The sequence below is a fragment of the Corapipo altera genome, unplaced genomic scaffold, assembly GCF_003945725.1.
Source record: "Corapipo altera isolate COAL_440 unplaced genomic scaffold, ASM394572v1 61286, whole genome shotgun sequence".
In the NCBI taxonomy this organism is placed as follows: domain Eukaryota; kingdom Metazoa; phylum Chordata; class Aves; order Passeriformes; family Pipridae; genus Corapipo; species Corapipo altera.
This window is the reverse complement of record NW_020884907.1, coordinates 2,752,714-2,887,706: the sequence shown is the minus strand read 5'-3', so window position 1 is coordinate 2,887,706 and position 134,993 is coordinate 2,752,714. Positions and strand designations below refer to the sequence as shown.

At 38.0% G+C, this 134,993-nt stretch overlaps 2 protein-coding genes across 3 annotated transcripts; one reads left to right on the top strand and one right to left on the bottom strand.

Moving 5' to 3' along the window:
* The first annotated feature begins 24,307 nt into the window (after nt 1-24,307).
* On the top strand, nt 24,308-38,132 carry LOX (lysyl oxidase). Of its 2 annotated transcripts, XM_027652589.1 has the most exons (7): nt 24,308-25,519; nt 25,996-26,104; nt 27,383-27,520; nt 29,684-29,840; nt 32,188-32,283; nt 32,437-32,552; nt 34,363-38,132. In XM_027652589.1, the coding sequence occupies exons 1-7, from the start codon at nt 24,796-24,798 to the stop codon at nt 34,367-34,369; spliced, it is 1,347 nt and encodes a 448-aa protein (XP_027508390.1). In that variant the 5' UTR covers nt 24,308-24,795; the 3' UTR covers nt 34,370-38,132. The 2 variants fall into 2 exon arrangements, with proteins under 2 accessions (XP_027508390.1, XP_027508391.1); XM_027652590.1 differs by lacking the exon at nt 34,363-38,132 and having other exon boundaries at nt 32,437-32,556.
* A 5,500-nt stretch (nt 38,133-43,632) lies between these two features.
* SRFBP1 (serum response factor binding protein 1) lies at nt 43,633-113,234 on the bottom strand. The gene is given in 9 exon segments (XM_027652594.1): nt 43,633-44,474; nt 45,199-45,236; nt 45,660-46,401; nt 47,281-47,362; nt 67,856-67,927; nt 87,743-87,815; nt 88,820-88,908; nt 113,141-113,215; nt 113,217-113,234. Coding segments are annotated over 9 exon segments (1,377 nt in total). The 3' UTR covers nt 43,633-44,286.
* Nucleotides 113,235-134,993: the final 21,759 nt, after the last annotated feature.

The following is a 134,993-nucleotide window of genomic DNA, read 5'->3' as shown; positions in this document are numbered from 1 at the left end:
TCCTGAGCGCACAATTATTCCCAAAAAAGTAGCAACACAGGAGGCGTACCCAGCGCCCCCTAAGATAAAACTGTTTTCAACTCCAGCTGTTGAGGGCACGCACTTGGAATATGCTTAGAATGAAGCTTTAAGCATAAACTTTTGTGTTTTGGGTTTTTTTAATTAAAAACATCAAATTCAAGGAAACCAACCCAGTATGAGCCATTCTTCTTGCTTTGGTGCTTTAAGCAGATTCTGTTTAAAGCTGCTTTGGATTCCATTCGACATTAAGGAAAGGAAACCCTACTCCTGAGGACAAGCTGAGTGGCAGGGTGGGCAAAGGAAGAGTGCTCCTGTTTATGGATTGGTTTCAGCAGCTCAGGTTCCTCTTCCTTTTTTTCTTAAGGACATAAAGACAGTGAAAAAGAAGTTGACAATACAGAGGAGAGACCATATTTGTTATATAGCCCTGAAATAGGGCTATATAACTTCAAAACAAATCCAGCTTTCACTTACATTGTCATGATCTCAGTGGAGTCAAATTTTCTTGCAATGTCCTGCTATTGACTAGAAAAAAATTTAAAAGAAAGGCATTTCTTCCTCCACTGAATTTTAAACACACGGATGAGTGTTCATTGCTGCCAGAGTTATCCTGGCTGTGGTGTCTCACCACAGAAAGTCGTCCAAAGTCTCTGAAAGTTTCAGTGTAAATCAGTAATTACTTGTAATATGAGATGCCAGTCAGGCTTGCATGTTTCTTTATGTCAAGATTTCATCTTTTCCCAGTGGCATGTATTTTAGACGATCGGGGAAACTGGTGACTGTGCAGCTAATTCACAAGTACGTGGCAGAGGAATTCTGGATCTTGCTTCAGGGTGGTCTTCCTGCATAATCTTTACAGTCAAGGGTCATTCCTTGTCTAATGACAACTGAGACCTTTGCATGCCACATAACACAGTAACATGTTGTGGTGGGCTAGCCCTGGCTAACAGCTGAACTTCCCTCCAGCAGCTCCACTATCCCTCTCCATCAGGACTGGGAGAGAAAGGAGGTTGAGAAAGTTCATGGGTTGAGATAAAGATAGGGAAATTTCTTACCAGTTGCTGTCATGGGCAAAATACACTTTGGAAAAATAAATTTATTTTATTACCATTTAAAATAGATTCAGATGGTGAGAAACAAAGACAATCAGTGAAACCATCTGTCCACCCTCCTTTCACAGGCCCACATTGACTCCTTCACTCCTGACTCCTCTATCCCACCCTGAGTAGCACAGGGGGGCTGCAGTCAGTACAGAGCAGTTGTCCATCTTCTGCTCCTTCCTCCTCACACTGTTCCCATGCTCTAGCATGGGTCCTCTTAATGAGCTCCAGTTCTTCAGGATAAACACATGCCAGAATGCGTTTTCTGTGGTCTTCAGGGAATTTCTGTTCTGCCGTGAAGCACCTCCTTCTCATTCTCTGACCTTGGTGTTTCCCCGTGCTGCTTCTCACTTTTTTTGTTCTCTCCTTCTCTTTTTATGGCATTTTCTGCTCTTTCTTAAATATGCGTTCCCAGACACAAAAACAGCATGGCTGAATGGCTCAGCCATGTCCTGTGGTGGGCCCATTGGAGCTGTCTTAAATGGCTGTGGCTGGCATGGGGCAGCCTCTGATTTTTTTTATTTTTTTTTTTTTTTTGCAGAGACCATTCCCTTGCACAAATCTTGCCATGGACACAGTTCAAATGGAGAACATCATATTTCCTAACTGTACAAAGAGGTTCCTGCAATAATATCTGCTTTGCCATATTACTGTGTGCTGTGACATTATGGAATGCAAAAGTGACAAAAATTTGTGATTGGAATGTGGTATAAAACTTAAAGTTTACTAGTGTTGAAGATTTGTAAATATACTCTTCATGACCTTTTTTTCCAGTAAATTTCTTTTCTCTGTATCCTTCTCTCACCTTCCAGAAAACTTTATGAACACTGTTAGATTGAACTAGGTGTGAAGTAAACAGAAAAGAAATGTAAATAAAGGAAAACAAATACTGTATCTACAGCAATTTAATAATCTAAACAAAGACAGGAACCAGATACGCATGGATGTGCCTCTGTATGTGTGCTTGTGTATAAGAAGAGAGAGAAAGATGAACGGGAACTTGGGGACTTACACACTCCGGGCATTATGAGGCAATTCAAACAGCTGCAGATGCAATTATTTATGGCAAAAGAAAATATATGCATTGGTGAAGACTGAACTAGGCTTGAACAGCGTTCACCTGCCTACAACTTAGCCAGTAAATCTGAACCGTAAAAGATCCCTCCATTCTTCAGCTGGAGTGCCAAAGCTGTGAGGAATGTAGAGTTAAGATAAAAACAATTAATGGAGTAGTACCTGATTTCAGGTATGGAAGGTGATTTGTGGTGTCAGATCCTGGCTGAAAAAAGCAGTCTGTTGAGGACAGTGGTGGCTAAAGCACATTGGATCCAATCTGCTACAACACATGACAGAAAAATCAGCATCTGTTTAATATTACACCTATAACAAATATTTTAAAGAAAGGAATTATGAAGGTAACTACAGAAAATGCAGACTATAAAATAAATTCTTAACTCTTATGACCAATAATCATTCCTGTATCAGTCCCTTAATACTAAATGGCCTGAGCTTTACACAAATTATGAGCAGTAAAATGTAGTGTATCACATGGGCAAGGAAACAGAAAAATCTGCTATTTGGAAACTTCTGAAAGTGAAAAGTCACATATGCAATGCAAACACATTTTGGCTACACTGGATCCTGAAGTATGATGAAGTAAACAAGGAAATGTTTTCAAATTTAATTGCCTTTTTGAAGTACATTAATGTTTTCAGAAGAAAAGGTTTTCGGTCCTCATATATTTGATTCTAGGAGACATTTATTTTTCCTAGTCGCCTTTCTTTTTGCCTTTTTAGATCCTCAATATTTCCCAAAACAGAAGTAGAGTAAAAGATACTTACAGGAGGAAATGAGAAAAAGATATTTTTGAAAGAGGAAAAGGGGATATGTTTAGCCAATATATTTGAAAGGGTTGCTGTCCTAAAGAAACTTGTCTGACATTTTCCTGCTGACCTGTGATTTGTACTGGGTCACTCAATGTATATATGAAATAAAACCTCTCCTGTTTTTAGTACTTATTGGCACACAAAGAGAGATGCAGTAGATTAAGTACGAAGTATTTTAATTCAGTTTACAGAGTGTCTGCAGGTCAGGACAGGGGCAAATTGACTATGCATGGAGAGGATTCTGCTATGAATTCTTCCAGAGTAGTTATATGGACAGTTATATGGCTGTCAACCTGTTAAATTTCATAGCAGTACAGTTGTTATTTGTCTGGTTTTCCAGCATGTTTACAATCAAAATAATTTCTTTATTAAAATACAGTGACGATTCCTTACGTCAGGAATTTTTTGTGCCTTCAATTTATTGAAACTATAACAGAAATACTTTCTAAATACATAGAAATAATTAAATTACTAAGTAGGAGTTTTACTTAGCAGATGAATTACTGGCTATTGCATAGAATGATCATAGAAGGTTGGAAGGGGACATCAAGGATCATCTAGCCCAAATCTGTTCAGCCAAATCTTAAAAGTATCCAGTGCTGGGGAATCCACCACTTTCCTGGGGAGATGAATCCAATAGCTGATTGTTCTCATTGTGAAAATTTTTCTTCTAGTGTCTGAATGGAATCTCCCCGTGGAGTAACTTGTGCCCATTACCCAATATCTTTTCCATGTGATTCCTTTTAAAAAGGGAGTCTCTACTTTCTTTGTAGCCATCCTTAAAATACTGAAGCATGGTTATTAGGTCTCCCCAAAGCCTTTTCCCAACTGGCAGGCTTCCTAGTTCTTTGTGTCACTTCACCGGACCCTCTCTAGTCTGCCCACATCTTTTTTTGTATAGCGGGGACGAAAATTGAATACAGTATTCCAGGTGTAGCCTGACGAGTGCTGAATGAGATAAGGACTTCTCTATCTCTGCCTGTGATATTCTTGTTGATGCAGCCCAGCATTCTGTTGGCTTTCTCTGCCACAGCAGGACAATTCACTCAGATTGAGCTTGTTGTTCACTAGGATCTCCAGGTCCCAGCCAGGTAGATCCCAGCCCATGTTGCACTCATGGATTATGCTTTCCTAGGTGCTAGACCTTACACTTGTCTCTGTTGAACTTCATAAGATTCTTGTTAGCCTACTAATCCAGCCTCTACATTTCTTCTGGAGAACTATGTGCAGTTTTGGGCACAATATAAACTAACTCAGCATATTGTTTAATTCTATGGCTCCTGAGGGGTGGCTCTCTCTTCCACAGTGTCCACATGCCCACCCGGTTTGGAATCATCAGCAAACCTTATCAGGGTACACTTGATCTCATTTTCCAGATGGCTTACAAAACTATGAAACAGCATTGGGCCCAATATCCATCCCCGTGAGACCCCACTTGTGCCAGGCTGACACTTTTAAAAGGAGCTATTTGCCACCACCCTCTTGGTGCGACTGGGCAGCCAGTTACCCACCCGCTGCATGGACCACTTGTCTAGGGCCATAACATATCAGTTATCCTCTAGGAGGAGGCTGTGGGAAACTGTGCAATTTATTCACTTGTCTTAGACATAAAATGACACCTAGTCTGATAAACATTGAGAGCTTAGTTTTTTTCTGGTTTTCCAGTCTCTATACCTGTTTTTCCCTTATGGAAATAAAGAAGTGAAACTTAGCCACAGATACATAGCATCATGTCCTGTCCTAAAATGAGGCGAAAGCATGGCAGCTATACTAGTACAAGACTATGTGCTCCAGCATTTCTTTCTTCATATTGCTTGTTGAGAATTCTCCCAACATTTCCTTGTAGATTTAGCTACTCATCCTTGTAGATCTAGCTGAAACAGGTGAGTTTTGCTTCACAAATAATAACTTCACTTTGACGATAAACTGCAATAATATTTGGGACTAATGTTCTTTTCCTTTTAAATTGGGCAGCCAACTAAAGTTGGCTTTAATTAGTGCTTTAATTCCTGTTTTGGAAGTAGTTCCTACTGACTGAAAGCCTGAAATGGTAGGGCCACCAGCTGTGGCACTCTCCATTGTCAAATTGTGGGAATGGAATTGTCAGCACGGTAGTACAAAACAATGGAATAATCATGTCCTGTTAGCTGGGACAAAGTGAGTTTCATAGAATGGCTTAACAGAGATGCATACTTGGAGTGAGTAGCCAGAGAAAAAAGAACTGAGGGAAAAAATAAAATCTGCAATACCTTATACTCTCAAAAAGATAAAGAGTTCAGAGCAAATTTTTATTTTGGACAACCACAACTGAGCCACGAGCACAGAATTATCTTGATAAGAAATCACAGACCATCAGACTGCTAGCAGTCCTCAGAAAATCTAAGTACCATTTACAGGTATAATAAAGCTTTATATAGAGTTGTGTCTGGTTTAGACTATATAAAAATTCTTAAATTTAATTTAGACTGAGGACATTTCAGGATTTAATTGTTGGACAATTAAAAACACTATTCTGCTAATTTATTAATTTGAATTTATTTCTATAGGTGAAGACTAAGTGAATTATAAATACTACCAGCATATCAGCCTTGTAAAATTCTGTTTGTTTGCTTATACATGATAAATATGTTATTTTGACAAGGAAGTAAGTTATAAATAGTTTTCGCATCAGTCAGTGTGACGCAACTATAAAGGGAAATCTGTATGGGTATAGTTGTTGCTAATTCATATTATTGCTTGGCTTTTATGCCAAGGCCAACATCCTATCTTTCTTGAACAGTTCTAGACATATTATGGCTGTAAGTTATTTAAAGCCTAATTCTCCCTTCGTCTCACATAACATGCTGTACCTCGAACAACACAGTACTTCCTACCTTTGTGCTGGACAACTGGGTTAGACTCAAAAGAAGGCTGTCACCTACTAAGTTATCACCATATAGTGCAGTATTTTACAGCAGTGTACTTTCATAGAGCTGGAGAAAGCTGATCAGAGCCTGTCTTCTTCTGGACTACATTTAAGACACTGCTTCTCACCTCTTCCCTTGTATTGTTTTATCCAATCTCCAGCTCTCTGTTTAAAATTACTTTATATTTATGGTTTCTTACACAGATTTAAAATATTTTTTAAAAGAAAAATATTTGCCCCTCTTCAGTCTCTAGTGGGTTTTCTGATTTCGGTTAGATTCACATCACTAAGAAATGAGCCTAGAGTACAAAATTCCATCAAAAATAAAATGTTTTAAAAGTTTATAAAAAATCCCTGCCTGAATATTAATTTGGTACTACTATTTGAAAAATCAGATTAATTAATCTTACACAGACATGTGGCCCTCAAGCTAGGAGGAGAGTAGCAAAAATCAGTCCTGAAGGACAAAGGAATCCAGGAAGGCTTGATGTGCTTTAAAAAGTAATTGTTAAATATTCAGGAACAGGTAGTCCCCGTGTGTAGAAAGACATCAGGGAAAAAGACCAGCCTGGTTAAACTTAGGCTGGAACTTAGACAAAAAAGAGAATGTATTACCTTTGGAAGGAGGGTTAGGTAACTTGGGAGGACTATAAAGATGTCTTGAGGTTATATAGGGAACAGATTAGAAAGGTCAAAGGCCAACTAGAACTTGATTTGGTAGCTACGGCTAAATAAAACAAAAAAAGCTTCTTTAAATACATTGTCAACAAAAGGAGGATCAAGGAAAGTTTCCTCATTTGTTAAATGCAGAGGGCAGTGTAATGACGGGATGAGGAAAAGGCAGAGGCACTCAATGCCTACTTTGCATTGGTCTCTAATATCAAGACCAGTTATCTTCATAACACCCAGCTCACACAGCTGGAGAGTGGTGATGGGGAGATGAACGAATCCCCCACAGTCCAGGAGGAGATGGTTAGTGATCTGCTATGCCAGTTAGACATGTGCAAGTCTATGGGCCCTGGTGGGATCCACCCCAGAGTAATGAGAGGACTAGCAAAAGAACTTGCCAAACCACTCTCAGTCATCTACCAGTAGTTGTGGTTTACTGGAGAAGTTCCAGATGACTTGAAATTAGCAAATGTAAAACCCACTTACAAGAAGGGTTAGAAGGATGATCCAAGGAGCTACAGGCCTGTCAGCCTGACCTCAGTTCTTGGCAAGGTTATGGAAGAGATCATCCTGAGTGCCATTACATGGTACATGCAGGACAACCAGGGGATCAAGCCCAGCCAACACAGATTTACAAAAAGAAGGTCCTGCTTGACTAACACGATCTTCTTCTTCTATGATGAAGTGACATGCTTAGTAGATGAGGGAAAAGATGTGGATATAGTCTTATCTAGACCTCAGTAAAACATTTGACACCATCTCCCACAGCATCCTGGGAAAACTGGCTGCTCATGGCTTGGGTGGGTGGACTCTTTGATGGGTAAAAAACTGACTGAATGACTGGGCCCAGAGAGTTGTGGAGAATGGAGCTAAATCCAGTTGGTGGCCGGTCACTAGCAGTGTTCCCCAGGGCTCAGTTTTGGGGATGGTCCTGCTTAACATCTTTATTGATGATCTGGATGTGGGGATTGAGTGCACCCTCAGTAAATTTGCAGATGACACTAATTGGGTGGGAGTGTTGATCTGCTTGAGGGCAGGAAGGTTCTACAGAGAGAACTAAGTACAACTGCATGAGGTTCAACAAGGTGAAGTGCTGGGTCCTGCACTTGGGTCGCAGCAACCCCATGCAGCACTACAGGCTTGGGGAGGAGTGGCTTGAGAGCTGCTCATCAGAAAGGGCCTTGCGGGTGCTGGTTGACAGCCAGCTGGATATGAGTCAGTGACCTGAAAGGAGGTTGTGGTGAGGTGGGGGTCGGTGTCTTCTACTGTGCCTGCAGTGAGAGGACTAAGGGAAATGACCTTAAGCTGAGACAGGGGGGATTCAGCCCAGATATTAGAAAAATTTTTGTGCTGCTAGAGTGGTCAGGCTTTGGAATAGGTTGCTGAGGGAGGTGGTGGAGTCACCATCCTTGGAGGTGTTTAAGAGGTGTCTGGATCTGGTGCTGGGTGATGTGGTTTAGTGTTTCAGGGGTTACAGTGGCAGTGCTGGGTTGATGGTTGGACTTGATGATCTTAAAGGTCTCTTTCAACCTTGATAATTCCCTGTGTCTATGATTCCATGAAATGGCTACCTTATCAAAGAGTAAATAGGCTGATGGTGATGATAAAAGCCAATTTAGATTATAAACTTTATACACAGTAAAAAACAATGTGGGAAATAGATGTGAAACCACACAAATTTTTTGTTGATGAATTTGAGTTGGTTTCACCAGGGAACATTATTTATTTAATAGAAATTAAATCTATATATTGAGTCTAAGTACAAAAACTATTGTACAAATGCGAAGATTTACTAAAGGAATTACAAAGTGATACTTACCTTTCTAACAGTTTTCATGCATTATTTCCCCTTAAAAGCCCTGAAGTTTTTCATGGATTTGCTGTTCTGAATTGTGTAGATACATAATGAATAATCTACATGTATCCACTGCTGGAATATCTCTTTATTTTCCATTTAAACTACAAGACTATCTTACCTGAACTCCAAGACACTGATGTGTCTTAGATATCCACACCCTCTACCTGACACATGGATATACCTATAAGAACATAGCATATGATGCCTTGTGGCTAGTATGCTAATAGTCACTGTATATCTGCAGCTGTAGGACAGCCAGAAGTTCTAACTCTTTTTAGTGTTACCATGTTATAAAAAGCCAGATTCCAGCATGTGGACATTTTCACTGAAACCTACCAGAATGTCTGTTAAATCTGGCAGGCAGATTATTTTGGGAGCACTATGAAGTTATTTAGACAAATTCTTTAGTCTAAACAGTCAGTTTAAGTCTCATCCCAGAAGTTAAAGACTTCTCTTACTCCTGGGAGGTCTTGGAACTACCAACATTCCTCCTGGACAATTTGGGATCTGAATGGAATTATCTTCAAATGGAAATTAATAAATAACATAGCTAAAGGAAAAGTGAAGTTTCAAGAATGTCCCAGTATTCTGGCTTTCATGACAACACTGCATCCACATGTTTGTGAAAGTCTATGAATTTGTGAAATCCAAAACTTTGCCATAATTGTAGATCTTCATGCAAGTTTTCTAACAGAGTAAGTAACTGGGGATTTGGTAAATTAAAAATGTTGATTTTGCATTATAAAACACAGGGCCTTGTGATTCAAAGGAGGAAAATCTGTGATTATTTAGTACTGTGCCTCAGTTTCATCCCATCAGTTGCTGCTGATGTGACCCTTATAAAGATCCCCTTGGAAGACACTTGGCTTATTCACTGTCTCTCACACTTCCGTGGCTGGGAGTGTCTTTGCCCAGGTATGGGTCTTCAAAGTCTCTTTTACTACTCCAGTGTTTTCATTTCACAGAAACAGCAGACACCAAGTCAGAGAATAACTTTCTAAATGAAATGTAGTGATTGTGTTTACATTTAATACATGTATACATAAATGCAAAACACACAAAAAATAAATATATGTAAAAATAAAATATCCACATAATAGTATCTGTTTACAGTGTAGGTGAAAACGAACTCCTGACACATGCACAGGATGTAAATGCCAGTAACACACTTCAGTTTATATGGCAATCCAAGATGATTTCCTTCAAATTTATAAACATGGGAACTCAGATCCCAGCTCCAACATAAGACTGTTTATGTGAAGTCAGACTCAGTGCTACTTCTCTTTCTAACATCTTTTCCAAATTGTGCCACTAAAGTTGCACTTAAAATTTCTCATTATTCTGAACAATAAATGGAGGCTTCAGGGTTTCTAATTCAAATGCCTTTACCATGTGTGCCACTGCTATAATTTATGCTGCCCATGCCAGTGCCCAGCACAGGATGACTAGGGGGGCATATAGCAGCAGACTGTGTCTGGGGTGATCCACCTTGGGAACACATTCCTAACCAGAAGTCAGTAGACTGCAGTCCTCCTGAACACAGCTGCTTTTAGATGACTGGGTTTAACAGATACATATGTGTTCCATCTTCCATTAGTTTCTCAGTTTGGTTCACAACTCCAGCCCCAGAAGGTGAAGGCTGGTGAAAAAAACCCCAACAAGCCAAACCATTTTAGTGTAAGCTTGGGAATGGTCATATTTTTGAGTACTAAAAAAAATTCTCCCTATTTCCCTTCCCTGCACCAGTCACGACTTTTAACCTCTATTGTTCCTTTGCTTACATCAGTTTTCTCCTTTATGAAATAAAAGGTCCTTCCTATTCTAAGGAACAACCTCATCAAATTAGAAAGTAGAAATCTTAATATTAAAAAAATTATCTACTATAAGGCTCAGAGAGCATGAGGGATCTTCATCCCTGGAGACACTTGGAATCCATCTGGGCATTGACCAGAGCAAGCTGCTGAAACTGGGCCTCATGTTTCATGAAGAAACATGCACTTCTGCACTCTGAAATATCCCTACCTGTAACGATCTATTATCTCACAACAGCTTTCTGTCATTATAAGTATTTCAGTCGGGATGTTACCAAAAGCATTTAAAAAAAAAAAATAAAAAAATCAAGCATTGCCTGCATGGCCCAAGTCAGTGACACAGACAGGTACCACAGCAGCACAAGGAGCAAACATCTCACCAAGTCTGACATGCCTCTCAGACTGTTACCACTATACTGATGAGAGGGGTCGTTTGTACTACTGAAAAAACATGTTCACAAAGGATTGGACTGGGCAAGGCAAAAATTCTGTTCAAAGAATGCATAATGTTCTCAGAAGGCTCATTTTGAAACCTGAAAAATTACCAGATGAAACCAGGAGAGGGCAATGAGAACACAGAATACTGTTGATAGCTAGAAAGGCCCGCATTATTGAATGATATGCCATTTCCTTCTTTTTAATCAAGGGCTAAATATTTATTTGCACCATCATTGGCTCTGAAGAAGCTGCAGTTCTGAGGTTAAATATTACCGCATTGCACACAATAGATGCAAGGGTCTCACAAAACAAAACAAAGGTTTCCACATCAGTCTTGCTAAAATAAAAATCAGTTCACAATTGCTGCTGAGAATTTCCTCTTGGGCTAAATGGAAGAATGTGTTTAACTGGAGAGGTTCCCAGAATTAATGCCACAGAAATTTGCATTAAAAACAAACAAATAAACAAAAAACCAACAAACCAACAATCAGCATTTTGAAGTGAAAAATCCACTGCAAAGATCTGTTCTAAGAAATTGCTTTCACAACAGTCTTCGCATGAATGCACTCTGAACTGCTTCTTTCTCAACACATATTCTTTTTAAGAAGCCTGTTAAGTTCATTTTAGTCTCTTTCAGAATGTTTAACTTTTGGTGAACTCTGAAAAATCTATGTGCTCATTAACAAAAGGAGGACATTGTTTATTTGGTTTCCCCAGAAAGAATGCTTACTGCTCTATGTGTTGCATAGAGCATAGTCCACTGCAGACATAAACAACAATAAATTGTCCTACTGGATTGAGGCATATAATTTTCTCAGTTTTCTTTAACAGAAAACTTCCTTTAAGAAGACAGGGTAAATTTTAACTTCAAAGATGCTGTAAAAAAAAAAAAAAAAGTTGCTTCAGCTGAAACAAAAATAACCTTCTCCAAAAGTGAATGAATAAGTTACACCATTATTCTCAGGTATAAACAAGTGCAGAGGTTTATACCGGAGGTTTTTTATAGCTGAAGTGGAAACACGTTTCATCAAAAAAAATATTTCAGAAGCTTAAGTCCTGATTTTTTATTTTTTAACCTTAGTAATTTAGGTGGCATGTGTTGGATTCTGTTTTTGTCCTAAAGGTATTGGTTTAATATTTTATAACATAATATTTAAAGTCCTGAGGAATTCAGAATACTTTCAGTATCCACGGGAGCAAAGAAACACATATTGCCTGCATACCTAATAGTCTAGTGGTTTACTGCAGTGAAAAACTATCCACCACATTTTATGGTTTAACATCAGTGCTTAGGATTTTATATCTTCAAATGAGTTGAGTTTGTGTTTCTCAGGTGTATTGCTATCTCACTTAACATACACAGTTTGTTCACTGCTTGTAACATACAACATAATGCATTGTAAGTATCCGTACAGTTTATAAAAACATGATTTCATGTGATATGAATAATAACATGACCATTTTTTGTCATAGAACATTACTGAATTAAATCTTATATTCTTAAACAGAACAAACTTTGTTGTTTATGAGATCATTAGTTTTACAATTGAAGTGCTGTCACAGCAAGAAAAATTAAAATGAAGGCAAATTTGTCTCAATAGTGTAAGAGATGCTGTCTAGATGCTGTGTAGCCAATGATTCAAAAGAACAGGAAGGAATGTGCCAGTAATCTCTTTTTATTTGCAGGCTTCTTGGAAGAAGTACTTTTCAGTAAGGATTTCATCACATGGAGCATGGAGATGCATAGGACTCAGTGGGACTGCACAGCTGAGGCATGACTGACTGGGTCACACTACTGCAGTGAAAATCTGTCCATTTTTCTGGCCTCTGCTTGCTGTCTTTTGACTGCAAAGAAAGGAATCTGGCCCGTTTCTACAGGTATGGTATATAGTTTACCTGATATGTTTTAACCCGAGCAAGAGCTGCAAATCATGATGAGTACTTGGGAGTCCTGTGGTCCCCTGGTACCAGGCTATTTTTGAGAAGTCCCACCACCCAGTATGCCTTTTAACTACAATGTGCATCTTCAATGTAATTTTATAAACTCCAGCTATGATTGTGTGTTCTGAATAAAAATTTTGAGTGGTGAAGGAATTTGAATTTTTTCAGGCGATGTAGTACTCATTCTGATTCCAGTCTTCAGAAAGCAAAAACCATTTAGCAAAAGAGAAGACTTAGCAATTTCTCTTAATTAATGTGTTTGATAACTCCATGAGAAAAAGATGCCAGACTGTCTTCAGATGCTTGGACACAAAAACTTCCCAAACTGCTTGTTGGGGGTGGGGGGGAGTGGGTTTATTCCCCCCCCCAGCTGACACTCACTAGTGGTTTTCTAGTGCAGAAGCACTCCATCATTTGGCAGCAGGAATGCAAAGTTAGATAAATACATTTTCAGCTCACCAGAGGCTGCATCCTAAATTGTTGCTTTACAGCAGCATACTCCTTTTTCACAGTTGGAAAACCAGGGAAGGACAGTTGCTCCAAAGGCCAGATAATGGTAGGGTTCATTTCAAAAGGTGTTTCAAAGCTGTTGCAGCTCTTCAGGACATCCCTGACACTCTCTCATAAAGCAAGTAGCCAGAAGGAAAAAGTGAGGGACTGTATAAAGATGAATGAGCAAGAACAAAACTTCGCTTTATTTAATTCTGCCGTCAACACTTTTCATGCTTAAAACTTCTTCATTCATGCTTACGTTAGCAGGTCTTTTATTACTACAGATGTTGTCCTGAATGACAACTTTAGTCGAGGTGTTCAATTCAAATTATAAACAAGGCACAGTTTTGCTTTGTTTTGTAGGGAAGGAAAAAACTATTGCATCAGCTGACTTTGGGTTGTGGTGTGCTCTCTATCATTTGACCTCTTTAATCCAAGACTGCCTTTCTAAAAAAGATATCTTAGCTCAGAAACTAATTATGACCTATATGCAGAAATTACTGGGTGAAATTCCGTTGCCTCTGTTATGCAGAAGATCAGACTGTACAGGTCCTTCCTGGTTTTAAAATTTTGAAAATGCAAATTCTTACACATGTAATCTTACTTACAGATTTCCTCAGAGGTTTCTATAAAAGAATATTTCATTTTCTTTCTGTCACCAACTGCTCACCAACACTTCAACAGAGATGACGTGCTCTTCCTGAGTAGTGTGCAAAGAGCAGTGATCGGAGAGATTTCTATAATCTCAAAAGCAAGTGCTTTTGAATCTTCCATGACATAATGCAAATCAAAGTTCCTACTTGCTGTTTTTCAGTCTTTGGCAAATACTAACCTGTAAGGACAGTGCAGTAACGATGGAAAGGCAAGTAGTAGTTTGAGAAATACAATACCTCTTTCTTCTTAGCTCAAGACTTTTAGATTTTGCTCTGATTCTACTTCCTATCATATTCAAACTTAAACATTAATTAAACAAAGTTTTACAACAGGAGAGTTTTGCTGTTAACTGTTATAATTTTAATGCAAAGTGAAATCCAAAGCCAGACTTACAACAAATAGTTTTGGACACCACAGTATAAAAAAAGACATTAAGCTATTAGAGAGTTACCAAAGGAGGGCCAAAAAGATGGTGAGGAATCTGAAGTCTGAGGTCATTTGGTTTGTTCAGCCTGGAGAAGAGGAGACTGAAGGGAGATCTCATTGTGATCCTCAGCATCCTCGCAAGGGGAAGCAGAGGGGCAGGTACTGATCTCTTCATTCTTGTGGCTGGTGATAGGACTCAAGAAAATGGCATGAAACTGAACCAGAGCAGGTTTAGTTTGGATATCAGGAAAAGTTCTTCTCCCAGAGGGTGGTTGGGCACTGAAACAGGCTCCCGAGGGAAGTGATCACAGCACGAAGCCTGACAGAGTTCAAGAAGCATTTGACAATGTTCTCAGGCACATGGTGTTGTTCTTGGGGTGTTCCTGTGCAGGACCAGGAGTTGGACTTGATGGTTCTGATCAGTCCCTTTCAACTCAGCATATCCTATGATTTTATGAATTAAATGTGGAAAATACAGTATCTAGAGGAATTTTCATTCTTTAAAAAGTACATGACAGGATACATACAAACATGTTAAATGCTCTGCTTTCAGTTCCATAGTCTCACTCTGGTGTAACTCAATTAATTTCCAAGGGAGTTGTTCATTATAACTCAGTATTATCTACAAAACTTTTATCCATAAAATACTGTATTTCTTGCATGAGTGTGTGGGAAACATTTGCTTCTGGAACCAGACATTTAATAATCTTCATTCTCCTCAAGCAGCATTTTTCTTCTTAAACTCACCGATGTTTAATCATGTTCTGTCTTCCTATGGAGTCTCTTCCGCTGTTATGATTTCCAGAGAAGCCCTATAGGAGTTTCTATAGTCTCTGCTCTTCATTCCTCAAGAGGTACATGACAGTGAGTAAAACCATGCCACCAAGTGAAGAATTTCTTACCCCTTATTGATTTCTCATGACTCTGGAAAAACTGTTTCTGGCTTCCCCTAAAAAGCTTGACTTCAGTGGAGTAGGCACAGAAACCTTCCACTTGAAAATGTAGAAAATTTAGGAGCAGGCAGAACTCACTACAGCCCTTTCAAATTGTTGTGCTAGAAAGTGTGCTCTGTCATACTATGAGTGAGAAGACTCCATTTTGCAGAATAGCTGCCCCTGTGATGGAGGTGACCAGAAGTGTAAAATCTCCTGAAGCTTAGGACTGTATGTATTTTTTTAATGATGGTCTGTGTAAATCCAAGAATTTGGTTTTGTTCGAGCAATTCAGGGAAACAGCACTTGTACCTAGATACAATGTTATATAGATAGATACATACATAAAGTTTTGTTACACAAGAACAACTACAGGAAGAAATTACCATGGTGAAACTATACCAAAATAAAACTACTTGGGCTTAACTGTAGATTTGTTGAGGAAGATAAGCATATGGCTTAATTGTTCCTGTTTTCCCCCATTTCGTGTTCTCACATGATGATCCCAATGTCACCACACAGATAACTCATACCAACCCAGCCACTCTGTGAAACCATAGCTTTTCCCTGTCGCTTTCAATGCTACAGAGAATTCAATATTGCACCAGAGTCAAGAGTGTCATCTGTCCACTCCCTCAGTCCATTATCTGTTCTTTTGTAGGTCGTACTAGCAGCATCAGCCCATTGCCTCACCTCATGCTATCACACCACCCGGACATATGTCACAGGGACACAACACAAGTCAGCTGGAGGGATGGAGAAGGGGCTTCACTTTCTCAGTTAAAGGCAGCAGCCACCTCTGTCACTACAGGATACAACTGAATGTATACATTTTTGAATCATGTACCTATTTTCATGGAAGTCTCTGTTTGACTGACATGACATTGAATGTTGGGATAATTTTGAATGCTTTGAAATGGCACACATGTAGTGCCAATTACTGTTAGGTTTCAACTCAGATAGAATAAACCCAGCGAAATCAACCTGGCATACCATGACAGGTTCCAAGCTTGCCCTCAAAGAACGGTCTTCAATTAGTAGCTGCTTGAGTCTGTTGACTGTGAGGGAAAAATAACATTTAATGTTAACTTTTATTTCAGCTCATTAAAGCCAAACAAGCACTTCCTAAGCATATACTTTTTTTCTACTCCTGGTCGGTAAAGTAAATATTGCAGTCATTGCCCTGATATACCTTAAATATATTTTTATAAACATTCCTTTCAATCTAACTGCATGACGTAATGTTTTACTTCAAATAATTTCCCCAATCACAGAGAATATCTAAAGCAAAGTCTGACAATCACCTGTGGATGAAAATAGGATTTAGATTAGGAATGTATTTCAAAAAGGATCTACTAAAAAGCAGAACAGTAAAAGAGTTCATAATACTGGTATGTAAGACAAAATATTATGATGAAATCTAGACCAAAGGGAAAACCACCATGGGTGTTTTTATTTGAGTCAGAATTGCTGAGTGTCAGCTCTGTTCAATAATATACACAGCTGCATGAGGGTTTTCACATGTTCTAAATGTTGCATCTGTTCAATGTAGCATTCTATATTCAGTGCTGCTCTTCATATTGCAGCAGTGGCCAAAAGTAATAGTCAGACTCAGTGCCCTACTGTGAGCATCACTAAGCCTGCACATAGGAAGCCACAGTCCCTGCCCTGGAGAGCTTACAATCTGGCTTGAGAAAGGACAAAACAATTGGAAAAAAAAACAAGACAGCAGTGAGGAGGAAAGATAACAGAACCAAGATCCTGTACTGAGATAGGATGAGAATCTGACCAACAAACAACTTCCCAATAGGTTTAGTGTACTCTTCATCTTATAAAGAAGGTAAATAAATAAAGTCAGTTCTTCCCAAGACTCACTCACTTAGGCACTGTTATTTTCAATCTTCCTAAAATAGTTAAATTAGTTATGCCTAGAGAAATAAATGCTCAGAAACCAAGAAAGGCTCACAAGTCCAGACCATTAGTTTAGGCAAACTGACATACCTCTCTGTAAGCTGATCTGTTTCAGGACTGGAAAAATGCCTATTTTCATAGAATCATAGAATGGTTTTGTTTAGAAGGGACCTTCAAAGATCATCTTGTTCCATCTTCTCTGACATGGGCAGGAATACCTTTCACTAGACCAGGTTGTTCCAAGCCCTAACCAACCTGGCCTTGAATTCTTCCAGTGATGCGGCATCCACTGTTTCTTTGGGCATCCTGTCTCACCACTAGCACTGTAAAAAATGTCTTCTTTTTATCTAACCTAAATCTACCTGCTTTCAGTTTAAACCTGTTGCTCCTTGTCCTGTCACTACCGACCTCAGTAATAAGTCTCTCTTCATCTTTCTTTTTTATAAACCACATCTCTATACTAAAAGGTTACTATATATGGTCTCCCCAGGCTGAACAACCCTAACTTGCTTAGTCTGTCTTCATAAGAAAGGTGATTCAGTCCTCTGATCATTTTTGTGGCCCTCCTCTGGACCTGCTCCAAAAGGTCCACGTCTTTCTCATGCTGAGGACCCCAGAACTGGACAGAGTACTCCAGGTGGTGTCTCACAAGAACACAGTAGAGGAGCAGAATTGTCCAAGATGCAGCTGGCTGTCTGGGCTGCAAGTGCATGTTCAGCAAAGAAACTGTCACTCACCTTGGTGTCACACCAGAAAACTTTCTAAGAGTACATTCATCCTACTGTCTGTGTCATTAATAAAGATATTAAGCAGTACAGGTCAGAATAGAGACCCTTGAGGGACACCCCTTGTTACTGATCACGATTTGGACACTGAGCTGTTGATGGCAACTCTTTGGATTTCACCCTTGGTGAAGCCATGTTGGCTGTCTCTAATTACCACCCTGTCATCCATATGCCCTGACATATCTTCCAGAAGGATGTATCAGATATGTTTATGTAATCCACACAGAAAACCTTTTGCAGAGTTTACACACAAAACTTTCCAAACATAACTGTCTGATAAGCAAAATAAAACCAGTATGTGTTAATGATATCAAATATTTCCTTGCTAATAGCAAGCTAGGAATGAAGACTTGGTTGCAAATGTGAGGGTATTTATTTTAGAAACATCCTGCCCCCTTATTAGGCATTTATGTTTGGACATCAGATAGAGCAAAGCACTGCTGTAGATATCTCTGAGGGATAGATGCCTTAACTATTCTGTTTTCTATGTGATCTCAACTAATATAACTCATAAGTCTGAACCTGCCTCTCTTATCAGAAGACCTTTGTCAGGTTTCTGTGTCTTGCTAGAAGTAGATCTCACTGTGGAGAAGTTGGACAATACAATTGTTTCTATTCTTCCCTCATTTCTTTTTGAATACAAATGACAAACTCTATTTCCAATGTGCTTAATACTCCCCTCTAAAACATTCTCTCTAATGCAAAGATGCAGAGAGGTTATTTTTTGTTTACTGTGTATATATTTTTCAGTGAAAACAAAGTAGTAGATAATTAAAATCCTAGATGTAGGGATAGAAGAATTCTTCTGCCAGTTCTTTATTACCTTCATTGGTGTCCCACTTTTTATGTAATTCACATTTGCATTATGAAGGCAATATTGACTGCTATTTTAATTAAGCCTTTGAATGCACTTTATCTGTATAACACAAAATTCGTTTCTAATGTAAATTATGAAGATTCACCTTGGGATTTGAAAGGGGAGGTCTTCTCTGGTATTTTTCCATCAGATATTGAAGTTCCACAAAGAGAATTACCTGTCTCTGTGATAGCCATTCAAATTCAGGGATGGTTATGAAGACAAAGATGCTATACACTAGATGAAAAAGAACTATCAGATCAAGGTATATAGGACAGTTAGGAATTATATATACTTGTAGAATAGTCAACCTAGAATGATGACCAAGACGTAATGAATCTAGAACTCCCTTATGCTATTTTTGGAAAGAAAGCTTTAAAGACATCACTGCCACACTAGCTATTTTTTATGAGATGCATAGTAAAATCGTGTTCCAAATTTCTGCTGACATGTTCCTCTCTTACATTATGTTCAACAGTGTTCCCCTTTGTGAACGATTTACAGGGACTTCTTCCCTGCCAAAGACAGAAGGCAAATGACAGATTTTTGAAAGCTATTCATTCCTCTCCCATTATACATAATGTCCATAATCTCAAAACAGCCTGATGAATGTCTCAATTCAAAACTAACTACTCTCTCAAGTCTTTCTTAGCTTGGACTTACTAGTTGTGTTTTTTTGCTTTTGTGTAAAATATGCAGAAGGAAAGACTAATTTTGGAATGCTGCCACAGCAAAGACATGCCTGTGTATAGAAATGTCCAGCCAGGTTTTTTTGAGTTTTTCATGATCATGTCTCCTCAGTATTCAAAATCTTCAATAAAATTAGGTGGCTGTGTCTGAGACGGTGGGCAGTTCTTTAGAGTGTGCTCTGCTTGTAATGACAATTCAGGGCTGAACTTCTCTGAGCAATAAAGTACTGTTTACACATGTATTGTACTAATCTAATTTGAATTTTATTAACCTTGTTAAATGAAATTAACTGGTCCCTATCATAGGCATCAATGCACAGATAATGGGCTTTTTACTTTGAGTGTCCTGGATTTCTATTCCTTTGTACATGTCATCTGACAACTTTCTGAAATCAAAACAAACATACCTGCTCATATTGCTGATAGTAAGCTTTGCACACACAAAGAGAATAATTAGGGAAGATTTCATTACAGATGCTGACATGTAAGAAAAGAATTAACTCTGACGGAGATTCAAATCTGACTGAAATTGCAATAGCTGCATATTTATCTATTTGTCTCACATTTTGAGAAATCTCACTTTTATAGAAATCTTGGAAGACAAACAGAAACAAGTAGAAAAGTTAGAAAAAATATTAAGAGATGAAACACACTATAAATTCAAGAAATTAGAGGGTTTTTGTTTAATTTTCACTACACTGTTTTAAAGTCTAGGTTCAAGAAAGAAACTATGCCACCACATCCTGTGAAGCCACTCATATTCAGATTTAACAACACGTCAATACTCAAGGTTTAAAAAATACTGCTATTAAAACCTTATTGCAAATCCATAATTTGACAAAAAGTCCATTGACATCAGAAGGCTTTGTCTTCAGCTCTCACACAAGAAAACAGCAACAGCTGTCTCAGGTCCTGTAAATGCTTTTCTTGATAATGCTGTCAGATCCTGAAGAGATAGACAAGTGTGGTTAATTTACTTCATTTGGTATAGGTATGTGAAATTCAGCAGTCCTAAACGTGATGTACAAGACAAAGCAACCACAAACTACTACTGTCATGCACATAGATAAACCCAAAATATTAGATAGGGGACAGTGGCCACTAATTTTGAATCAACATTACCTGCTAATAAAATTCTAATAATCTTCTTTCTTCAACAAATTGACATGTACTTTGAATGAAAAAAAATCTATTTGTTCCTTTATAAATTCAGATCAGAAAACAAAATGCCCCAAAGTTTCCTTTTGATTTGGTAGTGGGAAGTTGCCTGATTAGAGACTTCAAAATCAGACATACACAGGGTAACTAAGTTTAACTAGAAAGTTAACTTTTGTAAAAATAAATTCTTACAGCCTGCTTCAAAGACTACTGATGTCAGAAAAAGTCTACAACTCTTGTCTCTAATTAAGTTGGTTTGTTAAAAAAAAAATCTCATTACAGACCTGAATCGGAAAATACTGAGAGTTCTTAGTTTCTAGTGAAGTTTACATCCTGTAAAGAATACTTTTACATCTTAATTCCAACTATTAAGGAGAATTCATTATAATTAGGATCCTTTTAATCCAATGCACTGACAAGTGAGTTTCTAAATAAAAATACCTGAACTTATGCAAAATATGCTTCAGAAAAATCCAGTGTTCTGGTTGCAACAAAATTACATATTTTTCAATGTTTGAATGCAAAAAATGACAAGCTATAAAATCTGTTTTAAGTAAGATCTACAGAACAAGATAAATTTGAATAATCTAGTTGCAACTCAGTGTTTATGTGAACAGAAGAATCAGAGCGAGTACTTTGTCTACTCAAGCATAAATCAGATGAGTATACTGAATTTTTCTCAGATACAAAAAGCTGAAACCAACCCCTCCTTTTCGAGATTCTTCTAATAGTCACTCCTCAATAACCAACCCTTCAATCCCAAATGAATAATGACCAGCTTATAAATATACTTAACACATATTAAGTTTGTTTAGCTTTCTCTTAGGATTTTAGAAAATTATTTATATTTCTTGTTTTACATATGTGACTCTAGCTACCAATTTATGACTAAACAAGAACACAAATTAGCCATCCCACAACAACAGAATTGATATTACTTTAAAAATAATATTAAAAGTAACAAATAATGTGATTAATGTAAACTGTCATTTAAAACTACTTCACTTTTTCTACACTAAATATAAATTACCTCCTTATCTCAGGTTTTGAGACATTACTGTAATTACTTACTGCTTCAATTAGTGTAATTTTTTAGTGAAGGAAATTTCATTTCTCAGCTGATACAGACTGTGTTTATTTCTGCAGGTGGTAGAAATAAAAAACCCTAGTGAAACAAATACCCAGGCATACCAGTCATTCCAGCCAAAAAAGAAAGAGTTGGGCAAATGCTTCAGTAACCAAGTTAACTGTGATCCAGTATCAGAACTGGGCTTTACAAAGAAGCTGTACTGACCTCATGAGAAAGTTTAATATCAGAGTGCTTGACAGTTTCTAGGGCATTTTTAAAGCAATCACAGTACTTGACTTGCTTACAAGACTTTTAAAAGTATTGCAGAAATGTTCACCTGCACACCTCGGGTCACAGAGTTGGGCTTTTTGATGGTCTAGACAGACTTGTGATGTAAAAACTTGGTATAAATGGGCAACCTGTGAGGAAAGGACAGCAGTTAAATGGACTTAGGCACCTAATGCTAAGTAAGGGACTTTACTCTCTAGGGGTGCTGATGGTGGTCTGCAGGCATTAAGAAAAATAAATTAATTAACAAATAAAACTGGTACTATGGAAAAAATGACAAACAACATGAATGACTGATAGATGGGCAAGAATACTAGTCTCAAATATGCTTTCTCCAGTTTCATGAAAAATAGTAACTTAATCAGGCAGGAAAAAAAAATGGCTAGGATCCCACTGTGTGGAAACATTGTCTAATATCACACATTGGGCAACAACCTGCTATTTGTAACACTAGTAAGATTTAGAGGAAGATTAGAAAGACAGAAACCTCATTCCTTCAGTGTTGCATTTTCCCTAACTTCAACCTTTCCATTTTACTCAGTCTTAGTCACTGATTGTTCCAGGCAAACCCTTAAATGGAGAATAATATTTTCAAAGCCACAATGAGAAAGATCAGAGGGGATGAGAAGCCTGCAAATATGATGAATAAGAGAGCCCAAACCCAGTCACCTCTGTAGAAGGCTGCCCAACCCTAACTAGCTCCAAACTGGACCATCATGAACCATCTGCTTGTGGAAAGACACCAGTTATTGTTCCAGTTGGGGTCCCAGTCCAGCAGATGTTCCCTACCAGCCTGGTGCTGGCTAGCAATGATAACAAGCACCCACTTTGCTATTGGATGGATTCCCAAGTACGAAGACTTTGCTGTCTTTGACACGTACCTCCCTGTGTTCTTCAGTATTCTCCAGATCGAGAATTTTTTCAGTTAACTGCTGATTTCCCAGTAATTTTAATCCTCCTGGTTGTTTGGGTGACTGCAGGGAAATGAACTCCACAGGGCTGCACACTTGTCTCCTAAGGTGGAGACCAGAGCAAGCAAGCTTGGTCCGCTGAGCAGCTGGTGCCAGGTACTGGTCACTGCCAACAGCCCACCCGTCCGCAGGAAGAACTTTGACAACTCAGGGTGGCATCACTGATTTCAGGGTGGTAAAAGTGCTTTAAACACTAATAATTCGACAGCAGTGTAAAGCAGCATTCACAGTCCACCACAGCCACAATGTAGGACTGCATTTTGCTGGTTTTCAATTATTAAATGTGAACCACTTAAAGTAATATGCAATTAAAATAAACTACAATACAACAAATGACAGGAGAACAACAAAACGTAGTGGCAGATATCCACCTGGCCAATAACAGATAGTTTATTAACCTGATCTGGGGAGGCCAGCAGTTGGAAGGTGCCTTGAATCTACCTGAGTAGGGTAAAAACCTCCAACCCTGGGCTGATCATCTTTGACAAGAATCACTTAAGAAATATCCTCACCACCACACTTCTGGTGAAGGAGAATTTTTCTCAGTTCCTGTGCAAGGATTCATAAGCAAACAGCCCTTGGAAAAATACAACCAAAAGGAGTTTTGGCAGAAATCCACAGACCTTAATTCTTTTGCCTTGGTGGGTGATTGGACTTATCAAAACATAGCCTTGATGAACTCTTGTAAAAGCAGGAAGGGAGGGAAAGGCTTTCAGGCCACAGTCTGCTCTTCTTCCCCAGTACGATTTTGGGGAGACACTGCCCGAACTCGGTTTATTTGTTCTGGTGACGGGGCTAAGCCTCTCCCATGTGAAATTTCACTTTTCAATGAAAACTTACTCCGGGAGGAGCATCGCCAGTATATTTCTCGTGTGACTCATACGCACAAAATCCAAAAGTCAATAGTCAAGAGTTTATTTGATGGAGGTTTTCTTCTAATTAAGAGGTCATTAAGGGGATCCGACCGTTACTCAGCGCTGAGACGAAGGTCCCCAGCAGCTGCTCCAGCCCGGGAGATGTGCCGGCCAGCACATTTTCCAGAAACATGTTTCCTCTCTCGCCAGCGGCCCCTTCCCCCTTCCCCCTCCCCGTCACCCCGTTTTTAGTCTCTCCAGTGCTGATGAGCTAATAGCATTTTTCCTTTGCATACTTTGGCGCTGCCCCACGGCATACTCTGGCAGCCTACGTGTGTCTGAGCGCGCCCGCCCGCCGCAGGCTCGGCTCGGCACGGCTCGGCGCGGCTCGGGGCGCGGGGGGAGACAGACAGGGAGGGAGGGGGGAGGTAGGCAAGGAGTGGGGGAGGCAGGCAGGGAGGGAGGATGGGGAGCCCCCGCCGACGCGCCGGCCCGAGCCGCCCCGTTCCCCCCGGGCCGCCCCCGCACGGGGCAGGCGGGCGGGGGGCGGCCGTGGGGGGAACTGTCAGGGCCGCACGTTTCCAGCCGCATTACGTGAACAAATGGCGGGGGCGCAGCCAGCCCAGCCAGCGGGGCTTGTGTAACTTTGCGAGCGTGCCAGCAAGTTTAAAGTCCCTGGTCTCTCCTCCTCCTCCTCCTCCTCCTCCTCCTCCTCCTTCCCTCGCTCCAGACACCAGCGCGGGCCGAAGGACGATGAGAGGCTGATTGTTTGCTCCGGCTCCCATTCGCATCCCCTCGCCTATAAATACTGGGGAGAAGAAAAGCCGCTCCCGCCGCCTCCCCCGGGCCGCGTTTCCTTTCCGACGGCCCGACCTGCCCGATGGCACCGCCCGGGTGCCGCAGCGCCTGAGACCCCTCTACCCGCCTGACCCTTCCAAAGGTGCAGCCCGCACTCCCCGTCCTCCCGCACCACCCCGCCCCATCTCCAGCAGGAAAGGAGCCCCTCTCTCTCCTCTCGGCCCCCTTTCCCCCGGTTTCTCCCGTATCTCTCTTCCCGTCGGCTCCTAGGAAAGAGGAGAAGATGCGATTCGCGCCGCCTGGGCTCCGGCTCGCCCAGCTCCTCGCGTGCATCTACTGGAGCTGCCTGTGGCCTGCCGGCTGCCAGCAACAGCAGCCGCAGCGCCGGGATCCCCCGCCGCCCCCCGCCGGCTGGAGGCAGCGGATCCAGTGGGAGAACAACGGGCAGGTGTACAGCCTGCTCAGCCTGGGCTCTCAGTACCAGCCCCCGCGGCGCAGGCAGGCGGCGGAGGCGGCGGGCAGCCCCATCCTGCTGCTGCGGAACAACGGGACGGCGCTGCCCCGCAGAGCCGCCACCCGCGCCGCCGCCGAGCAGCCACAGCCCCCGCCCGCCGCCGGCACCCGGGGCGGCTCCGGTGCTCGGCACTGGTTCCAGGCCGGCTACCAGCCTTCCTCCGGAGGCCGCGCCGCCGCCGGGCAGCGGAGCCAAGCGCTCGCCACCCCAGTGGCCAGGAGCGCCTCCTCGGGGGCGCCGCGACCCAGCGCCCCCGCCAGCCCCGCCGGCGGCACCGGCACCGACGGCAACGGGAGCAGCACCGGGGCCGGCGGGCTGCCGCCCCTCGGCAGCTTCAGGCCCGGGCGGGAAGATGTCATGGTAGGAGACGACCCCTACAACCCCTACAAGTACACAGACGATAACCCCTACTACAACTATTATGACACCTACGAGAGGCCCCGCCAGGGCAGCAGGTACAGACCCGGCTACGGCACCGGCTACTTCCAGTACGGTAAGAGCTCTCCTTCCCGCCCGTCCCGTCCCGTCCCTCCCTGCCCCGCCGCGCCGCCCCGCTCGCTCCCGCGCACGCCGGTCCCGGCGGGATGCGCTGCGGGGGTCGCCGGCGCTGCCAGCCCCCCTGTTGGGGCAAAACCCGACCAGACGGGCGATCGCCCGGCTCCTGGTCCGCGAGAATCCCGGCGGAAAGCTCGGTGGGAATCCCAGCGGCCCGCGGTCCCCGTGGCTGGAAGAGCGGGGAGCTGCGGAGGGCACGTCCATTAGCCCACCGCGGGATTCTGGGCGTCGTGCTTGCGATGTGGTCTTTGGGAAAAGCCGAAGAGCCTGAGCAAAGGGGAGGAGAGCGAGGTTAACGGAGGGCAGGGGTCCGTAACAAAACGACGGCTCCTAACGATTGGGATGGTAGCCAAATATCTGCAAACGTGTCCTGGGTTGATCTTGCTGTTATGTGGTTGGTTTGATGAACTGCAGGTCTCCCTGACTTAGTCCCGGATCCCTATTACATCCAGGCGTCCACATATGTCCAGAGAATGTCCATGTATAACTTGAGATGTGCTGCTGAGGAAAACTGCTTGGCAAGGTAGGCATCACCTCAGGCTTTTGCCCATCCACTGTGAGTTCTCGTGTTCCTGTGTCCACTGTGGAGTACCTGTGAACATGGTGAAGAGTGGAGAAGAGTGAGGTTGAAAGCCCAAGGAAACACAACCCAGTTTGAAACCTTCTTCCAAGCTTGTGGCAGATGGTGGGGTACACACATCAGAAAGCAATATTGCCATACTAGAGAGACAAGCTACGGATCTTTTGAAAAACCTACACATTGTGAAAAGTTATATTACACATTTCTATTGTCGGGCTCATTTGAACATATCTGAATTTTGTGAAATGGAGGCATCCAAAAAAACTGTTTGAATCTGGTGGTTTTCATCTCCCTTCTCTAATCCCATAGGATCATATGCAACTCCTCTAAAAAAAGACGAAACAAAAACCTATTCTTAACCAGCACAAGTTACTATTAAAATTATAACAAGCTAATTGTTTCTGGGCCTATGCCTTGTAATGTCTCTTAAAACTAAAATCTCCCTGAAAAGTGTTTCAAAGTCTCTTAAGGGGTTGAAATAACAGCTTTGCTATGAAGTTTGGTCTTGTCCAGTTGGCAGAGAGGGATTTTTCCTGTTTTGTTTGGAAAGAAATCAACATAGCTGTTTTTAACCATTTTAACTTGTTTGATACCTTATCATTTAAAACAGATTTATGTATTTACCAGCATCATTAATTGATATCAGACTTTTTCCAGGGTCATGCTCTTTGTTCACTTGCTGGAAAAAGAAAACATGACATAGGAAGCAGTATTTTTCTGCTAGATTCTCAGTGAATACTAATTGAAATGTTCTTGCTAGCTATCAGTTGACTAAAATATTCCAGTATTTAAAAGATAATAGCTATGTGAAAGAGGATAATATAGCCTGTTCATATATATATGTATTTTTTACAACAGAATCAAACAACTGTTGTGTGATCTTACATACACAGGGAGTTATTTTTGTTAACAGCAACTAATGAATTGTAATTTTGGTACCAGAGTAATTTTACAGTTTAGCAGTGATCTACTTTATAGATGAACTCAGTCAGTGGTCAAACTTCCATTCAGAATACTGGAAGTAGATTTGAATCTTACTCAGGTCGTGGTCTGACACCAGGCATTTCCACACCATATGGAATTCCTGTGAACCTCCAATGCATAAAGTTTAAGGGGGCTGAAAAGACCTCTGCTGTCAGTTACTTCTGAGACAATAGAAAGTGTTTTTTAAAGCGTTTCTTGCATATACTTACACATTTTTCTTTTTTTCCATTATTGCAGTTCAGCTTATCGAGCAGATGTCAGAGACTATGACAATCGGGTGCTCCTGAGATTCCCCCAAAGAGTGAAAAATCAAGGCACATCAGATTTTCTGCCCAGCAGACCCCGTTATTCATGGGAGTGGCATAGCTGTCACCAGTGAGTAAACTGCTCAGTATGAAATCTATGTTTTTCACTAACAAATTGTCACTTATAAGCTGACGTTTTCTAAAACTGCAGTGAAGCAGAGAGAAGCCATAAGAAAACTTTAGCCTCTTACTGTCTGATACATTTTATGTAGTGGTAATTACTCTTTCTATAGACACATGAAACCAAAAGGGATATGAAGCTTATGTAAGAAACTTGTACAAAGTCTAAATTATTTGTAAATACAAGCCTCAAGCCAGTTTTGATGTAGATTATAGTCCAGTTGCATTTAAGTGTAACCAGTTAATAAAAATCCCAATCATGTTAAAATAAATGGAAATCCTAAAATGTACATCTACTAGCACGGTCCCTATGATATAGCATTGTAAACAGTGACCCATATCTCTTGACCTGAATTTCATGAGTTAGTTCTTGACAAGGAATGCTCTGATAAATATGGAATTGAAAAGCTACTGAATTGATTGATCCTGTCATCAATAATATCCTTATCAGATAAAGATACTTTGACACAGCAGCAAAGCTCTAGAAATAGCATAATTGTTGGAAACACGGAAAGGGAAACGAAGCAGGACATTTTCAACATTTTGGGAGCAAGTAACACAGCAAACCTGTATCTTTTCAGAAAACTCACATTCAGCAGTTTTCAGGTTTGTTCTATTTTTTGCTATTTCACAGCAGAACCAGTTGTAAAATACTAGAAGTACTTAGAATAGTTACTTCCACCTTATTTAAAATACAACTCTGCTGCTACAGGTACATAAATGATAACTTAATATTATTCTTTTAAAAAAATGGTATGTAATGTGGGCTTGATCTGAAGGCCTCTGAGCCTTCAGAGGCTTTAAACACTGAATGAAAAATCAGTATCATTAGAACAAATTCTTTCAAAAAAAAAGACTAGTATTATTAGTTTATAAAACTTGTAAGGATAAAAAAAGCTAAAAATAAATAAAATCAAAAAACAAAGCCTCCACAAATGCTTTAGTTAACCCCCATTCCTGAAAAAAAATCAATCACCAATAACAAAAATACCCCAACTCTAATGCTTAAAAAGCTGATAAATAGATGAAATGGAGAGAGCAATTGAAATCTTCCATTTGTAGAAGAGCAATTTCTTACTCTGCCACAACAGCCTAGCTATTGCTGTCCAGATGTAAAGTGTCTCTGATGTTGATTCAGTTCTTGGACAGAACATACATTGCCACAAAAAAATGCATCTCTCGTGATCATTTCCATAACAGTGAAACAAACTCATTTGGAAATGAACTACAACTGCCAACTAGTTTGGCTAGCCATCAGACTTCAGTGTTAGTCATCATCATCTGTGGACTGGTTTTACTGTTCTTAATGCACATGCTTGTGAGACTTGTGTGCTGTTTTGTTTCACCAATACATTTGAATTCTGTTTAATTAGATTTTTTCATAAAGCTCTTGAGCTAAAGGCATTTGTAAGTAACAGAAACCAAAGATATAGTGAAGGTAGATAAGACAAATGTAGTTTAGAAAAAGTGGAATTACAAGAATAATAGGTGTTGAACTCTGCAGTAAGAGCCTGAACTCACTTTGTGTGAGAGCAAAAAAAAAATGCAAAAAGACTGCAAAAAGAGTTGACATGGAATGAAATCTGCATTGCCAGTACACAGAAGCCCACTTCTTTATGCAGATTTTGTTTTCACCACTGTTATGAATGTGTTATATTGACTGAGGGCCACTGAAATGTGAAAGCAAATTGTTGGGGTTTTGCTAGCAAGTAGTAAACTTCCCTGGAATTTACAGTATGTAAGGTAAGCATTCCTAGTGAAATTCTGGCTAAAGGCAGTTATAAGATGTACAATTCAAATATGAACTACTTAATACTTGCTACTATTATTGGAAAAGAGCTGAAACAGGAAATTTTGGAAAAACAGTGCTGGAATCTTTCCCATAACAAATTAAAATCTATTATTTATTTACAGAAGACGGCATGTAGTAATTGAAAATCAGAGTAATAAAAATAATTGAGTAGTCAGTAATAGGAAAGTATAATAATGCACAGATTTTGTTTAACAAATAAAATTCGGCCACATTTAACAGGAGGTAGATCAAATAGAAATATGTTAAAATATTATTTATATGATCTGATCCTTCTCTAATAACGTATCTATGGTTTAACAGACATTATCACAGCATGGATGAATTCAGCCACTATGACTTGTTGGATGCGAGCTCACACAGGAAAGTTGCTGAAGGACACAAAGCAAGTTTCTGTCTTGAAGATACCTCCTGTGATTATGGATATTATAGGCGGTATGCATGTACAGCACATACACAGGTAAGAGTTGCTCTGGAGACAAGTTTTTTTCCTCCTCTAGTCTATATTTGGGTAACTTTTCTGCTAATCATCTGATTCCCTAAATTAACTGATGACCTAACTAACTTCTGAAATTCCTCTGTCAGAGACCAGGATACCATCTTGGAGACATAATTTACCCAGGTGCTGCTAAGTGGGTTTCTCAGTAAAATTCATTAGCTTAGCACCACTGCTAAATGAACTCTATTAATACACACCACAAGTTCTCATGGCTATAAGTCCGGTCAAGTGAGCTAAAGGGAACTCAAGACAGCCAGTAAAGAAGTCGCTCCAATGTTCATCCCCCCACAACTGCTCAGACATATCCTTGGCTGGTCCCAGAGTTCAGCACTAGCATTTTCACCCTTTCAGAGTCTGCAGCTGTAAGGTTCTGAATTCCCTTAATACCTATTGCTACTGGCTGGCAGTCTGACACAGAAATCTTACAGCATTATTTTATGCCTGTATTTAAGGTATAAAAGATATAAAGAGAATGGCAACCATGTGAACATTATGATGGGTCATGTACAAATGTAAAGCCAGGCTAGGGTTTATTAAAGGAACAGATGAAAGACGGAATCAAACATTAAGATAAAAAAATCCTTGAAAGACTCCTACCTTGAATATTGCACTACCATCTCTCAAAACTGCTGCAGAAAAGGTTAAAAAGTCCAAACTAGCCAACCCCAGGAGAACAAGGATGATCAGTAATGTAGTATGGTTAAGAGACTTCACTGACTTTTTTTTCCATTTGGAAAACCAAATAAGAACGAAACTTGAGTGGTCCTGGATTGAAAGAGGAAATTGTTGATATTTATTCTTTCTCACAATACAAGAATTTAAGACCTGCTAGACAACAGCTTTAAAACAGAAAGGAGTGGTCTTTTGACACATGAATGAAGTATTAAATGCCTTGCCTTAGGATGTTGCAGAGATCAAAAATATTTACATGTGTTCAAGAAAAATTCAGACAAAATAATGGTGACTATTAAACACAAAACAAATCTGATGGTACTCCATGTCTTAAATACAGTTAAATGCCTGGTGGAAGGAATCTGCCTGACATTACACATCCCATTTCTTAGGTTCTTTTGTCCTCAAGCATCTGCTGCTAACCATTGTCAGAGACATGACACTGATCTTGATGGATTTGTAGTTTAACTCAGCGTGGCCAAACTTACATGTACATCTGTATCCCTTATTCTGCAGCTTTTAATCTAGGATGTAGTTATTTTATCACAGAGAAATAACAGGTATGCTTCACTGGCTGACGTGTCCACATTCGAATTTTAACTATAATGAATGATGTGCAATACATAAAGGCTTTGAAGAGGTTTTATAAATATCTTTTCTCCTTCGTAGACTAAGACATCTAACTAAGCAACATACATATTTTACAGCTGGAGTATTTGTGTCACTAGAATCATGGCTGTGTCAGCGTTTCCACTGGAAGCCCATGTTTCAGGGGTTTGTAATTGAACTGTAAAACTTTCCTCCAGCCTCAGACTTGGCACATACATGCTGGGTCAAGAGGGAATTCCTACAGGACTTGGGTTTTCTGCACTTTGTGTGTTGCCAGAACAGATTAGCTTTGCCTAGAGCAATCTGTGTTGGACACAGTTAGAGACACCAGATTTGAACCACTGATACATTCATAGTTAGGGATTCTTACTGATGTTCCCAACAACAAAGAATTTTTCAGAAAAGATTCATCTGGAAGAAAGGCTACATTTTCAGTTCCCTCAGATTCTTGTGCCACTGTATGCCTGAAGAGACACTATTTCCATGCAAAACTCAATGTGAAAATAGCTCTTGAGACTACTGTTCAAAGTTAGCACTTTGGCAGAATACACCCATAGCAAGAAGTTGCATCATTCCTAAGGGTAGAGAGAGGTTCCAGTATGGTAATAGGGTTTGTATTCAAGGACTCCAGAAGCAATTTACGTGGGATTTACAGATACTTATTCTCATCTTATGTAAAGAACAGGAAATAATAACAGCACCAGTCTTTACATAAAAGGAGTACTGTAGCAAGTGATAATAAAATACAGATATCTCACAGATGAACAGCTAAATATTATAGATGTTTCCTCTTCAGTAATAAATTAGTAAAGTGCAGTCTATCAAAATGGTATGTCTGACTTACGTATTCTACTTTAGATACACAAATAAAATGCCAAGAAAAAATAAGACTAATTTACTGAGTTAATTTTCTTAATGAAGTGTGATGGTTAAGTGAACTTCAGTCCGAGTGTCCCTAATGTCTAGAGTGTTACTATTCCTAATGACTCATTTTTTTTTTTACATCCACCTTAACTTCATTTTTAAGGGTCTGAGCCCTGGCTGTTACGACACTTACAATGCTGACATAGATTGCCAGTGGATTGATATTACAGATGTGAAACCTGGAAATTACATTCTGAAAGTAAGTGTAATTGGGAGTGGGAAAGTGTGTTTTGGGGTTTTTTTTGTTGTTGTTTGTTTTTCAAATAAGTAAATCATAAGTATACAACCTTTTGAATGTATGTGAGCAGCTGAAACCTGGAAATAGATAAACGCTATGCTTTCTCCCCTTAAGGTGAGTGTAAACCCCAGCTATTTGGTGCCTGAATCCGATTACTCCAACAATATAGTGCGCTGTGATATACGCTATACTGGCCACCATGCATATGCCTCTGGCTGCACAATTTCACCGTAAGTACTTTCCTTTGTTTTCTGTCAGTGTCTTAGATTCATGGTAGTGAAGTTGACAAAAGGATTTATAAAGCTTAGAGATTTACTTTATCTTGAAGAAAATGACTTCCACTATTAGTTCTACTGATAGCAATTTCTTCAGTATTTTGTTTCTGGGGTTTCAGGAATTTAAAATTTGTGGGAATTTTGCTCTTGCACTTGTGCCATCAGAATATATAGCACTTTCAAAATTGCTCTTACTGGGCTGCTAGATAACTACCTCTGGCTCACACCTTCTTTGTATTTGCACTAGAACCTTTCTGTGATCATTCAATACCCATTTATGCCGCCCACACAGAACTGTTCAGCAGTTACAGAGCTGTTAAAACATTCTGTAAAATCCCACACATGTATGTTACTGTGCTGCTGCTGCTGCTTAGACAGCAGCCATCCTCCCTGAAACAGTTCTTTCACACACACTCCATCTACAGTTTAGTTATTCAAAAGTTTAAACAAGGCCAAATGTACCTCCCTTTAAAAATCTTTTCTCCAAAAAAGAAAATTCATTTAATAAATTACCTCATGGTAGATCTACCGTACTTTAGTATCTGTCAAATACACACACAAAGCAGTCTTCTGTAACATAGAGGTAAGCAGTTCTCAGGATAATATATTAGTTGCTCATCCAAAATATTAATCAAGTGATTTCATTTTGATTGTATAAGGAATATTAATATTTTATAGAGGTTTATATGAAAGAAATTCCAGAGAAGTAAATGAAAAGTAAAATAGATGACCAGTGTAGTCTTATATAACAGCATCAGCGAAACAAATACACTGAATTAATGTGACTAGCTTAATTAGCTTGTAAAATATTCATTTCTTACTTTGCATTAGGAAATCAGTAGTTAAATGAGGCTAAAGGGAGGAATGTTTTTTCATTGCAGTGTGGAGATTTGTATTTGTAATCACATTTTGATCATACTCATGACAAGTAAAATGGCTTCAGCAAAGTCCTCTGCTCTTGCTGTGTATTGGTCAGACTTCACGAAAAGGAGGAAAAAAGAATAGGTGTTCTGCAGGTTGTGAGAGATTATTTTTGGTGGACTTAAGGCAGGAGCTTTTCAAGCATTTCTATGTAACAGGACTGATTTCTCCTTCTTGGAATACCGCATGTGCTTGCATTCATGTGGAAGGGAAACATGCTTCATACTTTCAACTTCTAGTCTCCCCATCTTACCTCTGAAAATGTTATGGAGTACAGAGAGTAAAAGAATTATTAAGGTTGGAAAAGACTTTTAAGATCATCAAGTCCAACCATCAATCTATGACCACCATGTTCACTACTAAACCATGTCCTCAAGTGTCATATTCACATGTTTTTTTGAACACTTTAAGTGATGATGACTACACCACTTCCCTGAGCAGTCTGTTCCAACGTTTTGCAACACTTAATGTGAAATCTTTTTTCCTAATATCTAATCTAAACCGCTCCTGACACAAGTTGAGGCCACTTCCTCTTGTCCTGTGACTTGTTACCTGAGAGAAGAGAGCGACCCCCACCTCCCTACAGCCTCCTTTCAGATAGTTGTAGAGAGCCATAAGGTCTCCCCTGAGGGTCCTTTTCTCCAGGATAAACCACCCTCTCTCTCTCTCTCTCTCTCTCTCTGTATATATGTATGATGTACATATATTCATGCAGGGTGAGGAAACAAAATTTCCCTTACTGTTTGCTGACTTGTGCCTTCAAGCTGATAAATGAGTACTTAGCAGATATTCTTTTTGTACCTGCTTGGTCACCTGCACAAAATTATTTTTTTTCTTTTGACAGATACTGAGAAAGGTACAAGAAAATGGATGAGATGGTGCCAAATGTTTTGAACTGAAGTATCATAATATAAACTTCAATAGGATTCGAACACTATAGAAACAAAACTACAGAACATACATACATACACCCACACACCTTATGTGATTTCGAAGCACTCCAGCAGCTTCTCAACCAAAACTTTATTGGAGTTTAAGAATTTAAATTGGCGTTACTTGTATTACTATCGAAATGTGTGGAACTGGTGATTAATGCACAGATATTTTACATTTTGAAAACCTAACTCATTCATAAAAACGTGACAATGTCTTAGCTCCTTGAAATTTGGAGTTTAGATGATAATAGGCTTCAGTGGTAATATAACTGGTGAATGAGTTGAACATATTTTAAAAGGTAGAAAAAAAGTATGCAATACGAATCAAATAAAATGCAAGAGAAAGTACTAATGTCAGCTATTTCAGAAAATACCATAATGAAAACCAGCTTAAGAGTAATGATACAGTACTATTAAAAATACTTGCTAGAACACATTGATATGAATGGGAGAAGTATGTTCAGTTTTCAAGGAATATTAACGTATAGCAGAGAAATACATATATATTACATATATCAGTTATACCCCTGCAAGAAAAGTTACGTTTACATTTTTTAATACATTAGAATTTTTTCCATTTTCTTAAGTGAAAAACAGATGGGGTTTTGAAATACACCTTTCCTCTGTGAAAACTAATTAAAAACCTTACCCACCTTTCTATGTTTAAGAGATTTTTCAAGGTGGGGCTTTTAAAAGACTTCCGCAAAATCAATGCGGATAAAAATAATACCTGTCAAGAAATAGGCTCTTGGAGATAAAGAAGAGCCCCTGATGTGGTCATCTGTGAAAAAAATTCAACTTGAACAGATTAACCATCAAAATAATACTGGCAATTAACTCAGGTGGCACCACAAAGAGAAGTAGGTCAGAATCTTAATGAAGTGCTTTTAGTGTGAAAAAGCCTACTACCTGCTTCCCCCTTAAGTACTGTATCTCAGTATTCAAAATAACAAAGTTGAAATTATACTATATAGAGAGGGAGAACAAAAGTCAGTGTATTAATATCCTACTTTAGGCTATTCAGGAACCAAATACAACATTGTTAAGGGGAAAAACTTCAAGCTCAAATTAACGTTTTTGTTGAACTGCTTAACTGGTGCTGGGTACACTACTCCTCCTCCTCCCATCCCAAAATTATTTTGCTTTTGCAGTGCACCCTGCTGTAAGCTACAGTAGCTGTGATTTTCGTTTTAAACTGTGAAATGACATATCACAAGGGGATCTGGCGTTCTTTTCAGAAGATTTCTGATCATGTAAAATAAGGATCTACCTTTGAAACAATGGAACCTAGAAATATTGATTGGCATTGGTTAAATGTGATCAGTTCAAAACACCTAATGAAACATGGAAAGCTCAATATATTAAAAAAAAATTGAAAAATAGCTGTGCTATTGAAAATAGTTAAAAATTTAAAAATCCGAGGACTATGGAGTATTTTTTGTTATCACTATATTATCACTGAGAATATTTCAGGCAGTATTTGGAAATATTTTATGCATTGGAACCCTATAGATTTAATTTGGACGCTTGATGAATTGCCATAATATCCTTTAAGGATCAGCTGTTCTTTAGTACATATATTTATTTCCTGATTATAAAGTATTTCCATCTTAATCATAACTCGGTTACAAATTTGCACAACTAGAACTTAAAAAAAGGACCTAAGAACCAGTAACCTGGTGATTACTACACCCTCACCAGTGGGAGAGGGTGTAGAATGAATACCATTTATACCTGCAGGTCCCTTTTTGTTTGGTGCGAGATCCATTTTGGCAATCAGTAACCAGTATGGGCAATGAACAGAAGCAAAATTCACAAACTCGATTTATTAGAAAGCCATTTGTTACATATGTCTGCAAAAATGAGGGCATGTTCAAAATCTAGGCTTCTGAAATCTCAGCCCAAAGAGCTTTTAAGTTTAAGAGGTGTTGAGGGATGCAAGCGCATTCACCTTTCTATAGACTTAGGTCAAAACTGGGGTGAAAGTCCTGAGAGCAGCTTGGGCAATGGACACAAAAGCTACTGAATGGAAGCTAGGCTGTGGGCATGAGCTGCTTCCCGGCAAGAGGTTGTGTGCTCGTACCTCATTGTGCCTGATGCTGAATGTGGGATATGAGAGCACTAACAGGAAACAGAGCAGCTGCAGAAAGCGAGTTTATCCCCTGGTTCATGAGACAGGAACCTGCTTACATGTCTGTACCCAAACTACTTGCAGAACTCCACTGAAGTCAGCAAGCAACCAGAAGGCCTTGAGCATCTGTGTAGGAGGAGCAAGTGGAAATGGCCTGGTTCAGAAAGGTGTTGAATGCTGTAACTTTGAATCTTGGGGATATTGTAGCTACGAAAATGTAGCTTTTTTTTCCGTAGCAAAATATTGTATTTGTTTTTAAATGTGTGTTAAGCAACATTACATTGATGTACAATAGCACAAAAACTGCCTAAGATAACATGAACAGTCTATTTAGAAAAACAGGGGATTTTAGGATTAAAAAAAAAAAAAGGAATGTGACTTTAACCCTGTCTATGGTAAATCACAACGCAGTAGAAGAGTTTATTATATTGCATGTACAAAAGTAGTTCTAAATAGGGGAGCGCCAACCAGTATTTTCAGTATCTTGGCTCTGCAGATTTGACCCAGACACCTTAACTTACTTTTTTCATACTGGAAAATAATTATGGGATTATGTGCATTTTTGTTGAAAAAAAATTTATAAAACTGTTTTGATAAAAGCTTTTATTTTTACAGCAAATTATATTTGGATTCCATTTCACAAGACATTGGGTTGATTCCCATCATCTTTGAAAGGCATCTTGCCATTGGTAGGAGAAAAATCAGATTTAAATTTTGTGAGATTTCTAGTATAAATTTGCTGTCTTGCAGTCTCAAATTTCTTCTGAAAAGTCAGATTGTAAAAATGTATGTGAAGCAATTACCTCCCACATTTCAAATCTTAACACAAAAATTGCATATAAGGAATATGTTGTATGTCAGGTTCATTACAGGAGGGGTTTGTTATATATTTTTTTTTAATCCTGAAACACATTTTATATTTGCATATTTCTAGACAAAAGTGTAACAAAAATGACAGATTGGTCACCAATGGAACCAACATATTGTGTAGATTATGTTTTTGTGTTACTAAGGTCTACTAATTTTCTCTCTGCTCCAGAGTTTACTGTGCAGTGTTGAATGAGTGCAAACACCAAATTTACCTTCTTATAGTCATTCATGCATTGTTTGCAGTGTGCTCATTCAAAACCAGCGGGGTGAGTTTCATAAATGAGACATTGAAAAGTGGTTTATCCTGTGTCTCACACTTATGCCGACAAGGCATTTTCATTTTCTCCAAATCCTAAAAGGTGCTGAAAGATTTTAACTTGAATTAAAACCAGAGAGTATGTTATTGGGAAGTTTTTATTATGCAACTAATGCTACAGATACAGTGAAATGCCACTTGTTTTTGCAACTTTTCAGAAGGTTTTTTTGTTATTTCCTTCACCTTTCTTCCAAGAGTCTTAATTTCCGTAACTTTGCATCTTTACCTGAAGAGCTCTAATTTATAATATTCAGGCACTAGCTTTGTATTCTTCATTGCACTTTCATATTCTTGTGTTACATGCCCGTATTATGGTTGCAAGTTTATGTGAAAATGACTTGAATAAAATGTTTCAAGCGTTCTACTTGTCGAAGTATTATACTTACTGTATAGGCCAGATCGATCTCTCTATGAGATTTAAGGTTGTTATATCTATAGGAAAACAAGGAAGACTTTGTTGTGCTGACATGGTCTCAGAAAAAAAGTCACAAGTTAGAAACAAGAAAGAAAAATTACTCCTCACACTGCACAAAGGATTAACATGTGAAGGCTAAACAGGACAAGGCATCTGGTTCATCTGGATACAGGATTTCCTTACCATATTGTCTGCCTCTGTAAAAGCAGGAACTCGGAAATCACTTTCAGAATTTCTGCTCCAAAAATTATACTTTCATGGGAAGAACACTTGAACAGTACATGGTAGAAAGTCTATGTACTCTAGAAAATTGACTAACACATTAAATATGCAATTACTCAAAAAATATTTTATCCTGTTATTTACATTCTCTGAGTACAGACTGATGTCCTGCTGCCTCTTCACTCTGTATGCTAAACTGATGAAATGGTCCGAGCTGTGAAGCATCTCTTGTCCCTTCACTGAGGGACTAATACAGAAAAGCATACTTAAATATCAACTAATGGTACTCTTGGTTTCGAGTAAATGGAGACAAAACCAATGTAATATCTTTTAAGATTTATAAAATAAATGTAGAAATATTTTAGATATGAACCACTTTGAGTAATGTTTCTATAATTTATTTTAAAAAAATTGTTCCTATTCTACTACTTATTAGAACTGAGAGCTTCAAATTGAGAATTTCTTCAAGTACTATTCCTAGAACATAAAATCTGGTGTGGATCAAAATCTGTGCAAATACAAAAATGCAGTAAAAAACGCATACAATAATTGCAGAAAGTATATTCAAATCTGTTGAAAATAAAGCATGTCCTAGTTCCAAAATATCTTCTACGGACTATTCTGCTATCTCATTTTCACATTAGATCACCCGTCTAGTATCACAAAATGATCTATCACCAGTACACATTTACAAAGCAGCTCAACACATTTGGTGAAGAAAGTATCGCTGTAACTGAATTTTCATTCAAGTCCTCTTTCTCCTGATCTAATCATTCCATAAAAACTGATGTAAGAAATATTTATGCCTGTTCAGAAGCCTTCAAGCTGCTGCTATCAACAGTACACCTTTTTTTAAAAAAAAAAAAAAACCCACCAAATTTAAACTAGTAATGACCATCTTAAAAGACACTGAAAAATAAGAGATTGCTTTGCTGATAATTCTGAAGTGAAAAATTGTGCACCTGAAGCAGCCTAGTAGTATCCAACAGAAGGTACCTGGCTGAAGACATTTCTTTTGTGGTATGGTACTGAACTGGAAAGCATGGCTCAACATTTTTAAATCTAATCATCACAGAATGAAAAAACTTTCCACATCGCTATAAAAATAAATTGGTAGTACTTTGTGAGAAGTCTCTGTCTAAACAGTACTACAGATAAATGAGTTATGTTAAAGTCACGTATATACTCAACATGTTATGTTGTTACAATGAACATAATGTTGATAAACTTTATCAACAACCTCCAGGCAAGTTCATTGGGTTTATCAGTTCACAAATAAATTGCCCAGTTACATGTAAAAAATATTATCAAGTCTCCACCATCACTACTCCTTTGTACAGTGTATTAAGGCTGTGATCCAGGTGAGTCACTAAGTATCAACTAAAAGTAGTAGTAACCCATTAAAATATGAAGCAATGCCAGTAACCTAATCTCTCTTCTCTCATTCACATTTAGTGTATGTTATCTTTTTTCTTTTCTTTAAAATAAGAGCTCAGAAGTGTTTTTGAAGACAAAAAAAAGAGATGTTTTGATAAGTCAGGCTTCGTTCAGGAAGAATTCTGTGGCCATGAATTACAGTTGTAATAATGCAGTAAGAAACTTGCTCAAGTGCCAGGATAAACTAACGCTCCTAGATCTCTAAGCATACGCAAAAAAGCATTTTAGAACATAAGCTTCTTAGCATCTTGGACTTTTTCCAAACTGCAATCATTAACTTTTTGATCTTTAATGTGAATAACTCTTAAAATAGGGTCTATCTGCTAAAAGAAAGGTAAGCTGCCCATGAAAAATAGCTGAAAACATCTACCAAAAGTAATTTTCCTTGCCTTTGACTGGAACCAGAGAAGTCTATGGCATTCAGCTAGAATTTATTTACTTATTTTATTTAAAGCATTAAGGGTTAACATCTGCATCTGGAAATCTCAAAGTTTGTATATAACAGGTAAATGCATGGCTTTTTCTATGAAATACAATCCTTCACTATAAAACCACAGTACACATGCTTCTGTGTTTTATTTTGATGCTTCTGGCCTTAAATATTGTTGCATATATTATAGTGAGAATAACAGCAAAAAAATGCACTGGAAAATGGAAGTTTTTTTGAATTTCGCATTTCTCTGAGAGGCAATACCATTCAAGAAAGTATCACATACACTGACATTTGCTCAAGATCCAGAAAAGAAAGCCTAAGTGGGGCAAAACATGCCTAGATTCTCATACAAAAATGGACGAACTGGGATGTTTAGTCTTCAAGAACTTAACATAGGATGGGAGAATGGGTCTGTTTTTATACAAATCTATCTGAGACTAGATCATGGTCAGCATTTTATCTTTCTACCTGCATTTAGCAAAATAAACAACTCTAGGTAAGTCCAACCATAATTCAATTCCTAAAATAATTCCATTCCTCCTTGTAGCCTATTTATTCCATTCTTCCTTGTAGCCTGTTTTATACTTGGAAATCTGTGCTCATTGTCTGGATGTTACTGCCTATCTACATATTTGGAGACCAGAGAATACCATTGTGATATTTGCTGGCACTTTAGGGAAAAAAATCCCTGAACACCCATTAAGATATAAAGCCTGCAGGAGAAGGAGTCAGAGGTGGCCATATCAGTAACAGAGTAACATAACATTAAAAAAACTGAAGTTGTTCCTGACATTTGACTCTAATGTCATCACAAGTGGAATACTCTGAGGTATTAAAGAATGACTACGTTTTAGACAACTTCCAGTACCTGCCCTGTGGTCAGGAATAGATATGGTAGGAATAGACTTCTAAACATAATTTAGTTCAAACCCACTGACCAAGCACCCACCTTGAAACGGCTACCCAGGAGTAACTCAGTCAAGTTCTGAATGCCTCCGAGGATAGAGACTCCACAATCTTTCTTGGGCATCTGTGTACTGGGGAGCCCAGAACTAGACCTGATGCCTTAAGCCCCTAATGGTTTTTAATTTTTCTAATATTGGTAAGCCTTATAAGTTTTATAAGTAGATTCTAAAAGCAGCAACCCTCCCTCCTTTGTCCCTTGTCCCTTATCCCTTTCCCTCTAGCATCCTTGTTTACACATTCCTTAACCCTCTTACCCCATTCTATGCTCCCTACATCAATCCTACTCCTGAAATAAGTAAAAATGTTTAGTCTTTTGTCAAGGCAAGGCCTAGATTGTTGGCAGAACAGCATATCAGGGCCTAAACCACAGAACACGGTCGAAAACTGGGTAACTATGTACCCTTTGTGCTCTGAGGGAGATGAAGGTGGGATGAATAGGGGGTCCCGAAATGCACCCCAGACCCATTTTAAGGGGGTGGACCCGGGGCGGACCAGAGTAAAGGCCACAGGGTGGACACATCTGGGATTGGATGGATGGTATTATAAAATGTAACCTCTCGGGCACAGGGGCGGGCGTCCTGTAACATCTTAGCCTTGGCAAATAAACCCTTTCTTATCTCACCCCTAATTAACTGCTCTGGAGATTTTTTCAGCACCTAAATCCCATGGTAACAATCCAAGACTTCAGAAGCGGCCTGATCTGTGCTTAATACAGGGTAAGAATCACATCTCTCATACTGCTGGCTACGCTCTTTCTAATGCAGACCAGAAGGCTGTTGGGCTCCTTTGACAAGACATAGAAAAATATTGTTTTTCGTCAGACTGTAATATGTAGGAAGGCCTTCAACACGTTAAGGGATTACATATTCTACAAGTTTGCATAGACTTAAGAGCAGAAAATCTGCAGAAAGGAAATCCATAGGGGATTATTAAACACAACAATCTACAGTATCACAAAATGTCCTGGAGCTGTAAAACTAGAAGCTTGAAGATATGGATGTTGCATGATGTATGACTGTGTGCTCCCTCTATCCTATGCTTAAAACATCCCTTTTTGACTGCTTTTCAAGATACTAGGCTAGATGGTCCTTTGGTCTGATGCAGGACTTTCCTTAGGTATGTAGTGGGTTGACCCTGGCCAGATGCCAGGTACCCACTAAAGCCACTCTCTCATTCTCCCTCTGCAACTGGACAGAGGACGGAAAATAAACCAGCTAAGGCTTCATAAGTTGAGATAACAGCTGGGAGAAGTCAGATACTTATTACCTTCACAGGCAAAACAGACTCAAAGTGGGGATAGTACTTAAATTTATTACTAATAGCATAAGAGCCAAAGAGTGAGAAATAAAACTCTGTTTAAAAACACCTTTCCCCCACCTCTCCTTCCACATTCTCCCTCCTCCCCCCAGCAGTGCAGGGGGACAGGGAATGGGGGTTACAGTCAGTTGTTGTTTCTGCTGCTGCTCAGAGAGAGGAGTCCTTCCCCTGCTCCTGTGGGGTCCCTCCCAAGGGAGACAGTCCTTGATGGACCTCTCCAGTGTGAGTCCATCCCTCGGGCAGCAGTTCTTCCCAAACTGCTGTCCCGTGGGTCACTCCTCCATGGGGTGCAGTCCTTCATGAATGAGCTGTACTGACGTGGGTCCCCCACAGGGGAACGAGTCCTACCCAGGAAAAACCTGCTCCAGCGTGGGCTTCCCTCTCCATGGGTTGCAGGTCTCCAGCAGGACCCTGCTCCATCCTGGGCCTCCCACGGGGTCACAGCCTCCTTCATGCATCCACCTGCTCCAGCATGGGCTCCTCCATGGGCTGCAGGGGCACAGCTCCGGCACCTGGAGCACCTCCTGCCCCTCCTTCTGCACTGACCTTGGTGTCTACATCGTTGTTCCCGTGTTCTCACTCCGCTCTTCCCGGGCTGGAATTCTTTCTGCGCAACAACCTTCTGTTCTTAAACATGTTATCACAGAGGCGTTACTGTTACTCCTAATTGGTTCGGCCTTGGCTAGTGGCAGGAAGTCCACCCTGGAGCCAGCTGGCATTGGCTCCATGGGACAGGGGAAGCTTCTAGTAGCTTCTAACAGAAGCCACCCTGGCAGCCCCTCCCGCTACCAAGACCCAGCCACAGAAACCCACTATAAGACATTACAAAATGCTGTATGAATAGTACAGTGTATTATCTTATACCCACTAGAGTCATTTACCAAATTTCTGAATTAACTTGATTATGTAAGATAACTATAATTAAATAAACACTGCTAAAAATTAATTACAAGTTCAGAACTCATTTCAATTAAGTAGTATGAAAACCACTTGAAGAAAAATTCAATGAACCTTTTATGTCACAGCCCAATCAAATGAACTCTCAATGTCAGACAGGCACTTAAAAGTCAAATGTTTCTTAATGTACAAAGACCCTTTAATTTTTCATATTCTTTCACAAAGTACAAGCCGCACATGATAAAGGACCTCTGTAACTACCAGAACAAAGTATTAAAGACACTCTTTTGGTTTTTCAAATTGGCAGTATAATCAGAGGACAGAGATCACAGTTTAAAAGGACAATATTTAATTGATCTCCAGAAATTTTCATATCATGCTTACAGGTGATCAGCTTTTCCAGCTACTTGATACATTCACAAATTTTTGAGGTCTGTTCAAGTTCAAGAATCTCTTACTTTTCCTCAGTTGAGATTTATTTGACAATCCAAATCCACATATTAAATACATTTTTACATTAAAAAAAAAAAAGCTCCAAAGAATCTGTAGTATTCCTATAGGGCAAAAATGATGTTCCTAAAAACCATTAATTTGTTAGAGTGTATTTCATAAACGGGGGCACTACGCAATGGAACTTACGAACCACATGGCCATTACATTAATCCACAGACAGTACACAGAATAAACGAAGCAATCTTGATTATTCTAAGACGGTAAGATATAGCAGTTGCAGTTTTATAGGCTGCAAAGGATATGGACAGTAAAACAAAAATGTTCAAACAGCAGTTGCAAAAATCTTTTTTTTTTAAAACCCTAGTTTATATATAATCTAGTCATCAAATTTAATCTTTTTTCCCTGGAATGCTGTAATTTGAGACACTTGCTCTTTGCGTCTCCTGCTTGCTTCCCATGAAGGATGAAGAGGCTGCTCCAAACATGCTTTCTTATTGTCACATTTAATACCTGAAGCTTTTGCAAATGGTTGCTTCTTCAGCTGTGGTTCACTTTTAAGAAAACCTGTGCAAGTACAAACCAAAGCATTAACTACATCATGAACTTTCATAAATATATGCAAACTAGTCTAGGATTGCAGATATTTTCAAAAATTTAATAATAACCCATGGGGAACACAGTCATCTGAATATTCACAGCAAGATTTCGTCATCTTGCAGCCCAGTAAATTGCCATTCAGTGGACTGCAGATAATTAAGATTTATTATTACAGACCACACTCAAAATTTGTGTAGACAAATATTCAGCACAGTCTAAACTTTTTTCTTCACAATAAACCAATGAGATATTACACAATATAACTCAATATGACTGAAATTATATCCTCGATCAAATGAATTCCAAAATGGTATCATATAGTACAAATGGAATAAAATACTACATTTTCAGGAGCTACTGGAGGAATTACTTAAGAGACAAGGTACTAGGTACATATCAAAATCTGTACCTTTACCTGTGCACAAGTAAAACTAACTGCTTGACAGATGGAAAAGCCCTTTCCTCTGTAAACCGTACTTTAAGTATTTCTAATACTAAAACAATAGAAAAGTGCAGATAATATCCATGATTAAAATGAAAACTCAACAATTTGACCATTTTAACAACAAATGTTAAAATATGTTCCACAAATTTGAAAAGAAAAAAAGTACAGTTTATCATAACTGCAGAGGCAACAAAATCTCAAGATAATTTTTACTCTTGTAATTTTACCAGGTTAAGTAATACATACCTGTTCTTCCATTTTTGAGTGGCTGGTCTTTAGGATTTCTAAAAATAAAAAGAGAATTTAGGATTTTTCATAAAATTTGTAAGATTACAAACACCTGTGAATAAAGAATCATTACCACCAAAACACCCATGCAATAACTTTTCAAGCTTATCGTGCAAGCCCCTTAAATGCTGTTTCACCTTTGTTAATAAAGAATTAGAAATAGAAGTGTTCCGAAGTGACTGAATTTGGATGCAGGTGTAGTTAGGAATCCTATGTATACATCAGTGCTAATATTAATCTGAAAAATACTTAATGTCAAGAAAGTGCAAGACGACTGACAGGTAGTTTCTGTGAACATGTTCTAAGCTTTAACGAGCTCAAATTCTCTTTGTTTGGTAAGGACTACTGAAAATCACAACAATTTCCATTACTGAGAAGGAGGGAAGGAATGCAGAACATAACGTGGGGAAAAGGTTTACCTTTTTCTGGCTTGAGATTTCTGATTAGAGGTCGACAAGGAACTGCAGAACTCTGATTCTAGCCTGATTGCTTTTGCAGGTGGCTTTCTTTCTTCCATGATCAAATCTTGTCCTGTCCCAGGAACTATGCTCTTTTCTTTCTTCACTACATTTTTCTGAAGTCTATCTTTATCTTTTGTTGAAGAAGGATTAGTTACTGCTGCCGTCTTTTTCTTTCTTTTTACTTTGCCAATGAAGAAATCATCACTGCTGTCACTGTCAGAATCTGATGACTCGTTATAAAACCTTTCTTCAGTACTATCATCGAAGTATTCCTTTTCACTAGGATGCTCCTGGTCACTATCACCAATTTTCTCTATTATTGCATTTAATTTGTTGATACTCGTATTTTCTTTTCTTTTTTGATAGCTACGTTTTTTTTCTGTTTTGTTCTCAGTGAGTATTTGCATTTCTACTGCCTGAAATGAAGATTCTTCTGGAGTATATGCTCTCTCCATTTCCAAAGTTTTCTGCTCAGATGCACTCTCACAAAGTTCTTCAGCCACCCTGTCAGTCTCTATTTTCATACTCAGTTTTGTTTTGTGTCCACATCCTTGCTGTTTTTGAGCTAGTTTAGGAGCTTGGTCATCCAAGTTGCTATTGAAATATTGTGCTGCTTTAGGCTGTTCTTCTGACTTAGCCTGTTTCAAAGGAGTGGCTTTGTCTGGGTTCTTTCTTGCATCCTTAAAAGCTTTTACAGCAGCTGGGCAAGGGGCAGAGGAAATATTTTGTTTCAGCTACATGTCAATTTATAGAAGCTATTTTTATATAATAAAACATTTTTGCAAGTTAAATATGTTGTTTTGAGTAAGCATATTTTGAATGTCCTTATCAATCATTTACTGAACACATGGGGCAAGACCATAGAGTACAGTATCAACAAAAGAGAGAAAAAGAAATTATTATCAATGAAATACAATATGAAACTTGGGTTTAACTGTGAACTTTAAGCAAATAATCTGCACCTGATAATCATGTTCACTTAGGGCATTACTTCGAGTGCAAAACTGCAAACTAATAATAAATTGCACATATATAATTGAGTATTTGATATGCTCTGTTATTAATCAAGTAACTTTGTGACATTATTACTAGGACTTGACTCTTTTTATCATCAATTTTAGGTAGAAAATTTCAGTTTCAAGAGAACAAGAGAGAACCTAAAAAACCAGGAAAGACATCCTAAAGATTCTGGGGACAGTTTTTGAGGAAGATTTAGAAAGTAATTTGTAAAACCTTTTAGTTGCCTTTGGAAACCCAGCTGTAATGATCCTTTTACATTCCCATTTAATTCAAAAATATTCCATTACATTCATTTGATTTTTAGAGTTCTCATTATAAACCCTGTTCATTCAATATCCTGTTTGTTCTTAAATGCCATATTGCATACAGTCACATATGAGACCACTTCAACCAACGTAAATGAGTACAAGTTTGTGGCACTTGGTTCACTGCAGCTAGTTACGGTAACTATAGAAGCTTTTAGTTCTTGGGGTTTTTTTGTTTGTGCCAGAAATATACAGGAACAAAGTACCACATCAGTAAGCTACTGAAGTAATAAACAAGTTAAAATATTTCATACCTTTAAGTTCAACAAATCTGGGCTTTAAGGTTGGATGTGTTGCAAGTCGTGCCATCGCTCGCTCAGTTGCAGTACAGTTTGGCTATACAAGAAAAATTCAAGGGCATGAAGTCAATAGAATGGTGATTACTTACAGGAGTCTGTTTCGGTTATGCTACAATGCATATTAATGTGATTCTGCACCATGAACTGAACAAGAGGAAAGCTTATGATACTGTAATAATTTTATTTTGCTGTATTACCATCATTCTAAATGCAGAAAAATCTGACTGTCTAACCATGACAGAAACATAACAGACATGTAGATCATATGATATTTCTCAGGTATTGCATAGGGATAACATGACACATCTTTTAGTGCTAGCACGCTGATTTTACATTTACTATTTCTTACACATGAAAAGCAAATTCATGAACCCACTGAATAAAAGACATCATATTGGTAGAAGGCATCTGCTTGAAGAAATACAGCAGATTGCAAGAAGTGCAGTAGGGATGTCATAAAATTTGGCAAAATGACATAGCAGGAATGCATTAAATGTGGTTGAGATGCAAGGTCTAACTTGACCATAAAGACTAATAACCTTGAATTTGATGCAGTAGAATATTGGAACTGCACCAATTGATTCAAAGAAGAAATCTGATCTTGCTTTAATTTTAAGGAAAAAAAAGGGAAAAGAAGGAATTCCTTCCTTTCTGACTTTCCCTTTTATATCTTGGAAATAATGTACGACACTTTGTAAAAGCTCTCATTTTCAGGTTCCTGTCTTCTTGTTAGCACTCTCCTTGAAGAACAAAATGAGAGATACCTAAGACTTCAAAAGGCAGCTTTGTCTTCTGGGTTTTTGTTTGTTTGTGGGGGCTTTCTGTTTGTTTGATTTTAATGGAGGAAAATGAGGTGTAATACATTTGTAAAAAACAAATTTAGCAGGAAGATTTCTTAAAGCCTGCTTTGGGAGAGAGTAGATGAGACACAAATTTCTCCCTTCCTCCTAGTGGCTCTGTAATGGATACATGTTTAAATTGTTACTATCTGTGATTTGAGCTATATGCTACAGGAAGTTTCACAGCAGAAGCCACCCAAATCAACAGATGATAATACTTGTAAAGAACGAGGCAAGTGCCCTGTGACCCAATCTGTACTGATTTTGGTGCCCATCAACTCAAGAAAATCTGTTGCCTCTCCTGTCCTCAGCAGCCACCGCAACAGATGGAGCCCAAGCCACAGGTGTGTAACTGATAGAGAATAAGGGATGGAGGTACTGGCTCTGCCCTAGGATGGAGTTAACATTCTCCATAGCTGGCAAGATGGTGCTGTGCTTTGGATCTCTGACTAAAACATCTTAATGTTGGTAACACACCAATATTTTAGTCATTGATGAGCAGTGCTTGCACTGTATCAAGGCCTTCTGTTTCTCGCTCTGCCCTCCCAACACGCAGGCGGGGAGTGGACAAGAGGTTGGAAAGGAAACACACCTGGTACAGCTGATCCACCTGGACCAAAAGGACATTCCATTCCATATCAAGTTGTGCTTAGCAATAAAAGTTTGAGGTAAGGAAAAGGAATGGGGGAATGTGTGGGGTCATGGTATTTGTCTTCCCAAGTAACCTTTTAGCGGAGTGAAGCCCTGCTGTCTGGGTTGTGGCTAAACATTTGCCTGTTGAAGGGAAATAGCAAACAAAATCCTTATTCTCTTTTGCTTGCACATACAGTTTTGATTCACTTATTGAACTGTCTTTATCTGAAGATAGAGTTTTTCTCACTTTTTCTCACTGGATGCTATCCCCATCTTGCAGGGGAGGTGAGTGAGCAGTTGTTGGGTGCTTAGCTGCTGGCTGGGGTCAAATCACCACAACACAAACCCTACCTAATACAACAGCAATGCACATTTAACATAGCTGACTGAATTCACATAAGAGTGTTCAGTGGTAAATGTTACTTGTTTGTGTGTATCTGCTCTTTCAGCAGAATCATGTGACTCAGAGTATAAACAATTATATATTCATTGCATAAAGACAAATGGACACTTCCCACCAACTACTAGAGCAGGAGAGTCAGTTTCAGTGCTTTGGTCTGAAGGAAACAGAGCACAAGAAAGCAGTACAATTACAGCAGTCAGTACTTCTAAATGCAGAAATATTTAATTGGTTTGCAAAATGTAAATCTTATTCCTCAACCAATGCAAAGTAAATCCCATTTTGTATTTCTTTTGCCATAGTTTTATACAAAATATACTTTAGGCACTTCAGAGTATATTTCATGTTTGAAGTGCAGAGCATCTGGGATTTCTAGCACTTTCCTTTTCCTTCAAGTCTCTGTTACTACAACATTAGTTCTCTAGGCCAAGAAAAAACTGGAAAAATCTTTTCTCTGAACACTGTCTATAGAACTATGAACACAGGTCAGAGCAGACAGGACAAATGATGGGTCCATTTCCAAGGGCCACAGACTGGCTTACTTTCAGGCTAGCCTAGGTCTGAGAACTTGAAATCTGAATTCTAATCCCCATGTGACAATGTTGCATGCTGACACCAGATTCTTGGGATAGAGAGCTCACATTTCTGAAGATCATATGTTATTTTCTTTGGAGATTTTTCTATAGCTGGAAAATCTATTTCTGAACTTAATTAATACACTTTTCCCCTCAGTTACTTCCTGTGGGTTTTGAAAGAATATACCATGAAGTTCAGAAAGCAGCAGCAGCTTCTGTGCAACATCTGGTGTCCTTTAATTCAAATATTTATAGAAAGGGTTTAAGCATGTACAGGCCAATCCATATGGAATAACCACATTTTTCCCTTATAGCAAAATACTTCACAAACACAATTCACACTGATAGACAGTAGCTAACAAACAATATGGCATTCACATTCTTTAAGATTTCCCATTTTTCTGTGTAGTTTGTTTTGGGTTTTTTTTGGCGTAGGCAATGCTCAATTTATTTTTCCTCAAGTAATTTCCAGTATATAAAACCTTATAGAAACATAGAGAATAGAGAAAATAAAGGAAAAATGTCAACTGTCTTTACAAGCAAGAATACCCTCTCCCCACTTCTGCTGCCCCCTTTATGTTTAATTATATACTAGAATTGTACACTTTTATTCTGACATATGCTTGCTACTTTTTGTACTGTGTTGCACTACTTATTTTTTTATGCAAGAATGTGCTAGTACTTTCTATACGGACACTCTCCCTCCTTCAGTGCAACTGAGGTGCTGCAAAGTGAACAAAGAAATGGAGCAGTACATAGTCACACTTCTTATTGAGAAGTTGTAAGTTACTGTGATGGTTTTGGCTGGGGTAGAGTTAATTCTCTTCACAGTGGGTTGTATGGGGCTGTGTTTTGGATTTATGCTGAACACAGGGTTGACAGTACAGAGATGTTTTTTGTTATTGCTGAGCAGTGCTTACACAGAGCCAAGGCCTTTTGTGCTTTTCATATTGCCACACTGGTGAGGAAGCTGGGGCTGCATGGGAGGTTGACAGGAGAGATAGCTGGGACAGGTGACTCAAATTGACCAAAGGGATATTCCAGGCCATATGTCATCATGCTCAGTGTATAAATCCGTGGGGAAGAAGGGTAGATGTTTAGAGTGAAGATGTTTGTCTTCCCAAGTAACTGTTACATGTGATGGGGCCAGCGCCCTCCTGGAGAGGCAGAACACCTGCCTGCCTATGGGAAACAGTGAATTAATTCCTTGTTTTGCTTTACTTGTGTGCACGGCTTTTGCTTTCCCTATTAAACTGACTTTGTCTCAACCCATGAGTATTATGGCTTTTACCCTTCCAATTCTCTTCCCAAGTATCCTGCTGGTGGGGGAGTGAACGAGCAGCTGCCTGGGTTTGGCTCTGGCTGGGGTGAAACCACGACAGTTAAATACAAAACCACCTGAAAGTCAGTCTCCTCAATCTTTTTATCTTGGTAAGTATTTCCATATATAATATTGAAACTGTCTATCATCACTGACGTCATGCATGCCCCATATAAGGGAGACAAACTCTGCACCAAGTGGCAATGACTGGGAATAGAATGGACATTACAAGCTTGCTAAGATAAAAGCAGATTCACAACAGCAAGTTTTGAGATGTGGTGGAACAGGGGTCAGAAGCATGGAATGGCTACAAAAGCTGGCACCACAGGGTAAAAAAACCCCAACCCAACAGGATAATAAGCTGTGTGAATAGGTATAAGCTGTGTGAATAGAACCTGTTTCATACAACGCAGAGAATGAGAAACTGAGTGTCTCATGGTCTCAGAGCAGATGAGATTAAAGGAGCTGAAAGCCATGCCTTGGTAGTACACCTGAAACAGTAGAGCTTCAGGATGAATTAAAGGGCAGAAACCTGTGATTAACTCGGGAGCATGAAATTGAGACTTCTGACTCGCTTTACTCTGATTAATCTTCCCGTTTCAAGACTAATTTTGTTTGTACCCTCTCTGCTGTAGTTATAATCAATAATGGGAAAGAAAGAGCTCATACTTTTAATTTTTCATCTGCATTTTGTGCAAAAGGGAATTGCCTTGTGACAGGCCTCACACAAGTAGCAGTGAGACTGCTACTAGAAGAGTATACTACTAAAAAGACGACTACTAGAATTTCAGCTGGGTGACAGTGCTGCCAAACTGATAAAGTTTAGTGGTGCTGCATCTCTCATTTCAGATCATCTGTTATTTAAAATAATGACACTTAAATGGAGACAGCCAGAAACCCCACTAACAAGTAAGCAGTACACGGTAAAAACCATGACACAAAAAGCAATCTCGAAGTATGTCATACTAGCTTCTAAACTATCCAGAAGTACACTTTAATGTCAAATGTTAACAACTTGATTTTAAGCAAAAAATGGCAGAGACAATGCTAACCAGAGTAAGTATAAAATAGTAAGACCTAATTCTGGGCCAAAACAAGATGTCATTGCAACAGCCTTTGCAGCAGCTTAGGAGAAGCTCTCTACTGAAAAAAACCCTCAAAACACCGAAACAACTACAAAACCTGTTAACCCATATGTTCTTTGCAGAGCTCTAACTAACTACAGCTGTACTTCATAACAGCAGATGTGATTAATGTGAAGTCACAGAGTGGTTGAAGATGCCAAATCATGGCTGCCACCCAAGTCCATACTATGTCCTTGTACTACTTTGGAATAAGATGCTTGAGAGAAGTTACTTTCTGACTGTGAAATGAAGCTAGTTCTCCCTTTTTCTTTATGTCTGTAAGAAATACAGTATGTGATCTGTGACCATCAAACATGGTGAAGATTTTGGTATGAGAGGTAACTGGTTAATAGCATCATTCATGACAGCATTGCTCTCTCAGCTCCTGAAAACAAGAGGTTGTTTAGTGACTGTGTCTCAGCTTAATAACTGGACGATGAGTCAACTAAGGGATGTAGAAAACAAGTTACATGTGGCAAGACTTTATAAGAGTGGTTCTCCCAAATACAGAAGCAACAGGAAGCAATCCCATTATAATCAAAGAACAGAAATGCCAGAATTAAATACTTTAGACTCTGGAAATGGATAGCCCAAACCTGTCAGATCTATAATAATCTATTACTTCATTTTCACTCAAGCTATACCAATGTTGCATGTAACATCAAAATGATGGCACAGGTGTTATGAAGTAGCAGTTACACCAGCTTAATAAGTCAGAAGTTCTTACAGAAATCAGTTCTGTATGGATCTCAGGAAATCATCCAAGCTCCAGTAGAATTTTTTTTAATTGGATGATAAATGATTTTTAAAATAGGCCGATGAAAAATTTTAAATTGAAGCTAAAAAAATTGTCTTAATAGATCTAAAACCTTTGCAAAAACTCGTCAAGAAAATGTCTTGTGGTAGAACAAGAGAAGAAAAACTGAACAATTTCCTACAAAACATCAAGATATACAAGTAAACTTGTTTATTATTGTTTTCAATGCTTGCCACAGTTCATATGAATTTACATGTTTTTCTGTTATCGTGGTAATTCAACCATGAAAATATTTGGATATTTACTTTATTTATCTTGCAAGCTGTGGTGGGTTGACCTTGGCTGGATGCCAGGTGCCCAGTGAAGCTGCTTTATCACTCCCCTCCTCAGCAGAACAAGGGAGAGAAAATATAACAGAAGATTCATGGGTCGAGATAAGGACAGGGAGAGACCATTCAACAATTAATGCAACAGGCAAACAGATCTGACTTGGGGAAACATTAATTAAATTTATTGCCAATCAAATTAGATCAGAGTAATGAGAACCAAAACCAAAATCTTAAACCACCTTCCTTCCACCCCTCCCTTCTTCGCAGGTTCAACTTCACTCCCAATTTTCTCTTCCCTCCACCCCAAGGGTACAGTAGGACAGAAAATAGGGGCTGTGGTCAATTCATCACATGTTATCTTTGTCATTCCTTCCTCCTCAGGAGGAGGACTCCTCACACTCTTCCCCAGCTCCATTTTGGGGTCCCTCCCATGTGAGACAGTCCTCCATGAACTTCTCCAACATGACTCCTTCCCACAGGCTGCAGTTCATCATGAACTTCTCCCATGTGAGTCCCTTGTGGGGTCACAAGTCCTGTCAACAAACCTGCTCCCCCATGGGGTCACAGGTCCTGCCAGAAGCCTGCTCCAGCACAGGCTTCTCATGGATCACAGCCTCTTTTGGGCACATCCACCTGCTCTGGCATGGGTCCTCCATGGGTCGCAGGTGGATCTCTGCTCCACCATGGACCTCCATGGGCTGCAGGGGCACAGCTGCCTCACCATGGTCTTCACCACAGGCTGCAGGGGAATCTCTGTTGCGGTGCCTGGAGCATTTTCCCTTCTACTTCTTCACTGATTTTGCTGTCTGCAGGGTTGTTTCTCCCACACATGCTCACTCCTCTCTTCTCTGGTTGCAATTATTCCTGTGCATCCCCCCCATTCCTTCTTAACAATGTTATCCCAGAGATCCTGCCACCATTGCTAGTAGGCTCAGCCTTGGCCAGTGGTGAGTCTGTCTTGGAGCTAGCTGGCTCTGGCTTCATAGGGGAAGCTTCCAGCAGCTTCTCACAGAAGTCACACCTGTAGCCAACCCCAGTACCAAACCCTTGTCATGCAAACCCAACACACAAACGTTATGAAGAACATTATGAAGTTGAAGACTCATGGCAACATGGGGTATCCTGGGCAATCTTGCTGCTCATCTGTAAAGCTGCACACAACAGAAGGCAAAAGTCTGGAAAATCTAGCTGACCTTGTGCTACTGGCAGTAACATTGACTCAACTCAGTACTGCCTTCCAGAGACTCTTGGATCAAGAATCAGGGAGGAGCATGAGATTCTTCTAAATACTATGAAGGTACTTACACTGCCCTAATTTCATTTGAATGTCTGGACCACAGCTATTCTTTTCCTCATAAATTTGTTCACTTAAATTCACATTCAGTTCCACATTAAATGTTGTTTGTCTTTTATCAAAAAGAAGTATGATGTATAAACATCATTACTGCTCTTTTAAAATAAAAGTTTCAAAATAGGTTACAAATTCAAACAAAAAATGGATTTCTTGCTATTCTTTGCTGCATACATGATAAAAACACCTACTATCCAAGCATTTGAAAAAGTTTAAAGGCCCTTTCAAAAGCCTAGAACTTTGTAAATGTTAGATGACAATATTTAACTGGAGTATAAAAAGGTCTATAATAGAGTTTCTTTAGATTAACCTGTCACAACTAATTAAGCCAATTATACAAGTGTGAGGTAAATGCTTATTTTTCACATTAGGAAATGATGAAATAAAATATGGAGTGTTTCATCTCAAACTTCCAAAGTGATCTACAGCAGAGATTGGCATAAACCCCAGACCTTCCTGAGTACAAATTATATACTTAATCTTCAACAATTCTTTCTTTCTTCTCTTTATGCAAAGAATAATTCCCATGATTGTTTCAATAAAGAAAAGTCAGAGCAAAAAATTCCAGAATGAAGTAGGCATGGATCCTTAATTATTTCCTTATGGAGAACAGGGTGAACTCTAGGTGTAAGCAGAAACACCAAGATTGTGGGAAAACTCAAATGCCGCTTCTCCATTTTTTCCAAGACTATAGTACTCTCAGTTCGGCATCCAACAAGGAAAAAAAATAACTTCTTAAGGTTATGAAAGAAGATATAAAGTGAGCACTGTGAAAACTCCTCCCCCAGTTATGGTGGTCTAATTCCTTGTGACCGTATCACTATAAAATATATGCATCTCACCAAACTGAGTAAAAAATTCTGGGACACAGCACAGTAAAATAGATGCCACCAGAAAAACACCTAAACTCCACAAAAGAAAACCAAGTAAATATCCCAACGCAAATAAGGCAAGAAACTAAACTGCATAGCAAAATACAATGAACTAGAAATCTGGAAACAAAATATGTACTTCAGGGGGAACAGAATCAAAACACATCTCAGGTAATAGACAGTAGCTGTGAACAATATAGAGAGAAAGTTCTTTGCCACAAAATTTACACAGTCTTAAGAGAAGATAATGAAGTTTGGAGGAAATGTCATACATAAATTAGTTTGACATCCACAAGATATCAGATCTGAAACCAGAACTGACCTTTACAGAAAAGTGAAATCGACAGATCATTTGTCTGTAACTGGCCATCTAGAATGAGGATCTGAAAACAGGCAATTGTTCATTAATGCCGAATAGAGAATTAAGCTGGTTAATATCAGAATGAAATTTGAACGATAACTTTTGGGAAAAAAAATTAAAAACTGATTATTTATACTTATTTGTTATAGAAAAGAGAGCAGAAACATAAGGGAGACCAACAACATCCAGCCAGTGCTGTAAACAGAGTAGTAAACAGAATTCTCTGACTTCACTGCAACCTGAATGCACCTGAGCTCCCAAGGTTCAGCTGTGAACCCTGGGCATGTCCAAAGATTGAATGAAAGCACAGTGAAGCACTGAATTGGTGTGACAGAGGGATGAGCTCTGTATTATTAAACTATTAATGGACCAAAAGTTCACAGTATTCTGTTTTGGATGAACCAAAGAAGTTTCGGAATTGAGATACTGCTCTCCTTATGATGTAAATCTGCTGACAAAACTCTGGACCGAACTATCAGGGATGTAATCTTGATACAGCCTTACAATATTTCACTATAAAACAGATGCTCAAACCTCAAGTTACCACTTGTCAGATGAAGCCTGACACAGTACCATATGTATAAGCACATACAAAATTAAGTTTACAGCAGAGACATTTGACATAGCAGAGATCTTCAAATTTAAACAATCTCCAATTTAATCAGGTATATTTCAGATAATTTACAATGCAAAGGAAAAAAGGTTACCCTTGCCAACAAACCCCATCTTGCTCAGACCTCCACATTTACAAGCATCACCACCAGGGAAAATATCTATATATAACTAAAGTACTGTCAGGTCAATGTCTTCAGATAAAACTCTTGGGAGAGACATATTTCTGCTCAGAGCACTGTTGATGGAAATAAATACGAGAGCCAGGGATTTGGAGGCACAGATGACTTAAAGACTTCATGAACACTGCACGCACTAACGAGGGGTAGGCCATGTTATCATATGCTACTCAAAACAAGACAGCATTTCTTGGCATACCACACTGCAATTTATGTGCACAATTGAAAACAGATTTGTTTTTTTTAAAATATATATGTTTTTCAGACTTTTTCTGAAAAAGACAATGGAAATACAAATTCACTTCACTAAAAAACTATTAAAACATCTGAGATAGACATACCAGTTCTTTGGCACCAAAATGTAGCTTTTCCATCATTAAGTCTATTGACAATGCATTTGAAACCTGCTCTAATGATAAACACATGTCCGATATATATGTAAGCCCTGATATTACTTGAGCCTATCAGCAGATGATGGATGTAAATTAAATGGCAATCCTGGATGTTCAGATTTTATAGCAGGTATTTCACTACATGGCACACCGAATCTTTATACTTAGAGGCTCCTGGGCAGCTTCTAGGCCATTACATTATTATTACTTAACTCTGGCATCCAGAATTTTCCTAATGCGAAATGACCACAAAACCATTCCAATCAATTTGGCAATTACTCATATTCCAAACCCAAGAAAAAACTAGACCATCATCTCTTGAATGTAATGCCATCACACTTCCACTAAGTGACTGGTTACCTCCCATTTTCTCTTATCTACCAATATTACCATGGAGGCGCAAAGTGCTGTAACCTTATGCTCTCATTTTATTAAGCTCTAACTTTTTAATATTGATGGTCTTAGCAGTTACATTCATTGACATCCCAACAGATGAGATTTTTAAGAACAGAATTCCAGTAATTCAAGAACATCAAATTTTTCTCCTTCTAAATTTAAGTTTTTAAAAGTTCAAGCAGTAGTAACTTTTCATTTAGTTTTCCACTGTTAACAAACTGATGGGCTTCATATCAAGTTGAAAGAGGCCTCCTAATCCCTAAACTTCCTTTTTTTTTTTTTTTAATTTTTATAACTATCGATTTCTTAATTCTGAGTTGCAGCACTGCAAAAACTGATCTGCATAGAAAAGAGGGGAAGAAATCAGAATGATATTGCACTTTATTTCTATATGATACACCATGAAAAACTGATAGAGTTTCATTTATAGAAATAAAAGGAGCAAAAGACAACAGCAGCTGTTTCTAATTTTTAGAAACATCAGGAATGTCAGATTTACTTTTTTTCTGATTTTGCAATGCAATTCTGAGCCACATCACAAAGCAAATATACAGAAAGAGCCTTTCCTTTAGTAATGCATGAGTGTCAGTCTTTAACATAAGTAATTACAATTGCTTATATAACATTAAAGACATCTTAACGTTTTAAGTTTTCTAAGCAACCAAAATAATGTTTCGACTCATGTAAATTCTGCCTTATATTCTCTCTCCTTGTACTTAATTTCTAGATACAAGTGCATTCACCTAGCACACTATCATAGAGTGCCAACTGTATGGTGCTTCTCAAAACAAGATCAAGAGGTAACAAAATATGGCCGTTCTTCCCTCAAGGGTACACTGATCTTTGTTTCTTACATGAACACACACAGAAAAGCCCTGTTGGAAGTTAATGTTAAAACAGCTTCATGAACCTTAGTCAAAATTGTTCCATGAGTACCAATACTTACAGGATTTACAGACAGATCACAGAATATGCCGTGTTGGAAGAGACCCACAAAGATCATCCTGTCTAACCCTTAGCTCTGCACAGGACAGCATGTGCCTGAGAGTATCATCCAAACACTTCCTGAACTCTTGTCAGGCTTTGTGCTGTGACCACTTCTCTGGGGAGCCTGCTCAAATGCCCAACCACCCTCTGTGAGAAACCATTTTGCTTTCTCGTTTGGTTGCACATATCCTTCTCCCTCTCCCTCCATGTGGATCAACTTTACGAACTGATTACTTTCCTGGTGGATACATAAAGGATGTAATTCAAAGATTCTGTCTTAAGTAGCCATATGAATTAAGGGTAATTGAAAAAGCCCAATTCACTATTATTATCTGTCCTAAATTTGTAGCTTCTCTAATCTCATTTAACATTTTCTGTTTACCAGCATCATTCTGACTGGACACTGTAGGACATGCAAGTACTAAACTTTTATGCCAGCTGGAAATTCCAATCAAAATTCTTCTTAGGGATTTTCTTTTCCATTAATATGACTGAGCTGTTAAGACCTAAAATACAGTGCTTCACAGAACAGCATCGCTATCATGCATGTACCTCATATCCCACTATTCCTGTAAAGATGGTAAATTTCATTAATTATCTTGAAGACCTAGTGGAAGAAGAATATCTATTTTATATGTGATGATATTATACGTCAAATATTCTAGTTTCCCTCCACTATTTTTTTGGTGCAAGGATTAGTATGGAAGCATTCATAATATACACCCTTTCCCTGTAGCTTAGTATTGGAGGTGTCAATCAACTAGCACTGTAGGCAATCTGATTTACCTTCATTATTTATTGGATCAAGCTGTTCCATTCTTGGCCTTTGCCTGTATGTCGTGTCATCGTGAATATGATGTTTCTCCAAGCATATCACCTTCCCCGTGCTTTAAAATATTCCTTTATGTCCTTTAAAGTTTTCAGTGCAATTTTGATTATGCGGCTGGTCATCCTTCCTGTCCAGCTTTCTCTGGCCCCACAGGTACTCCAAATACCTAAACGTTTCATTTTGATAACATACTCTCACCCATGCACTGAGATTCTGCCTCTTAGGCATTGTATGCAAGCCTGAACAATATTTTGGAGAAGAATATGGTGGACGTCAGTATCTTGGCCTTCCTGAATTTAAAAAAAACCCAAAGTTGCCAAACCAACCACCACGAGAATCTTGCCATGCCACATTTTTTGTCCTGCATTTTTTTCAAGGAAAGCACAGAAACAAGACTACTTCTAATATTTTCCTCCATTGTTCCAATGACAGCTCATATCCAGAAAGATATTTATATGCATCACTCAAATACTCATTTAAAATAAAAATAAAAGTTGTGAGTTGCTTGTCTTTCATGAGTGCCATGATATAAATCTTTTGGGGACTAAGTAGTACAGTCATGTGCATGTGCAGTACTATGCATCACATCATCACTACCACAGGCATATCCGACCTCAAAAGCACTGCTCTTCCCACCCACCTTTTCATCCATTTCTAGTCTCTCAAGCATGTTTATTGTATTTGAACTACCTAGATGATCAAAGACAAATATCACTCACAAAAATGTGAATCAAATTCCTCTGAGCTTTACTGACAATAATATGCCTGCCCACATTCTGGTCTGACACACCAAGTAAGTGAAATGAGCACATTCAAATCAAAGGCAATCATATCACTTTTGAGTTTGAGCCTGGTTTAGGGACGGGACTGTACTTTAATAAATTTGAACGGTATGTTCATCTAGGCAACAAAATTAAGAAATACAGCTTCACGGGAATGCAAATGAATGGTAGAAAGATTCTTGGACTAGTACTTTAAAATTTGAAAGGAGACAGGCCTTTTGTATCAAAGATAAACAATACCTCTGTGGAAAACTGCCAAAGTCACTAGCAGTTTATTTCAACACTGAACTTAAAAAATATTCTTTCCAGAATGAACAAAATCAAAGCTGTAGTTAAAATGAGATTGCTGCAATTTCTACTCTGCTATTGGAGATGATGCTAACTTCGGTCTAGTTTACCTCCTTGCTCTCAAACAGTGGTACTACAGCGGCATGTGTGTGGTAGCCTAGTTTGAATGCAAAGGGGCTAATGGAGAAGTGATCTACAAATTGTTCCAGAGACAGTAAGGGGAAGAGTGCGGTGGGGGAAGGAATGGCTGTCCACAGGTGGGAGTGTGAAAGACAGAACCTAATATACAGGATATGTACTTTCTCACTAGAAGCCCGGGGATGGATTGATACTGGCTGGGCTGGCAGACAGATGGACGGTCAGGTAGAGAAGGAGGTGGAAGAAGACTAGAGAAAGATTTGTCAAAAATTGACACTTTTATACTAACATAAAACTTCATTTGCAACCATAGCAATGGATTCTAGGCTCTAAAATACAGACTAGTAACACAAAAGCCATGCTAAACAGCTTGCAGTTCAGGTGATCAAATCTGTAAGATGAGGAACCTTCAGGAAAAGAAAACAACAAACAGTCACACAGACAAAGTATTTACGCCTCAATGTGATATTCATCAATGAATGTAAAATTCTTCACTTCATCAGTAATCTAAGGAAGACCACAAACATTCCTATTGACATGGAAAATTCTCAGAAAACAGTGGCTTCATACATTCAGTGTAACTGAATTGAAACAGTCAAAATAGTCAGGACAAAAAGAATTCAACTCTGCAGTACTGATTCCCAGCATCAAGCCAATTATTTTAGTCTGTGATGCCAGAAATTTTACTATTAAATCAATGCATCGCATTTCCAATAAATATTAATATGTTGACAGATACAACCATTACAGAGAGAAAAGCATATCTGGCATCTGATATACATATGAATATCTATTGTTCCATATTGAAGTAAGAAGGGAAGATAACACAATAACATGTAGGAAAATAAATTGAATACAATTATTTTACTATTTTCAGTATAAACATATTGTTGGAGAACAGAAACATATTCCTTCTGGAGCAAAAGGAAGTAAGATAACAATGTTTCCAAAAATTAATACTTATAAAGAAGGGGGAGAGGAGTGAGATGGAGACTGTCACCCATGTCCAGATAGGCAATCATTAAACTATTAAATCATCAGTGTAACAACAGAATTTAGATAAAAAGGAGAATGAAGTTTTTCATTGGTTCCTCAAAAACACCAGCCATTTGCCCCCATATAGCCAAAAGTGAACCACAAAACTGCAAAGTATTAATGATAAGCATATTATACCAAGCTTATGGACTATCACATCATGATTCAGTAGTTTTCTCCCTATGGTTTATGGACTGCAAACAAAATATTTCCATAAGCAATGTTAAAAATCCATGTACATAATTGTCTCCTATTAAACGCAGTAAGAACAGAAACAGAAGTTTTATATCAATAATAACATCTATTCTAATCAGTATGTTGTGTAGTGGAGGGCTGGAGGGTGGAGAAGGGGAGGGGACTGTGAAGAAATCCCCCAAACCTCAAACAAGAGACACCAACTATTTTGTGCCTGATCCAAAGCCTTTGAAGCTAACAGCAAGTCTTCAATTAAAATGCAAAAGGTTTTTTTTAGGGGCCCTTTTTATGATTTAGTGCATTTCCTCAGATTAAATCTGCAGTGAATACAGAGGGGTTATTTTAGATATTTTCCACCAGGGCGTACATTTTTAAAATAAATGAAGGTAAAGATCACAAGTGTACAGTTAGGATTTTCAGTTAAAATAGAAACGTTTATATTTTTCAAAGTTAGAAAATACAAATATGACTGTTCCTCTATGGATGCAGATGTGTTTAATCAAAAATTCTACTTGATTCCGAAAATTACATCTGTCTCTGCCACACAGTTCAAGAGTACTAGCAGTATCAAGTTTAAAATTTCCTTAATAAATAAATGTATTCATTAGAACAATGTCTTGTAATCAAACATTATCATCTATTGAGATGCTTTGGGAAACCTGATGCTCCAATTATTTACTTACTCATTGTTAATTAATGCCTCAAAGCTAGCAGCCTTTCATAAACTGCCTTTCACAAACTGTTGGTGTGAAAAATGTTTTCAATATAAATCTAGAAAGAAGAACAAAAACCAAAGCAAGCACTGTGACTACTCCACCCTTGCTCTTTTTTTGGTGATGAGAGAGGGGTTGTGGATTGATATACTAATCTCAGGCCATCAATTGCATAGTTTAAAAATTATATGAATCTGAGAAATGCTATTTTGATAATGTGACTGAAAGACTCCTTTGAAAGAAATGAAGTTAATACATAATCAGCCTGTAAAGTTCATCCTTTTTCTTCCTGTCTGTCCTGAACAGAAGCACATTTCTGCCTCTTTCTCATATCCTTTTTGCCCAAGGATGTCTTTAGTCCTGCACCAGAGATCCAGTGAATTCAAGAAGTTTGGGAGATAAAACAGGGTCTTTTCATATGTGAATCAGTAAAAATCTCATCTGATAAATCATCAAAAACCTTTTCTTATTACTCTTAGTAATTTAATTGGTTCCCCAATTCCAAGTTCACTTAAGCCATACAGGTAAAGATATTAAAATCACTCATCCATCAAAAAAATCCCCAGAACTTTTAACTGCAACATATGAGTCTTTGGGCATCTATTAAAAATATCTGGACCTGAAGCCCACGGCATTAATGTACACCCTCCAAAATCATGTTAAGCCTACCTGTCCTCATCAAGCAGCTTATATTTTTAATGATCAAAATCATACTGTGGACATGGTTGCTGTGCATGAGCTGCCTGAGATCCTGTTTCTAAAGTCTTCGAATTCCTTTTAAATTCCAAACAAGACAAAGTTGGTTCCTGAACATGAAGCAATCCCAAATAAGCTTGCCAGACCTTTTATTAGCAAGAGAGAAAAAAAGAAAAAAAAAAAAGAAAAAAAGAAGGGCTTTTAAGAGCTAGTGATGACTTACATTTCTGGTCTAAAAAAAATTTCACAACACACTTAGAAACTGTAGCAAGCTTTTCAGTAATCTTGAGACTCAGAGGGATGTGGCATTGCATGACCCCAACAAACTTTAAGTACCACAATATACTCAAAATCTGCTGTGTAGAGTCCTCTTTGCAGAAAAGCATCTGCATGATTCAAACACAGCAGGATTTGAGCAACGGATAAAAATACAAGTCTTAGTAGGAAAACGTGGTGTTCTTTTCAAGCACCACAGATCAGAAACCAGTGTAAAAAAAAGCAAAACTACGCTACTAAGGTTATATGAAGATTGAATCTGGAAGCAAAAAATAGAGGTGGTATTTATCATCTGTGAATATTTGTTGGTATTTCTGGAAGTCAGAAGCATGTGCTCAATTCAGTCTTTGATAAAATTAATGTACACTGGTACTTTAGTCTTCAGTCATAGAAAAACACGATAGTTCATTTCAGCTTCAAGCCTCCCCTTGCCAAAAATCTGAAAGTCACTCAATTTCAAAGCACGTGGACTTTTAGGAAAAATAAGAAGTATTTTGACTTAAAGCAAGATGACACTCCATATTGCTGTTTGTACTAAGAGTTCCATCATGCTGGAGCAGAATTCTGTCATTCTCAGTGTTTAAAAGACAGGGATTTTTTTCATGTGCTTTACACCAAAAAGTTACTGGAAGAAAAGCTAAATGAGATGCTAAAAATAAGTTAGTCAATATCTGTTATTGCTAGTGCCAAGGCAAGAAAACTGTCTGCAGTTGTCATGAAGGTGTTCCCTTTTCTGGAGAAACAACATACATAATACACATAATTTTCTAATACTGGAAAAACATTAATAAATACTAATTTATTTATCCTGCCTATCTTAATGTATCTAAATTACCTTAAATCTATGTTAGCAACAAGTTGAAGATAACAGTTAAGACCTTTGTCAGTTCCCAGTTCAGTTTTCTGCTTGTAATGAATAGCATTTCTAGGACTGGCTTCCAATTTATAACTTCAGTGTGCGGGAGCACAAAATGCCATCACAGCTGCAAATATGAGTTTTAAAAAAAAAATAGACAAAAGCTCTACCACATATTTTTCTAATTTTACTAAGGTCTGGCAAATATATTTGTTGCAGACAATGCACAGCTATGTACAGAAAGCGAATAAAGACTTAGTGAGAACCTAGAAAATACAGGTTCCATTTCAACAGTTGGAAATAGCACCAACAATACAAGCAACAGTCAAGTAGCATGATAAGATTTATTACAATTTTTAAAACAGAATTTTTCACCTGTTGATAACAATGGTGCTAGCTGCAGCAATATTAAAATGGATTAATGTGCTGGTTTAAAGGTAAACCAGCAGGGGAAAATGAACTCAACCCAAAAGAGAGATTATAAGTCAGAATAACAATTTAATAAAATAATACAATAAGTACAATTATACAGACAAACAATTGGTTTTAACCCACAAAACCCAAATGTATAACCCAGCACCCTGGGGCATGAATAGAGTGGTGTTCTTTGGGCCTCCTGAGTCCAAAGTGAAGGGAGAGGGGGAAAACCTGCTGGTGAGAGTGCTGTTGCAGCCTAGTCAAAAGTGGTGATTGCAGTCCGGTCGAGGGTGATCTGCAGTTTGGTTGAGAGCAGTGATCTGCAGTCTTCCTCTGGATCTCACGAGTGGTTCAAAAAGTCCCAAGACTCCAAGATTATATATCCTCCAGTTCAGGCAGGAATGCTCAGTACCTCCCTCAGGGCGGGGGGTTCCTTAATGGGTGTGAGGACAGGAGCATCCTCCTGTCTCGCAGGCCTCTTAACACCCAGTTTATAGCCTGAGGAGTCAGGCTCTATGTGCAGATGGTGTAAATGGTTCATTGATAACAGTTCTGGGAAATGGCATTGAAGGCTATAGAATACACAGTTTTAGGTTCCACCCATCCAGTGATGAACTGGTCCCAGTTGTTCTAACTAGGACAATTAAAAATATTTCAGCAGAGGTGCACAAAAAGCTGTTCACCTGCTGCTTCTTGTCTTACGGCAATGTGGCAAACCCTGTAATGCTTTTATAAATTTGGAAAGGCAGAAGTCCGGTGTCTGGTGACTCTTGTCAACTCTCTCTGCAACTATTATAAATCTGATCTGCTTATTAGCAACCATGAGTATAGCCATATTGACAGATAAATCACAGGAGTTCACAGTAAACTGCCACTTGCTAAACATTTAGCACAATTTTATTGTACTTGACTGAAATCTATGCAAACTTTTTTAAAATAGAAAAGTATGCTTATCTTATTCTGAAAAATACTGGGGAAACACAGTAATGGAACATAAAATCTCAGTGGGCAGAAGGAATTAAACAAAGATCTTGACTACATGACCACTATGCAAAACTAATATTCAGCATTCCACAGTGAATTAAAAGCAGATTGCATTTTGTCAATGAAAACAAACCTATTTTGACAATGAAAACAGCCACGGGATACTTTCCTTCAAATATTTTGAAATTCGAGTTAATGAAAAGGTAAACAGTGTGCCCTGCATTTCCTGAGACTACAGAATATTGCTAGGGATAGAAAATAATTTTTTTTTGTTGTTCATTTAATAGTTAAATGTGGGAAAATAAGAGATAAAATACTGGAAAATTAACTTTTGTTAAAGTACAAAAGGGATGCCTTCTTTAGCTGGGGATATTCTATGGCAAATCAACAGCAATCGATAAAGTCATGATGGCACAACTGCCACTTGTCAACAGTATTGTACTAAGTAATTGTACATATTCTTCTACTGCAGTGAGGTTAAAAAGTCTCTATGGGTTTAAAAATGTATCAGCATCAATCCATAAATTTGATTTGAAACATGACTTCTATCCATTAGAAAGTGTGACATTAACAGACTTTCACACCCCTGAAAAACAGGACCACCCCTGAAAAATAGGACCAGCAGCAGAAAATAACAGAAACAACAGATCGAATCCCCAAAACAATTCCATGAGGTTATCTGCATTATACATTTTCAAGAATTAAAGCAAAATTAAAGCCTATTTTAAGTAAATATGTAAAGTACACTATCAGTCATGACCATGAATATATAAAAAAAACCAGGACAAAATAAAAAAAGTAAGTTTAATTACATTCCTTCAGCATTCTTAGCAATAAAATTGTCCTCTTAGAAAATACAATTCCAACTGTAAACCTATAAACTCCTATAAAACAATAGCATCAGTTATTTCATTTTGGGGCTCCTACAGTATATGAAACCAACATAAGGCTTATGCATTTGAAAAAAGGTCACTGTTTGAATTTAGCATCTCTCTTTGAGAACAAAATCCCTCTCCACATGTCCTCACTCATCCAGAATCTTCACTTCTCAACATTAAGGTAACCCGTTTCTGACTAGCTCACCTTCAGACTGGAAAATCTTGATCAAAAAAATTTAGAAGAAGAATGCAGCTTTTTAGCTCCATGCCAGTATAGCTGTGACCTTTTCCTTACTCTGTTCTATCACTAAGAGAAGGAAAAGCAGTAAGATGCTTCTATCCAAACACTGTGCCAGAAACACCAAATTCCTGTGATGTTTTCCTATTAACTTGATTTTGCTGACATGAAACATTGAAAATCCTCCTGCACACTATGCAGATAACTGAACTACATCACACATGACTGTAATACACAATAGCATAGTTATATTGCAAACTAATGGTGCCATTATACGAGTAAATGACCCAATTCTACATTAAAATTTAGCCTTTGGACTATAAGCATTTCAGATTTCAGACTCCCTCAGTGGACCACCCACAGGACTTGAGGATAATGTGAAAGAAAATACACAATTTCATGTTCTGAGATTTTTAAACAGAATTGCTTTCTGACATCACTTCTGTAACACATGCCTTGAGATGGTACTCCTCTCAACGTCAGCTGCTTATTTCAACAAGGCTCTTCCCACTTTCCCTTACAGAAATCACTACTCAGACAGTTAATATTTAATAATGTACCATCAGTAGGCTTGAAGAGAAACGTTACACTGAAACTAATAAGCCACGGGGTGTTAAAATTCCACCTTTATTTCAAGCTAATGTTTGTCATGTTTTGTTCACATGTGGAAACTTTTCCCTGCGTTTAACAGTATTGAGAGCTTTTTTCCAACTGTTGTTGAGAGCTTAGATTATTTACACTAACTGAACCATGTATATGTACTATACAAACTAAACAAATCTCTTTATAAACACTAAGAAATTACTACCATGCTTCCTGGTATTCTGTTCCAATTACTAGGGATTAGCCCACCAGGCGAGATGACAAGTCACTTGCACAGATATGCAATTTTTTGTAGGTACGTCCTAGTGGATAAACTTTCTTAGAAAAGAAAGATCTACAAGGAAGATGCAATACAACATACAGAATACACCGTGCAAAATGCATGTACTTGCAAACACATATGCATCTTTTCCTAAGGAGTGCTCTTGCACTCACAGAAGCAAGGGAAAGAAAACAAAAACCAGCAAGACTTACCTTTCTGCAGACACTTTCAAAATTAACTTCAGTCCTAAGAGCAAGTCGGGTAACTTCATCTGGTTTTATTTCCTGTAGATGAAAGATACATTTATTCTTCATATGGTCAGACTTAAGGAAGCCTTTCTAAGGTTCATCTTCCTCAGGAACATTCTAAACGTGGCACCTCCCTGAACTCTTAAAGAAAGAAAACCAGTTTGTTATATGGAGATTTTTTTGGTGTGTATGTAAACACTACATTTACTTACTTTTCCAAACCACTACATTATACCTAATCTGACTGTATCTACTACTGCGGAAGGCAAGTGATATTTTTCAATAGCAAAGTATGCAGAAAGGTGGTTTTATTTACAGAAGTATATCAATTGCTCATATTGCTGAGATACAAAGGAACTTTGGAAGGCTTTAAATACCCCACTTATCTTAGACTCTGAAATTATATCAGAACTTTTCAACATATGTGAATATATAAGTTTAAGACAATGAAATTGAAATAGAGAAGAAAAAAAATATATCCCTTTTCTAAAGAGACTGACTACACATGCACTTTGCATTCCTGGACTCAAGCATTTCCATTGGCAGTCAAAATAGAAGAATGAAAATCCTGGACAAGTGGATTTTGTTAAAAGCTGAATATTTTATGAAACATGCCCCCATGACAGATTTCTCACTGTTTCAAGACATATTTTAGATATACTGTACTACAAAATGACCTATTAACCTTATTAGTTGAATTATCTGAATATTGTTTTTTTCCGCCTAGGGCACTGGGACAAAAAATTACATACCAGTTGTTTCTCAGATGGCCATTTTAGAAGCAGTTTAACTACTGTTATGCAGAACCAAATAACTTCCACACATTCACAATACCGGAAAACTGAAAATTCCATACAGAGAAATTTAGTTATTCTGATAGCTTTCATATTCAACAACTATATTTGTTACTTTCTCTTTTTCTCTACTTAACCGCCTGTGAAACCTATTCCAACACCTTCATTTTACATTGTGCTCCACTGTTAAGTTCCGTATTTTACCCTTTTTTTTTGTCCTAAATCTGGAGCAGTCTGCACACTTCCTAAGATGCAATTTCACAAAAAACTAAGTAGCTTACCTTCTTAAACAAGATCATACCTTGCATCTCAAAGCCTTCTATACAGAAGGTACCTTACAGAGAGTTGCACATTATCTAGATCTTTAAGGTGTTGCATGAATTTCATATGTTTTAAAACTATAAGCAAGTATCTTAAGTATATTAAGCAATGGGGAAAAAAGTAACAGAACTATATTATAATAACAACAACAAAAAGAAGTATCTTTTTGTGAATGTCACCAGAGCTTCCTGACAATGAGGTCTAGAAGTCTGCAAAATCATCTCCCAAGGGTACTACTGGAAGCCCAAACACTTAGAGGACAGAATCCACACTGGAAAAACACCAGTGGATGTAGGAAACAATCTCCTACTGGCAGATGAACAGTTGGATGATCTAACAGAGATGAAAAAGACCTATGATTCAATTTTCCAAGGCTTTTCAAAGTGTTTCACAGATGGTGAAAGTAGGACATGCTGGTTACGTGACATGCTTACTGTCACATAGTTGGTTGTGGGTTACAAATGAAGCTCTGGAACCCAATACTACTCATTAAATCAAGCTGTTGCTTTATTAAAAAAGTCACTCATCCCAAACAAAACTGCCTATTTCCTGTCTCTTTAGGATTTAAATGAAGCAACCTGTTTCAGAGGGGAAGCAGGTGAACTTCCCTTACGTGAGAATGTCAAAGGTTTAATTTTTATATGACAATATTGCAGAATTCCCAAAACACTGTAGAATGAATAATAATGGAGAATGAATTACACTTTGGAATGTGAAGTCATGAATGCCTTCCTGAAATGCCTAGGATACAGAATGAGGCCAAGAACCTCCTTTTAAGGCTTAAATCCCTGAATTTAAAAATCATCTCCTTCACTTGTCTTAGACTTAAGGCAAACCAAGCATTTTTGAATTACATATCCTTCAGCAGTACCCCGGTTTTGTAAAAGCAGCCATGTGAGTCAAATTATTATAATTAGTAGACCTTTATTCTGTGTCTATTAATGGCCAGCAGCAGACAAAAAAAACCAGGAAAGGGACGTAAATATCTTTTCCTCAGCACAGTTTTCTCAACTTTGAGAAGCAAATAGCTCAAGAACTCATGACTCAAAACCTTTGTATTGAGTATCTATAATGAAATCCTCTTTCACCAATTATGTTAAGGGATGTTATAAGTGGCTGCCACTTCCTGTAACTCTGAGACCAGTCCAGGGATTCCTCCTGCCCTGCTGCTGCAGCCCAGCCCGCTGCATCCGGAGACCTGGAAGTGTCTGTCCCAGGTTGATACATGTAGCACTTGCTTTCTTGTCGACAGGTTCAACCAGCAGTGAAGCTCAGTTACGCTGCACAAAGGACTCTCAGGACTCACATGAACTTAAGTACAGCCAGCCAAGACCTCTTCCTCCTTTTTGCCTGATCAGGACTGAAACTCACAATTGACCATACGCTGCTCCCCACCCCTTCAAAATGCACAAACACATGAGCATTCTTGGATCCCTCAGTATCTGCACAGTGCATCCTTCTGTCCAGTTAAAACCCCTCTGCCTGGGTCCAGAGCTCTTTCCATCCATCCAGAACTCTTGTATCCATCTCATGGGCCTCCTACTTGCTGTCTGGCAGCAAGTCACTAACAGGTAGATGCAGGCACTCAAACTTGTCTCACAGGCAGCCCACGCTCACAGGTTCCTCCCAAACAAACACCAGGCCCTCTACCCACTTGATACCTCTTCCAGACCACAGAATCATAGAAACATGGAATGATTTGGGCTGGAAAGGACCTTAAGGATCATATATTTCCAACCTCACCATCAGGGGCAGGGACACCTTCCACTAGACCGGGTTGTTCAGAGCCCCATTTAACCTGGTACTGAACACTTTCAGGGATGCGGCATCTACAGCTTTGCACAGCAAGCTGTTCCAGTGCCTCACCACCCTCACCATAAAGAATTTCTTTCTAATATATCCAGTCCTAACCTACTCTCAGTTTAAAGCTATTACCCCTTGTCCTATCAGTACATACCCTTGTAAGAAGTCCCCTTCCCACTCACTGTTAAGGTGAGTAGGAAACCAGCTTGAGGTTTGCTAGCGCATTACACATGCCAAAGAGGTACACATGCGAGGTCAAAGCACATGAACATAAGACACTCTGCCTGCCCCTGTCAGCAGCAGGCACCAGGCACACAGTCTGTGACCTGCATCCCAGTCCAGATGTTGTGCCAAGAGCCTAACTTGCATCACTCACCCCAGTCTCACCCATAGCTGCACCTAGGACACACAATGTCCCTGTCCTCGCAGCTGGTGCAAGTGCTGTTCCTGCCCCTGTGGCTGGAGCTAAGACTCTCACCCACTGCTGCTGCTGCTGACATCACAGGCTTGCCCCTATACCCCAGCCTGACTCCTGTTGCTGGCCCCATACCCCCTTCCACCAGTCCTCCCAGTAGCTACCACCTCTCCTTACAGTACTCACATAAAGGGGACAAAGAAGTGAGATTACACAGTTAAGATTTATAAAATGACAGACTGTGGTGATCAGTCACAGGGCTTGGTCAAGCAAGTCTATGACTAGCACTAGTTGGGACTGGCCCCTTCTGATACCTACTTCCACTTATGCCCCCTAAGCATTGCTTAGTAAGTTTTGTACAGTCCACAGGTCCTCCTATACTCACAATCCTCATGTTCATATTGTTCTCCCTTCTTATCACTTACAAAGTCCAAGTTGGCCTTCCCCAAAGCAGTATCAATAGTTTATTAATGACCCATGACTTAGTGACTGGAGACCATCTCTTTGTCCCTGCCTCTGTTTATCCCTTGACCTCCAGCCTGCTGCTCTCCATGGTTTTGTTCATCCATTCTCCCTTCAATTTTTATCTCCTTAGCACTGAGAAGGTCCACTACTGGAGGCTCATAACAGAAAACACTCACTGCCTTCCATACACCCTTTACAGATTACAGCTGTTTTCTGAGATCATGTTATTGCTTGGTGTCATAACCTCCTGTGCCAGTAGGTTTCCAAGACTGATGAGGTGTTATGTTCCAAGTGAACAAGGAATACAAAAGAGGGAACAAGATAAGTATGCTATTTTATGAAGCGTCCGATCCACAATAATCCCAGATCAGGGAAATACAGACAACCTCCCCTATGGACACACTCTTTCTCCTTGAAAATAATCTCTGACAAATGTTTTAAACAACATCCAAATATCTAAAAAAAAAACAACAAAAAAACCCCCAAAGCCTTAAAAGCAAGATGTTGACCTACTGACTGCCTGTTGAAGGATGATAAAAAACTGTCAGGATCAACAGATCCTTCTCTCCTGCAGGCTGACCACATTCTCTCTTGTGGGAGAGACAATTACAAGAGAGACAATTACAAGAGGTAATACACTGCCAGTACTAATGGCATCAGTGCTATCGCTGGCAAATGCTGACATGCTGATGGATAACAGGTAGTAAGCAACAACGCAAGAGATTGTTTTCTTTTACTAACAGAGTGAACCCCTATCTCAACTTCTGTCATAAAACCCTCTAAGAGACAGGGATATGAGTGAGGGAAGACTCTCTGCAGGCTGACATGCATGACACAAAGCACAGTGATGTAGCTCTCTGTCCCAGTGCCTGAGCTGAGCCAAAAGCAGCCACAGCAGTAACCAAGACGAGACTAGAAGGAGGTGGTAAAAGTGACAGAGCTGCAGCAGCAGGACCAGCCTGACTCAATTTTTCAACAATTTTCACAATGTGGGGACTGAGGCTCCTCCAGGTGCTCACTCTAGCAGGCACTGAAAGGAACGTCAGGAGAACTGACGCATCAGTCAGCCCGCTGGATCCCATCAGGCCTGCAGGCAGATGACCAGGTCTTACCCTGGGATTAAGCTTAACAAACAGGATGTGCAAAACTACTGGTCATAAGAAAACTGCTGGTTGCAACAGATAATGCAAGAAGCTGAAGAGTGGATGGATTTTACTGATCATCAGGGGAGAGTTACGTGAGAAACAGATGAGCTTTGAGGAAAGGTGGTGTACAGCGCAGATTTCAGGGGTGGGATATCTTGCAAGGTACCAAGGTAACCGTAGTGGTACTAGCACAGGGAGCCAATATTGCCTACAAAGTCACACTGAAACACCAGATTTGTGTAAAAAGTAACAATGGGTGGGCAAAGACTGGCCTGTGTTGAGAAAATGAGAGCTGGGGCACAGGAAGGGGCAGCTGCAGGGCAGCCATTCTGCTCTGAACTGAACAATCAGAGGAGCAAGCTCGCCCCAGAACTCACAGAAACTTAGAACTGCAAAGTTTAGACTTTTTTTAAAAATAAACCATAACTATCTTACACAGAAAGACAAGACTATATTGAAGAGAAGTATGTCAATTTCATAAATGGCATATGAAAATACGATTTCATGCTTAAATTGATTGTGGCAGCTTCGGACAATACTTTAACCAATTGATACTGTGGAAGATAAACGTTCTAACTAAAAAAGCATGGAAATGCAATTTATTGAATAGCCTTTGGAAGACAGCAAGGACAAAAAACCCACTGTCAGATGAGGCTCCAACACATCTCAGAAATGTAAGATTTTTCACATAAAACGTATTCCCAGCTATGCTGTCTCAAGCAGTTTTAGATGACTCAGAAAAAAACCCAGTCTGCCAGCAGTGGCCTGTGGGAGTAATTTAGGAGCCCTCACACTATTAAAAACTACGCGGCTTCAATTTTGTTTTGACTAGTATTTTTCTTTTACCTCTACATGTAATTTAAAAATTTTCCTCATTATTTTTTTTACCTTTTCTTAGCTGTACCAGATTTAAGCCTTCCCTTATGAAATGATGATTTTTATGCTAAAATACAGAAATTTCTACAAAAAATAACTAATAGAATTAGGGTATAGATAACAGAACACCCTTACCAAAAGTCAAATATTTCTGGTGAAATCTCAACTGTAGTTTGTTACCCATTACTACACTTTCAACTTTTTAAACATTAACCTCATTTTTCCCTCAAACATGTGTTTGAGACTACTTTCTCACAAGGTTTCTTGTGTTTCTTCAACAGTATTAGTCTTATTTTGTTGCTTTCTGTCATTTTTCTAGGTCCCTTGGTGAGGAGAAAGGCATAGGAAGAAAAAAACCAACCCAATTTCCGAACAGGTTTTCAGCTTCTTTTTTTCTACAATTTAATCCCTGCACGGTTTCCTGTCATCATTACCAGTTTCTTCCCATAAGTCTGTAAAAGTTCAGTATTTTAGTCATTCAGAACAGAAGCAGTCTTAGACTCAAGAGCAAATACTACCATTGTTAAAGTACACAAAAACGGTTCATTTACAACATAGCGAAATAAATCAGCCATGGTTCACCTGAAAGCTTATTTGCTTTCCAAAAAGAAACTAAATCAATTATAAGAGTAAAAATTTGTTTCAGTTATGGAGGCCTGTTTTCAGGAAATGCAGTACTCTTAATTGATTATACCAAACTGATTGTAAAGAAAAAGTGCAATTTTTTCCCCTGAGTTTACAAACCCAAATCCTTTGTCAGTAACTGTGACCTAAATACATACACAAGAGTTTCTACAGATATAAGTCACACTAGTGGACAACCATATCAAAGTAAATAGCATTCTGCCTATATAAAAAAGTAAAACAAATACACCTCAAGACATATCTCACCAAGTTCCAATTTCAGCAGATGTGAGAGCAAGATGAATAGCAATGCCTTGAGGAGAATCTGGACAAAATTAATAAATAAACAGAATAATAGTACAGAAAATTTAAACTGATAAGTAAAATCTGACATTGACAAGTGTGGCTCAAGTTTATTAGCAAGTTTATTAAATAGATCACTGCTACACTGCCATATCTGCTTTATTACAAAATCACTATGTAATTTTACCAACAGACAAAACTAAGCACTTTCAAGCAGCTGGTTGCCTTCCTGCCTCTCAAGCCCTCTTTTGAGTAACTGAATGTCTTGAACTTTATCTACCACAGAGTAAAAATTTGAAGGTGCGTGAGCTCTGCAAGTATTTTCTGCATTTGCTCTCATTTTTTAACTATGACTTTAAAAATAGGAATAAAATGAGAGGCAGTATCCCTCTTGGTAATATCACACAGAAGAGGAGAAGTCTCATTCTAGACAAAGAGCCTGCAGTCTTCCTTACTCCTGGAAATTTCATCTTTCATTTGGCTCTAGTTTTTTCCTCAATAGAATCCAGGCAATCCAGGTCACTCTCATCTTTATCCATCACCTTTAAATTACATAAAAGCCTTCCAGAGAGGTCTACTGATTTGTCTCAATTCCTCTAACTGTAACCTGATGATAAGTAAACTCAGAACACTGTACTTGCTACTCATTTGTGACTGCACCTTCTGCAGTAACACGTTTAACACCTGAAGACTCAGACTTTTGTTTTAATGATTTCCTGCTTTGTTGACTGTGACAAATAATCCCTCAAAATAATTTATCTCCTCTGGCTGAATGACAACATGAGAACACCCAAAGGATGCAATTGCACCATTTATTTCACTTGGTGCTAAGAAATAGATTGGATAATCTTTAAGATGTTTCATTCGTTGCATTTCAGCAATTCCGAAACCACCCACCGCTGCCTCCTGTTGCAGCACACATCTGTGGATGCGAAAGCATTACACCATATTTACCAAGAGTTTTGGGTTACTGCTGAGGAAGACTGAGGTTTTCAACCCACAGGTGAGAATCCAGCAAGCACCGGTAGCAATCTTGTCAGAGGCAGATTGATTTGATAGGAAATCCAGGATAGTGCTGTTGAGGCCATCCCTGTCATAGGTCTGAACTTGACTGATTATGAAAGTATAGAAGAGTGCCAAGCCACTTGTTCTGAATATTACTGCCCTTCATGAATCAAGTAAGTATCTGGATATCTCCATGCTAAAAACTTTCCTGTTTTTTTTATTTTATTTTATTTTAACAGTCATTTGGAAAAAACCTGCACCCACCCATCCTGGATTCATCTGCTCCCTCGCTGGCTTATGCAGCTGAAATAGGGATTTATTCTTGGAGTTCTTGGGTGAATCACACTTGGGGTTCAGGGCAGAGGATGGGCTGAGAAACTTCAGCACCTCAGTTTCCACAATCTACTTATACCACATAGAGAAGGGCCTTGCTTTGCCTAGTAAGCCACACCCAGTTCATGCTGGATTTAAATAAAATGTACTTAAACATTGTTTTTAGTACTCGAAAAAGACACAGAAGCATGTTCAAAATCCTTAGGCAAAGAAATAAAAGACAAGATATGCATAATCTACACGAAGGTTAAAAAATTCTCTGCGTCACTCAGGTTGATTTGCCATTTTTCCTGGCAAGAGAACACATAGGATTTTCAATGTTTGTGCATATTTACGTGAAAGCCTACACCTTTCAGATAGAAAATACGAATGAGTCTATTTTTGGGAGCTATTGTAATGGTTTCTTTGGTGATTCACTGGCATAAATTCTTGCTTTTAAAATTACAGATGGACACAAAATCTATGTGGTGCTAACATGCAAATCTTTTTAGAAAACACAGTACTCTACTGGGTGGTAAAAGAGAGCATGCAAGGTAGTAACTAACCACTGTAGGGTGAATGTGTGTAGGAACATGAGATTCCAATTCCTTTTTATCTCATATAATGTAATATTCTGAGAAAGTAAAGAGTGTGTGTTGAGATGTAGAGTGCACAGGAAATTAATATAAACAAATCAGCATATTATTAATGTATTCTTTACTCTAAGAAAATTACATGTCACATTACAATGGAGGTAGGAATGTCTTTCCAACTAGCAATGCTCTGCATGTTGTGGGAACTTCTCACTACTGAACTGTTTCCATTTTATTAGTCTTAGAAATATCTACTAATATTTTTTGAACAAATACTATTTCAGAACTTTGCACATATTCAGGAACAACATCTTCTTTGAATAAATGATTTCAAGAAGTTAAATCTTTGCTAAGCTTACACTCAATGTACCAAGTCTGATAAAAGTTCAAAGACATGTGAATGTACAGATTTAGCTTTCCACAGCAGTCAACTTTTACTGTAAATACCTGTGTCATAAAGGACAGACAACTACAGGAAAGCAACACCACAATAAAAAAAAAGATTCCATGGGTTATTTTTTTTTTCCCCATCAGCCGATCCAACAAAGTTTTTCCCGGCAACCTGACTGGATGACTTGATTCTGTACCATAACATACTGAAACCAGAGGTTTTATCCAGTAGAAATGAAGACATTATCTCTCTAATTGAAGACAAGTTAAGAGAATTATAATTTAAATACATTCCGCTGTATCATTAGGGTTTAAGGTTATTGTGATGTTCTACAGTAATTATAGTATTTTTTTAAATATAGGACCTCTCTCTTAAAAAAAAAAAAATCTTCCTTGAAATCATTCATTTTCAATGTTGTTGGATTAATAGCAACCTGGTCAGGAACACTACAAAACAGACAAAGAAAAAATGGTAAAATTTAATTCTTATTTTAAAATAACCAAAGGCATCACCAGAGGAAATTACCAGAACAGAACTTCCCAAAAAAATCAAAAGCTTGAGAACCATCTCACTTTAGATAAACATTGGGTGCTTGATTTTGATGGGAATTAACTATTACTAAGCTGTTAAAAAAGAAAAAAAAAAAAGAACACTCAAAAATTACAGTTAATCATTGGGAATGCAAGAATGTACTTCAAGTGGAACTTGTCTCACAATTGTTCTTTTTGTAAACTACACTGGTGTCAGGTTTTTGCTGGCATCAATTTTAAACATTACTAAATGTCTACAGTATTGCTGTCTCAGTTTAGATCCAAGTGAAATTCTATGTCAACCTGTGAGTTTTCATCTAGTAAGTTTCACACTACAAAATTTTATCTTTTTCTGGTTTTATTGTTCTCTGGAAAATTAAAGTTATTAAAATACTCGTGTAGCAAAACTATACAATATTTCTATAAATATAGTTTTGTCCAAATGGGTACCTTCTTCTAGCTAAATACCCTCATTCTGCTATGCTGCATAACCTCTTTTAAAAGCAGAGCAGGCAGCTGAAGGAAAGCCTATTTATTCATGCTTTAAAACCAAACAAAATGAACAAAAACAACTCCCCAAAAGAAGACTTAACATGGCTAGTTGCTTAAGCTGTTGTAAAATACCCAAACTTTATTTGGCAAGTATAGGCTGCTCTTTGCTGCCACGTTTATAAACTAATTTAATATTTCAAGAGGTATGCAAGTCAAATGCCAGCAATTACATCAGTCTACCGAGATGAACACTGTGAACTTGGCATTTTATTTAGTCAATTAGATTAAATGAATTGTTTCATTTTGGAGGTTCACATCTGATTCAGTAGTCACATTCAGGGAGCAAACAGTCACTGTTTTCAGCACAGTATACAAAAACAGGAAGTCTGCAATCTTGTGACAATTTCAGAAGTAAAAGGTGTTATGAAAGTTAACTACAACTAAAGGCATATAAAAGAAAAGTTACAAAAAAGGAAAAAACTAAGCTTAAAGTACAGCAAGCATGATGATGCCACAACTGTTATTATTTAAATCGTCTTTTTTCTTCAAACATCTTCTAGTTCTGAATGTCCATGTTCACTTGGACTGTAATGCAATCTGTAAATTCACTCTGTACTGACAATTTGTTCCACAGTGCTTTTCTAATATTAAAATAACAACCACATGCAATTTTAGGGTTAATATATTTCCAAGCAGCCCTATGTTGGCTAGAACTGCCTTCGGTTTTGAATTACTATCCCTGGTATTCACCACGGCCGCCAATACTGCTGCTGGCTGCCAAATGATCCACTTTTGTGAAAACTACGGGAAAGCAGCTGCACCTGCCAGGAGAGGGCGTGAGGCACGCCTGGCACAAGGCACTGCTGTCTCCTGTCCTCTCCTCTCCCACCTGGCAGGAGCATCAGCCAGCTACCAAGGCAGCCAGGGAAGGGACGTGCTGTATTCTCACAACATTCTCAAAGAACATGATGGTGGCTGACAAATGGGTGCAACCCACCTAATAATCCCCACCCGCTAGATTCTGGATTGAAATAGATGAGGAAACAGAAATGAAGACAGAACCTGGAGAAAGAAATGCAGGGTGAGGTGGAAGAGCATGAATTTACAGACCCATATACACAACCCCTTTGTCTGCCTCTAGAAGGCATAAATGAAAGAGTTCAAAGATTAGACACAATGCAGAAAGAAAGAACTTCTTACTTCCATTCCTTTTCCCAGTATGTACTATCTCCAGGAAAACTACTCCTCCTCCAGACTTTTCTTCAAGAACCATGGGGAAGAAAATAAAATACTTTTTGTCATTTCTTGGAGATCACGAAACTTCAGCAAGACAAACCTGTCACCTGATTTGCCCAAGGTGAAGGATAAAGGTGGAAAGAAAAGAACTGTTAACAAAATGTGAAACAAAGAATTTTGCTTTTAGTAGCACCAGATTTTCAAATTGGCTGTTAAAAGCTCCTGAACAAAATACTGGTACGCAAAAGAATTATCCATGACAGATACACGAACTGTGTAAAACTCCAACATCAGTAGTTCACCTTGTATCCTAGGGAATCCTATTCCAATTTTGTTACACCTTCTATGGCATATTTGATCATCCTTGACACTTTTCTTTATAGTTTTACTAGGTTCTGACCATTGTTTACATACACAAAGATGATTTATGCAGTATACGGTAAAATGATTGATTTTAATAGGAACAGACTGTCTTCTGTCTGAAGACAAGAGCAATATAGCATTTTCATAGATTTTTATGGTAACTCCTATATCCACTTCCTAGTACCTATTGGTAATAGCCAATTTTGATCCAGTGAAAATGAACTACTGGAAATCTAATTCTTACCTTAACCTTACCACCACCACCACCAAAATATTATTTCACATTTACTGCCATTGAATTTCTTTAGTCATCTCATTGCCCAGTTAGTCAGTTTTGTAATATTATTCTGTAGTATTTTCGTGTTAGTATCTTCAATATTCTGAAATTTTGGAATCACCAAGCTCTGTCATTCATTCTCTTTTTCTGAATCATTTCCAGCACTGATCTGCACAAAACTCCACTGTTAGCTTTCCAACACTACGAAAGCCAAGCATCTATTCCTCTCTTCACTTACTATGTTTAATTCTATGACTAAGAGAAGAAAACTTATATTCATGAACAGCTTTAAAAAAGAAAAACCAAAACAAAACCACAAAAAACCACTAGAGGCTTTGGTGAAAGCTGGACAATTGCTTTTTTTTTTTAAATTTAAAACAATATACAGACTCAATCAGCAACATCCACTGGGTATTTACTCCTTCAAAGAACTCCCACTGACTTGTAAGGCATGACTTTCATCTACTAAAGGTACAATTATTCTGCCTTATCCTATTCATCCACGTATTCACTAAACTCATATTTAATAAAAGTGCCAATGAGTCTATCTAGCACTGAAGTCATGTTTACATTACTACTACATTCCCAGAACAGTCATAGCAGCCGCAGTCACAGTTCTGAATTAATTAGTTTCCAAGTGACTATAAAGATACTTACAGTAGGTCTCCGATTTCTTCCCCCCCTCCCACAACCCCTTCAATAAGAAGAAATAAAACCTTTACCACAATATTAAAGATGAGTTTCTTTTAACTCTGTGAAGAACGAAAGATCTAATTTCTGTGGGAATTTTCTTCAGGAGAAAGAAGATAAAAAAGGACAGTTGATTAAGGATATTAAGACAAAAAAAACCCCTGTATTTTTACTACGCATAAATATTTTCAAAATGAGTGTAAAAACATGATCACACTTCTGTCATTTGACACAATAATAATAAGCATTTTGGTTTGCTGTCACTGTTCCATTTTCACATACATTAAGGCATATGGATTGCATTATTTTTTTTTTCAGTACAGCAAAGGTGCCTCTTTATTAAAGTAAACAAGAAAAATACTTAAGCAGAATTCAGAAAGGAGATGAAGTTTCATCTGCAAGCCATATTTCTTTAAAAAGTGAAAATAGCTTATTCTGCATCCTTACCAAAAAAAAAATAAGATAGTAAAATTCTTACGCAAGACTTGATAGGAAAGAGATTCATCTGCAAACCATACTTTTAAGATAGTTGACAACATGTACTTAGAATCTACTTTAATACCTTCCTTGTCTCAAATCCAACAAAAAGCTGCCTTTGTGACCTGTTTCCACTTTGTAACTAGGAATCTAGCACATATGAAAGAAAATACATGATAACTGCTTCTATTTAAGCATCTTGTCAACAATAAAGACTTCAAAAATGAAGCTGATATTTTTACCGATTTTTATATTTAAGAAGCACAGCCCTTTTTTCTTTTTTTTTAATGCAATCCAGGGTAGTATTTTGGTGTAAAAAATTAAAAATAATTCTGTTACCATAATGAAATAAAACAGTAGGAATGGCTGTCAGGTTATTTTCTCATTCCAAATAAAAATTGTACAATACAAGATCTCACCATTATTTTTCTTTCAGTTTTTCTTATAATTTTAAGTATTTTTATGCTCGCTAGTTAGGAAAAAATGTTTCATATTCTACAGCTTTCTTATGCTGGAATTGTTAAGATTGCTCATTTAAGATATTTTGACTCTGCCAGAGAATCAACCAGGAGATTGACTTGGAAAAAACAGTTAAGTATGGAGTTTCTCATTTTAGCATAAATATGAATGTAAGCAATGTATCAGTGAAAAGAACATGAAATTCTATGAAGATTAAGAATAGAACTCAGCCAGTGACTGATATACTAACCTGCTTTCTCACTATTTTAAGAATCATGTCAGAGAAAGGTGATAGGTAGGAATATTCAAGTAAAGCAGGTATACTGAAAAGACATTTATGTAGTTTCCTCATGAGCCAATCCTTCACCATTCTTAGTAACCAATAAAAAAAGCATTAAATATCTCACCCTTTTCCAATCTTCACACTGAGCTGTGGACTCTTACTTTCCTCTAGCTTGACTTCTGTTCCCAGTATACCTAGAGAGTCCATTCCTGCAGAGCTTCACATTGCTCACTAGTTGAAAATCTGAGTTTTGTATTTTCTAACTCTGTGTGCAGTCAAGCAGTGTCCCCACATTCCTCTCAGGCTGTCTGTTCTTGCTTCCACCTTTTGTGGACTTCATTTTCATGTCTGGGTTCAGGAACACACTGTTTACCATGCCATCTTCTTCTGCATTACATCAAGTGGTCTTTACATTGTGTTTCCTGAGCTTTCTACGTCAGCCCTGACATGATCTGAGACAGCTGCTAAATGAATATTCAGACTTAGTTTAACAAAAATAATCCTCCTTGCTAGGGCATACATTACCTAGAGAGTCACATAGTGCCACTGGAAAAGTATGCTTGTGCTGTTGACAGCACAAGCAGCAAATTTTAGTATTATCTAACAGCACCTGACTTCTTGCACTTGTACACCCGAGCTATGTACCACCCAAAAGCCCCAAGCTTCCTGCAACACTGCAGAGAAATGCATCACACTTGGATAAAGTCAGACACTTGCCAAAGCAAGGATCTGAACTGCTCCACTGAAGGAGGGCAGAATGACTTTGAGCTCTACCTCTTCTTCCTCCCCTGAAACGGGTCTGTCAGTGACATCTGGCCTACCCCACTGTGAAAGCTGGACCACCCCTGCCTCCATCTTTTCAATGAGAAGCATCAAGGACTGTTCCTAAGCTCATTACACTGAAGTTTAAGAGCTTTCTCTTACTCTTTCAAAAATCATTAGAGGTTAAAATTCTATAAGATCAAGATGACAGTCTGCTATCTATTATGAAAGAAAACATGCAAGACTTGTTGGAAACACATGCTAGCAGAAAGAAAAAGCAAAACTACAAAAAAGTGCATTAGTCCTCACTCTTATTTAAGACAATTTTACAGCTAGATGTTAGCTGAAACCCAGGCTACAGAAGATGAAAGCATTAACCAAAAAAGAAAACACTACCAGTAGAAGAAAATTACGCTTTTCAAAAAAGCCTGGTATTTCAGGATACAAAAATTCCATGCAAAGAGACTATTCTAAAAGAAAGACCTATCAAATTCCTTAAGGTGATGTCCTATAGAAATGATCAGTAACCCAGTCCTGAGTAAAAGGCCCTTCTCACCCTTATCACTATTCCTTTCATGAAATTGGATGATTGCTGTCCCAAGGCCAAAGACTGTGAAAACATCCTTCAGACTGAAGCTCTACCTTTATAAAACATTTTGGCTTTCAAAACATTAATACTGGAGTTCACACTCAACTATACTTCTGTTTATACCTTGTTAAAATATAAAGTTGAGAGAAAATAACTTAAAGCATTATTTTCTCCTGTATCCCTCATACTAAATTCATTATTCTGTGATAAATATTGTGCCTTAAGTGTATCAAAAAACCTGCATTGTATTAACTTATCTGTTCCTGCAGTGACAATCTTCAGGAGAGAGAATGTATCTTTCCAAGACATTTAACAATGGTTGTAAACAACTGCTGCTCATTCCTGGAAACTGGAAGATATTTTTCCTGCAAGCAAATTGCCTTTTGTCTATATTTCCTTAATGGGCATCCTCCAAATACAATATTGTTATAGCAACACCTGCCATAGTACCAAGGTTTCATTGTAAGATAAAGGCAAAACCTACTCCTAATTACATAATAAAGCAATGACAAAGTTATATTAAGACCTAATTTCAACCAAAAACATACAAACAATTCAAGACAAGTTACACATTGCTAAGAAATCATTACACAATCCACTATTTTTGTGTAAAGAAGCTTTCAAAAATATAATAGCTTCCTAAATATGGTAAGAAGTACTCTGCCATGGATAATTAACCCATTTTGACTAGCCTGACAAACAAGTAAAGAAATTCCTGTAAGTATAGACAATTTTACATTTCAAAAAAGCAGTATCATAGTAGAAGGACTAGAAAGGATCATACTGTTCTTTTTCCCCATCTTTCATGAATTGTTAAATGAATATTTTATACGGTTTTGGCAAAATGAAAGCTGAACTCAAAAAACAGTGTATTATTCCAATAGCTTTGAGAACTCCTGCAAACAATTAACCCAGTTCCTCCATCCACGTAGCTGGAATTTTTAACTGCTCTCATTTCTCACAATGTTTACTTCTGATTGTTGTGCTTGAGACATTTTTAATTATATTTGCCAATTAAGTTATTTTTATTATCCAGTTCTAACAATGAAAATATAAAGAATAAAAAATTTAATGTCATTCTAACAATAATACAACAATATTCACTATTTGTAAATCAAATAACAAAAAGTTTCTTAATACAGTTTTCAGTATATGCAGAACAGTGCATATGTGACTGCGTATAGCATATTAAAAAAAAAGTAGATACAGAAGAGTATTTAATCTAAAAAGGAAGCATCTAATACTGTCCCACTCCCAGGAAATAGTGTATGTACAGTGAAATTATGTAAGCACTGCCTGTTTAGAATCTACTTGAGGACAGGAAAAAAGCATCCCCAAGAGCTAGTGATATGACAAGAGTTATCAAACAGCAAGCATTTTGTCTTTTCTATTATATCAGACTGTAGTTGCTAAAGATCCACAGCAGAAAGACAACTTAAGATCTTGTACATGAAAGTTCATATTTGTGTCTCATTCAGGACAGTAGCTCTTTCATATGTCCTGTTAAGCTGCAGGCAGCCTCTAAGCACTGCACCATCATGCAACTCATTTTTTCAGTTTTGATCTTCTTTTTGCTATAGCTGGTATGAAAGATAACAGCTGTTCACAAAATGGTAGCAGCCATACTGAAACACTCTGTTAACCAAGAAACACATTCCCCACGTAAATGAACCAGTACAAAAAGTTTGTGGATTTACAGGCAGTTGAATGTAGAAACGTAATTCTTAAGAAAGCGAAGAATTCTCCCTGATTAGGATTTCAGCCCATTAGATTTTTTTTCCTGAGTAAAAGAAACTTAAGCCGTTTCATTAAGAACTTCAACAAAACAGACAACAGTCAAGGCCCCAGAATTTCAGTCTTTCTTCCCTAAGCTCAAAACAAATTCCCTGTAAAATGGAATCCTCCTCTCATGCCTTCTGAGGTCACCAGAATACATAAAGACCTTCAGAAAGATTTTTTTGATGCCAACAGTCCCAAGAGGACTTTTTTTTTCCTGGTTACGTGATAATGGGAAGGGAGGTCTGGGTCTGTTCTTGACTGATGGAAGAAAAATACATGTTTAGAAGTAGGTGTCTTCTGCAATTGAGAAAAATTCAGAAAAAAACCCTGTGCTATTTTCTTTTTTTTTTCAAATATGCCTTTTCTTCAACCTATAGCAAGCCTTTATGCCTCCAACCAATAAAGAATTTCCAGAAGTTGTAAGCAACCATTTCCATAAATGCTTTATCCTGAAAATACACGCGCTGTCAGACTCTGGGGTAATATCCACTTTCTGGCTTCAAACCACTTTGGCTGGCGTAGATATTTTGTTGGTTTTTTGTCTTTTCAACCGAACTCCTTTTTGCAATTTGCAGGTCCTCAAGAGTAATCATTCAGTATGAGAGAAGACAGACATTTTTTCTTACATAGAACATGTGAGGAGAAGTTCATGGACTTCTTGGCGTACCATGGAAAATGAACAATTGCTGTATCCTGCACTCAGACAGGCCATCAGTTTTTAAAGGATTTGAATCTCCTCTGACGTGTTTGAGATCCACACAGTGAAAGTGCTAGAAAAGAGTAGGCTTGTATTATCCAGACTAAGTTGCAACTTCATCGACCATTTACCATTTCTATTTTGTCCATTCTTTCCTAAAAATTCTAAAATACCCATTTGGGATAAGCAAAGAGCTTTTTATGACCCTTTTGATCAATAACTTAGGTCAAGAGGCTGCTGGGAGTGAGGTTACCCCAATATAAAATTTTCCATGATCTCAAATAACACTACTGGTTTGTGTGAAAGCTGTCTTTTTACTTTTCCATGCTGAATGAGCAATATTTCTATGGCAACACTAAAAAGCTCTCTTGGTCTAGAAATCAACAGTGGTGAAAAAATATGTAAACAACTCGTGCCTTTTAGGTTGTGATTCATAAGAAAGAAGAATTTTTCTTCCATCTAAGAAACAAATATACTGTAGAGCTAGTATGTGTCTATTTGTTCATGTTTAAAGACTAAAAAACTCCAAGTAACCCATCCTTTTTGCTATATTATTAATATAATGGTGCATCCTTTTTAGTAATAAAGACAGTTTGCAGAACTTATAAGTTCAGATAATCAAGTGCCCTATCTGCCCAAAAAGTGGGAGAGTTTTCACTCCTTCTCAGCTGCTTACTTTGAAGACTCCTCCTTTTCTATAAACTATTTCAAAGCAGATTTGCCTTCAGTTCTCCAGATTACAAATCTATCCTCCCTTGAAAACCACTCTTAAAGTTACCACTTAAAAGTCCTGCATTAACCATGCCAGCTGAAGAAACAGCATGAATATACTTGGCCAATACATTCCTGAGTGTAGGTAGACTTTAAGTTCTCTGCATGAGCCAATCCTGGAAGGAAAAGCACAATAAAGGACAAAACAAAGACTCCTGGTAATGTGTGCAGAAAGAATCTTGCAGTGAAACCCTCTCAAGAGCACTCATAGAAGCCCCATAAAACATGGGCTCATGAAATCAGTGCTGCAGCACACCTGATTGCTTGATAAATTCTCTTAGAAATCAAGACATATAAATTTGCCATTAAAAAAAAAAAAAGACAAGTGAGAAAGGAGCAAACATAAGGCCAAGTTTAAGGCTGATGGTAAGTCAGCAAAGCAGAATGCCTCAATATTACTGCCATCATACCTGAGCAGTGATTTATCCTTTAATATAGTGCTGCCCATTTCCCCCCATACTAGTTTGTGAGGACTCTTATTTTGGAAGTACTATGTTAAAAATCCATGATTCCATCTAATGAATCTGGCACAAAGCACATCTAAATTGGTCAATGAAGCCTCTCCAGTAACCTTTTTTGGAAGACTAAGATCTGTGCAAGAATGAGGAAAGAAAAGAAGAGACAAAACCCCAAAAAATATCCAAAAAAGTACACAATGATAATTGCGATTTAATCACTACAGTTGCCAAGGAAACAATCAAACCAGCCATACTGTCTTAAAAAAATAGTCTTAAAACCAGCCTGCGCACGACTCCTGCGCTCCAGTCTTATGGCTGGAATCATACCTCCTCTTTCAGCACACAGTTTGGTGTACTATCAGTTGAAATTGAGAGATTAGTACAAACCATTACAAAGTTACAAAATTGCTGAAGCATTTTCTGATATGTCATACCACAACAGATACAAAAACTGTATCAATTGACACGAAGGCTGAAAATAAAAAAAGGTCTGACGCAAGCATCACCAGTCTCTTGCAGCTAAAATTTCAAACTATAAAGTTCTACTATAGAACTTTGACATTGAAAGTAAAATAAAAGTAGCATTATACTTACAGCTAGGAGAACAGACAATGCGGATACTGTACTGTCAGACACACAAAATGCCTCCCATACTCCTCAGCAGCAGAAGAACTTTAATTTCTGTCATTCAACAGTTGCAGTAAAAAACTTCAAGCACCACGCATCACTAAATAAATTCATGTTTAGCCTGGAAAGTTTAAGACTCAAACTGTCACTTTGATAGATGCAAGTATTCATAATTTTCTAGTTGTGTGACAGCAATGTCCAAGCTGACTCCAGAAATACTTTACGTTTCATTAATGCAGTTGAAGAAAACAGATAAGGTTTTTAGTTACTAGAATTATTGCCTCTAATATTGAAATATCTAAACATGGCATTACCTTCATTGCATGGATTTCTTCTATTAATCTGTCAACTCGTTTTTGGTTCTTTAATTTCAAGTCTTCTGAGCCCCTGCAAATGAAGAGTGTCTTTATTAAGAAAATCTGGGCTTTGTTCACTTTATTTCCCTATGGGCTAATATGAAGGAGCAAATTAAAAAATCACAAGACAGAGTATAAACACATTCCCTTGTTGTCAAATGAACATTTTAGCAGAGAGCTGAACATAACCTAATGCTTTTGCTGTTCTGAACAGAGAAGAAAATACTGAGGATTTACCAGAACAATATGAAAGACAAATGTTACTGTATTAGAAATGGTAAACCACAATTCATATCAACAATAGGAGACACCAATATCTCAAATATATATATATATATATACTTTATTACATATTGCATATTAATACATATATACATTTTAGGATCTGTGATATTCAAATATAAAAGTTCATTGGGCTTGCTTCTTATTTTGCACAACTTGTTGAAACTGTGAGAAAAGTATGCTCAATTTACACTTTGAACACAGTAACAGATGTATCTCATACTACCTCAAATAAGACACATTGTAAAATACTTGGGGCCAGTAATCTTTAAAAACAATCTACAAAACATTGTTTTAACTGTTTATGTAAGTATTAATTAACACTAACTATTAAAAATCAAGTATGAGCTGTGTATCTACGCCAACGGAAACTACTTTTTGCTACAGAACCTTGAAGACAACTGCAGTGAGAAAGCATTGCACAATCTGAGTTCAACAGCAGAATAATTCAAAAGATCAGTTCTGACACTTTTAAAAGTGCTATAAAAGGTTCTGTGATTCAGATTAGCTTCCAGTGCACTAAATCCTGTTAATAAAGTCCTCCCAATTCTTCTATATGAAACTGCCTTTAGTTAGTATTTCTAGTCTATCTAAAATGATGTAAAGATAAGTCAAACACAATCTATATATTTTAATACCTAAACTTTTAAGCGTAGTACATTTTTCTTCCACTTCTCCATTTCTGGGAAAACAATTAAGATACTGCCTGATTTACAAACACTGATTCACAAGAACACTGTATTTAAAACTGACTTTTTCAACTTTAATTTCCCGATGTGTCTGGTTAGTCTGCGAATAGTCAGGACTCTGGCCTTCTTCACATCTTTTCTCATCTTCACAACCTGTCAGAAATATGGAAGACATCATGAAGTTTGTTTTCCTTGATTAATTACCATATACAATACCTTCATTATATTAACTTAAATTTTAGAAATTAGTTCAACAAAATGAAGTTCTTTTGAAAATAAAGTGCATTCCCTCACTAACCAAATCTCAGTTCAAATGAATCCAGATTTCACTTAAAATCAAACTGCTTAAACATCTGAGGAAGAACAACCAACAGTCTAAAAATGTGTCTGAGGTCTAAACAGAAGACAAGACATTCCTAACTAGCCATACTTTAATATTATTCTTAGAGCTAGACTCAGCTAGAGATTTGAAAAGACTCACCTTTTGCCTTCACTTTGCTTATTTTTGTCCCGGTGAAAGAGCACTTGTACTTTTCCATTGGTACATAATATGTAAAAGCATTTTCATCATGAAACATGTTGAAATATTAAAGGAAAAACTCTCAAAGTAAATATTACTTGAGACAGAACAGAATTTGAGATATGAAATTCTTTTTCTACATTCAAATTCATTTTTGCTGAAAATGAAAATCCAAGTGATTTCCAACTCACTACAGTCTATCTCAACTTGCCATCCTACCCATCACTCTGTTCCCAAAATGTATTTTAAAGCAGGCAGTTCTAAAGAAAACTTGACCATGATATTTTGGTTTAACTTCTTGCCCCAATAATAAAGAAACAGAATTCTAATTAGTATCAGACAGATAGGATAAGGAAATCTTTGGAATCTTTTGCAATTGACTTCAATCATGGAAAACCTTAAGCCCAGGTGTCTTGTCCACGATGAATGTTTTGGAGATATAGGGAGTCAATAATGACTTCCTTTTTAATAACTAAACCTTCTCCCTTATTTATTCACATATATTTTACTACATCTACTAAGATTTTGTATTTAACTGTTAAACTTAGAAAACATGAAATATTAAAACAAACTAAGAAAAAAAAAATCAGTCTTCCTGACAAAAGCCAAAGTTATCTTAAATTTATCCAGTGGGCTACATTTCAAAATTAAGTTGGAAACACTTTCTCAAGGAAGTTCTTTACATCAGATTTCTACTTTATCTTCTAATTTTTCAGGGATAACATCAAAACAACAGATTGATGGTGACTGCACCATCAAGTCAGTTCCACCAGGAATATTAGTACTACATACCTACATCAAACTTGAGCAAAAAAAAGAAAAGATAAATCTTCAAAGCTCACAGAGTAGTATTTCACACCTGTCATGGGAAGCCTGGCTAGTATATATACCCTGTGCAGAGACCACACAGATGAGACTATATAACTTATTAAAAAAAAAAAAAAAAGTAAACATATTTTGCCCACCTGATTATGTTTGTAGCTCAGGTAACTGACATAAGCAAGTTTTTAAGCCCTCAGCTGTACTCAGGAGTGGCTTGACTGAAGGCTGAATCAGTCAGAGCAAAACAATTCCTGGTGAGGGGCTTATGCTGACTGGCAGCCTCACCTCTGCCAGGAAAGGGAAGAAACATGGAGCTGAAAAGCATGGAAGGCAAACTGGGAGGGGAATCATAGGGAGAGCAGCATTATTGTCACTTGCACCAAGAGAATTGTAAAGGTGAAGGTTTTTTGGGACAAGAACAACTGACCTAAAATTGGTCTCCTGTTCCAAAATTGTTACAGCTGGGGTCAGTACTTACCTTAGTCACACTAATGAAAATAAATGTGCACACAGGCCTACTTACAAAAGCATTTCTACTTCAGTTAACAGTAGAAACTATATGCCAAAAAGAACCCTGTGCCAAGTCTCTGCAGCACTGCTCAAGTCTTAACATGCTAAGGAACAACTCCTACCATTTGCCATCTAGGCATGCAGACATTTCTTTCTGTAAAATTGAAATTATCACAGCTCCCTGTGTTACATCTTCTTCTAAATGGAAGAAAGAAAATAATGCATCTTCTGGTTGAATACCTCTTTGATACTACGTACATTCAGTGAGTTTGGAACTTCAGATGCAAACTGTATATGCCTTCTTCGAAAGCGTGGGGAGGTTGGGTTTCGTTATTTTATTACCATTAAAAACATCCACAAGCTACAAATATATTTGAATTTAAATAACTCATACCTTCCATATTAGTTACTGTGTATACAAACGTGAAGTATATTTAACTTTCTCTCAAAAACATTTTGTCATGTATTTTTTTTTAGAAATATTAATGCAGACACAGCATGTTTCCAGGGCCTACAAGAGCCAAACTCCAGCCTTCCCTGCTGCCAGCCAATGAAGGCTGTATAGACATGACAGCAGGAATGAGGGAAGGTATTCGCTCCTTGGCAGACTATGCATACCAATTTATGTAATCCAGTCACTTCTTTCACACGGGACAGTATGCATCAACTGTGTTCTTGGAAGTACTCATAAAGTTCTCAAGAAAGCAGTCAGCTCTTCGGGAAAGAAATCAAAAAAGTTTAGCTTCAGATTTGCAGTGTGCCTGGAACAATGGGGCTCAGACCACCAGGGTGGCACCTAGTCTCTATGTTACAAAGTGAGAGAGGCAACTTCGTCTTGAGTGAAATAAAAACCAACAATAAAACCTACACAAACTCCCACCAAGTGCAGTCATGATTTTTGAAAAATAATAACAAATATTTATTCATAATCAGGTAATTTTTATAAATTGTTCAAGAAAAGACAACAAGAAAAGAAGTCTTTGTACTGAAACTTAAGGCTGCAATATAAGTCAAGGTCAGACTTAACTGTGCTTTAAGACCAGGCAATAAGGATTTTTAATCTACTCAGAGGTCACAGTAAGTACAAAAGAATAAACACAAACAAAACTCAAACCAAACAATTTCTTCTATCAATAGAAACACATTCTAGGATTCCAGGAAATTAGGCAAATCTGAAATTGTAAGGAGAAATAACCACTTCAAGGATTTCTCTAAACAAAGAACAAGTGATGCCTTCCTTTGTTGAAGACATTTCTTTATTCTGTAGGAAAACACTAGAAGATAATTAAGCTGTTGCTACTTATTAATGGTGCCATATATCTGTATTTATGAACTGTTAATAACAAATAACATCAAAATAAGAATAGATACAGATTACACATAAATTCTTATATCTAAAAGAAATCACAGAGGAAATGAATTCACTTTTAAAAAACAAGCCTAGGTACTAACGCATAGCATGAAAGCACATGAGCATGTTTCCAAAGTTATGGCTATGAATAAAAACCACATCCATTCTGCACTTTCACTTACAGGATACTTTAAGTATTTATATTACCACAGATCCTAAACAAAGATGAAATTCAAAAAATTCCACGACTGCAGGTATTCCACAAAGAAAGGTATCATCAGCCTTAGAGCTTGCAACCTGCAGTAAGGATTGCCACAAAACATGATGTGTACCAGCCAACTACACACAAACCAGTTCAAGCCATAAGCAGACAGCAGTTGCAGCTGTTTCAAGAAAGTGGAAACAAACAGCACAGCAGGGGATCAGCAGATTAGTAGCCAGACAAGAAGGAGAAACTCTCTCCTGCAATTCACCTTCTCCAGTGAGTGCACATTACTGAGGGGGATTATAACAGGAACTGCTGATTTCAGCACAACCTACATTCAAGTGATACTTGGCACATGGCTACTCTTGGAAGCATCTGGCAATAAAATCAGCCCTGATCTGAATGGATGGGTATAAATGACATGGTACAAAGGAACAAGAGGGTACATATCAAACCAAGAGGGTGACTTCTAGCAAAGAATCCATATAACAAGTGTGTGTTTAAAGGCATCACAAGAACTGTACTTAAACCCAGAATTTACAGCTGAGAAATGAAAAAACTAATAGCTTCAGCCACTTCGCCTTCCTATTCCAGGTTAACCCTGAAGGGTTAATAAGCATTCCAAGGGATTTGTAGTCTTGTGTGGTAGTCTAATCAGGCCTTCTGAATCCTCAGCATGTCCAAGCCCTTCTCATGCCCAAGCAGCGGGAATCATGGCTAGGCTTCGGAAATGAAGATTTGGGAACAGAGAGAGAAACTGACACAGGATTACTTAATTATACCTTTGATCTCTAAGTTTCCTTCTAGGTTTTTTTGTTTGTTTTGTTTTGTGGTTGGTTTTTTTTTTTCCCCCACGAAAATACTTCAGTATTAACACTGGTATTTCACTAATAGTTACAAATTAATTTCAACTAACAAAAGTCTTGGAAGGGCTGAATCAGTGCCTGAATCAGTATTAGACTGTCTGGAAAGGGTTTCTGACATCACAGACATTATCCCTTTTAAATTGATGGGACATGATTATTGAACATAATAAAAAACAAGACATGTGTAATAGAACAGAAAGTTATTTTAAGAGCCTCCCACATAATTTAGCTGTTCCAACAAAACTTGTATCAAAATCTTCAAGTTTGTTTAAGAGAAACCTAAGGTATTTTTTGATAAAACACCACCAAAAAATATGGGTTTGGTTCTGAAACCCTAAAGTACTACAGAATGGTCCTCATATTAGGAGGACCAAGGAATGTGGACAAAACGACAGTGTAGGTGCAATATTACATTCAAATTCACATGACTAGTCAAAGGTATTTGCCTTCACATTTTTTAAACAACAGCAGCAAAGTTCTCAAAGGAACATTACATTAGAATAAAATGTTATACTTGGCCACTTCTGAAACTTGTTTTGAGGTCTGTACAGGCAATATGCCTCCAAACTAACCTAGTGTTCAGCCACTTAGAAAAAAATAAAGTGTGACTAAAGATTTGTAGATGTATCAAGAAAGGTACGTGCCTACTCTGAACTACAGTATCAACTGTACTTCACAAAAAAAAAAAGACCAATACCATTCTTTGAAAAAAATCCGATGGATTAAGAGAAGCACTAACATGTTTCTGCCTATGATTCATTTGAGTATATTCTTTTCAAAAAGCACTGAAATACTAGAGCAACTGTGAAGGAAAAGTGGATTTTCATGTTACCATATATAAAAACTAATACTGTACATGAAAATACCTGAAGGACTCAGAATGTCTTAAGTACTTCTTAACTCAAAGTTACTAGAAGTTAACTTAGGCAGTCAGCCCCAGCTATCTAAAATGCATGAAAGCCAATAAACTGATGGACATGTCTTTTTCCTCTAAGCAGCCTGAAGCACATACAACCGTTCTTCTTGGGCTTCAGCCCACGAGGTACTGAATATTTTGGTTGTGACCCAATAATGCACTTAAATTATTAAATCCTTAAACAACCAGCACTAGACAGACCAGAATTTCTTCATCTACTTCTGTTTTAAGCCAGCACACAGTCTAGTCCTAGTTCTAGTACAAGCAACCAGAAAAGACAAATCATTTTGTTCTCCTCAAGTAAATACACTGCATCTAACCTCACCCAAAAAACCGAATTGTGAGAGTTTATAACATTGTGAAATATCCATAACGTTGTACAAACATACACCCAGAGGTCAAACAGAGGCCTCCAGACTTTCCCCCAGCATGGTAAAGTCTCTCCTCTAAGAAGATTGTCTTCAAGGTCCAGACACAATTGCAAAAATATTTCATTTACAATTTGAAGATATCATTTCTAAAGCAATGTTCTGTAATTTTACACAGACATATCCAAATCTACTTTGCAATATAGGGTCTCTTATGTCTTTTCTATCACTTGATGACTGGAAAAAAAAGAGGGTAGTTCTGAGCTTGCTTTTCTACTTCAGTTTCTTCCTGGGCTCTCCAAGCTAACAGGACTTAACTGTCATAAGCATCACACCTGAGAGTGGGATAAAAAGGAGACAACATCATGAACCTACCCTGTAAATTCTGTCTCAAGAAAGGGTCTATTTTAAATATAGCTGATCATAATGCTATTGACAAATTACCATATACCTGCACAAACTAGGTCTAGTGAATGAACAATAGGAAAAAAATGAAAGTGTAGGTACAAGATATACCTCAGTCCTCGTGGATTCCCTTCATGCCAAGAACACCCTTGCAGGTTGAAATGAGAGCCTCATACTATTAAGATCAAAATTACTCAAAGCAAAAGGAAAAAATATTTGTATTTGCCCAAAAGTATATAACAGTTTTTTGATTTTACTGCAATAAAAGATTTACTTTTTAACTCCCTCAAGTTTAAGCAATACTGCTAAAGTAGAAAGGAAAAGTCATTAAAAACACACTAAAATCAGTTGTGTTTTGTACAATGGCTTTTTTTAAAAAGTTTGCAAATTGCTTAAATTACACATCAACAAATGTCAAAGCAAGAAATCCAGCTTAAAAAAAAACAACCCAAACAAAAAGAAAGTGAAATGTATTTAAGTTGAGTATTCAAGCTCTCTTCAATACAAGAAAAACATTGAACTAAGTAATGTTTGAGTTCTCACTGATCTTCTTTCCTTTCCTCGTTTTAGGGCACATCAAAAGCATTGGTTTCATTTTATAGTTTCTTGGCAGACTTCTAACCAAGAAATTGCCATGGCAACAGAGTATTCTCAATGTTAATTTTTGGTGCTATTTGGCAACAGCGAGTTTTAAAATTCAAAACACCTGCAGCTGGATCACATATTAGCCAGAACTAACAATAGTACATAATCTTTTGAGTGAATAATCTAAGTGAAAAAATGTTTCTGGAACTTCATTACAAATATTTCTCTCTATTATTTGGAATGTCAGCTTGAAAGATCTAATGATTTTTAGATTCTTAGGAAAAGTTAGCAATTGCCAAGTTTCCTTTTTTCTTTTTTTTACAAAAAGAACCCCTATATTACGGTATATATTTTACATATGTGAAAAGATGTGGAAATAGGCAATTATAGACTTACAGTTTCATATATTTGCATTATAAAAACATATATGAGTAGGATGATAAAGGCAACAAGAACAACATAACACACCTGTGTAGAGTATCAGGGTCCAGTTCTGGGACAGTTTTATACAAATATATACCACAAAAAAGAATGTATAAGCAAAACAAACAAAGTGAATTTTCAGCCAGATCAGTTTCCTGAACTGTTTTCCCTTATAGTCACAGGAATATTAGCTAGTTCCAGGGCAAAAGAGCAAAACAAGAATGTACAGGAGGAGATAGAGATGGACTACAATAAACTAGAGTACAATAAATAAGCTATCCCTTTATTTGATATACAGATCAAATGCCAGACAGTGATAAGGAACATAGTTTCTCAGTTAGTTTGTGCCATATCAATGTGGTGTCAATCTTGCTTTTGCCATCTTCAGCTATATGCAGCAAACAGGTGTGAGTCAAGTGGATTCAATTATACCCCCATACATCTAACAAAATGTACAGCTCATGGAACTTGAGGAAAATTCTTCTGGATTAAACTATTGCACCCTGCTGCCCAAAGCAGGCAGAAATGCCACCACTAGCTGGAGGCATCCATAAAGCCAGAAGCTTCTCAGGCCTCTGGACACTCACCCTGTCAAATTTCCAAAGTGGGTTGCTGAAGATGAATGGAAAAAAGCACACTGTCCATTTGGGCATATTGCCACCTTCCTCACAGGAAGAGTACCACACATACTCCTCGTGAGTTACTGTCAAACCCTTCCTCCACAGTGTGCCCATGCTGCTTTCTTTGTACTTTCTCAACTGAACCACTGAAATATTAATTTCTTTATTCAATATAGCACTGTATTTTCTCCTGCATGGAGAACAGTTGTCATTTCTAGCATAATTTCTCCAAGTGAAAACCACAGTGAGTACTCAAACTGCTAGAAAAGATCATTTTCATCTCAAGGTTTTACAAAGCAATTCCAAATATCTAAGATAGTTGGGAGGGAGTAAGGCCAGCCTAGAATTACTTGCTCATTGCCAAAGACCAAAATTTAATGGATTTACTGCTTCAAAGTCGGTGTCTCACTGCATGGAGTCAGACTCTGTGTAGTAGTTCAGAAAGCACTCAAGTCCAAACCAGAATCATAAGCTGGCTAGACACATTTCTAAACCCTACATCAACAACAGTAGCTGTAAACGTCCAGATAAGAAAAACTGTGATACACTAGCCTAAAGATGTGATATTACATATTACATTTCATATCTAACCACATGGCAATAAAAATGATACAAGTCATCCAAAACACAGGACTACCTGAAGGTGATTTCTAATTGATCAGCTGGATTAATCAGATAGAGTTTGAAAGCTCCTAGCTAGCACTCTGCTAAAAATATTTCCATGGAATGTTGTAGGGGGATGTGATCAAGGCAGTCAATACACCAAAGCTCAAATCAATCCTATGTCTAGGATTTCTTAATTCGACCAGAGCTCCAGCTAGAAGCTACATGTGAATTTCATGCCTCCTTAAGCTTTGACTTTACAAGAAGACAGTAACAGTAGTCACAGGAATTATTAGGATGAACACACAAAAATAAATAATGTGAGTGCTGAGGGCTTTTCCCCCTCTTCAAATGATGAACGTTTTAATACCAGCTGGAAAGGAGCACTGCTCCCAAGGCAACATTACGAATCTCTACGTTACTTGTATAATCTAAAGCATAACACCATACCTTGCCTATTCTGACCCACCACCAACCTTACATTAATTATATGGGTCCCAAACATGATCCGAACCTGCAGAGTTGAACTGCCGTCATGAAAACTGTCACACAACTGAGTAAGACACCTTTTCCATAACAAACACAGAAATGCAACCACTGTGATTCCAGTATTAATTTGGAGGTATGGTTGGTGGTGTGATTGCTTTGGCGTGGGATTGTTATTTTTTCCCCTCCTTTAAGAGGCATTGTCATGTTGCTACTTCATCTTCTTCCACTACTTCATCTTCTTCCACTTCAAGTAAAATAAGCACCTTTCTGTAAAACTTCATGGTTGTCAAAAAAAGACAGTCAAAGAAGTTCACAAACTTATACCTCTATTCTAAGGATATTTAAAAAATATAACATGACTCAGGTTAATGTGTAGGTTTTAAAGATTAACCTCCTTTTATCTAAAAATTACTTGAGTAACACTGTTGAGCACTTGCCAACTTTTCACTTTCTACAATTCACAAACTGCAGTATTAGGGTAACCGCTGGCAGGCAACTAGAGCTCTCTCTTCTGACCATTTGGTACTAGATCACCAAATGCTTTAAATGCAAGTTAAATTCGTCTGTCAAGGCCCCAAAGCATAAAGGGATGGGTTTCTCTGACAGAACTAAGAGATATTACTAGACCTACTGTTACCAGCAATTAAATATAAATTCCTTTGCAACAAAATGTAAAACTAAAGCATTTCACTAGATATCATTCCATCTTGCATGAAAAGTAGTAGCAGAGTTGACAGCTCAGCTGACAGGACAAATCAGTGCATCAGATCATTTTCCCCTCATTCTACCTTGGTGTGATTACCTCAGACATAGGTACCAGTCACTTGAAAAAGTGCACAGTAGAAATATTTACAAGACAGGAATGGTATGAGTGCATAAACTTTGGCAAACCGTGAACAGGGCACTCCTTCCCTTCTATTCTTCTATACTTTCTCTCATTTACATTTACTTTTACATAGCACTTAACTGTTGAATATTTACAGAATCACAAAACTGGTTGGACTCAGAGTTTTGCACGGACCCCATGCAATGAGCAGGACATTTGCAACTAGAACAGGTTGCTCAGAGCACATCCAATCTGGCTTTGAATATTTCCAGGGATGGGGCATCTATCACTGCTCTGGGCAACTAGTTCAAATGTTTCAACACTCTCATTGTAAAAAACTTCTTCCTAACATGTAGTCTTAATCGAACCTGTTCTAGTTTACAACCATTACCCCTTGTCCTACTGCAACAAGCCCTATTAAAAGGTCTGTCCCTATCTTTCTTATAAGCCCCCTCTGAAGTACTGAAAGGTTGCAATACAGTCTCCCTGAAGTCTTCTCTTCTCCAGGCTCAACAGCTAAAACTCTCAGTTTTTTTCTCATAGGAGAGATGTTCCATCCCTCTGATTATTTTAGTGGCCTTTCTCTGGACCCACTTCAACAGGTCCATGTCTTTCCTGTACTGAGGACTCCAGAGCTGGATGCAGTGCTCCAGGATGGGGCCTTACCAAAGCAGAGTAAAGGGGCAGAATCCTCTCCCTTGCTCGGCTGGCCACACTGCTTTGGATGCAGCCCAGTATATGACTGGCTTTCTGTGCTGCAAACGCACACTGCTGACTCATGTTCAACTTTTCATGACCAGCACCCACAAGTCCTTCTCCATAGGGCTATTCTCAATTCCTTCATCCCCCAGCCTGTATTGACATTGGGCTGCCTCAGCTCAGGTGTAGGATCTTGCACTTGGCCTTGTAATGCCTCATGAGTTTTAAAATAACAAGCTAGTAAATTGCACTTGTTTAAGTGTGCATTTCAAGGGTCCTACTATCATTTGTCTAGCCATCCAGTTGTTCTTTGCATGCTACAGTTCACTTCCAAGAAACCACATGACTTGGGCATTCATGGATCATCCATCCCTCAACAACAGGCCTCCAATGTTCTATGGCCAAACAGCATGTCAACAGTCACACTGTCTGACTCAGATTAGCATGCACCTTTGCTCTGTCATTAAGTAAAACATCAAGATTCATTTCTGAACCACAGCACAGCTGCTCAGCTTCTGCTGTAAGATGATCACTCTGCTTGTATGACGGCACTAACTGAAGGTGGGATGCAAATGGGAAAACAGGGACAGCAGCAGCTGCACGTCAATTAGCCCAACAAGAATATATGTTGCCTCCTCTTTTTGCACTGGTAGAACTGATCTCATAACCATTTACACATTCATTTGTTCTGGCAGCCCTTTGGACAACACTCATTGATTGACAAGATCTGTACCCAGAAAGGTGATGCAGCTTATGATGGACGTAATAAGTAAGCTGACAATCACCACCTGACCTAACTCAAAGCTTAAGATGGAAATTCTGAAGACTGCCAGCCAGGCTGATTCTTCTATGTATAATTTTGCTTTTCAATACTTTATTTAGACTTTAAATTCTTTATTATCACATAAATTTGTGTAACTACTTTTAAGTAACACTGATATTATGATAAATTACATGCAAAAAAAAATTTAAGGAAACCGTATCCTATCCTACATTTAAAACACATTGTCTCCATGTCAACTTACAAGTCTCTCTTTCTTCACTTTTTTTTCCAAAATTTAGATTTTAAAAATTTCTTAGTTGCTCAGTATTTCAAATTAAGTTTAATTAACGATCTTTTTCTTTTGCTAAGAGACAGCGGTATTGGTCTCCTAAGTCACCATAACTTCAAGAATTAAGTGCCAGTATGCTACAACTTTTCCCAGGTATTCTGAAAGAGTGGAATGTTAAAACTGTGTATTCCAAAATTACATTTATTAGCCTGATTTCTGATGAAATCAGGTTTGTCAGTATGTTGTTTGTCAGCATCCTTCTCCACTAACTTTTAGGCTTATTAAGCAGTAACCAAGGTTGACAAAACAGCATAGGTCAGAGCTCCTACACATTTTGTTAAGACTAGTAGCCAAGTAGAAGATAAGAACTAAAATTAGCATGCCTAGCATGGAAGAAATACACAAGCAGAATTCAAATCTTTTCCATTTTGGCTGCCAAATAGTACGTGCATACTCATTTGCCAGCATGTCTGGCCCCAAACCAGCCACAGAACACCAGTCACATCTCCTGATCGTCCAAACAGGTGGGAAACAGGCCATAAATACGGCTACAGAGAGCACTAAAAGTGAGCAACCCCAAGCATAATACTCTAAAAAACTGCAGAGACAGAGGAATAACTCAGGCTACTCGTATGAAGTTTTAAGGAATACTGGCCTCAAAGCTGTAACATGCCAGGCATCCTTGGTTCTCAGCTTACACACACAACCCATTTTATTCTTACCGCATTCTTTGTACTGATGTTTTTAATCTGGTGATTGAAACTTCCAGGGAAATTAGAACCCTAACAACTTGCTGAATGAAATAGAAGAAGGAAAAGTTCTGTGCAAGATACTTCATGTAAAAAAGATACTTCTATAGTAACTTCAATTACTCTCAGCCTACGCTAGTCTCACACACCAAGAGGCCAGGGAAAGAATGGGAAGCCTGTGCAATGTTATAGCAGCACAGTATTTGCCAAATATGTAGTTAGACTAATCCACTTCAAAGTTTATATTTTAATGTTACTATATAGTTGTAATTATGCAAGCATAGAAGAATCATTAAAGAAAAATGGTTTTAAGTTCATTAAACAAATAAAAGAAATCAGCATCAGCTGAGGACTGATCAAGTTGGAGAAATACCTACTATATCATTTCTCCATTTCCCTATAAATCTGAAGAATAAAAAAAAATAAACTAAATATCTCAATTTTTAGATTGACCATAAATATAGGTATAGCCTGCATTGTGAAAACTGAAATTAAAAGTTACTGATCTTACTATAAGAACAATAAACTTTTTTTTTTTAAATTTAAACTATTTTTCTTCAAACTCCTCCTCTGTAAAGTTTATTTCTCTCCATGCAATTAAGAAGAGGCATAAGTACTGGAAAACCAAAAGGCTAGAAGGTTCTTTAGGTGCGTGAAAACTCCCATCAAAAAAGGTGATCAACTACCAACAAAATTAACAGCTATCAACTCCTGCTGCTAAAGTGAAACTCAGTCTCGTTTCTGGATAGAAGCAAACCAGGACTCAAGTCTTGCAACAGTTACAGCTAATTTTCATCATATAAGCAAGTATCACCAGTATTGATACATTTTGGAGGGATAAGCAGGTCTGTACTACACTCTCCTCACAACCTGAAGAAATTTCTGTCATGTAAATATATTTTAAACTGAGGATAAAATTTTCTCCTGTCTCTAATCTGTAACTCCCAAGAGAGTCTGCTTTCTTGTGAGATGTTCAGATATGACACTTATAAAGTTTAGAAAGAAAAAAAATCATTTATATAAATAGTATTGCAATATCATAACAAAAAACTTCACACAGTAGGTAAGTAGAGACGTATGGCATGGAATAACAGAGAACAACAAGGAAACTAAGGAATGATGCTTAGTCTAACAAAATTATCAAATAAAAGTTAATGAGTGACGTTCTAGGAGGTGGAAAAAAATCATAAGCATTTTTTTCCCATGTCTGTTAAAAAGAACAGAAAAGATATATTTGCAGTTTTAGATGTTCAAAGTATTTCGTATCTTTGGATATCTTCTTTAAAAAAGATCTGTCTTCTCCTTATGGAAAAAAAAAAAGCTAACAAAAGCAAAATATTTCAGACTTTGTTTACCAATGGACTATTAAGCCTAGCTTTTCGTACATCTTATGGTGCCCCTAGCACAAGGACACTTGGTATGCATATAAAATATAAGTATCATAACACATTCAATGAGTGTAACCCCTATTCAGATCTAGAGTACACCACTGACTAGTAAAAGTCATGGCCTCAGGAACCACACTGTGATAAAAACTGATATAGGGAAAATCCAAATTTGCATCACAGATTTTTCTGACTTACACAAGATATACATTCAGCCTGTGTAAAAGACTACTAAAATCACCAGAATGTGAACTACTGTTGGCTTCGAACGTTCCAACACTATTGGCCTGACAGACTCTGAAACACTATGCTACTTCTCACATGAAAACTGCTCTTCCATTAAGTTGATTTCTACTATAATGTCTCTATGACTTAAATTTTTTTGTAGGAACTTTTTTTCAGTTAGCAGTTACAGATTATGCAAATAAATAAATAAATAAATATTAAAGAGTGGTACTACCGTGTAAGTTATTTTCCGGTCTTTTTGGAAGGACAGGAAAAATTTTTGCTAGCGGGAATGAAAAATTATCTTGTTACACCAGTTAGTGTTCCTTATTCCCTCAGAACAGTTTAAAAAGACCAATTTCATGATGAGAATTTTTCATAAACACAAACACATGGGGAAGTCAGTGTTTAAAAGAAATAAAATCTAACCATCTGTATTCTTCCTGGAATTTTCTTCATGACGTAAAATAGAAGCTGAGAAAAAGGACGAGTATGAAAAGTAGATGGAATAAAGAGCTTAAAATATCGCTGCCAGATGTCTGGCATACACTATTCATTTAAAAACTGTACCTTCAAACAATTAGTTCTCCATCAGTTGCCAAGACATCAGATCTACAAAAGATCTACAACTATCCCAGTATTAGTTATTAACAACTCAGAGCAATGCTCAAAGGTTCCTGCAAAATCTTCTTTGTTGGGACAGAACAAGTGCTCCCACATTACCCATCTGCCCAATGGTATGTTCATTCTCCAGTCATTTAAAATTTCTCTTCCACACTAAGCACTCATTCTGCTGGAGGATTCCCTTCTTCTTCAATCTCTAGTTTTTTCTTACAAAACACAGGTTTCCCCCTTTCCCCTGCTTATGAGCTCTCCTCATTCCTCATCCTATTTTCACCTTGTTCACCCACCTTTCATTTTGACTGTTGGAATATTTAAAGAATTACCAGCTATCTCTCTATTCCCATCCTTCCATCATTATTCCTCAACTGCTTCATGAGCAAGTAATCACCTTAACTGCCCTTTTGCTTTTCACTGTCCGGAATTCATATCTTAACATGCAGTATAAGTTATGCTCTCCTGAGCTACTAATTTTCTTTGCTGCATTTCTCCAGAGATATTTGCCTCTGGATGAAATCCCCTATTCATTCCTTTGAAGCAGCTGCTATTCAAAACAGTCCTTACCAGCCCCTCATGCAACCAGTCTCTACTCACTCATCTCTTCCTACATTAACATATCTGTACATGACCTTGTATTTTTTTCTAATCTGCTCTCAAAAAGCAGCAAAGAGGATTCACAGAATCATTTATGTTGAAAAACACGCTTTAGATCATAAAGTCTAACTATAATCCAAATACTGCCAAGCCAATCACTAAACCATGTCCCTAAAGTGCCAGATCTACACGTTTTAAATACCTCCAGGGATGATGACTCAACCACTTCCCTGAGCAGCCTGTTACAGTGCATTTCAACCCATTAGGTGAAGAAATTTTCCCTAATATCCAATTTAAACTGCCCCTGACACAACTTGATGCCATTTCCTCTTGTGTTGTTCCATGGCAAAAGAGATCAATACCCACCTCACTACAACCTCCTTTCAGGTAGTTGCAGAGAGTGATAAAGTCTCCCCTTAGACACACTTCATTTGGTATTAAATATCATATGAATAAACAGTTATCATTGTGACCCACCTTTGCAACGGAAATTATGTAATGGTAATTTTTTTGGTATAAAATTAGTATAAGAATTTATTCCTTTCCCTTATATGATTTAAAGGACAATTTAAAAAGTCACCAAATCTAGTAGCTGGCCACTTTTTCTTTAATTGCTTTCCACTACTGACTTTCACAGCATAAGACAAACTGAAAGAAAATTTATCCTTGCCATACCAGAAGGCAGTTTGTGATGAATTCACAACTGATTTATTCTCCTTCTAGGAACGTCCCTTCCTCCAGGCCCCCAAATTCTATTATGAAAACATTTATCACCACCCCTTCCCTTCTACACCCATTTCAGCCTTGCTTCCTTCTTCACTTGGCAGCAAGCTCCAGACCCTTTACATTCTGCAATGTAAAGGTTGCAGAAAGACGTCTGCAATGACAGCACTAAGCAATTACGCACATTTTCTGTAACTGAATCTTTTTTTAAATTGTATTTTACTCATGCATATATAGCCATAAATTACATCTGATAAAAAAACTACAGTGTACTGCAAGTATCTCACAGTTCCTTTAAAATAAAAGTTACAAAGTTTCCCATGACCATTTGCATGTTTTTTTCATTATAGTACACTACCACACCAAGGAACCACAGATGTTTTGTTTTATGAGAGCATCTTACTAGCCTACGTGGCCTACCACACACACTTTATATAAACCACTTAAGCTAAGAAAAAGTGTTCATTACTGTCCTGAAGTACAGTAGTTTGATAACGGCTGTATACAATGCTGCCAGAAGCAAAAAACTGCCTAGTTTGCCAAGCTTAATTGCTTCAGTAATCTGCTGAAACAAAATCTGTGCAAATAGCAGATCAGAATTTGCTGCTAATATTAGTAAAACTGATGATGTGGCAACTCTAGAAACTTTAGAAACAGCTGTTGGAAGAGTTCCTAGGGAAAAAAAAAACCACCACAATTCCTCCGAATTCTATCTCGCAGAGTATAAGTTTGGAAATTTCATAAGCTTTCAAAAGACCTTTTCCTTAGGACATTTACATGGTCTGTAAAAGAATGTCAGTAATTTAACACTTCAACTGTTTTAAGCAGAAATCAAGCCAAGTGTAGCACAACTTTCTTCTTCAAGAAACTGTTGTGCCTAGAATTACTTATTAGTAACACAACTAATGCAAGAATTTTTACATGCATTTCCATAGAGCTAAAGTGACTGTTGCCAAGTATTCCAGAGTTTAAAGAGAAAGCCATGTTTGCTTTCCAACTTTGCACAGATTTGTAATTTACAGAAAAAAAGTAGTGATTTGCCAGTATACTAAGAAATTAACTGATGGAAAAGATTAGATATTTAGTTTTGAATTGTGTAGAAACTTATCCTTTTTCAGTTCTCATAACTTGTTTATACGCCTTTTGGAGACTTTAGACCGACTTTAGTGATATTTAAGAGACAGTATGACCAGCTTCAAGGAAGTATTTAAGACCACATGCAAGCCAGGGATACACAGTGTTCAGCCACAGCTTAAACTTTGACCACAGAGCATCCTTGACACCTCTACTTTTTCAAAAGTACCTAGCCACTTTACGTTAAGAATAATTTTGATCTCAGAAGAACCTAAAGCTGACTCAAGTTGTGCAAGAGTCTCTGATACAGCTTAAGCACACTGGTAGATAGCTCAGAACAGTACAAGAACTGTCTAGATGTTGGGGCACTTAACAGAACTGAAAAACCTAATACTACAGACTCAGTTCAGCGTGAGGAAGTCTAGAACAAATGCTTCTACTTAAGGAAGTGGCCTGGCCAGCATACTGGATAGTATGGATAGCTGGATCAAATAAGGCCCATAAACCACAGAAAAAACAGCAAAAGGGAACTCAGCAGTAGACTAGCAAGAATTTCATTAGGAGTAAACGGTCCTGAGTTTCAGTTTTTCCTTTCAGGGAGCTCATGTATTTTATGCTAATTGTTGGATAAGCAGCTCTTGGAGCACTGCCAAGGTCTTTCCCTACAGAAATGCTCCCACTGGTGAAATACATGACCAGGCTTCCTTCACCCCATAAAATCTCCCTTTTTTGCCAGACAGTAGCGCAGCAATACTATTTGTTAGTATTTGTGATTAGTGCACTCTGCTGGTCATTGAGATCACAGGATTCATCTCATCTTTGAGGGAACCTATACATCAGCTTTGTCATCTAGTGGAAAGTTTTACAACTAAGCCATTAAACTAAAAATTCCGCATTTTCCCCATCAGACAGAGGTGTGCCTTAAAAGACAGCATGATATTTTAAATTATGAGCAGTAAAACATCACACAACTCAGTCCAATACCAGATAACTGGTCAGATGCCTCATGTCAAGCCTCCCTTCCCCTTTAGGCAGCTATAAAGTCATCAGACACTAATATTAAAATGCCCTAAAGGAACTCCTAGATAACCGCATAGCCCAGGGGATAGCACACAAAACAGATCTTCAGTGAGATGCCTGAATCACTGCACCAGGCTGGCTGTGCAGTATTTTAGACAGCTTTAAACACCGTAATGCCTATAGCACTCTGTCAGTAATTGTTTTGAAAGCTTCAATTTAGGACTCTTTTTTAACAGTGGTAAAGAAGGTCTAGGAATGCACTTTAAAATCACAACATACCTTAGATAACACTAGCCATTCAGGTCTAAAACACTAAAAAACTGAATGCTTATGTCAACAGCTCACTGTGGTGGGACAGTCCATCTCCACCTCTCCCATTTATCTTTGGTCTCACATTCCCGAAGCTCTCACTTCCTATAAAACCCTGCTACCTTAAATATGTAGCAGAAGACTACTCTAGCAAAAAATGTATTATGCTTACAGAAGAGGGAGGCAGGACCATGTGGTTGGAATGGGTGAGGAGCAAGGAGACTGAAAATCCCTAGATTCAGAAACAGTGAGTCCAGGTGCCTGTGAAACCACATTTGGAAAATCACACTCCTTCCAGGGCATGTCATATCTGTCTGAACAGCAAAGCAGTTCTTCAAAAAAAGCTTTGTATGAGAGGCACTTCAATTTTAAAAACTGTCCCAGTTTCTACAGTATAAAATGTGCAGTAAAGAAACAGACAATTAATAAACAAAATCTTAAATTATATGTCTAAGTTGTCTTCTTAAGTCAACAAAAACAGAGACAGGTGAATCACATGCGAGTGATGTAGTAGTCTGATGAAGGCTGAAAGGAAGACCCTAAGTAAATATAAATAAATACCATGGTGAAGTCAAACTCACTTTGTATAGAATGTTTCTTGCAGAAATCGTGATCATTCAATGACTAAAAAACTTTATGTTAATTTCTTATCAACTTAAAAATTGCATTTATACAAGCATGCTGGACCTACTATATAAAAAATAGAAATACACAATACATTAAGGACTAGCATGGGTAGTAATCAGGTTTTTCATGTTTAGTGCACCTTACAAAAATCACGATGCAGTTCTTGTTTATACAAGTCAATTCAGTGTCAGGAGGAAAGAATGACCCTCTCAAATTTCCCCCTCCCCATTCCTTCCTGATATTCCATTCAGACCAATTTTTTTGTAATGATATACAGAACATCTGGTTACCAAAAATTATTTACTTTTAAAAGCATGTACTTGACCTTTCCACAATTTACAAAGGAAGGCATGTATAAATGCAATTTCAGTAACTCTTTTCTGTTTGTCATCTTAGCTGTGTCTGACCACCTAAGGACAAATGATACCTACCAATGCTACACCAAGCCAACACAGCCTTTATATAAGCATCTCCAAATATATGTTTACCTCTGGTTGCACTGTGACAAAAGATTCAAGAGTTATACATATAATTTTGTGTAAGTACTGAATTACAGGTATAACTCAAACTGCAGTTTCAGACTTCCAGAGACTCTACCTCAGTCCTTCTTCATGAGTTATTTCCCATGGCTTTTTGTCTATCTTTTTTTATTATCAGCAACACCACCCACCTGCGCTTTTGCCATGCACCAGTAAAATTCTTAAGTCAGAGGTCCAGACTGCTTTCTAAAGATGTCATTCATCTAAACTACAGTCCAGATAATTCAAGAAGTAAGGATGTCAGCCTTAAATCTAAAAGAGCAAAAGAGCTGAGCATTGCCATGTTGAGCATCATAGCACAAAATGCTGGAACCCATGGAATGGAAATGCTGGAACTACTGAATGGAATTCACCACCTTCAGCTTCATTACTAAGCTCCCTACATAATAATTTTAATTCTGCACTTTGCTTAGCAGACTGAAAATACAGGAAAAAAAGAACACTTCTATCATGGACGACAAGCATTATGCAGATATCAGCTTTTATTATGTAACCCCCACAGCTTTGTAAATACAGCTCAACCTTTTCTAACTCAGTATTCTAATTCTGTAACATTTTTATAGAGAAAAATTATTTTGTCTATATGTAATTAATTATTAAATATAACTTACCAAAGTTGCCATATCCAAACAACTTTGGCAAATTTGATTCACATCCCACAGGCAGAAAGAACTCTCAACACTAACAATTTGCTTTACATAATATGATGCCTTACTAATATTCATCTTTAGTCATCACAGCATTCATGTACATACACATTAAAACACTAACTTTTAAAACAATTTATACAGACATCAATTTGCATTAGCTTCATGAATTTTCTGCACCGTACCACCTTGAGGCAGCTGTAAGCAGAATGGAATTCCAAAAAAAAAGGAAAAAGGAGTAGAAAGAGGGTGGGTAGAAAGATATTTACATTTGTTGTAATAATACAATATCGGTAGCAAAATATAACTGTAAAAACAGAACAACATTATTTAAGAAGCACAGTTCTGAAAAAAAAAAAAAGAAAAAAACCCCCACAAATCTGGGTTGGCTCCAATTCTAAACCTTGTTTTACACTATTCTATATTGCTGATCAACAAGGATAATTCTTCACATTAAACATGACCTATCTCCCTTTAAACTTGCCCTCATCCATGGCAGTTGATGATTATGTGCTGCCATCTAGCAAATGTTTCCAGAAAAGTTTACCTTTGGAAGCTATTCTGTGGCAAAATACCTGAAAATTCTTAGCTTTTTAAAATAGGGAACATATTTGAGATAGCAACAGGTTTTTAAAAAGATTCCTTCAGCCTGCATGCTTATAAAAGTAAGCACAATAGGACAATACAATCAAGCTTAATACAGACAAACCCTGCAAAAGCAAGATCATATGTAGTGGATATATAATGGCAAAACTGAAATTTTCATTCTACAACTTACACTTTCCTTTGTATAAAAGAAAGTGATGAGTAGAAAATGGTAAGAAATACTGCATTTTCCTCTTTCTCAAAAACCCTAGTCTTCACTGTTTCACTTTGTTCTAACTTTCTGTAGTTTTTATTTCCTTCCCACCCTCCCTCCCTGCTACCAACTCTTCCCTGGGCACAGAAATCAAAATGCAATGACCCCATATAATAATAAGATGCTTGAATTAAAAAAAACAATTGTGTTTCTTAACCCTTTTCGATCTTAATTTTTCCGTCAGGCAGGCACACTGAAACTGTAGCACAGTATTTATCAGCAGCTAGATGATGTCTTCCTAAAATTACTGGATCTTGCTAACTATGAGTTCTGCCAAGACCTTGCTTTTTTCTGTTATTACCTCTATATAAATTCAAATAGTGATAAAGGAAAAGAACATTTATACATTTTTGGCACAAGTCTCACTTGTTAACATGAAAATAGTGTGACTTTCTGAAGCTTTTACGCTGCTATAAACAACTTTACATGAAAAGAGAGAGTAATGGACTATCTAAAGTAATTATGCTGTGAATAACTCAAAAATTAGGACTGATCTGTTTTTATTTTCCATCTTATTTCACCTCACCACAACAATTGCAATTTCCTTTTATTTTCACCCTGGATCCTTAACGCTCTACAGTCACCTCAGATCTCTCATTCATACAGTCACCTAAACAGTGCAGTATTTTCGTTCTTCATTCCTTATTACATCAGAACAGCTGAGAGCATACTGCTTTATGGAGGTAGTATTCTCTAAGCAAATTATAATTAAAAAACCCAAAACCAAGTGACTTTTGAGGTCTCTACTCCTTTCCAATTTCTCTGAAATTAGCCAATGAGTTCAAAAACTCTCAGAAAGGAAACAGACATCACAGTCCTTTATTTGTCTTATTTCCTTGGAGGATTTTCATGATAACAGTAATAATAATATTCAACTTTCAAGTTTCTTTGGTGATTAGAAGCTAAATCACCACCCAATTAAATTTCCTTTAATTTCAAAGCACATATACACTTTATTTCATTACAATATTTGAACCAAAGGCTTAATTTTTACACTGTACTAACAAAACATTCCATTAAGAGTGTGATGGGTTTTTTTCCTGTTTTCACAGCTGTACTAAAACAACACCTGCCATTAAATTACACTGAACTGTACTCTAGAAGGTAGGTATTTCCATTCAGAGATAAGCTAAACAAGTATATCTTATCTGTACAAAGCAGATGCTGCACACCTTTTACCTATAACAATATAGTTTATAGGAATGAAAACAAAAATGTTTTTGGACACTAGTAGCTTTGTTTTGTTAGTAAGTAGTATCAAACATAAAACAGAAAGTAACTAAAATAAAAGTCAATTAACATTAATATAACTGCCAGTGTATGTCACAGAGAACTACTGCTCTTAGACTATTTGCTCTTCCTGTAAACAAAATACAAATTGGTACAGAAAATGTTGAAACCTCTCATCCAAGAATTTCTTAAGACTCCACCATTTTGCAGGACATGGTAGTTTATTAACTAACTGCAGAAATCTTTCTTTGCCAGAATTAACACCTGAAATACATAAGTATAATACAGCAGAATTTCATAGAATGGCTTGGGTTGGAAGGGAACTTAGGGATCGTCTTATTCCAACCCCCCTGCCTTGGGCAGGGATGCCTTCCTCTAGACCAGGTTGCTCAAAGCCCCATCCAACCTCTACATGCCTTTCTAATGTGTCTCTCTCCAGCTTTCTTTTAGGCTTGCCTTAGACACTAAAGTCCTGTAAAACCAGCTAGGACAAGCAAGTTTATCAGCTCCATAAGGGTCACAAAGTTGTCTCTGCAACAACTATCATCATGCCTATTGGATATGGCCTAATGGGGAAAGAAATTAGTATGATCCCTAGCATTGGCTGACTGAAAAAAGCCAGAGGTGCACAGCATAGAGCACCTGTAATTACAGTACATCTTTCTCTCAGCAAATTGGAATAATACACAAGAAAAGTTTATTTAATTGATTGCACTTTTAAAAATCATTCCTTTATACGTGGTCAAATACCTCCATTTCATCTTTATTAGAGGAATATACATGGTTTTTACTACTAAAATGCATTCTTGCAAGGGCATCCCTGTAACAAATACACAGAGGGTATTTGTTACAAAGGTAGCAAATACCCAGGTATTAGTAAATAAGGTATTTATTTTATTTATTTCACATTTTATGACTAACAACTGCAGTAGTTAACACAGCTCTGACACTTATGAAAGGGCATTGGCACAGAAAAGGAAAACACTTTTCAATCTATTCATGCTAGGTCTCCATCCTACTGTAAGCCAGCCTTACCTTCTGTCCCTCTTGAAAAGACGGTATACAGGATTTCAATCTCTGTACTACTTTACATGTTGGATAGACCTGTTACTACAGTGTTAACTTTTTGTTCAAGCTCTGGTGAAAACTCCCACCTCCAGAAAATATAAGAACTTACTTTCAGTTTCCTCTTAGGAAAGGGTTATGTTTGAACTATACAATGAAAAGGTATCCCCAGTGTCCTTATTGAAACTATCCAATCTTTTGTACAGAAACTCATTGTATTCTTTTTCTTAAAAACTCCTCAGTCAAATAATGCTTCTGTTTTCGTCCTTGTTATACTAATATCTCTGTGGTGAAAGACTATGAAACACCACCTGAATTTGATCAATCAAAAAAACCTCTTCTTCAATGAATGAGATAACCTCTTCTTTGGTGATTTACTGTCATATTTCAATGTGAAATGACTAATTTCTGACCTTATATTTGTGAACTGCAAGGACCAAAAACTTGCAATAAATTACTGAGTAAATATCTGTATTTTACGTAATATCAAACATTTTTCCTGAACATGCTAAATTCTTGATCTGCAAATCAATATGCAAATCAACCTGTCTCCAAGTTACCATGTGCCTGGAACATAGTAATTTTTGTCCTGCTGATGACAAATATGAAAGTTAACCAAACTGTTAATTATGTAGGAATTCTGGAAGTGCACAATGACAGCTGCAGATGCTGATACCACACATAGCTGAGTTGTCAGCTATTTTAAACTGTTGGTGCAATACCTAAAAATGAGGCTGCTTTAGTTGTGTCAGGCTTATTGTGCAGGATGATTTGCAAATGCATAGCCAAACCACACCACAAAGCGAGAAACACCCCTAAGTGAATTTACACCACAGAGTGGGAAAAATATTCTGAAATAAATATTAAACACCAAGTTTCTTTCAGAATAGGAAAAAGTTAGCTCTAACACATTGATTTTTTTATTCTCAGTCCCTCCACCTGCAAGAAAATAAGGTAACATCATATGTTTGCTATCCAGGAGACAGGTAGCCTGGTCTTCGGTGAGTCCATGAGAATCACGGGGAAAACGTCGGTGTGAGCACAAACACAGTAAGACAAGAGTGACCAAACGAGGCCCACAGGGAGGATGCCACACTGGGGAACACGTGCGACAGCTGCGCGGCACTCCCCGAAAAGCAGCTTATCCTCACAAACCGGGGGTTTGTTTGCATCGCAGCCCTTTCGCTGAGCGGGATGCGTCTCCCACCGGGACGGAGGTAGCCATCTGAGGCCACATGGGGCCTTCCCTACGGCTCCAGGCGGCCACGCCGGCCTCAGAGAGAGTCAATGCCGACCTTGCTCGCCCGCAGGGCGACCCGCCGGTGCCCACCCTGTGCCCCGGCCCCCTCCTCCGGCCACTGTACCCCCCTGCGCCGCCGGGCCCTCCCCGACCCGAGCCTCCCGCACCCGTCCACCCGGCCGCTCCCACCACCACCCCCGAGGACGCGGGGGTCTCACCTCGTTGTTGAGGTTCAGCACGGGAGCCATCGCGCCGGCCTCCGGTCGCTCCCCACGCCACAGCACGAGCAGCCAGAACCGAAAGTGCGCGCATGCGCTGCGGCCCCGCGCCCTCCGGCCCCGCCCCGGCCCGCCGTGCTCCCGCCGTGCTCCCGCCCCGCGTCCTCCGGCCCCGCCCCGCAGAGCTCACCCGTCCGCCACCGCCGCCCCGAGCCGAGTGCGCCTCGTTCCGGCCTGCCCGGAGTCCCTGTTCAGAAAGCGGGGTGAAAAAGGTTTTCTTCTGGTTCTCGGGGGTGATGTGCGGCGTGCGCGCGAGGAGGATCCCGAACCTGACCTGCCCAAGGCGCCGGGGGCCGCTCTTGGAGAAGAGCTGGCTTCGCACGAGGTTAAACGTGAAACTTCCCCCCGTGCCCCGTGCTGCGGCATTAGTCGCATCGTCACCTGCCTGAATCAAAGGCCTAAAGAGGTGTACTCCCCTAAATCCTTAAACTGAAGTAACGTCTGCCCCTCCTAATAGTTTATAATCTTAGAAATATCCTGAGATTCTTGCTTTTCCCGCAGCGTTGCTGCTGGGTTACAGCAGCGAACGGTCCCCACTCCGTATGTGTATACTTGGCTCCATCTCCCCTACCCCACAAAAAACCCTCCATTTTCAAAGTGCTTTACGCTTTTAACATTGAATTTTCCATTAGTGCAGAAGGCAGATTATGGGTTGTGTAGAAATTGTGCCTCCTGAAGCTTTTGTTGTGCAAAATTTTATATAAGCAGGTAATTTTAAGTAGCTTTAGTGATGTGTGGCTGAGCACATGTTTTTGGATTTTGTGATGTCTCAGTCTGAGAAGCTGGGCAAGGTTTCATCAGAACTTTTCTCGTGATTGCCAGTTTATTGTGCTAGAAGGAATTGTTGATTTAAATTGCTGCAAATATTCTTCTATTGAAACAAGATTTTTGTAAAACTCATGCTTAACTGTAGGCAAGTCATAGCATACCTAGAGAATGAATCAGTTATTGTTTCACACTGCTGTTTATCTGTTGCAGTATTCAAAAGAACTGAGATCATACTTGAAAATATTTGGGGAAATTGTTTTAAACATAACCCCATTTTTGTTTATACAAATAAGATCAGTTTCAGGAAATTCTTTGGACATTCACCAGCAATTTGCTGGCCCCTGGATGGCACTGTTGTGCCTGGAATTCTGCTTTGAAGTCTGAATATTTAAACAAATACAACTGTTGTCAACTGTTTCTGTAATGCATTTTATCTGTGGGATCTAGCATTTGGATCTTGTTATATTTTGGTGTTTGATTTCCAGCTAGTACTTAGGCATCTCCTGTAAGTGAACTGAGCTAAGTCATCTTTGACTGTACTTTATATCAAGTTTACAAGTGAGGTCAGGCAAGGCTAGTCCTTCAAAGTATTACTTTTGAGTTTCATTTAGGATGTTTCTGAAAGTGGCTCTGGATGTTCAGTAGCAGCCTGGGTTTCATTTGGATCTTCAAAGAGCCAACTGAAACTACTTTGAACCTTCCCTTCATATTGTAGTAAAGGGCTTTTGTTCCAACAGGAGCTGAATTTCAGTAAAGTAGATAGAATGCCTAGACTCTAACTGCAGATGGGGGTGTTTACTGCAGCTGCTGCATCATAAAAATTCTGATTTGGACAGTTTTATCCAGTTGACCTGAAGTCAGATAACCATCACAGAGTGATCTTTTTTACTGATAGCAAGCAGCTATAGTGTTCTATATGAGAAAGAGCTGAATTTGACTATGTCTAAATGTAGAGCAGCCTTGGATGTGATATACAGAATACCATCAAGAGGTTTTTAAGAATTAATGAATATGATCTCATATCTAGATTGGATTTGTATTCACTGAGTGTAAAATTGGATGCAGAAACTCCAGAAGGAAAGATCCAAGGAAAATAAAGAGCTGCTTCCTTTTGTGGTGGTTTGAAAAAACCTTTTCTCTGAGGTAGTAATGGTTTGCCCCACTGATAATACTGGACCAATCAATAGTCCACGTGCGCCCTACGGAAATTACGTACCCACAGAAACAGAAGAGAAGGTGGTAAAGATAGTTTTAGAAGGTAGGTAGCCATGATCTGAGCCATGAGGAGGCAGGGGGCCAGTGAGCCCCTCTGGGGACCAAGGGCCCCCAGCCCCAGCCGAGGCTACGGGAGACCCGGTATAGTGTCAAAGCTGGACCGGGTCCTGTAATCAAGAGCTGGAAGAGTTTCCTTACTGACAGCAGCAGCAGAAGACACTGAAAGCGGCAGCAGAGCAGTCCTGAACAGAGACAGCAATGGCTAAAAGCCAAAAAGACAGGCAGTAGCAGTGAGATAATGTAAAGCTGGCTGAGAGACGCAGAGATGTTCCTGCAAGAGGGAGAGCTGGCAACAAAACGGAGGAAAACTCAACAGAGCTAGTTTGGGGTAAGACTGTATTACTTTCCCAAAACCTAGAGACTTCCTGAAGAGGAGGGGTGGACTTACAAACCCTTAGGGAGTCCTGAAATGCAGCAGCAGCTAGAGAGAGAGAGAAAGGAGCTGAAAACCCAGAGTCGTCCTGAGAGCTGAACCAGGATGGAATGCGGAGGAGGTGGCCTTGCCCTCCACTGCTGCTGTTGCTGTTTCTGTCATGCTGGTGAGCTGAGACAGAGCAGAAGAGCTTTGGTAAGACTGAACTGAAAGCTGCCTTCAATGTTCTAACCCAAGAGGAGTGAAGATCTACGAGGAAATCCCCCGAAGGCTCGGGCTCGGGGTTGAAATTTCCACAAAGTAAGAACAAAAATCCTGACTGCCATACTTAAATCTGCTGCCTCAGGAAAATGAAGGACACTAACCAGTGCCACAAAAAAACTGAAATGAAAGAACTGTGGCCTGAGAAGTAACAGAAAGACTTTTTTCTTCCTGGACTTTTATTGAAGAAAAGGAGAAATTTAATTTAATGTAAATATATATGTGGTTGTAAATAAACCTTTGTAAATATTTTCTCCTTCCTCCAATAACGAATGGTTTTGTCTGAAAACTCTCCACATGAGGTGAAAAAGATATCAAGTCCATGCCATCACTAAACCCTCTCACAGGGGCAAACTATGGGAGGGGGGCTTGAACTTAAAAATTAGATTCTTGGGAGTTTCAAACCACCACACTTGTATTTCATGCAAAACTAATCCCTAGATATGCCAGTCTTAAATTCCATTGTGCATATTAGTAAAGAGAAAGACAAAAGCAGGACCCGGGAGCCAGCTGTGGTTCTGTAAATCTAACCAGTGCCAGCCTGGCGTCACATCAATTAGAGCTGTTACTTGTTTGTTTAGCTTACTGAGTCATAACTTCAATTTTCCTCTGAACACTGAAATAACTTGCTTTGAAAGTTTCTTGTAGGGCCTGGTGACATACTTCTGGCCCTTCTTCATCCAACGATTTTGTTTTCTTGTCAGTCGTTGATGAAAATAAGTGGTTTTGTTTCTTTTTCCTTTTTAAACCTCACTGGGCTTCCAGGGTTAAGAATCTTTGTGCCTCACAGCTTCTTCATTGGCCCTTTGTCATACTGTTTTCTGACTTAAATTCATTCTAAGTCAAGATTTTCTTGTCAGCTTGTCACGGTCAGGATGCTTTGAGGCATTGCCGCATATAACACTTTCATACTTTGATTCCTTGTTCTGACATTTCTTCCTTTCATTTCAATATTTCACTCCGATATTTTGGCATGCATTCTCGATGTTTGAATGCATTTTTCTGGACCATTTTCTCTCCTTTGAGAACAGCTGCCTGTGTGCATGTTGGAAGGGAGCATGTATTTATGGGCTGACAGTATGGTGAAGGGCCTTGAGGGGAAGCCATACAGAGGAGCTGCTGAGGTCGCTTGCTTTGTTCAGCCTGGAAAAGAGGAGACTGAGGGGAAACCTCATTGGAGTCTACAACTTCCTCGTGAGGGGAAGAGGAGGGGCAGACACTCATCTCTTTGCTCTGGTAACCTGTGACAGGACTCAAGGAAATGGCAGGAAAGTGGCAAAGAAATGGCAGGGGCAGTTTAGGTTGAATTTTAGGAAAAAGTTTTTTACCCAGAGAGTGTTCGAGCACTGGAACAGGCTCCCCAGGGAAGTGGTCACAGCACCAACACTGTCTGAGTTCGAGAAGTGTTTGGACTACATTCTCAGGAACATGCTGTGACTCTTGGGGTGATCCTGTGCAGGGCCAGGACTTGGACTTGGATGATGATCCTTGCGAGTCCCTTCCAATTCAGGGCATTCTATGATTCTATTTGTAGAATATAAGATATTGCAGAACAGTACAGGGTAGTTGAAATGGAAAACTATTTAAAGAAAAAGCGGATTGTGACTGAAACTCATTTCCCTCCCTTTATCTTGACACTCGCCAGGCTAATGTGATTTGGTAGTAGCTGTGTAGACCATCTTGCAGGTGCAACTGGCCTTGATCCCATAGGCCTTGCATAAAAGTTATATTTATGGAGTACTTACTGAAATATGTGATTATTGCAGATATTTGCATTCATGTGCTCAATACATATGTAATGAAATACGCATTGTGTTTTGTACTGAAAATACAAAACTTTGTATTAGGGCAGCATGTATACTGAATTCTTTGTTAATTCTTTCTTTGTGACATAAACACCTTCCTTCCTTCTTTCCTCCCCTCTTTTCCTTCCTTCCTTCCTTCCTTTCTTTTTCTCTCTCTTCTTCTCTCTTTCTTCTTCTTTCTTTTCTTTCCCTTCTTTCTCTTATCTTTCTCTCTCTTCCCTCTTTTCTTCTTCTTGCTTTCTCTTTTCTTTCTCTTCTTTCTCTTTCTCTTCTTCTCTGTCTTTTTCTTCTTGCACTTCTTTCTCTTTTTCTCTTTCTTTTTCTTCTTTCTCTTCTTGCTTTCTCTCTTTCTGTTTTGCTGTTTTGCTGTTTCTGTTTCTTCTTCTTTTTCTCTTTTTATCTTTCTTCTTTCTCTTTTTCTTCTTTATCTTTCTCTTTTTCTCTTTCTTTTTCTTCTTTCTTTCTCTTGCTATCTCTCTTTCTCTTTTGCTGTTTCACTGTTTTCCTGTTTCTCTCTTTCTCCTCTTCTCTGTTTCTCTTCTTCTCTTTCCCCGTTTCTCCGTTTCTCCATTTATGAAGTTTTCTGAAATGGCTCTTGTCCCTCCCCTACAGCCTGAATTTACGTAGAAAGTATTATGTCCAAACTCCTTCTGTCTACTTCACTGTAGTTAGACCAATCTTTCTGAATGTCTTTAAAGAAATATTCCTTCAGACTGGAGGAACTATCCTTTGGATTCAGGTTGGCTACCTACAGGCAAACAGTTAATAAATGTTCGTTACACCTAAATGCAAACTGCAGATCGAAAATTGGTACTGCAAAGCTAAATCAAAACTGAGAAGGAAGCTGGGGACAGATTTTCCAGGGCATTTTTGGATGTGAAGATCAAACTAGCTCTCTCATGAGGATCACAATTTTAAACAAGTGTAGTCCTAGTTGGCTACAGAAATTTGGACGTAAGAGTATCCCAGAGTGGTGCAACCATGTACGAAATGGACTCCATGAAAAGCTCTCTCTGCACCAGGAGTCCAGGAGATTCTTTCTGTCTTTACTACAGCTTTGAAAGTGAAGGCAAACTGTGCCAAAACTTTCAATCTTTACCAGTTGAAATACATTGAAAGGCCAGGTACTTCCTGATTCCCAACCCCTGTCAACTAAACCACGTACAACAGCAGTGTGCAAGGGAATGCCCCATAAGCCTGACAGTCATTTCTAATAAGTAAATTTTAGAAATTTCAATTAATTTCTTATGTTTCATGACCAAATTTTAATTTTGTAAGCATAAATTTTCTGTATGGAAAAGTCTGAAGGCCAAAGTTCATCACACCCAATGCTAGGCTTTCAAACAAGATGTTTAATCAGGCAGAAGTCAATATGCATTAATTATCCCTCCCATTCCTTTCAGAGGAACACATAGGAATACATAGGGATACTTCCAGAAATCAGTTAAATTAATCTAAGACCATGTTGCTGAGGATAATAGAAGTGAGTAGATTCTTAGCCTAAATACCACAATTAAGAATTAGTTAGGTGGGCTGAATCTTGTCATGGGTATCATTGTTGTAGCTGTGAAGAAAAGTTTAGAAATTCAGCAATAAAAAGTCAGTTTTTGAGTCAGTGTCATCTTTCATGTACAAAAGCAGTTGGGGAATAGGAGTCTCACCTTCTAAGGGACACCTGACTAACCAATCTTGCTCTCTCTTTTCTTTCCCCTTTAAAACTGATGTAGGAGTTAAGTCTGAAGCTGAGCACAATTCAGCTAGAATTCCTCCCTCACAGGAGTCAAGTCAAAGGAACTCATCAAACTCCACAGACAGAAGGTGATCTGGTGGAGGCTTCTCACTTTTAAAGAGAAGCTTTAGTTTACTAATGCGAATGATTAAAGTACAAAGAGTACTTCTTTGGTAACTGCATATGTGCTCAATATTGTTATGTGTTGATTAATGAGAACTGTGTTTCAGTGTTGACACTAATAGTTCTGATATATGAGAAAGGTAAAAGACATATGAGAACAAATTTTAACAGTATAAGTTCTCTGAATTTCTTTCAGTCTGCTAATTAGCACTTATTTTTACCAGGATTTGCAAAAGATGGTTGTGTTTTAACCCAAGGTTTTTTTGAAGGCATTGTTTCCTCATATCCTATTTTCAAAGTAAACTAAATTTATGCTAGAAAAAAATTCTACTTTTTTCCCCAAGAAAATCGGCAGAATATAAACAAAAGTTTAGAATGCACTATGAGTCTTCGTAAAGTAATTAGTTATTCACAGTGGCTCTTGCAGCACTCAAATTTTCTGTCACTGGTTTTCTGGCTTTAAAGAAACAGCTGCTATCACTTACGAGCATAATCACAGAACTAATGGAGGTTCTAAAAAGTTTGAGTAGCTAAGAACATGAGTAAGAGTTGCAATATTAGGTGCATATTGCATTTTATGTTCTCATATATATTTCTTCAGCTGCCCTTGTATGTCTTCACTTGGTCATCTGTTACAACTTTGAATAGGAAAGTACATTTCTGGTGAATTTAAGGATACATATAACAGCTGGGTTGTAGAAACTTCAGAACAGAAAGTTCTACTTTTAAGTATGTCCAATCAATAGATATTCATTTGTAGTATCAAGTTTTCAAAGATAACTTTGTCATTTCTTTCATTAAAATGAGCAAAATAAAACAGTTTTGGATAATCTCTCTTCAATACCGGGTTTATAAAACAGGCTGGTTTTTGTTTTATACTACTTGAAGGAACAAAGCTGGAAGTCTGTGCTTTAAAGTTGGGCAGTGGGGTTTTTTGTTGATTTTTTTTTTTCATGTGATTCTGGCTTAGAACTAATTTACCATTAGTCTTAGAAAGCTAATATTAATACCTAAGCACAATTTTATGATGCAACTTTGAGAATAAGGGTCTGTGGTGAAAATTCTGATTAATGAATCTCCAACTGCAGCAGTGTTAGCAGAATCATGGGTTTGGGTTTTTAAAAGTGGAGTTGAAAAACACAGATGAAAAATTAATAAGTCTTCTTAATTTACAAGGTTGTTGAACCAGCACAACCAGTAAAAAGTGTTTCATTTAAAAGCACTCCATGTCACTGCAAGAGTACATTATGTGATTTACTCAGGGTTTATTTAACATGTGATCCTTTGGCAAAGATTAAAAATACTGAGCTTTCAAGCCACAAAATGATGAAAAAAATCTGATGTCTTTCCCATGTCAAAGCAGTTGCTGAATGGTTGCTGTGAAACAAGTGAAAACAACATTTCCTGAATTCTAAGGACTGATGACTGATATGCTGGACAGTAACTCTGCAGGAAAGGACCTTAATGTCCCTGTAGAGACTGGCTGACCATGAGCCAGCAAATGCACCCTCACGGCAAAGAAGGCCAGAAGTCTCCTGGGTTACGTTAGAAAAGGTATTGCCAGGAGATTGAGGGTCATGATCCTTCTCCTCTACTCAGACCTGGTGATACACCTCTGAAATGCTCAGCCCATTTTAGGGCTTCCAAATGCAAGAAAGGTACGGACATCCTAGCTGAAGTCAAGGGGGGAAGGGGGTCATGAGAACACCTACAGGACTAGAATATCAAGGAACAGGTGAGAGAGCTGGGACCACTCAGCCCTGAGAAAGCTCAGGGGGATCTTGGCAATGTGTATAAATATGTGATGTAAGTAGTGGACAAGAGGCAGTGGGTGCAAACTGATAATAATATCAAAACCCAGTATATAAGTAAGTTTTTGGTGTTTGTTTTTCTATATTGAAAGAGAGTGTAGGTAAGTGATGGAAAGAAGAGTCTTTACAGTTCCTAACTGATCAGTGTTTATGATGCAGGTCTCAATTCTTTGGGATTCTTTTGAGCAGCTTTAATGTCATATCTTTAGGAAACATGCCTATAGTAGAATCTAGTATTTCTGTCAATAAAAGGCTTTGTACTGCAATGATGAAGAGATGTTAGCCAACATACTTGAATGATTTGTATGAAAGAGAATGCATTCCTATTTCTGATTTTTGTTTTTCTGACATAATTTTCTATAAAGGTGGACTTTCCTTTCTGTAGCAAGTGAGTAGAGGAATTCTTAGAACATGTAAGACTCGTGGATGGTGTTCCTGCATAAATAATTTAGGGATCTGCCATGGTTTTCTTCACACTTTGAAGAAATTAGGCCTGGCTTTTCAGTTCATTGAAGACTATACTGAATAGAGGTTCCACCTAGTGATTTTCAGGGATTTCTTGATTTTTTTCCTGTCCTTTTTTTTTTTTTTTTTTTAAATTGCCTAAATTATATACATCTGGCCTTGTTTCTAACTTTCAGTTTTGAAATAAAAACCTGCCTTAGATGAAATAACCTGTGAGACAGGATATGAAAGTGATAATGTCTGTTGGTTTGGGTTTTTTTCTTTTCAATTTTTCTAGCAAATGCATTGAAGTTTCCAGCTAGCACTCCAGTGATTTTATTAACCTCTGCATTTTAATTTATTTTAGCTATAGGAAGAATATTTGAATTTCTTACTTGCTTTTTTCTTGATTTTTTAACATTAGTGAATTTGTTAAGCTTGCTAATAAAACATTAGCTCTTATTGGGTTTTCACTGTTTTTACTATTTTGTGTGTGTTTGTACACATGTGTGCCATGAATCTGTGACTTTGTTTTGGTATTGCATGAGGGAATAAATAGAAAAGTCTTTTCTATTATTGATAAAAATATCGAGGAATTCATTCACAGGTCTTCATAATGCTGCTGCAGCAGCCTCTGCACAGATAAGTTAGTGCAGGCATAGATTAGTGCAGCAGAGATTTTGTTTCTTTTGAAGCAAATAGAGATGGGAGAATAGCTAAGTGAGTTACTTGGCTTCTCTGTTGTGTCTGTTGCAACAGAAAACTCTCAAAAGTGTTGACAACAGTGGCAGGCAATCTTTCAGTCACAGTATTTTTTGTTTTTATTAGTTTTGTATAGGGATGACTGGCTTGATATAGTAAGTAAATTTGCATATGAGTTCTCCTGAAAATCGACACCATAAGTGAATATCCATAACTGGTGGCAGTTATGGTAACATACCACTCTGTATGAATAGCAATTATTTTAGGAAGAAATGCATGTACATAGAGATTTTGTTGGGTTCTCTGCCAATCAATGTACAAAATCTCTATAAACCTGTAACAGTATCTTGAGTAATATCTGAATGTAATTCTTCAACTCATGGCAGTTCTGCCTGGAAAATGAGCAAGTATATTCATGATGGTCCAATCAGAAAGGAACATATTTAAACTGCAATTTTCAAGTGAATATATGAGTAAAAAATTCTGTGAAATGATTTCTCATTGTCTGATTTCTTGTGTCCAATGTTGCATTATCTACCTCTGGAAGAACTTTAGAGAAAAGGAGTACCATAACAGACATGGTAATAAGGTCTTTTCAGATTGCTCAGTATTTAAGAATTTAAATTGGTAAGGTCCTAAGTGGTTTGCTCAAAGTTCTTGCTCAAATTTGTGATAAAGCAAAGAAATAAATTTCATTTCTGTTTTTAGTTTCGTGGCCTATCTATTGCATTAACAACATTTTAACCACTGGTTTCCAAGGGAAGGTCATGTCAGTCCTTCTGATTTCTGATTCTTCTTTCATTTTGTTGATAGGTGAAGGGCCTGACTCTGAATGAGAGTTGTGCAATGCAATAGTTTTGGAAGGGAGATAGAAAGTTGATAGCTAAGCCTCCATATGACTTCTCTGCTTAACTTCTAGAGGGATAAATAATGCTAATGGATTCTAAATGTACTCCTCACTCTGACATGGAAGCTCCTTGGGAAGAAGCAAGGTCAGGGTAGTCCTTAGCCACTGAATTGTTCTCTGCAGTTGGTGGCAGCAGACTATCAGGTTGCTTTAATTTATGTGAGTGTCAAGTAAGCCAATTGCAGTGCTGCTGAAAGTTAAAAACTGACAAAAACTCCTTGCTGAACATAGCTCACCTGGGAATCAAGAAATCTAGGTTGAAATTGTATTGGAAATCTGCAGTGCAAAATAGGCTTCACATGTAAAGAGTTTGACTTCAGCTCATGTAAATATTTCATCCACTTAGCCATATCTTTTTTATACAATTCAAGTAGCTTTAAAGGTCAAAAATTAAGATTACTCTAGAGTCGATCTGAGTGGTTGGGATGGGCACAGGTTTAGTCTCATTATAATGATCTGACCTATGGGGATTTTTCTACTACCTTGAGGAGATACTTCTTTTAGATATGATGAGTTGTTTTATGATACCATTAAAATTAAAAATCAGTGAAAAAGACCAGAAGCCAATTTCCATACTACTTTTTGAATGTTTATATAGTCATTAAATTAATGCATGGGCATCCATGAACTATGCAAGTACAGCAAAAGGAATGAGGAGATTCGCCTTGCACACATAACCTGAAAAACACTGTGTGAATAGTTTATTTTTGTGCCTTGGTTTCCAACCAGAAACTCAAAGGAAAAGAGTTCAAACTTACCGGCTTAGGCATTTAAAATAGTACTTATTTACACCAATTCTGCACTTATCATTTAAACCACCTTTCCTATTGTGTACAATATTTGGAAGAATACCTTTATTTATGTCATTGTTTGACAATTTATTGAAAAGTCATCAATAAATGACAACTTCTTTATTCAAAGAGGTTGCTGAACAATCTTCATTTCGCTGTGTTGGTTTTGTAACAGATGTCTGAATGGTTAAAAATCCACATTGCTGCCATGTGTGATGCTTTGAATGATTCTGTTATTGACTTATAAGATACCTGCTTCACCTGCGAACCCTGATTTCAGTTATCTATGGTAGATTACTCTTGTAATATTATAATTACTAAGGGATAAATTGTTATTTTCTGATTTTCTAAAATATTAGATATTTTCAGCAGATTTTTCTCTGCATCCTGGACATTAGAGAAAGAGTATGTGTTCTTGATACACAAAAAGATATCTCCTCACATCCTTAATTAATGATGTTAATATTAAAGTAATTTGAATATTTTCATCAAGTCTGCTATAGCAGCTTAATTTTAAATTTGATAATGCATTAGGAGTTGCAGGTTTTCTTGGTTGGTTCTCATAGATCTTGTGTATGAACTTCTTATCTCTTCTAGGAATTAATCTTGTAGAGCATGGTGCTAATAACATCAGGGTTGTGGGTTTGATCCCTGTATGGGCCATTTATTCAAGAGTTGGACTCAATGATGCTTGTGGGTCACTTCCAACTCAGAATATTCTGTGATTCTGTGTGATTCTGTGAAATTTACAGTTCAGTACAGTAAGGTCAAGAGTTCAGGTTTTAGTATTCTCTGTGTTATATTCCTTAAGGAATGCAGTAGAGAATCTTTCTGACTTTCTTGTCTCTCTATCTCAATAAAAACATTAAAGGAGCGACTTCAGGAAGAAAAAATCCACCTTGGAATATACCCTAACATGATGTTTAGGTAGCTATCACAGGAAATAGCTGTTCTAGTTTCTATGATAAAGGATAAAGTAGATATTGACCCAACTACTGGGCTCTGGGTAAATGATAGACTCTCTTCTCACTTGTTCTCCGAATTCCAGCTTCTATTCCTCTGCTGTACTTCTCTGATATGAGTAAGTTTAGCAGATTTTTTTTTTTATAGTTCTGAGTTGGCTACAGCTGGATTTTTCAGCAAATACTTTATTAAAATTTGTTCATGCCTGGAGCATATAATTTAGAAACTCTGTAACTAAACCTCTTTCATTGTTAGGTTTGTAAGTCCAATGGCAAGAAGAATTAAATACATTTTGAATATGTTCAGTAAATCAAGGAATGTTTATACTGGCAGCAGAAGTCAGTACTTCTGATAGTCTAAAGGATGAAAAAATGCACAAATCTTAGACAACCTTATTTTATATGGCTGACAAAAAGCCTATTTGCACTTAAGGTAATGCCTGAAAATGAAGAAATCCTACAGAGTTTGTTGTTGGCTATTATAACAAGGAGGTCCAAAACCCAACAACATTCATTTACATGGATGTTCAGATATGTTTTGTAGCATATTTTTCAGGATATGTTGATCAAATGGATTTTCAGTCAGCTTAAGTCAGCAAAGAGAAAATAATTTATATAAATTTTAAAGTAATAGTGACCAAATTCCATCTGCTTTATGAATACAAATCCATGCAAGTGCTTATTAAGGTATGGTTAGCAGGTTTTAAGTCATGTGTCTGGTATGTGGTAATTCTACGTGATAGGAGTGAAAATAGCCCCATGATACGGGGAGGGGAAACACCACATGTACTGGAAGAGAAGGTGTTTTCTTTCTCTTAAAAGAAACAGTAAAAATGTAAAGCTGATATTTTTAACTTTATGTCATTTAACTGTTAATTAAGGTGGATATGGAAAAAGTTCAGCTTTTAATATCACCAAGCAATGCCTTCAGACATCACTCAACAGTCAGATCTAATCATATATTTCAGCTTTTCTTTCAGTTTTGCCCATTAATAAATAAAGAGACTGTCTTCTGTCTTCAAAACCTGGAAGCACCTTTGGGAAGAAAGTGTTCACAGATTGAAGAAACCTTTAAAGAGTTTATAAGCGTGTTTGACCTATCTTTTGCTCTATTGATACTGAAATCCTTTTATTTATAAGAAAGAAAAGTAAGACTCCTGTTGGAGTTGTTGAAGGACTCTGAGCTGCTAGAGGGGACAGCTTTCTAAAAGTTCACACTGTTTTTCTGGAAGTTCAGTTTTTTTCAGTCTTCAAGGGAAATCTTCACAGCAGGGGCCAGATGCAGAGATATTTAGGTCAGGAGAGAACCCTTTTTCGAGGTGACAGAACTCTTTACACTTGTGTGTTACTAGCTGATTTTACTGCCCTGGAGTATTTTCTCTTAACTGATTTTAATATCTGAGATCCAGAAAATATCCAGACAAGTGAAAAATCTATAAATAATTTTTTGAAAGTTAAACTCAATCACAGGAGTCTTGATATTATGGAAGTTATGAGCTCAGGAGTTTTTACTTTGTTTAGAAAGTAAATATTCTCTAGTGTTACAAGTTGAATATCTGTTCTTCCAAAATGAAGGCTATGCTTTATTTAGAATATATAATATTTACTTATTATATGCATATATAAGAGCATAGGTATAAAATACATATATGCTTATAATGTAATGCTTAGGTATGATCTTGACTTTAAGGATGTATTTCACAGCTTTTATGAACTAAGCTGTAAAACTACTTTGTTTCATGAGGACCTTGGAGTTTTGTATGTTGATAGAAATCAGTTTTGTACATACATCCTTAAAAACTGTGCTTTCATTGCAATATAAAACTTTTATTTAAGGAGTCCACCAAGGTTTGTCTAAAGGTAACTTTATTATTCATCTCCTGATAAGAAAAAATAAAGTACAGTTAGAACTTTGTGATTTTATGAAATATGTAAGATCAGTCTTTCTGTCTACAGCCACTGTTATTCAGATTTAAATGCGAACACCAGCTCATGTCTGTAATCTCTAGTTCTCAGCAGAACAGGAAATGTGAGGAACAGAATTGTACTAACAATAATATAACTGTTGATTCATTCCAAATTGCTTGATACCAGGGTGATTATTGCAGAAACCTTCTGTAGGAGAGCTGTCATTACTAATGGTTGTTGGCAGTGTGGTTTGTGGCAAAGAATTTGATGGGCAGTACCTGAAAACAAAATTGCAACATAAGTTAGAGGGTAGTATTTAAAAGTTACTCAAATGTTTGACCTCTCCTAGAAAGGGCTCTTCACTACTGCATAAAAGATTGCAAAACTCAAGATTTGAATATTTGAAGTAGTCGGTGGGGATACGGACTCTAATGCAGCTCAACTAATGTAAGAAATATATAAATGGGTATGTGAAGTAGTCAGATATATAATCGGATATCGCTCAACCAAGCTAAGAAATATGTTTCTTCAGTTCTTCCTTTTGACTTCTTTATGAGGAATGATCACAAGCAGTAATGTGACTGAAGTTGCATTCTCTTCAGAAAAATATAACTGGACCATATCCCCTTGAAAATCCCTTAGATAGCATAACCAACTACCCACAGTCACCTGGTTGTAACACAATATTGTCTAAACCTCTTACAAGGGAAGATGTAGAAGTGAGGATTCCGTAGGGCCAGTTCTTTTCTCAAACTCATATTGTATGGAGCAGGAAGTATATATAATGGTGTGATGGCAAAGCTGTTTTGCCATACGTGCTCTGAGATCCTCACTGGAGATGTCTCTCTTCATTTAGATAAAAAGGGCAGTTAGCTTGCCAGTAGAGATAAAAAAAGTACATGAATATCCTTGGTTGGGTCAGTCTACGTTGTGATTTTCAAATAAAATAGGGCTTTCAGTTCAGAAAGGTCTTTATGATCATAAATGAATTTATATTATGGCATTTCACTTACTTTACTACTCCCGTAGTAGTCAGGAGAGCCCCTGCTGTTTCTCTAGAACATAGTGGCATTTCATTGCTAACTCATTTCTGTAATGATTTTGCCTATGAATTTAATTTAAGAATAATTTGTTGTCTAATAACTTACAAAATCTTATTACCAAGCTCTGTATTGTTAGGTTAGAATTCATTTATGTAAATCATAAATTAATTAGTTCACAAATAGTTGTTTAAATATTGAATACTGTTTGCAGTACTTTTTAATTTTTAAGGTTACTATTAAAAGCTGATATGTTGTTAGTTTCCATCACTATACTGATATATGCTTTGTAATAATATGTTTTTCTTATATTCTTGGGGTATTCAGGATACAGAAGCAAATGCATGTTGGGACATTTAGTATTTTTTCAACACTTGTTCCCAACATATGTTTCTTATTTGAACTTTCTGTACTCTCTTATTTTCCTGCCCTTTCTGGGCCTCACTGTGAAACAGAGCTGCCAAAAGGCAAAAGCAAAAAAGAGAAGTTTCTGGTCCCTTGAAACTGTGGTCAGGCAGCAGTGATCTGCAGTGTTTTCTTTTTACGCTACCAAACATGCAAGCATGTGCTCACTCTTATTCTACATTTTTTCTTGCAGGAAAAACTCTAGCCAACTTTATGACAGAAGAAAAGAAGCAAGAAAGGCTGATAGGTGATTGTCAGGTTCCAAAAGATGTTGTAGAGATTGTGGTCTGCAAACAGATCTGGACTAAGTCATGCTTCACAGGAAAATCATTTACCGGGACCCAGTGGACAGCAGCCCTTCTTTTGACAGTGCTTACCTCAGAAGAGCCAAGATGCTCCGAAGAGTTAAGTTGCAAATGAGTGTTTTATGGTTGCTTAAGGAATCCCCAGCAAAGGTATTGGCAAAAGCAGGTTTAATATAAAAGAGAAAGCATGAAAAAGTTCATTGGCAAGGTTCACTCTACTACTTACTAGACAATTAAAACACACCCTTTAGAGAGAAAGCAAACAAAAATCTAAAATTATTCAATCTACAACCTAAATCAGCCCAAAAATTACCTGTGTGGAGGCTTTGTGGGGTGAGGATTGGATGGGGGAGAAAAGGGTAAGGGTAGGAAATGGTAAGGATAAAAAGGAATGAGGGAAACCTTCCCATTGAGTTACAAGGTTCAGAGTAGACCCCCTTGCTGAACTGAGTCCTGGACTTGACCAACATTGCACTTAAACATAATGGCACTTAATTAGTAGCTTAAGTTAAACAATTTAACAAAGGATTCATATAGAATTTACTATAGCACAACAGTAACTCACAGGCTCAACTTACAAATCTAAAGTACTTGAGAATCTAGGAGAGCAACATTCATAGTACCTTTGCTATAGGATATTTATACCCACATGTGCACAGACCTGAAGGAGTACGTGTAAGATACATACCTGTGAAAAATTCTCCTGAAGTTCGGTAAAGTACTCATGTTGGATGTCTTCATATCCTTTCAACAGAAGAGCAGTTGAGCTTCAAGGACTGGGGGATCCAGCCCAGGATCCGTCATCTTTGGTGGTGGTAGTCCTCCAAGTATAGCAAACTTGAGAGTTTGCTGGCTCTGAGAAGCATCCCACTCAGAGGGAGATGCTGGTCGCAGCCTGCTGTGGTCCAGGAGAGCTCAGAGGGTCTCACTTAGGACTGCTGTTTATAGCATCGCAAGAGAGTTGGATTTAGTCATAGTAATTTTTCATTCTGGCTAGGTCAGTAACTTTCTTTGAAAGCTTGATAACAAAAATGTTATTATTCTACTTGGGTTGTTATTCAGGCAAGGTTGTTCTTTAAAAAACAGGAGCTCAATTAGACAGCACTGGTTCCTTGGGAGCAGAGAGTGCTTTTGATGAGCTCAAGTGGAGTTTAGCCCAGGTGCAGTTCATCAAGACCGAGGCCAACAAATATTTTTCAGATCAAAGTGTGGCCCGAGGGAGACAGCACCACAGAAATTGTCAGGACATTGCGCTCTGCTAGAGTTGGTCCATGTTTCACTAACAAGAGCTAACAGTACTATCCACCTCCTACTTCATCAACTGTCCAGTGAAACATTTTAGGAACAAGTTAAAGAGATTTAGTGAAACTGACATGTCTCTGGATTTTCTTTTTTTTTTTTTTTTTAAAAAAGTAGACAAGCATTATCAGGAAATTAATTTACAGTTAAATGGCATACAAGAATAAAATTGTATAGGATATTTTTCTAAAAGATTGAAAATTTTTCTTAGAATTCTGAGAAGGTGAAATTTCTCTAGAACATTGTAGCAGTGATTCATGGGCTGCAGTAAAAAGGACTCTGGGAGTCTGGACACTAAGTATTATCAAAACTGGTGTATTTGCAGCATGGTGCAATACTGAAAATTAAGTCTGTGCTAGGGGTTAAAAGAGCATGCTATGCACAAAATGTGGTTAAAGGAAGGTTGGTCGAGGCTAAAATCTGTTTTGTCCTCACAGAAGTACAGCTAGACACCATTTTGAGATATACCAGTCAGCTCTCAACTTTTTTGTTTTTTTTGTAAACTAATGTATGAGGGCATTTCAGTGTTCTAGTAGTTGACAAGGGGAGAAAAAACTGTTTTGAACACATTATGCAATGCCTTTGCAGCCATGGTCTTTTCTGCTTTCCAGTTCCTTCTACAATGAAATAAAATTTTTCTCTCCTGTAGCACCAGCCAGCTTCAAGAGAGAGAAGTTTGTATTGCACTGTGGGAAATGCTATTTGGAGAGCCTAGGCCAAAATAGATGCCTGACATATAATTTTCATAATGCAGTATAGTGCCTGGGAAATGCTAGTTTGTATTTTTTATTTCAAAAATATTTTTGGTGCACTATAAGATATGAGTCAGAGAGACCCACAATGAAATATCTGATTTTGACTTCACATCATAAAAACAGTTTTTAGGTAAAATAATTCCTGTGGAAAATTCACAATGAGTTTTAGTATTAATATTAATTAAAAAACTGTTTATTCACTAATGTGAATGTCCACTATGTGGACCTCTGTTAACTCTAGTGAAATTATAATCTGAATGCAACAGCCTCCAGGAAGACAAACATTACAGTAGAAACTGGTGATCCAACATCAGTCGTGTTCTTCCTAGTTAAAATTAGTCAGGAACTTATTTCTAAAGACTAGATACAATTTCTGTCATATAAAGTTTATACTATTAACATTGTGAGTAGTTACATAGAATGTCAAAGACTGTCAACAATAAACACACAAAAAACGAGTCACAGACTTTCCCTCCCCCCCAACCCACCCAAACTCAGTCCCTACATACAGGATTCAGTTGTTCCAAATTTTGATCTTGAAGCATTTGTAGGCATAATTTCCTTTACAATTACTTAGTGTGAAAATATTTTTAGTTAGAAACTTATGTTTTCAGGCAATAATCCAATTCAGAACTGCTGTTCAGTCAGTTCCATAGATGACATCTCTCTAATGTGGATGTGTTTATACACCTTCACACTCTTCAGTTTTGTTGTCACAAGCACAATAATACTACCCTGTGTAGAGGTATGGCAGTTGTATATTAGAAGTCATCTGCATAGTTTGAAAACAATAGCAGAAAAGGATAAAGGATTTTAGAAGTAGTGGGTAATATAGCACGTAAGGCCTTCTGAATTTCTACTCAGAGAAGTAGAGAACTGAAGTGGTACTTCAAAAATTGTTAGAAATAGGAGAGATCCAGGTGTCAGACTTAAGTACTTCTAGGCATGAACTGAGAAGGAAAAGTGGTCATACTGGCAGATGTCATAGTTCTTACAGTCTGCTCCATGTGAGAGAATAATGTTGTGTACTTCATTGTCTTATGGCAAACAGTTTATTGCTCTTAATAGCACTGAAGAATAAACCATAATGAATACTTTTTGAGGCTTTTAGTTATTATCACCGTTGTTTTCAGATGCTGAACACATCCCAAGGATATTAAGGATCTGAGACAGAGCTAGGGAAAGTTCTGAAAATTCTTGAGTTCCAGTCCTTTGCCTTAACCAGAGGGCATATTCAAGACCATATCTTGTATTTCTGAGTGTTTTCTTAGTACACAGTTGAAGAAACAAAAAAGTTGGTTTGGTGTAGCTATTTCTTAACTTTTCCTGTTAAGTCTCAATCTCCTGAAGGTTATATGTGGGCTGACTTGCATATCCTATGCTAATGGATGGACATCAGGAAAAAAACACTGGTAAAGAACTGGTAAAAAGACTTTTAAAATGGACTTGCTTCAAAAGTTCAGGTTTCAGTAGCTCTTTTGAGTCAAAGTAGCTATTTGATCAAAGTCTGTGACTTACTACACCACAGATACTAAAAAAATGGCGTATGCAATTGAGCCTACTGTTATGTGTGCAGGAAGTTCCTTGCTCAATCCATTAAGTGTAATGTCAAAAGACAGCATCTGGAAATTCAGAATTCTATTACTGCCTAATGTAGTATTTTCAGACACCCCATCAGCAGTTTTGCTCACGCCATGGTATGACAACTTTCCACACAGAATCGTAGAATGGTTTGGGTTGGAAGGGACCTTGAAGATCATCCAATTCCAAACCCCTGCCATGGGCAAGGACACCTCCTGCTAGACCAGGTTGCTCAAAGTGCCATTCAACCTGGCCTTGAACACTGCCAGGGATGTGGCATCAAGGACTTCCCTGGGCAGCCTGTGCCTGTGTCTCACCACCTTCACAGTAAAGAATTTCTTCCTAATGTCTGATCTAAACCTACCCTCTTTCACTTAAAGCCACTTCCCCTTGTCCTGTCGCTACATGCCCTTGTAAGATAGTCCCTCTCCATCTTTCTTGTAGGCTCCCTTCAGGTACTGGAAGGCCACCATTTGATCACACTGAAGCCTTCTCTTTACCAGAAATCTAAAATTCTCACGCAGGATCTGAAACACAAGTGAAGAATTTTTCTACTTAGGCATTTGTATGATATTGCAAAGAATGTGATTTTAAAGCAAGATCTATGTTTCAAAGCTGACTTTTGTGTGGTATAGCTGTGGAAAGAGGCTTAGCAGTATCACCTGGTTTCTACTAGTCTTCCTCCTGTTGAGGAGCTGCTCTACTCATTTTTGACAGGAAATTAACTGGCAGCCCTGTAGAGTCTCGATTAAAAATTATTGCTGATGCTAGCCAAAAGCAGTCTTTTTATTCAGAGTACTTAGATTTTGTGATTTATTATTAAGAAAATGACTGGCAAAAGGAGGTTGTCCCCTGTCCATTTAATGAGCACAGAAAGTGCCACTGAAGCAATTCTCTTTTTCTTGGGTTAGACTATCCTATCCCAAAATAAACACTTAGATGTTACAAATTGTAACTGCTTTTTAGTCACAAGTTGTAATTCTTTATAAGTATCAAGGTGGCAATTTTCATAGAAAGCCATTGAATTATAAAAGAATCTGTCACAGAACAAAGATGTATTCATGCTCTCTGGGCTCTAAGTTTAAAAAGCAGAAGATTTTTTTGTCTCACTGTTTTCCTTAAATATTTAAGGAATACTTAAATACTTATACTTTGCCTGTATTGGAGAGCTTCTGAATCACCTGGGGCCACTGAACTATTTCTTGAACAACAATAGCTTATAGGACCTGTTTTTGAAGACTTCCACAATGTTTATGTTAGTAGGACTTGTGACTACTGTTGAAGGAAAAAGCATTTGTCACTTCCCCCTGCACTGGTGCATAATCATCAAAGTCAGAAAACCACATTTTTCTTTAGAAACCAATTAAAAAGGAGAAAGTGAAATGCAGCATGATCTTGCAGTTACTCTTAGGCTGCCTGTGCTGTTTTACATGCCAAAAAATACTTTAATCTAGGAAGCATTAGTATACAGTTTAGGCAGGCATCTAGTGTTTCTGATGATGTGTCATTAATAGCTTCAAGCAAGTACTGATAGTAAAGTATCGAGTTAGCTTGAACACAATCCTAAGCTCTCTTGGTCTCTCTTTCTCAGAGATGTACCAAAATGCAGAAATAATTAAAGTAAAAGAATCAAAGCTTCATTAATTCCCCAATAATAAATAATAGTAAATGAAAAGCCCCAAACTTAGAATGAGTACTTCTGAAGTGTCAAAAATTTCTTGTATTTCAAGGTAACCAGGAAATTATGCTGCAAGACTTTTCTGCTTTAGCAAGAACTCCTCTGCATAGCTGTACATTGAGATAAAAGTCATCAAGTTAGTGGTTAGGAGATGTAAACAATATTTTAGAGAGAGACTCATCTAATGATATTGATGGTATAAAAATACAATAGAGAAGATTATAAAGTTACAAAACATTAAAAGAAAGAAAACTTGAATATCTTTTTGAGACCATAAAGCTGATTTATTTTAATATGTTAAAGTGCTAAAGTAGAACTGTGATACAAATTCTTTCCTGTCATAATAAGTCACAAAGACTAACCTGTGAATTTTAGCTAAATACCATTGCCAGTAATCCCAGTAAGACACACCCTAAAAATAGCTTATGGTCTCATGAATACTGGAAAATTAAACTCCCCTGCTACTATATCTCCTCTGTCTCTCTACATGTAATTTGTAAGAAAAGTTTAAATTCCTGTAATTTTTTGAAAATAATTGTAATGTCTTAGTAATTGCACATTTCACTTTTGGCTCATGAATTTGAATATAAATCCATTCAGTCTTTTCTGAATTAGTAGACTGAACATGCTACTTAAGGAACAAACACAAACAGGGAATGAACTGGTAGCTCTTACTTCTTATTTTAAACTGCACAATTCTGACTAATTTTAGAGATTTCTTGCCACTTTTGAAGGGATTGACTCACCTTTTGTTTTACTTTTAAGTAGAGGATCTAATGAGTATATCACTCCTTTCAAAGAACACCTTTCTACAAAAGGTAAATCCACTACAAGCTGTTCCCTGTACACTTTAATTAATTTTGCTTCTCTA

Coding starts and splice junctions, on each gene's coding strand:
- LOX (XM_027652589.1), top strand. CDS start 24,796: ATGCGATTCGCGCCGCCTGGGCTCCGGCTCGCCCAGCTCCTCGCGTGC. Junction 27,521..29,683: donor GAGTGGCATAGCTGTCACCA/GTGAGTAAACTG, acceptor ATGGTTTAACAG/ACATTATCACAGCATGGATG. Junction 32,284..32,436: donor CTGGAAATTACATTCTGAAA/GTAAGTGTAATT, acceptor TCTCCCCTTAAG/GTGAGTGTAAACCCCAGCTA.